This window comes from Pezoporus wallicus, unplaced genomic scaffold (genome assembly GCF_028554395.1).
Source record: "Pezoporus wallicus isolate ANWC-B61680 ecotype Strahan unplaced genomic scaffold, APGP_CSIRO_Pwel_v1 contig_8517, whole genome shotgun sequence".
Classification (NCBI taxonomy): domain Eukaryota; kingdom Metazoa; phylum Chordata; class Aves; order Psittaciformes; family Psittacidae; genus Pezoporus; species Pezoporus wallicus.
The window spans coordinates 355,047-471,875 of NW_026635263.1; the positions used below are offsets into that span (position 1 = coordinate 355,047).

The window sequence follows — 116,829 nt, forward strand, 5'->3', positions numbered from 1 at the left end:
TCAAATCTGGCAAAACATAGTCCATCTGTAAGATTTACCTATTTAAATACTTAACCCATTTAGGAGAAAACTCACTTATCAGTAGCTCACCACCAGTCTGAAGAGTGAAGGAGCTGGGTAGGGTTTTCTCCTTTACTTCCCACACTTAGATGGTGGATACATACCTCAGCATGTACCTCAGCAATCTTACATCTGTTACGGTTTGTTATTTTTTTTTATTATAATAGAAATATAATAAATAATAGAAATTTCTATTATAACAAAAAAAAATTATAAGAGTAATTTTCCTGATTGGTAACTTAATAATTAAATGGCATTCTAATATTAAAATGATTCCCAAACTGTTCCTGTTGTCCTTAAAATGGAGTCAGATTTGGAAACGGCTTTCCGATATACTTGAGGGATAAGCTACAAAAGTATCCTGTAACTGTACAGTAAGACACATCTGTTGTTTTCCTGTTGGCAGTGAAAGAACATGCTCCCTTCTTAAAAATAGTTCAGGTGCATTTTGTTTTTAGCTCCAAAAGAACAATCCTTGTCCCTTGAAGTTATTTATTCCCTCATTGGAGGTTGGGCTCCAGACCTAAAGTTAACTGAACTCAAGTCAGCAACTGAAGTGTAAGAGCTTCCTCCAGGAGGTGTCTGCACACCTGAGGAGACAAACCTTGGTGGAAGCAATGAAAATGTTTCAGAAGACAAAGACTCCATCACTGCTTTCTTCTGACGTGGCGAGTACTTTGTACTGATGTAACTCTTCAACAAGTCTCTTAATACCTGTGGCTATGAATGTATATATAACCTTAGTTCTTACCTAAGTAGGCCACGAGGTACAAAAGAGACTTTTATCCTCTATTTTATTTTACTTGTTATATCTCAATGGTAGAGTGAAAATAGAATGCAGGTTTTTAGATAAATGATGCTTACTTGGGTTTATCCAAACTCTCATGTACCTGCAGCAGAAGTGCTGTCCTCCAGCTGACTTGGCAGTTGCAGTCAGCCTGAAGGACAGTTACATCTGGAGTGCGTGCATCTGATATAGAGAGGTTTGTATGTGCCTGAAAGTTAATTCGTGTATTACTGCCTCAAAATGTAATAGAAATAGTTCTGATGAGAATCAGTCCCGCTGAACTCTACCCAGCTTCTTGTTAAAACAAAATTCACCTCCTTTTCTTCTTGAGGATGAAACCCAAATGTGATCACATTAGAATATGAGCTAATAAATCTTCAAAGTAGGTTTGTGTAGCTTGTTAAATGTACTATAGTCAGCTAGCCAACAGGAGTATTCTAAACTTCAGTTCTGTATGAGGAAGGAGTAGAAAGAGCCACAGGCTCCAGCAAATTGTAGGTGTGAAATAAATTAAAAACAAACTAAAAATGCAGAACAAAACAAAACTAAGCAAAGCAGGGAGGCAGATCTTTAAGATTACACTTTTTGGCATCGGAACTCAAAAATGCTCACTCTTGGCCTGTAGTTTCTTTGGGTGTGTTGGGTGAAGTAACCCGTGGTGAGTTTTTGTGGCTTGATTGGGTCTAAAGGAAAGTGAAGCCTACCACATTACAAAGAATGCTTTTGTAGTGCTTACTACATAAGGAAGAACAGACACTGGTAATGAAAAGGAGGATAATGCCACCAACCGTGTGTGCTGATGTACGCAGAGCTGCATATGGTGCTGCTCAGAATCCTCAGTTTCCTCTTCCTCTCTACTTCACTACAAACCTATGGGTATGCTACTTTTTTTGGCTAGTTTATAAAACCCTGTGTTACTTGAGTCATACATTTATGGCTATCAGAAATATCTTTGTATTTTTCAATGTAGTTTAAGCAATTAGAACCTTAAAAGCGAATACGACATTGCCCAGTACAAACGATCACATTGAGAAAGATACAGGAGCACTGCCACAGACTTGGGATTCTACACCTAATCCTACCCGCTGATACTTGTCCTTTAGTGGCTTACTCAGCCATGCACACTTTCTGACAGCCCCAGAGCATGGAGTAGTGGTATTCTCATGCACACAGACAGCCGTGTGTTCCCAGTATGCGTTGGCTCTCTGTCAATTCAGGCTGGTTAGAAGTGCACTGGAGATTTCATTGAATTGCTTGGATATATGTGCTGGAGGCACTGTGTTTCCAGATGCTTGTTGTCAGTGATGCCATCTCCGTGGAAAACTCCTCCATTTCTTGTCTTATCTGGAAACTGAATTCTTTGGGGGGGTGGGGGAGAGGATGAGGAAAGTCACATTTTGTGCTCCCCCCAGGTTAGCTTATACTGCATTCATGCGGATGTCTCCAAAAGGAATTTCTGTAGCTGTTTCTGGAGTAATGCTTTTCAGAATACGCTGTTGGAGAGAAATCAGTATTAGAAATCAATTGATTTTAGAGGTAATACATAATGTGACAGCCATTTGGAAAGAGATTTATAATAAGATATGAATTTAGTTTGAGTTACACCTCATGAACTACAACGCAAGGATGTTTCAGGCTTCTTTCATCTCAGCACTATGAAGATACAAGGTGCTACAGAAGTACACAGTATTGTTTTTGTTTGCAACATATAATTTGAACCAGTGTGACGGAAGTATTAATGCTTTAGGACTTTGCAGTTCACTTGGATACCCTGAGCCAACTGAACATACTACTTCTGATCTGGTAATTACATAAATGTAAATCCCAAAAATGCTGTCACAGACTTGTGACAGAGCATCATCGTTACCTCCTTAAATGTTCCTGGTGTGATGACCAACCGATAGACCATGTAGATTGGAATGAAGATGACAGAAGAGGTTCCTATGCAATAACCCACTACTGTGGTCCAGTAGGGATAGTTATAATCAAAAAGCCGTAGCTCAGGAGGGTTGGACAGGAAGCTGCAAGTGACAAACTGGGAAAGGAAAAAGGGGAAAGTGTGATCGTTCCATCTGGTATTTTAATGGCAGACACTTACTTTAGCAATTCCAGATCCCAGCATAGCATTGAACTAAAAATCACGAGTAGGATTAAAAGGTTGTCAGTGAAAAAAATCCTAAATGACATTAGTATGGAATTTAAAAAAAACAATCAACCAACCAGAAACCCAAAACTAAAGAACCCCCCAAACCACTTCTGGATATCCAGACTTTCCTTCAGGACGTTTAAAGGAGCTCGAGTGCTTCAGGGTTATAGCCCAGCCAGGCGCTGAAAGAGCCAGGTAAAAAGACTCCCATGAGTTACTTATTCCGTAAATACACACGGATGTGTCTGTTGCCTGAGAAGCATTAGAGACACAATTCAGGACCACACTTGTACATTTAAAGGAAAAAAAAAAGATGTTAGATGGACAGAATCGGATTGATTGATACCAGTGCACAGAATTTCATCCAGTTGCCCTTCTATCAAGCTCTATAACTTGATTCCAGCAAAGGATGCCTTCCAGAAAGGTCTCATCTTAATTTTAAGCCACCAGAAATGGGACGTGTAGAGTTTCCCATTGCCACTTGTCCTACATTTAATTATGATCAGTGTCAATTCTGTTTAGTCTGAATTTAACTCACAGCCCCTGTAGTGGTGCTTTATGCTGTTCTTTATTGGGTTGTAGCCCCTTTGAATACTCTTTCAAACACTGTTAAGAGTACTTACCTGTGGTAATCACATTGGCTGTCAGTTTTCTCTGTGATAAGCTATACAGATTCTATTTTTTTTCCACTGTTACTTATTTCTACACAGTTTAGCTTTTCTGTGATATTTTTCCAGAGCATTTCAGTTCTTCAGTAGCTTTTACAACTGTTAATACTAGTTTGGATACAGCATTCTGGCATCAGCTCGACTGATGCTGTTAGATCGCTTTCCAGTGCATAGCCTTCATGAATGAAAACTGTCTAGTGAAACAACAAATACTTTTAGTTGAATATCACACGAATAATATTTGTGACTAGCATTGGAAGGACATCTGATTCTATCATCAGAGTATCAGGATTAACAGCAAAATTTCCATACAGAAATAATGTGCTGCCTTCTGGGCTTCCTTTAGTTTAGTTTAGTTTCCGCGGAGAATCCAAATGGCTCTGCCTGCTAACCCCATCACCAGAGCCATGTTCCTCCCTGTTTGTTTTACTGCCTTAGGATCACAAAGAGGACAGGAGTATAAAAATTCTTTGTGGTGTCACCCCAATTTATAGCCTTTTCTTCCCTTCTTTTTCTAGGGGTAATAAAATGGTAATCTGTTAATGATGCATTGATCATTACAAGTGTTTGGAGTTCACTCTGTAGGTCTTACACCTACATTCTGTGCTTTATAACCTCCAATTTGACCTGCTCTGCTCCTGCTACGGCTAGTGGCAATAAAAGAGAGCGTGAACTAATTTTGGATCAGGAAATGAACACTTTATGTTAAAATGTTATCGATAATCCTGCCAAGTCAAACACTGGGACAGTGCTTCCAACTCAGAATTACAGATCTATAAAGGTTGTAATTAACTGCTGTAAATTCTAAGTGGAATATTCCAGTGTTGTCAGTCAGCGGGTGCTGAGGCAGTATATTTACTTATCTTGGCTTTCCTCCCCAGGCAGTATATTTTATCATCATCTCTTATTGCCTCATTTTGCTGAGGTAAACATAAAGCAACAAACCAGAGTAACTTTGTTCAGCAGAGGGGTGGAGAACCCAGTCTTACTAACAAAAATCCTTAAAACAGTGATTTAGTAACAAGACCTTGCATTGGATTTTTCACTCTTTGAGCCTTTTTGATTTAACAAAAAATGCTACTGAAGACCTTCACCAGAAGATTCTGTAATTAAGCTTTTAGAAGTCAAAGGAGCAGCATTGCTCAGTGGTCATTTTCTGGTGCTGGAAAGAAAAAGCTATAAAGAAAACTCACCAAAAGGAAGATGGGACTAATTGCTACCCAGCAAACTCGCCAGTACCAGCCTGGGGCAGAGCCTAGCATTTCTTTCACGTCATTGCAAAACTGGGTGATGCCTGTGGAGACAAGTGGGAGGAGAGTGGTAACAACAGATGTAAGTCTTGGGCAAGTAGATGCACAGCATTTTGTATACACAAGTAAATCTAGACTCCATCATGGAAGACTGTTTTGTTTCTGTAAGTCTTAATTATATTAAATCCTTAATTCTGCATTACCGCTCTTGTTGCTTTTAGATGTCTGTGTACTCACGTCAGAGAACAGTTAATTCTCATGGATTTAGTAATCAGTGAGTTTGTAAACTTTTTCTGGAGACACCGGTGATCTTGTCTGCTGAACAGAGGAAATAGCAGGCTGCAGCAGCTCAGCCGGCTGGGTTAGCACTGCAAATGGGTCAGCATGGCAATAGGCGTACCATAGAACCAGGACACAGCGACCGCTTCCAGAAACACGACGGTTAGGACAGCCGGCCCCGTGGCGTATTCCTCAAACAGCTTTACCACGTATGCACCTCCCTGGAAAGGAGACCACATCATCAGGGAACCGAAGATCCAGTGACGGGAATCTGCTCATACTGCTCTTCATTATTGCTTCCACCTGAAGCAGAGCATTCCCAGATGGGTCACTGAGTTCTGTCACTGCATGGCTGGTCCTGGCAGTGAACTCCCTGAGCGTGCTGCTGGTCTGCTCCCTCCCTATGAACCAGTGGGGCTGCCACGCAGACGAGTTAAAGCTGAACCCACTGGCAGTTCTAGCTGGATTTTAAGGAGCAATTGGGATTTGATGGGGGTTGATGGGATGGCTTTTTGCGTGCCTTCTCTGATGGCATCTTCTTTCACCAATATGAGTCACAGTTACCAAACACCAAATAACTATGGTGTTACTTTGCTTTCTTTGGGATCTAGAATCATGAAAGAGAAGAGCATTGTGTCTTGGAGAGGAGCTAAGTCTATTTGCAGCAAATGCCTTAAATGAGAAGGAAGTTGCACATAAAAGAGCAAGTGGAGTGAAATGTGACACAAAAGCCAAGTATTTTTACTTCTTCCATATGATCATTGAACTCATTACTCAGAATTGTGCTTCTTGTGAAAATAGCTCCACAGGGACTATTTGGTGTGACTGATCCTGATTTCTGGCCTGATTTTATGAGGAAGATGCAGGAAATCCGTTGCTAGAAATTTTTTGGAGAACAGCAGCAGGCAATCACAGCATTTTCTAGCAGATGTATGTTCAATTAAAAAAAAATATTTTAAACATTGCAAAAATTAGAATAACAATATCATTTTTAAACATGGGGCTTTGGAGAACAAGAAGTAAGCCACATAGAGAATGTGGAAGGTTGCCTGTTCCTGGAGCAGCTGGAAGAGCAGCTGCATCAGTTCTGATGTGGAGCACATCAGAGTTGTGCTGAATTGCAAAAGGATCACTTTGCAGCACATTTCCTAGTGAGATTTACTGTTCACATTTCACTCCACAAACACATTTCTAACGCATAAAGAAAACAGGCTGGAGATTTAATCTGATTCCTTGAAACTCTCTTCAAAGATGTCATTAGCAGGAACCTGCCAGTGAGGAAAACTGAGGAGTGGGTGAAATACTTACAAATGTCAGGGTTGCTAATGACCCCAGGAAGCAAATGATGATCAGACCAAGGACAAACAGTTCCCTGCGCTTGCTCCAGACATGCGGGAATTCATCCAGGACTCCAGTAATCACTCCCTCTAGTCCTGCAAACTGAAAAGCATGGAAAAGTCACTGGAAAATAGAGGGCAGTGTTACCTGCCTTGAAGTATGTTTCAACGCTTAAAGGAGCTTTAAAGCATTGGAACAGTGGTGCTTTATTCTGCCTGTGGAGTTGTGTAACTGCTGTTTAGACAGGCTTCAGAACTTTTAAACTCTTCAAGGTGGGGATTTAGTCTTCATGGATCTGTAGGACATGCCTACCATCCAGAGGAAGCGCTGTATTACAAGGAATAGGGTGCCAGTAAGTTGTAGGTGGCTCAGGAGAATCAAGATTGCGAAATCGCCTGAGTTCAGCCTTGCTGGAAGGAGTTACTAATTTCCACAGTATGACACTGACAAGTTGTTTAATTTTATTTAAGCCTATTTAGGTAATGCCTGCTGTCTTACAGAAGACACATGGAGATGCCAATCCTGCTTTAAACCCTTTAGTGGCGGTGCAGTATTTGTAATTCTGTTTCCTCTGATGCTGGCAAGAGTGATGCTATACACCAGGTACCCAAGAGGTTCACTGCCTTGCACTGCTGTGTACTCACCGTGCTGTCTAATCCCAGCGTGAGCAACATCAGGAAGAAGATGATGGCAAAGAAGGTGGAAGCAGGCATATTTGCAATGGCCTCAGCGTACGTGATGAAGAGGAGGCTGGGTCCTGATATTAGAACAGGATAACTGTTAGCACGCTACTGCTGTGAGGAGGCTATTCTCAACCTAGAAGATTATATTCTATCTTAGAAGCACTTTGAGAGATGTGCATATAAACGTAACCTACCAGTATCTTTGGCAACCTCTGATACATCTTCATTCCTCATCTCGGCCATGTATCCCAGCACGGTGAAAATGACAAATCCAGACACAAAACTAGTCACACAGTTCACGGTGCTGGTAACCAGAGCATCTCTGCAACAGAAGACCTAACTCGTGTCAGGGAATCGGCATCTGCTAGAAAGAGGGGTTTACTACAGATGGGGTGAGTTAGTGTTCTGGATGGAGTCCTAGGAAAACTAGGGGAATACAGGGGAAAAATCAAGCAGTAGATTTGAAAGAAAGAAACATAACCCCCAACCCCAAACTCTAAACGGTTGCTGTAACATCAGTCTGACACTGGGTTGAATGCTGGATGTATGCTGGTGTTTTAGAAAAATAGGATTTACTGTAAGAATATTAAAGAATTGAAAATTTTATTTTATACAAGTTATCCAATTTTATTCTGTCCAAGTTATAAATAGTGCCTTTCACCAGCACTGGGTTTCTTTTCCTTAAATAGCCACAGTTACATTTTTAAATTCAATTTGACTTATAGAATCAGGTAGAACTCACTGGTAGCAGTTGTTATGGAACTTGTTGTAGCTGGCGTAAGCCAATAGGACCCCAAAACCTGGACCAAGGGAGAAAAAAATCTGAGCTGCTGCATCCACCCAAACCTGAAAAATAGTGAAGATCAAGGGAAAAAATGACACAAACCAGAGTGAATGAGTTTGGCATATTCAGAATATCCCTTAGCCCTACAAAACTCCGTCTCACTAGTCTGCCTGTATTCCTACTCCTGATGTAACACACATTTTGTTAAGAAAGCATGTTGGAATGCAAATATTTGTCATAGATCTGTGAGAGTTGTAAATATCCACTGTCATTTTAGTGCTTATTCAGTGCTTATTGTGTCTCTACACTGTCTCGAGTGCTCACTGGTAGTTTCACTCCTGACAGCATCTGAGATGAGTTCACAGTGATTTGCCTGCAACCAGTTTAACATGAGAACTTCCTATCCATGATTTTGCAGTAGGCTTGGCCCATCTTCCTCCAAACTCTGTGTGTCCTCCAGGCTGCCTAGTAGATCATCACTGCCCAGACTTTTCCTAGATATATGGAAATGCATTTGACAGTGTGGGAGCAGTTCTAGTCCTCGGGACTCAGATACAAGTGTGATGATCTCATTATGAAATGCCTGTTGTACTTGAAAAGTGGCCACAGCCTTAATGAGTAGTGTTCCTAAAGTACAGTATCAGGCCTGTTTCCAAAGGTGAAAGTCCTCATTCATTTATCCTCTTTTGACTGAACCATGGAGTTCATTACATCTCATTTCTAATATTCTCTTCCATCGTATGAGGCCATCCCGTATCACCCACAGACAGAGCTCTGTCACCGTCCAGCACACAGATTGTGATCTGCTGTCCTCACTTCAGATACAGCCAATACAATATCAATGCCCTTTATTGCTTTTTCTGAAGATGTGGTCCCTTATTGGAGATGCTGCTTTATCAGAGACTGGTGTCTTTTCATTTCCTTTTCATTCACAACTCTCCCTATCAGGTGGGCAGCAGCAGACTTGCAAACATTAGAATTTGTAATCTTTATATTTGTAGTATTTATTGCTTTGGGCTTTTTCCATCACCCTCCTCACTAGACACTTTCATAGGCAGTGAAGTAAGTGTAGCCTAGAGCCTGATGGACCACTTGTCATCCACAGAGTTCAAAGCTGAATCAGATATTGGAATGCCTGGGGTTTGTTGGTTGCCACAGTCTTGTCCTCATTCCTTTCTTTTTGAATCTTGGTGGTCTATGCAGGCCTAACTGATTTATTCCTCCTCTACAGGCACTTAAATGCATTATGGTCATATTTTAGTTGGTGGCTACAGAGTTTCCTTGGGCTTATCTGCCAGATCTTGTCTTGGAGGTTGGAAGTTACCACTCTGGTAACCAGCACTATTTACTGTATAAATACAGGCAACTGTGGACACTTGGGCTGCGGAAAAGCCTGCCCAACTGTGTAATGATCCCATTGCAGCCAAAAATCCTGCAGCTAGAGTTGTTGTTAGGGCTTAGGAAACTCACTTTGCTCAGTGTGGCTGTCAAAGATCAAGGGATTTATTGCAGTGTAGCAGCAATCACAGCTTCTTGCTCAGTGTCACCATTTTCCTGGTGAGAAATTGTTCAGTGGCTTGTTTTCCATCTAATCACATCACTAACTGTGTTCAGCCCCTGTCTGGGAGCTCTGCTCTTAGTTCAAGCTGAGTTGATGGTGGATACTAATCTTTAAAACATCTTTATAATTATAGAAAGAATAGCGTGACTTTAAACAAGAGCATGAAGCCGGGCTTGTAAGCCCACACCAAGACATATGTTTACTCACGCTCTGAGCTGAAAAGAGACATTGAAGTGTATACATGCTGATGGCAAACAGCAAATCTCTACCCTTTTGTAATGGTTTTTTACCTCAGTGGCCAGGAGTTTCTGCCAGTCAGGTTTCAAGTAGTAGAGGACTCCTCTCCAAGCCCCGGGCAATGTTGCACCTCTCACAAGCAGGATAAAGAGTATGATGTAAGGGAATGTGGCAGTTACCCACACCACCTGTGAGAGGAAACAGGAACACAGTGTTTGCCAGGAGTAGAAAGTTAACAGTGATAATGAGTTATTATAGCTCTTAGCATTTGTAACATCCTCATGTGAGCTTCTTCAGAGGATCTGTGAACAGGCAGCTTGCACATCTATACCCATGCTTTCCCTCAGCAGAGTTGTTCTGGTCCAGAGAACAGTGGTGTGATTTACTGTTGTTACATATTACTTGAGTAACAGTAGCAGTCACTCCACACCAAGTGCTTTCCAAATCCATAAGCCTCTAATCCCTGTCATGAAGACAATCTCAGATCATTCTGTCAAGTTACTTGGCTCATTTAGAACTGCTGCTAGACTATACTGTACCATGTTGATTCATCTTGCTTTCGCATTCACCTTGCCAGATGTTTTGACCCCTTTCCAGATGCTGAAGTATACAATGGTGAAGATTAGCAATAAACAGAGGCTCAATTGCCAGCTAATGCCTCCCAGGTCGTCCAGCCCATCAGACCTGTGCACCTGTAGAACTTGGCGTCTGAAAGAGGAAAGAAAAACACAAGTATAGATATTTTTTAACAGAAGCTGATGTTAAGTCCTGTACTGTCATCTGAGCATTGCAGGTAGTCGTAGGGCCTTGAAAAGTAGCCTTCAGTCATGTCTTTTTATCTTTTAACTAGTTAATGGTGCAACAGTGATGATAAATGATAAGTGATGACAGTGGTTTGGACCCCTTTATCTAGAATACAGAGTACCCTCCCATACACCCTAAGCTTACACACACCTACAAGTAAGTATTCAGTGATCTGAATACTTCAGAAGAGGGTCCCATTAATAAGGAGCCCTCCTCCCCCTCCAAACTACATATTCCACCAGTCTGCCTGATATCACCATCCTCACTTACATGCACTTACGTATAAAATTCTTCTGCAGGAGAGATGGAGTGTGGGGACCAGCTGACATTATCCTTGCTGAAGTAGTTTGTGCAGTTGCCTGTGTTCCAGGCATTTGTGCAGCTAGTCCATGGCAGCTCCGTCGTGAAGGAGGAGATGAGGTAGTAAAAGGCCCAAGCCATAATGGTGTTGTAATAGGAGGCTACGTAAAGGTCTATTATACAGATGGCAAAGCCAATTCCTAGTAAGGCAGGAAATAATTACATGAAGTAAGTGTAAGTTTTAGGCCAAAAACAAAGGGAAGGAATTTGTTACCATATCAACTACAATTAGTAACTGTCTAAGGCAGCTCTCAGGAGGTATACTACCCTCTCAAGTATTTACAACAGTGGAATTTCTTGTGGCTTCAGAAACATTCAGGCTCTGATTCCAAAAAAGCATCCTTAAGCAAGACAGGACACGCTTATATAGGGTTTTCTTCCATCTGTTCCCAAATTCCTGGAATTTAGAAATAGGCGTCTTGCACTCTCAGTAAATAAGAGACAGGACCAGAGCTTCAAGCCTGGGAGCAAGAGTAAATGAGCATATGGGACAGGCCCATTTACTCAAAGAGACTCTATGGTAGGACAGCAATTGACAGACCAGGCTGAAGATAGGGAATCATTTATTTGTAACAGAAATAGTAGATCTGTATGCTTTCCTGGTTTGAACTTCCCCTTGGATTCAGGAATGTTGCACTCTATGAATTACATTTTCTGTTTATTATTGAGTATTTCCAGGCTTGGGTTAGAGAACGTGGACCCAGTGGTTATCTAATCAGTTAGACAGTTGCATGTCATACATACATATGAGAGCACACACGTCTGCAAGTGGACATAAAGCTTTATGAAAGCTTTCTTTGTAAAGCCAAATTCTTGTGTAGAACAAGCCTTACTTTGCTTTAGAAGATCTTAATATTTATTTAAGAAATTGCACCTTTATAGGAAACTCTTCCAGTTACTCTGGAAGTCCCCAGTATTTTCCCATTCCCCTTCTTTACCTTTGAATATAGGACATATTTTTCTCCAAATTGAAATACACCCATTCCTGTGGTACTGTCCTAGTGCTAGTTCCATATAGAAGAGAGGAATCCCTCCAAAGATGGCCATAATTGTGTAAGGAATGAGGAATGCCCCTGCAAGAAAGAAAGCAGGTTATTGTAACTCTACATAGGGCTTCTCTTCCAACAGTACCAGCACTCCATACACAAGAATTCCTTTTATCCCACAGGCAAAATGCATACCCCCTTCCTAGCCACTGTGCCACACTGAATTACCATGGGATTTCTCATAAGAGTAACTACTTAGTAAAGTGAGTAACAAGCAACATTCAGGCCAAATGTCTCGCATTTCTATAGCAAGTATACATAGGATTCACCAAAACTGCACTGGCTACAATGAATTACAACTGTGAGAGAGGTGGGCTACAGGTGAAATAATTTCTTCAGTAAAATGCCTTTGTTACATCATGGAGACAAAAGTCCCTTGCAAGATCTCCTTGATTAGATTTATGATTTGGCTGATACATCAGTGAGTTGAAGGCTTTGCATTCCTCATGAGCTGGTTTTGACATGTTGGTTTATCTGATTCTAAAATACTCCCTGGGACAGGGGTTGAGTCTGTTCTCTTGGAACATGGTTCTGTACCCAACTGGCTCTTGGCTTCTGTTTGTACTGACATTTTAGATCTTGCTTACTAGTTTTCTTCCATGTTAATATCTAGCTCTTCTATTCCAGTATTTAGGTTTTCCAATATGCTTGCAAAGTAATTTTCCCTTTGCTGTTTGTTATGTACGATACTAAAATAAGCCACTAACCCATCCATTTACAAGCAGGAAGTTCAGCATTAAGGAACAGCACACAGAACTAGTCACTGACCTCCTCCGTTCTGATAGCATATATACGGAAATCTCCACACATTCCCCAGATCCACTGCATAGCCAATGACAGAGAGCAGAAAGTCAATTTTTTTACTCCAGGTCTCTCTGTCTTCCAGCTCCATCAGCTGCTGCTGGCCTTCTGCTCCGCAGGTGGTGGAAGTGGTGGTTGTAGTGGTGGTGGTGGCTGCTGGGGCAGTGCACTGGGCATCCTCTGCCTCTCCCATGCTGTTGCAGGGAGCAGAGCTCTGCCCCCCTGAATAACCATTTGAGATCGGAGCTGCCTGCCCTTTATCACCCTGGCTGGGATGGACTTTGTTGCCATCCTCCACCAGCCGCAGGGCAGATTTAGGGTTCCTGACCAGAAGTCCATTCTCTTTACAGTCTTCTCCTTTGTTACAGTCTGAGGCATCTTTCTTGCAAGTCAGTGGTTCAGTCTCTTTCCCCGTTGCCTTTTTTTCCATTTTCACCAGGATTTGTTCCAATCACTTGCACACAGACAGCAGCAGAGTCCCCTTGTGGCTTGTCTTCCCACACTTTTATTCCCAGCCTATTCCCAGCACTTTTAGAACTCCTCTTCCATATTTAAATCCATCACATTGAAGGCACAAACACCATCTAAGAAATGAAAATAGTTAAAAATCCATTACAGGGCTTATTGATGCTGTAACTTTTAAGTTACAACTGAGAGATTCTGTAATTAAAATACTTTTGGAAGTAATGAACCATCACAGCATGCAGTGTGAATCATTTAGCAGATAATCCAGGATATTCAGTACAGAGAAAGGAAGGAAGCAGTGATCCTCTCCTGCAGCAGAAGCTGCTGTACCTGGTTTATAACCTCTCGGGCAGGTTTGCTGGACTTTGTGCATCGTTGGCAGGCACAGTCCCACTGTCTTCTGGTACCACGTTCCCCTCTGAACCCTGCTTTCACGCCCAGGGAGGCTGTGGGACTCCCAGGTTGCAATACTGAGGGCAGAGTTTAGTGTGGCTTGTGTTTTCAGTTTCATAAGTTCATCCTGTGTCTTACCCACTCATCCTGTGGCAATTTCTAGGTTCACCCAGTATGAAGGGAAAAGAATTAGTGAAACAAATTTGACGTAACAGTGGATATACAAATTACATTTCAGGATCACCTCTCTTCAGAAATTCCACAGGTTCTGCTCTGTTTAGCAGCACACCTAGAAGGTTTAAATGGAAGTTGAAGTAAGTATTTAAATCTCAGTTGTTTTGCATCAAACTGACTTTTGAGGCTGTCAGCACTAATAATAGCAAGGAAAAAAGATCAGAAAACTTCAATTTGATTGTTTTGAGTAAGAGCTGATGTGTGGGTTTAAAGGACAAGAATTGTCCCCAGTTTTATTTAAATCCTTGGGGAAATAAAGGCAGCTTTCCATTTGGATCTGCTAACACTGTGGTTCCAGCCCCGGGAAGGGCAGTGGGTACAACTGCAAAGAGCAGACTCTGGGAGAACCCCTGGCTATCCCAGCCCTCTTCATGTGGGCTGGGAGCCTAACACAAGCAAAACGAACCATCCCCAAATAAAGAAAGTGCACAGCACAGATTTTCCTTTAGAACAGAAAAAGAACTGTGGGCCAGTGGGTCAGGTTTTGTTCTCTGGTCGTTTGTTAGGGAAGTCAAATGCCCTTAAAAAAAGCATTAAAAGCTGCCTTTACTCTTGAAATGGGAGCTGATTCTCTGTGCTGCAAATTCCCTGGGGCAGTAACCTTGCTTTATAGCGAGCAAAGCCTTACACAAGCTACACAGATTATTATAATTACATCTAATTTTTCCTTTCAAATCCTTTTACCACCGTGAACAGCATTGTCACGTGCTAGCAGAAGAATAAGCATTACTTTATTTCACTTACAACCATTCGGAAAGAATTTGCTCATTGCTTTCATCCTTGCGCAAAGACAGTTTGTTAAACCTCTTCCTAAATACTTATCAGAGCGAGCAGAAAGAGAAGGAAAGCTATCGAGCTGCAGAGTAAACAGGAGGATGGTCCTGAGGTGAAAGTCACTTGAAGGTGTTTATGACGTTCAGAAATACCTAGTTCTTCAGTTCTTCTTTTCATCATATAGCAAGCAGTGCATCATTAATGCTGACTTCTTAGAGCAGTACTTTGCTACCATTAGTTAATCATCCACAAAGACTGAAACATCTTCAGAGTTCCAGAGAAAAATACTACTGAGAAGAACAGGAGTTTCTGTTTTACCTGTGAGGCTATAAAATCTGAATGGCTTTGGAGTCTGAAACCATCCCAGAAAAGCCTATGTAGATGAGAACAGTCCTACCACCACTGGAGGTAACATAAGAATCCTAGGAAAGGTCACAGCCAATCCTGCTCTCCTATAGAGCATGTTAAATAAGGTAGGAACATGGAAAAGTAACCTGAGCCCTTATGGACTTTACACCTCTTACTCATAAATGGGAAAGTAGTAAAGGATGTTGATTTAGCTGCATTATCTCATGAGGCTGAGTTTTCCATACCTGAGACTTAAACCCTTACTGTATTTGTGAAACACTTCATTTCTGCACATAAATACTTCTTGGTGCTTCCTTTACAGAGGAGAGGTCATGGAATGTATTGTTGATTTGCTGGATCTGTGACAATCAAGACCGTTGTCTTATCCAGCTCTAAGCTCCTTCTGGTCTTCTGCAGACCACAGGGAAGAAATATCACATTATTTGAAATATTGATGTAGAATTTTCAGTAGTTCAGCCTAAAATATGCAAAATTATGTGGGAACTTTTGGGGGCTTCAGCTGGAATTTGAACTATTCCCTGGGAAATCTCTGGAGTGACAGACTCAACAGCAGTGTTCACAGGGGTATAGTTGGCACATGAAAACACAGCATTTAGAGAGTCAGATCTCATTACAGCGTAAGAACTGTGGGAGAATGGACTTTTTCTCCCTCTTGTTACAACTCAAACAAAAAAATATCTGTAACTGCTACAAACAGCACAAACAGCTGCAGAATTGAAGCTCTTGGGGCTGAGAAGTGTGTTAGGATCACTAGGGAACATACCCAGGGGAAAATTACACCAATAGCGAAGGATTTTGCCCTCCATTTCATCTCCATGCACCGATCCTTCAGTAGTTACAGGTGCTAGAATGATGATAGTGACTGATGTAAGAAAGGGCAGTTTGTTACTTATTTTCCATCTGAGCTGTTGCAAAGGTTGCTCTTATATAAATTCACATTGGCTTCTTATCGCCAGCATAATCTGCTACAGAAGAAGAAAAAGCAAGCTCGCTGTGTCTTCATTTGGTTGTGATGTGATGTGTCTTTGCTCCTCTGAGCAGTCCTAAGTGTGTGCACCTTCTGTCCCTCCAGTAGCTCTGAACAGAGACTCTGGAGTGAGCTTAGAGGAGCTCATGGAGATGCTGCAAGAGAAGGCTCCTGAAGGGGAGACCTTAGAGCAGCTCCAGTGCCTAAAGGGGCTGCAGGAAACCTGAAGAGTGGCTTTGGACAAGGGCCTGCAGGGACAGGCCAAGGGGAATGGCTTGAACCTGCCCAAGGGGAGACTGAGATGAGCTCTTAGGCAGAAGCTCTTCCCTGTGAGGGTGCTGAGGCGCTGGCACAGGTGCCCAGAGAAGCTGTGGCTGCCCCATCCCTGGCAGTGTTCAAGGCCAGGTTGGACACAGGGGCTTGGAGCAAGCTGCTCTAGTGGAAGGTGTCCCTGCCCGTGGCAGGGGTTGGAGCTGGATGAGCTTTAAGGTCCCTTCCGACACAAACCAGTCTGGGATTCTATGATTATTCTAAAGGCCAGTTTTCTTTTCCTAATGCTGTGCTGTCCAGGAGCACAGGAGAGGTGCCAGCCCTGTGAACTGCATTCCTCCCTAGTCAAAGAGTGACAGAAGAAGAGCAACCCTCAGCCCTGCTCCAGGGAAGCATCCTCTAACACACAGCACATCCTCCACAGCTATTCCCTGCTTTGCTTGCTTGCTGAAAACACTAGGCTGGCTAATTGAAGCCATATGTTCCTACGAGCTTGGCTGGAGCCACCAACGCAGTTCACATCAGCCAAATATTAATTAAATTATCATTTTTGGTTACTCCCACTCGAGCTAAACTCGAACCAGCACTATGGATGTCAAAGCCCTCTATGCCCCTTGGTGCACAAACCCAACTCCTTTGCCTCTATCAAAGCAATCCTCAAGGAACATCCATCCCTGTCCTGGGGCCCGGCTCCTCCCTGAGCTGCACAACCGAAGGAGCATCGCTTTGTTTAGTTCTTGAGGCACGCAGTGACCTCTCGTGGCAGTGTGGGAATCCCTCTCTTTTAATGTCCTGCCATGCAGTAAACCAAAATCCTTCTAGCGCTTCAAGGCAAAACGGTTTTCCTGTTCTCTGTGTTTTTTAAAGGAGCAGATTGATGTGTCCAGGAGATTAAGGCAATTACATTGAGGTACAGCAAATACCAGATGCTTCAAGGAAAGCAAATCTCAATGCCTTGAGTCACCTGGAGGATACTTTATTTGAGGTGGGGCAGCACTGACTTCCTGAATTCCTCAGCACAAGGGTTTGTTCAGCCTCACTCTGCGTGACTGCAGATTCATTGCTTGTCTCCAAACCATCCAATACATTCTAACTTGCAACATGTGGATATTTGCATGCATTTTGCATCATACAAATTACATTCTGTTTTCATGTGCTACTTTTATGAGCCAATGCTTGCTAGAGTGCCAGCTACTCACTGGATTACAGCAGTTCCTGCAGCAAAACCCATGTCTATCCCTCGCGCAGCTCCTCCATCTGCCCCACTTCTGCCCGTTCACATGCTAGCACTTGCAAAGAATTCAAGTGCTTTGAACTCTGAGACAAAAAGTTAACTCACCCTGCTGGCAAACAGAACCAAACATTATAACACATACCTGTTACCTTGACCTAAATCTTGGTTTTATCACAAAGTATTTAAGATGGTTAAAATTATGTAGCTGCTTGACTGCAGATTACACGTTGGAATAAAGGTGCTGTTCACACAGGCAGCTCTGTCTTTGCACAGGAGGGAGGTGACCTGGGTGACAGTGAGAACCTTGTAAAGATTGGTCCTTTTAACAGGCTTTTGTGGGCTGGTGCATCCCTGGTTTACTGCAAGTGTGGTGTGAAGGAGGTTTTGAAGGCCAGGACTAACCCTTTAATCAAAGTTATTCTGGGATAGCTCTGATGTGCCCATGCTGTGAGGAGTTGTTGGAAAATAAGTTTCAGCCAATTAAATCTTGAAACTAGATTAGGATTCATTTTACCTGCTGTGTATCATACACAAGCCATGCTTAGGGTTCATAATGCAAAAAAAATAAATGCCCTTTGCTTTTTGGCTGTGTTTGTATATACTGATGTCACTAAAAAATGAGCACCTAGGATATCCTTTTCTATCAGTTTGTTTCCTTTGTGAGCCAATAGCAAGTGTGACAGATTCCATTTCAGGTTTCAAAGCCTGATATTCATAAATACACAGTAGAAGATACAGACTCCCAGCTTTGGGAGGGCTGCCTGTAACCAGCAGTATTTGGTGCAAAGCAGGTGCAAGCTGATGTCTAAACTACCCTCAACAACAGAAAAATCATTTCTTCAGGGTTTTGGGTTTTAGCTATGCTTCTGCAGTCTAGTTGGATACAATCAAAACTGACTTTTGATACAGAGTGATCAAAACCCACTGAAATTAATGGCTCTAGTGAGCAGGTCTGATCCTGGTGCCAGTCATTTTAAGTGTAACTGGATTGGGTACTTCTGCACACCACTAATGGGTATTTTATAAGACACCTGCAACTTGTAGACGACAACTTAGATCCTATATCTGAGTATTTGCAGTTCTCCAAGGGCTTGCTTCTTACTAAAACAGAATAGAACTGTACTCAACAAGTAGTCCCACTGAGATAGTGGGAGAGTAAAAGGCTCTTACCAAGGTAAGAATGGCATAAGTAACAAACTGTCTCCAGTTAACTTGTGTATTCCCAGATAAGGCTAAATACAAGTAAGATGTGAAAATAATGCCTCTGAAAGGAATAGTATTGGGGGAATATAAACCTGTGCTGTGAGTTTTTATGTCCCCATCTTGTCCATCTTTCAGTCTGAAATTAAGAAGTCGGCAAGAAAGAGAATTTACCTTTAAAAATGTGTTGAGAAGACAGATGCTGTGTTGTAGTGGGAATGCTGCCAGATGGATGACATTTAAAAAACAGGGAGGAGGGGGAGAAAATGCATTTTGTGGCTCAAGTGGCTACATGTAGTGCAAGGAAACAGATAAGCACAGAGGGAATGCTATTCCCTTTGTATTCTTCCTCAAATTATTTATATAAACTTGAAGGAAAAGTCATAACAGAGCAAATATCACCAAATAGAGCAGAGCTCCTTAATGGAACTCTGCACAGGCAAATTAACAGGCATGGTGTTTGAAGTGAGAGACCTGTTTGCAGATGCAAGTCAAAGCCTGGCTGCATGCATGTACTTGTTTGTAATGTTTTGACCTAAAGGAGGTAAAGAAACAGTCACCATTGTTTCCAGATGATGTTTCTTTGAAGGAGATTTGTTAACAGCTATCTCTAAATTACAGCCCCTTTATACAGGCTCCAAGTTCTTTATGAAACACTTGTGCCACAGACAGGCTTCGTTATGTTGTGTAAAATCTATGATACAGATTGCCAGATCAACAGAGCTGCAGATACACAGTTTTGGAACAGAGTTAAAACACCAGCATCACAAAGGACAACAGGATACAGACTTAACATTTCTTTAGGCTCTTAATTCCTAATGAAAACTGGCTGGGTTTTATTTCCATGGGGGAAAGCAGGAAAGAGCTTAAATACACACCGTGCATTTCCTTGTGTGGGAATAATTTAGGGGGGTTATTAAATTCCAGTTTTAGGGCAGTTTTTCTTGATTTATATAACCATTTGCGATTCAGCACACCCTGTCCAATTAGAAAATGGACCACAACAGACACTTGCTTTATGACAAGTTTACAAAGTGCTCTCTGAGAAAACTACCATCAATTCAGTCATCGATAGCACCAGAAGATGAGGTCCAAGTGCCTGGACCTTCCCTGGTGAATGCCTGGCAGCTAAAAACCCACGTGAAAAAAAATCCCACAAGGCTTCCAAGAATCCAGATCCAGTAAATGCACGATCCTTTCCCCCCAGACTTTCTTACCACACCAAAACATGTTTTCCATGACTATTTATATATCCAGTTACATGGCATTCCTCACTTAAACTTCCATATTACTTGGCAAGCTAACCAGCAAGCAAGTTGTTTCAGCACTAAACATGATTGACTATAAATCTATATATGACATACTCTTCAGATTTATTACTGATAATAAATCTGTCCCATTGAGTTAGATAATTTACTGTGCTGGAACAGTTTACCTTTTAAAATAGAACTTTATATGGTTATTAAAACTTACTTTGTATAAAATAAACAATAGTTTGCATTGATTTCTTCCCTTCAGATTCTGCTTATTTTTCCTTATAGTTTAATGCCTTTCTGTAAACTTTAAATAAACTTCATGCTCATAATGCAGTTATGGGGACTGTGAAAACTGTAATTTCAGATTGTCATAACATGTTCTGCTGCAGGCATTTGACTCCCAACATTCATAACTGCTGGACAAGTGCCTGAGCAAGAGGGAGTAGGGCATCAGAGCAGCAGAAAAGCAAGAAAAAGCATTAAAGTTTTAAGACAAAATCAAAACAAACTTTCACCAAAACCCTTTGTTAGATGTACATTTCCCCAAAGCTACAGAAATACTCTAAGACCTTAAAAGCTGATTTAAAAAGAAGCAAAACGTAGCGTGCGCATTCTAGACTGTTATTAGTAGTTCAGACTTCATAACTAGAGCTGAAAGAGGCAATAAGGAGTGGAAGTTAATGAAGCTCTGCTATCTGCTTGCTTCAGAAGGTAAGCTCTGAAGACAGCGTCTCAAAGTCTGTCTAAATTCATAAAGTCCTCAGAAATCAGTGATAAAAACAACATCATAAAGTACCTGTCGTTTGGGTCGGCTTGAAGCACTTTCCTTGGAGTTATCCAAGCTCGAGTAACCTTCACCCACATTTACTTCGGTCTCGGGAGCTCAGCCTGTGGGCAACTCAGCATCTTGGGGAGGTTTTTGTACACCAGTCCCCCTCACATGGTCTGATTTCCAGATAATCTGCTGCCAAAGAGCTCTTGGAGAATTTTTGCGTCACTTTAGTCAAATAAACTTTATGTTTCACCAGGGCTGCAGCTCAGTTTTCCTCCTAGAGGTGGGTGGCTACATTTGCCTGCTCCGATCAGTTCAAAAGAGCAGGATCCAATGAAGGCAGAGGGAGAAGGAGGGAAGCTTTCCTGGTAAGGGACAGGTTTGCTGGCTCTTATTCCAGCTATAAATAACAGGATGGGGATGATGATGATGATGGAGACAGCAAACAGGGTGGAAGTTCTGAGGAAATCAGTAAATGACGAGTTTGCAGGTGGGTCTGGGAATTGAGGTAGGAAAAAAACTGGGATCTGATGACAATAAAATGGCTTGGAAAGAATAACTTCTATTGCTGAATATTTACATTATTTTAACAAAGAAATAAGGTTTAGTTGTGGTTTAAAGCATTCTTTACACTGATTCTTAGAAGCGCTTTGCTGCCTCGGTAAGCTCAACAAGTGATTTCCTTTCTTCCTGCTGCTCCTCAAAATCTCTCACTCAGCCTCTGACACATGCCGGGTCTCCAGCTTTTTCATCCAGGATTTCTTCATTCCTAGACTTTACCATGTGTTTATAAAGAGTCATAACCCACAAGTCAGTGAAATAGTGCCATGGGTTAGGCGACAGATTTGGGAGAAAACAAGTGGAAAAGCAGAATGGGGACAACTAAGAATAGCGGATGGTTGGAGCAGCAGCGGTTTTGCTGGAAGTTGTTGCCAGTTTTCAGAGCCTTGCTCCAGACAATTGAAAAGAAAACAAAGTCTGAGCACTGGAAAGCACTGGGATATAATTAGCACTTTCCTTTTTCTGTCTCCTGGTCCCTTAATGACAGCAGCAGGCAGGCAGCAGCGTGGCACTTGCACCATCTCAAGGATAGCTCAGGTATTGCAATCGTAGACACCAGCCACACATGGCTTAGAAGTTTTGGCTTTCCCGTTAATTCTTGTTGGCAAGGTATTAAAACCACTGTGTCAAATTAAGTTTGTGGCCTTCAGTTGTATCAGACATCCATTGATCTTTAAGTGGAAATAGCACTAAATCATCCGCTCTCTGCTGTGCTGAACTTCCCTTCTTTCCAAAATAAGCAGCTGTGGTGGTGTTAATCTCTGTTTAGCTGCCCCAAAGTCAGCGTCCTTGCAGCCTGTAATCAGTCACAGTGTCCCCCTGGTTGTCCTGTTCTGAAGGGTTTGCAAGGACAAAGGCTTGGTGCCTCACTCAGCCTTTATGAATGCTGAAGTACAGCCTCTGAATGCACCAGTTCCCATCTGTGGGTTAGCCCCTGTGCTTTGCATAGCAGGTTTTTTGCTTTCTTGGGATATGGGAGGAATCTGTGCCTTGCTTTCATGCAGATTGCCAGCTCACTACTGCTGGGAGATGGGAATGGATTTCCCAAACTCACTTTTTCTACTCTTTTACAAGAAAAATTCTCTTTACTTTGGCCCCTTCTTTACATGATTATGTGGGGGGTTTAAAAGTTTTACGGCATCATGACCTTTGAGGCTTTTTCTCTGTCTTGGTCTCTGCTTAGAGTAGGCTCTTTTAGCAAGACCTCAAACACTGCTGCACACCATTCGCCTTGGCCAACACTTGCAGTTAAATTGCTTTCATATGTTCACATCAGTGGCACCCAGCATCACCATCTGGTTATTTCTGTAGGGCACACAAAGCTGTAACATGACAAGAGGCACATTGAGAACACAAAACCACCTTTCATGACTTATCCTGGACTGCTTGGTCAGTTGAGGAGTTTTTTCTCATTAATGGCTTTTGCAGCAGCATGGGGGTTTGTTTGCAGTTTCTTACCCGTCTGGAGCCTTTGGAGCATAATATAAATGACAGACTTGGGATTTCAGGCAGAGCCCTTCACTTTATCTTGCATGTGAAAGACTTCCAAGTGCTGTACCGAGTCAGTTCCAGAATTCCATGAAGTATCCTGTGCATTGGTGGGTAAAACACTAATGATTTCTGGAAAGTATGAAAAAAGAGGAAGAAAACTGACTTTACACAAGATGTAGCCTCAAACACTTCTGCAGTTCTCTACTGTAGATCCAGTTCCCAATGCCAGTACAAGGATGGGAAGCATCAAATTCCCTAATAACAGCAGTACCAGCTGTACTAAGAAGAGCTTAGTAGTAATTCTGCAAGTGTGTCTGATTCACTGCCAGTAAGAGGATAGGAACAATCTTCCAAATAACACAAAACAAATCCTGAAGTATTTATTTGTTCCCAGTTTTTTGCTTAGTTAGGAATCAGACTGTGTTTAGAAGCTATTAGGATTGGCTTTGGGTTAAAAGAAATTCTGATTGTCCTGCCCTGTTATTTTCTAAGCTGACTGAGCTGGGAAATACATCTGGGCATTAGATGGGGTTTGGAGAGGTTTTGTGATTTCAGCTGTTTTGAGAGAGCATTTGGGTGGAGAAATCCGATTCCGAGAACCTACAAACTGCTACTACACGTAAGCTCCCCTGCCTCTTCCTTTTCTTAGGAGGAATTACTATTCTGACTTTTGATGGAATCCGAGCTATCTGACTTTTACAACGTCATCCGTCAATATTTGCCACCTGTCAGAGGAACTCCTTGAATTACCACGAGAACTACACCACTGACAAACAGGAAAAGGAAACTGTCGGTTGGTTCCTCAGCAATCCAAAGGTCTTTATATGGATTTGCAAAAGATATAAACTAAAGAAAGCAGCAGCACTGAAACACAGTGGGCAGGAACTGGTTTTGGTTTTTCAGTCTAACCTAGGCATTTTTTTATCAGTTGGATGTTGGTTTTGCTGTGATCTTAGTTTACAGTTGATAAGGCACAGAGCTTCCTTTGCTGGACTGTAGCAAGTCAGGAGTGTTCCCGCATTATTTCCACTCCATCAGGTGGAAAGAGTTTAGGTTTTGATCCTCTTTGAACGACTTCCTACAAACTGACAGGAGTTAAGCGGTCTGTTCCTCAACCACATGCTGCTGTACTACACTGCTGGAGTGGTGCTGGGCCACTTCATTCCATCACCTCTGTGGTGTCCTCTTACTTCCATGCACCTGAGAAGAGCCTGAGGTTCTTCTGGATCCAGCCATCCCTTGTGCTACACAGGACAAACTTCCTCAGCCTCTGTATGGAGCATGTGGCTTCTCAATCATCTGCTCAACTCTCTCAGTTCTTACTCCCCAGTTGAGGGCTGCTGGTCACATTAGTGATATTTCCTTTAGGACACAAGAGCAGAGTGACCCAGTTAACATAGCCACAGGAGCTGTTAGTGGGAAATCACATACTGATTGGATTCACATTTTAAACTGCTGCTTAAAAACAAGCCCACTGCCTGTGAGATACAACTGGTGGATAACAAAGCCACTTAGCAAGGGCACACAGCTATTGATTCTTACCAAGGTACAGGTTTTCATGGGCTGTTAACCACTGAGAAAAAGTTTGTTCAACTGCCTTTAGAGTCCTCAAAGTGGAAGAAATAGAGCTATTTCCCTTCCTCTTCCCTACTCCTTCTTACAAAGAACTTAGAAAGATGCTGAGCATGAAGGCAAAACTCTTTCTGCCAGATTAGCTTCATTTCCTGTAATGTGTCTCAGCCATGTGGGTTTTCTGTGCTTATTTGAAGGAAAGGAAAACCAAGCCATACTATTGTATAAGCTGTACAGGGAAATAGCTGGGAGATAAGCACATGCTGGACAATACTTTAAATACTTAACAAAAACTGGCTTGGAAACTCTTTTAGTTTGTCAAACTCAATCCTCACCACTGCTGCCATGGGCAACACAAATGATAAACTCCAGAGAAAAAGTGACTCTCTTTGGCTGCTCTGCCCCTCTCAGAGATAGCATAAAGGAAAGAGTTGGTGTAATGCCCTAAGCAAAAAGGTTTTAAAAGACTAAAATACTGACCTTTTGGAAGGGAAAAGCACCCCCAGAACAACACATGCATTACTCACAATGAAAATATTGTGCATAATAGTGCTTCCCAAGGGACCTGGCTTTGCTTCAGAGCCACCAGGGTTCAGCATCAAGTACAAGGCTGTTTACTTGCCTTGATTCAAGTAACAGCATGAAGTAGAGGTTCTGTATCACAGACACATGAAGCCAGAAGGGACCTCAGGAGCTGAGGTCCACCCCTCTGCCAAAAGAGGGATCAACTCTGCCAGTTCTGACACATTCTTCCATAACCTGTCCTTAAGGAGCTCAAACAAGGGAGGCATCACACACCCTCAGGCAATCTATTCCAGCTCTTCACTATTTGCATCACCAGAAAGCTTTTCCCAATCTCACCAAGTTTTGCTGCAGTTAAAGCCCACAACTTTTTGATCAATTTATCACAAGCAGTTGAATCAAAATTCCCTTTTTTAAAGCATCTATTATCACTTAAAAGATTATGACATCTCCCCTTTTCTCTAAACACCATCTTTTCAGCTTTTTACTAGGCAGTTTCCAGTCCCTGATCATTCTTACCACTCTTCTTTACGTTCATTTTTGATCTGCACCTTCTCTGAGGTGCAGTATCCTAAAGTACATCACTCCGGCTCACTCCCCAGCAACCTTAGGCAGAGCTGGGTAACTTTACATACCTTGCAGCTATTTCTGTTTATGCACCCCAGTATTACTTTATTCCATAGGAATATGCAGTCAACCATGATGCTTTTACATTTCTTTCCGCACCAAACCCAGTCCACACTTGCTCTGCATCCTCTGGGTACCCAGTTACCCCTGGCTGGGCACCATTTCCCACATAATGCACATTTGCATAGTTCAACAGATCACATTGACAAGCATTTATCGGAAAGCAGCAAAATATTTTGACAATAACCTGATAATTAAACACATTGTACAGATCAGCTATTCAACAGTAGCCAGGTAACTGAAAGGTATGCACAGACTTGCACTGATAACTGCATGTGATGCATGCTCCTGCCAGTCAGCACTGCAGGTGACAGAAAACCTTGACCTAAGTCCAGGATAACGTGAGCTGAACTTTGCTAGAGAGGAATCGAATTACAGGATCTCTGTCCTGCCAAGACACATTCAGGTACATTCTGTACATTCAATGTACACCAACCAGAACACCTCTGCAGAAAATACTGCGAAGGGCACAGTCTTTTACATTGTTCCAGGACAGCAACATCCTCCTAAAGCTGTTCCACACCAAACTGCCTTACCCTAACCAGCACTCCTGCCCACTTGAGGAAATGTTAATCACAGCAGGTTGAATCATCTTGGATGGCTCTCCTAGACAAACCCGAATCTGGATTTAGTTCAGCAAGCAACACAATGATTCAGCTTGGCATTTTTAGTGCATGCACACATATTTGTGTAACTACCATAGGATACACTTCCATAATCATTTAGGAGCTTTAACCTCTGCTGTGCAGATGGAACAAAAGTCAAACCAAACTGTGGAATACCACAGCAATAAACATCCTTTTTTTGCCTGCACTGAAGCACTACCTATCTGCTACCCACAGTAGCTGGCACTTGTGTTGCAGTGTGGTTCTTTATCCTTACTTACCCTCTTACTTGCCTGTGACTAAACCTAGTACAGAACAGGAAAACTGTCAGGGTGGACACAAAACCAGCCCACCATTCTGGCACTGTTTAAATCTACGGATTAGTTCTGTGCTCAAGCTACTTGAGTGCCTGTAGCACAGGAGATACTATATTTGTCTTATCTTTGTTCAGTGAAAGAAGCATCTTTAACTACAGAGAACAAGCAGCATGCTCTCCTCATACATTCACATCTGCCTCACTTAGATTTGTTTGTAACCCACTAACATCTTTCCATTGCACTAGTCCCATGAAGCTCATTTGAAGAAACAAGAAAACAGAACTGGAGCAGTCACTTTAGAAAGTGTTTATTCAAAAGCTTCATAGCACCATCTTGGTTTTTAAAACATCCAAATAAAATGCAGCAATTAAAACATTGGGTTTTTTCTGTTGAGCATGACACTAACTCCACCTGGGAACATACTTATGGTTGTTCTTGCTAATGTAACTGGAAAATAGCGCTCCTGTGCACACAGACATGGCATTGGGCCTTGACATGGGTTATCCAGTCCTAACTCAATAATGGAAGAATGAAAACAAGTGAAACGGGAAACCCCAAGGAAACTGATTCCACACACACCTGATTTCTGCTGGAAAATAGTATTTTCCAAAAGGTAATTTTAGCCATTTCAATTCTTTTGTCCTCTTTGAAACTTCAGCAAATGCAGAAGTGTAAATATATAAAATCCTTTGGGCATTCTTTTACGGTACCAGTCAAACCGTGGATGGTTGATTCATAAGGATCTCAATGTCTTTGTTCTAACAATCAGCTGGTCATTCTAAAGGGCCTTTTATGGCCATCTTTTCTAGGGAAAACACTGGTCAATGTAATTCTACTAAGTTACTATGGTGACTTTTACTCAAAATTCCAGGTGAAATCGAAGTGCCATTGACAGCACTTGTAATACTTTTCCATGATGAGGTTTTGCCTTTCCCCTTTTAGCTTTTGGAGGAGCCTGTCTGAGAGCTTCATTCAGGCGAGTCAGTAAAGCGCTATTTCCCAATGATCCTTAACTTACATTTCAAGAGTATGGACCATGCTGAGGGCTTGGTCACATTATCATTTGGCTATGGCTTCCAACCACTGGAATTCTCTATTGCATCTAATTCTGGTTGACCATTAAGAGGCAAATATTCACTTGGCTAAAGCCCCCATAGGGTCCCACGCTGGCAAAACAATTGGTTCCTGCTCCATCACTGCCAGGATGTCTTCTGGTACATGCTTCTTGTCCACCACCACTTCATACACGTACTCAGAAAACCAGTCATCGGTCATGATCAGGTAACCTGGAGATGAAAACAGCTCATTACAAGAGAACCACCACCACTACAGTGAAGCAGATAAAGTTTCACTTGTGTATGATGTGTTAAACAGGGCTAGTCAGATATGGTATATCTCAAGACAAAGAAATTAACCTTCGGGCTGACCAGATGTACTTCATGGGCACTGAAAGACCAGGCAAGAAGCCCGCTAGGAAAAAGAAGACCCAGAATATTCATTATTTAAGCTCCCTCTGTTAAAACAGGCACTGAGAATATTCAAGTGAATTACAATGCCTTAAAAAAGGCATTTAAGGCAGTTAAGTCCCTGGCTTTAGATGTTTTTAGGGTTTGGTTAAGAAAAGGGAAATTTTCTGGGTGAATATCCAACCATCTGTGGCTTAAGGAAACTTTGCTGGTTTAGTTCTTGCAGTGAGAGGAGGCCATCTGCTCTCCTCAAACATAAACCATCTAAATCACACTTTAGCTGAACTAAATCTTCATTTTTCCTCCTTAATATAGTTCTTACAGAGAATTTCAGTGAACAGCCTTTGAACTGGGGGGGAAAACAGTCACTTTGAGAGTTATCAGAGGCTTTAACAGAAAGCTGCCATTGGAAAGAAACTGTTCAAGGTGAACTGAAAATAAAGAGAGGCTGGGAGAAAGCAAGCATTTAGAAGACAGATGAGCAGGCTTTATGTAATAAAGATCCTCATGTCCTTATACAGTATCATCCCACAATCAAATGAAACAAGAAAATGTCTAAAGAATACGGACAATAAGTGCATCTATCTACAGCATCTTGTTTCTAAAGCAAGAGATCAGATAATTCCCATAAATTAAAAACCCTATCAATTGTAATCCGAGCTAGAAGCCATTTTGGAAACACTGCCAAAGGGAGCTGCCCTGATTATTCTCTCTTCAGGATATGAGTTCTTGGGACACACAAAAACCTCTCACTCCCAAGAGCCAACAAGTAATTGCACCCTGAGAGGATAATGAACTCTGCTGCTGACATCCTGTATCTCAGAGCTTGACAGGGCCGATTAGGATCGCAGTGTCTGAACAAGGAGGAAGCGTCAAGCAGAACTTCAGAACATGCAAATAAGCAAGGACACTGTTTGAGAAGGCCTGTGCCAGTGGCACAATGAAAGCCATTATCAATTTCTTCATTAAAAGCAGATACATACTTTGCACGCAGCAGTATATATACACCTAAGATCCTACCTAAGGCAACCCTGAGCCCTGCACTGCAGCCAGGTGATGGGCAAAAGTGAAAAAGAAGCAGGAAAGTTTCCTGCACTTCTAGGCAGGGCACACAATGGAGTTTCACCTCAGGAAGCTGATCTATTGCTTCTGCTCAAACCAGTTCTATGTTAAGGCCAGAATACGGAAAGAACTTGGAACAACATCCCCTTGTAACACAACACAGCACCTGACCACAAAGAGTACTCCTCTGTGTACCAGCCTGGTCCACACTTCTCTAACTTAGAAGGGGAAAAGCATTTTACACTGCCCAGCTGCTGGCCAGGGAGAGGTCAGTTGAGGATCAATGGCCTGCAAATTATTCCATAACCTAGGATGTGGGCACCTGAAAATAAAGCCCTGGAAAATTCCCAAAGGACTACTACAAGCCACTTGGTGCTTGTGCTGCGATTCCTCTGTTGGAGGAGAAACTAAGTGTCCTTCTGTCATAGCGTACTTATGGGATGATATACACACACATACACAAATACAGACGTTAAATGTCTCCAGTAAATCTGTTGGGTATGTATGCAGCAGCCAGTACAAGAGATCAGAAAAGGCAAAAGGGAGCTGACTTCTAGCTGGAGTTGTATCACAAGAAGGTCTTTTTCATGCCAAAACAAGCAGATGGACCCCTATCAGCTGGATGTGATAAGGTGACTTAGGCTTCCTCTTGTGCTTGGTTTCAAAAAGAGATACCCGATGGGATAAGCCGGGTTCAAACCTAGGTAATAATGTCCTGTGTCAGGACAAAAGAGCACACAGGATAATTGCATGGCTGACAGAGTGCCAGTGAAACACAGAAAGGAAACGTTTGACTGGGAAGAGACTTTTTTACCTCAAAAAACAAGCAGTGTTTGTCAGCAGCTGTGCTCGTTCCTTGAGGAAAACCAGACAGGATTCCAAGAAACACTTTTTCAACAGATCAGAGTGTAGTTACTAGCTATTTATGAAAGGCAACCAATGCTTGCCTATCCCCAGGGCTTCCCTGTCTCCAGGACAAGCACTACCACAAGAACCCAGTTCTGTGCACTCAGTGCAGTGTGAGCGTGTAACCAACTTCATCCCACAATACCCAAATCAGGAATCACAGGCTTTCCAGTCCTGCACCATGCAAGTCTGGGGAAGCTGGTGGTATCTGGCACCTTGGGCTGTACTGGGAGCAAAGCAACAGGAACCCCATGTGAAAACACAGGTCCATTTCCTACCAGCACCAAGTCATTTGTTTGCTTGGTTTTTAATGACTCAAAGCCTGGTCTCTGGTGGTTTGTTGTGGGCTTTGCCCTTTGTCATCCTGTCCAAGAAATAATGGAGTTGGGGCTTACTCGTATCCCCCACACCCAACTGGGCCTCAGCTGGGATGTGCCAAGTTCAACATCATTCTTGGCCCCTTTACTGATGTGAATTCTGGTTCTCTGCACTGGACTTGCCCAAACACAGCTGCCCAATTCCTTAACAAGGCAGATAAGATTAAAAAACCACTGCTAGAGAGATTCCATGGCATAGGAAGAGAGCTAGGACAGACCACAAATCCTCACCCTCCTACACCAGCTAGTGCTAGACACTGAAGAGACAAAAAGCAACAGAAAGGGGAGGAAATTCTGCCAAGTTACCTCTGCTAACATCCAAATATGAGCTCTGAAGGACAGTGCAACTGCCTTTAGCTCAATAGGGGTTTGCTTGGTCATGCCCAAGCAAGTTACTCAGGGAATCACCTCCCAGACAAAAATAACTCTGAAATAGAGTCCAGCTTCCTAATTCTGATGGGATTTTCTCTCAAGGCACTTTTCCAGGCAACTCCCTAACCAAAGCAAAACATACACAGTGAGCAAGACTTCCCAGGGACCACAGTCTCTACCAGCGCAGAACAGACAAGTGACAGTGACTACCCAGAGTGCACACAGATGCCATGCACATAAGATGTGCATACAAGGTCCTATTAGATCTCAAAGGAACCACCAGCTCCTCTTAAGAATGACTTCTTTTAGAGCCATTTAAAAAGTGAACCTGTGTTTGGAAAAGAGAATGTCTAAGGAGGATAAACTGTTAATGCAAACCCAGCAGCAAGCTGAGCTTACAAAGCTGGCAGACAAGTTCAAAGTGATCTTCAAGACAACTAGGAAACTGGGTTAGCTTAGTGTTATTTCTAACTTGAAGCCTGAAGCACTGCACTAGTCATTCCCTGTTGCTGTAGCTTTTCTTTTTTGCTTTTGGATTGTATGTTTGAAGTGAAGAAAGCCAAAAATCACAAACATGGCTCTCCACATAGTCACAGCCTCTGCAGCTCCATCACAGCATTCCCTGGTGCTCCAGTCCAGTAACACCAGCACAAAACTGCTGCTGTTCAGTCACAGCTCCACAGGTACAACTCCTGCAAGCAGTGCCACGCTTCAGTCCACTGCACTGCTTGGGAATATTAGCCAGTATCCCAAAATTGAGCCAATTTTTCTCCAGGTCTAGTAAAGAACAACTCAACCTTGGCCAAGGAGCATGTATTGCCAGCACAGCCAAAGCTCTGACATGCACCTGTGAACTCCAGAACATTTGGAGTACAAGCTTAGGTCCACAGAGTGGTTGTAAAGCAAGCTGAGTAAGACACTTCCTTCCTGGAAGCATTCCACTAACACTAACATCAAGCATCACAAACTGATTATCTGGAGTGTCTCAAAACAAAGTGTTTGATAATAAGAGCACAACTAACCAGCCATTTTTATGTTTTATAGTCTCTATTATACATAAAGGTCCTTAATTAGCTTTGGAGACATGAAAAGTTTTGATGTGACTTCTTACTGTTTGGCTCCTTTACTTAATCCACCATTCCAAAGTACTGCATTTTACTACTGTCACACTGATGAGCCTTGAAGGCTGAACATCAACACCGCTTCGTTGTTTGCTCAAGACTGAAGACTGTTATTGGAATACTTTGCTGTGAACGTACACAGCTAACTCAGAACAGACACTACTGCAGCACCAAGGGACCAGAACATCAATTAAGACACTGTTAGAAGAATACCCTACACTGCAGCTAGCTGTTTGTAAGATACCAAAAGCTTATGAGCAAGACCACATCCTAAACCAGATGTTTCCTAAAATAGCCTATTCCCAGAAGAAAACCCAGACATCCTGAGAAATTTCACCCATACCAAATCTTGTGAGCACAACATTTGGGATTAATGTGCAGCAGAAAAATGTGGTCAGCAATGACTGTTGTGGACACACGCTGGAGTCTGTCACAGCATGCTCATCAGTGAGCCTGTGCCAGGCCTGACTCCACATCCGGCCTGCCTCACATAGGGGATGACTAAAATCATGGAGTTTCCCTCCACTCCACTTTACCAAATGCTCTGCCAAGGCCTGACCACACTTATAATGAAGTATTTAAACTCTGATACGAACTTTAAGGTCTACCTGTATCTTCCCATACATGAAAAGTCTGGTTACTTTGGTTACATTGTCAAACACTGTAAAGATAACACATACCCTATATCATTAAACTACCTACACTCAGAGTTCCAGTTCTAGCCCCCAGCACAGGAGCCTCTGTTAACTGCATCCTCTTGCCTTTGGGACCAAATGCTCTACCTGTCAAGAAGTGTCAGGATCGATCACTTATGGCCACCTCCCACAGCCACAATCACCTCTACAGCTGAGCTTGCAGCCACAGTGTCAGCTTTATCCAGTGACCCTTCCTGCTTCTCCAATGTTTACATTCAATTTACTTAGCTGTAAATCACATCTAAGTGAGGAATGTTTGTCTTCCAGGAATACAGTGCCATAACTCAGTGATCTGCATGCATGTGCAGGCTTGTTTCATGCATGTCCTGGTGAAGGGCACACAGCACATCCTCTTCCCCCTCCCACCTCCCTATTTCCAAACACTAAGCTCAGCTCTCCTTTCCCATCACTGTAGATTACCTTTATTACCACGGTCTTCACCCCAGGAGTTTTCCACTCTCCATTTTTCAAATGCATCTTCTTGCCCATCCTGTGACAAAACAAGGTGATGGCTATTCAGTAGTGAAGGACCACACGAGTTTGTAGCAGCCAGGCCTTCCTAGTCTAAATCCAGCACCAGCAATCCAGAGAGTTCTACTCCTAAAAGGCATCAGCAGCTTTCAAACAACGGTCAGAACAGTTGGAGAAATGTAATCTCCTAAAATACTTGTCTACCTGCTTACAAGAGAAAGTGTGGTTGAGAAGAGACCCTGCAAGAAGTATTTATTTTCACCAGATGATTTAAATTTAACCATATTTGAGCTTGGACTTAACTGACAGAATTTAAGCAGCCTTCCCTAGGACCTGTCATGGGGTCTTCTGAAACACAGAACACAACTTGCTTGAAGTAGGAATCAGAGGAAAGGAGCAAGGACAATGAAGCAACTCTATGAATTTATAGCAGTAAGAGCAAATACAAATACTTCAGGATCTGGCTGAAGGACACCGCTCCAAGTCTGCTGCTCTGAAAGAAAAGATGAGGCTTCTAATGAGCATGGAGTGCATGAGTTCATGTTCAGGAGTGTGCAGTATTCCAGCCTGCATTAGGTACACTCATTTGCTCCTAAAGTAGTTTTCTAATACAAAAAATTAACCTGCAAAGCACCCCATAAAACCTATAGGGATGCTGGGGAGGGACTCTTCATTAGGGACTGTAGTGACAGGACAAGGGGTAACGGGTTCAAACTGAAACAGGGGAAGTTTAGATTGGATATAAGGAGGAAATTCTTTCCTGTTAGGGTGGTGAGGCACTGGAATGGGTTGCCCAGGGAGGCTGTGAATGCTCCATCCCTGGCAGTGTTCAAGGCCAGGTTGGACGAAGCCTTGAGTGAGGTGGTTTAGTGTGAGATGTCCCTGCCCATGGCAGGGGGTTGGAACTGGATGATCTTAAGGTCCTTTCCAACCCTCACTATTCTATGATTTTTATTACTCAGTGGAATATTGCTGTATTGCTTCTATCCTCACTTTAAAAAACAGAGGACACTCGAGAGTTACCAGACTAGGGATAAGTCAGCTCTTGCTGCCATCAGATACACTGGGATAAGCACGTTTATGTACATTAAGTTGAACCAAAAGGTGCATTTAATCCACCTCAATTTTATGTTGTAAAATTGTAATAGGATTTTTTAAATCCTCAAGGCTTTTTTATAAAGTAGGTAAACCCAAGGTATTACATTTTATAACTCAGTTTATCAAAGTTCCTTTAGATTAAGTTAAGGTTTAATGTAAGACAACATGCTCAAATAAAAAGTAGAAACAACTTAGCCCATTTTGAAGGTGGAAAAGCCTCTAAATGCCAAGCTTGTTTTAGGATTATTTCTTTTAAACTATCTTTGGGTTTAGAGCTACCATCCTTACTGATCTTATACACATCCTTGTCTTGAAGATCAGAGATCAGGTCACATTTTAGGCAATGATACATTTAGGCATGTAAAAGAATGAATTTAAAAACACAGACCATAGACTATAGCTGCAATGAAATGCAGCCACAAACCGGCTACAATAAGTACAAACAGACAGGCTTCAGTCACAAGCAGGTAGTAGGTATTAAATACTAGAAAAGTAAATGTCTAGCTGAAAAACAGTGGCTTTAAAGATGTGTTCATGCAACACATTTCTGCAAGGACTGGAAGTGTTAAGAGCTCAGAATGCAGAACAGGAGAAATAATACACCAAGTGGTAAAAAGTAACTCAAAAGTTCTGACTCAGCATTCCCATCTCGAGTCCTCCAACTCCAGAGCTCAAACTAACTTTCAGTTCTGTGCAAGCTGCTGTTTCTCAAGCCAAGGTCACGCTGAACAGGAAGAGATCACTTCAAAGAAACTTTAATAATGACAGCTTCTGGAAATACATGGAAAACAACACTGCAGATAACCCCAAGTGGTAAGCTTTCACATGGTTCTTTTTACTCCACATGTGCTTTGTTATACTGCCAGGAGCTGATTTAGTTGTGGATTCATCTCAGCCTACTGTCTTGCCACAGAGCTATTTTGGACACCATCTTCCTTCCCTAATTACAAGTAGGTCAGGGAGGTCACATGCCAGAGCTGCAGGAGGTTTAGACCATTGCAAAGTGCCTCCTACTGGCATTTTAGCAGTAAGAGCTTCACGCTGTAAAACGACTAACCCATGCAGTGGGACATGGCAGGAAACATTGGATGTGATACCTGATTGCTTGCTCAGCAAGATACATCAGGAATCTGTATTTAAAAATCAGTTAACATAGGTTTTCTGTTCTGTTAAAAATAGCAGCTTACTTCCTTTCCCCTTTCTTCAGTAAAGGTTTGTGGGCAGAAGGAAAGAAATCCTGGACTTGTCACAAATTTTCCCCTCCTTGTTAAATATTTATAGCTCTGAACACTCAAACATCACAGGGAGAACAGACAACCCAGGGTGCTGTGGCACACCTGAACACTGTGAATGAGCCCAGAACACAAGCAAGCTGCCAGAACAGGCAGATACATCCATGCAAGCATCAGAACTTGAGGAGGAATACTCACCTTCTCAGTGACAGCTGTCAGCACCATGGCATGGGTCATCATGGATTCTCCAAAGATTAACCGTTCTGCTTTGTTCAAGTTCTTGACAGAGACACCAAACACCAGCTCATGATTGTATCTGTTGGGAAGGCACATAAGCAATATCGAAAGGGATGCAGGGAGAAATTTTCACTAGGAGTAAACCAGGGAAGCAGTAAACTAAATCAGGAGCCAGTGCACAGGCATAAAAGTTCAACTCTTTTTAGTATCGGAATAAATGTAAAAGCTGATCTCTTGAGGAGTTTCTCTCACCAAGTACTAAACAATTCAAATGAGTAAGCATGTTTAACAACCACTTGTGCATCTTTAAAGGACTCAGAGTTTAGCTAACAAGTGAAAAAACATTATGTTGCTGCTGAATTACTTAAATATACTCTTGGGGGGTTATATAATCCAAAGTATGTACAAATTAAGTTTCTGAAGCAGCTTAAAGACTGTTTATGTCCTAGCCAAGTATCCCAAATGCTACCCCGTTTCAATTGTCTACTTACATATTCAAGTCATTGATTCCCAGCTTGCTATAGAAGTGCTTTGCAACATCACAGCCAAACCACACAGCCTACAAATAGAAAGCAGAGTCACATCTGGGCCATATCCCAGCCAGTTTTACATTACAAGGGCTGCCCTGTGCCATCCACAAAGAGAAACCAAACCAACCTCGCCATCCTTAATGGATGCTGCAGCTAGTTTTTTCAGGACATCCACAGGCTGGTTGTTGTAGAGTGTTTTCCTCCCTCCTGCCATGTTGCCCAGGTACTCCACTGTGTACAGCCTGTTGTATGGATTCTGCGGCCGAGGATCATTCACTAGACAAATCTGCCAAAACCCAAGATGTCACAAATCAGGGTGCAACTGAACTGAAACCTTTGAGGAGTGAATCCAGGTGGATTTGAGAGGATTACTTTGGTCCCAGCTGCCTGTCCCATCAGCAAACAAACCACTTGGCTGAAATACCAGAGTTTTTAAGGTTTTGTTTGCTTTTGTTTTATTAGTTCACCTCCTAACTGGCATAGCAGCTTTGCATGTTATTCCTGCTCTCTAATAGCTGTCTCGTGGCAGTTTATGACTGATTAGATCATTACATATCTCATCATTACAAAATCAGGATGGAAGTGCAATATGGGATCACAGCTAATTGTAGGGTAGAGCACAAACAGGAGAATGGGAAGAATAAACATCTTTGACTTGTGGGTGTAATACCTATAACATATGGGTTACAGGGTGGACAGGCCACTTGCAACAGTGGAAATAAGTGGCTTGGCAGCAAAGAAAGGTCTTGGGAAGCTTGGAAAACCTTTTAGCATCCCCACCTTGTCCTCCATGTTGAAGTAAGGCTTCACATGCTCATTGTAGAACTGCACCGGTGTCATGGGGCCATATTTGTGGTAGTTCTTCTCCTTATCCCGGAACTCCCAGCAGAAAGTCTCCGGAGGGTTGCCCAGGCAAGTGCTCACTATTCTGAATACCTGCCCAGAGAAGCAAACAGCTGTGAACCTGCTGGACCATGCAGCAGTGCCTCTCCTACCACAGCAATGCGACTGAGGAGTGGATTTCTCCATGTGAAAACCAACTGGAGAAATGGGATCTTAACACCCCCTCTGAAGATGAGTAAACACACACACATGAATTACTTGCATTCAGCTCTGGAATTCTACGTGTTTCAATAGTCCAAAAGGAAAACTGAAAGGCCACAGGAAAAATGCAGAATCTCTCTCCATTTTCACACTCCATGTTATCATCAGGCAAAACAGAAGCCCAAGGTTGAACACAAATTCCAGGTTTCCTAGGAATGCAGTGGCCGGAGCAAAGGCCAGTACACTGCCCAGGCTCATGTCAATGTTTCATAAGTAATTCTGAAGCTCCTCCAACAAGATGATTTCCCAGTGCAAGAGAAACTTCATCAAACTGATTGTAGAAAGGCTGAAGCATTCAGCATCATATACTCTACCGGGTGTTCTGCCCCATGCAAACGCAAAGACAAACCAATCTTTCTGCCATGCGTCCAACAAAGCATTCTATGCCAGTGTTTCCCCTGTATTAATCTCTCTTTTTCATGTAATGTTCATTTAGATTTCAAACATGGACTTTTGCTTCTTTTCAACAGTAATCTTCCCATCCCTTTTAATATGTTTGTCAATGTCTGTTTAGGGTTGAGCTGGCAGGCTATTTAATTTCACCCAAGATCCCTGCCTGCTGACTGTGACATCCCTCACAGATGGCAGCTTTCTGTTGCTTCTTAGCACAAAAAGTTGACCAGATTTCAAGTCATCAGCATCCCTATAAATCAGAACATGAAGCTGCACTTAACCACTACTGTACTTCTTCACAGGGCTTATCACAAAATGTGCTAACTTGTAGGCAGGGTAACCAGATGACTGTCTCTAAGGATATTTAGCAGGACCCGCCACAGGTACCCTGGGGACAAAACAATTCAATCATATTAAAACAGGTTTGAATCTGTTTTACTTCAGCTGACACTGGTCTGCTTCAGCGCTGTCCATGTCCCGAGTCCTCTCCTTGCAAGAAACCAACAGGTTATTTAAAACAAGAGAAAGGGGGAGTCAAATCCCAGCTGCACCTTCTGCACTAGGATCCAGTCACTGCTTTGTGGCAGCTTTCTGAGGCTGTCAGTCTTCACACCTTCCTCTCACTGACTTTTCACAGGGGAGGAGACAGAATACCTTTCCCAGAGCTGACATTCCCTTTCTGGAGCTAGTTGAGCTGTTTTATAGGGATCCTCAGGCTCCCTAAGAACTAGCTTTGTGCTGATGGCAAAAGGAGCACAGTTCTCATGCTAAATAACACCATTCGGCTGTGCACAAAATATAAGTAAAGGTGTTCTTGCTCCAAGCAGTTTAAGAAAACAAGCCAAAAGATTAATTACGGGTTGAATCAAGGGTGTGGGCTTCGTGTTTTCACTGGAGGAACTCGCACATCTATCTCTCAATAAATATGTTAAAGAGCAAATGTAAATCCCTAAACTACTATAAATATTTAACTTTGCACAGACTGCACAAAAAGTAGCATTTGCTGTGGATACACCCACATTACCTCAAATAACCACAAGTGGTTAGGGACGAGGTTATGAAAACAAAATAAGCAAGAAAAAATATGCCTGAAAGGAGAGCAACACACAAGCAGGCTCCAGCCAGAGGAAGGGAAGTGATGGAGACAGAAGTCTCAGGGGCAGTGGAGCCTGGGAATGGCCTCCCTCAGTCTTTTTGCCACCACACCCAGCACAGCCCATCTCAGGATCTCACAAGCTTCCTCTATCAATCAATAAATAAGCAGACATTTAAACTAAAAGGTGACTTATATCACTCCAGTGACAAGTAGAGCCAAGATGAGGCAAAGCTACAGTGGCTTGTGCTAAAATCCCAAATGAACGGGGAGGGGAAAAGGAGGGTACTCGTGATAAGGAAGAGTCTACAAAGGAAAACAGCGAAGGAAGAAAAAGTCAATCACATGCAGTGTACTGATTTCAGCTTCTGACCTGCTGTGCACTGGCTTGATAAGAAGAATGTTTATATAGTTCTGGAGTGAATATTTAATCTTGTGTGCCAATGACTGCCCCATTTTAGCCAGAGCACTGCCTCCCTGCAGGAGCAAGCCAAGATTTGCTATGCAAATAAAACTGCACAGAACAAACCCAAGCTCTGTTTTGCCACATACAAAAATAGATGCAATACCACCTGTATACATATAAACACATGAAACAAGAGTGATCACAAGCCTCTCAAACTAAGTGTTTTTAAAGTATACAAGAGAGGTGCGACTGCATATTTCAACTACAAAGTGGATTTACTTTCAGTCAACAAAAGTTGCAACCCACTTGCAGGAGAAAACACTGTGTTAACATCAGCAAACTAAACACAGCCTTTCTACAGAACAAACTGCAATCACTTAATAAGCCTTTAACACCAGGTCCAGGATCCCTCATTGGAGGGCAAGATGCTCTAAATAAGTGAAGAGCCATTGTGCAGTGAACTGCCTGTCACTGCCCTGAAAATTAACATCTCTAGGAAGCTTTTGATGTCTGCTGTAAAATCCTCCAAGGGCTTCTGGACACACATTGGATGTAAATCATGTTAATTCACTTGTGAACTAAGTACTGGTTGGCAACAGACTCGGGTAGGCTCAAACCACTGAGTTCATCTGAAGTCACATCATAAAAGTTTTTGTTGCAATAATATAACCCTGCCTAACACTGATGTTTACTGGGGTGCAGAAAACCTAACATACATAACCAAACCATTTGATTTCTTGAGCCCTCTAATGACAGATGTTAAAACCACTTTGCACTGAACAAGTGAAATAGATCCTTCCTTTTAAAACGCACATGGTCAACCTAAAACAGTCTGAGCTTTTAACATTACTTTTGGCTATTTAAGAATCAAGTATGAGGACTGATGCGTGTCACTCATTCAGTGTGACCAGATGGAGGGCAGCCATTACCCATACTGTGTACTACAGACTTGCCAATTGAGTTGATTTTGAGTTAACTCACAGAGCCAAGAACAGATGCTGCAATTCCTTCCTTTGCTGCCCTTCAGTATCAGGCCACAGCTGGATTTCAGCCTTGCGTTCAGCTCAGAGAAAACTCCCTTTTGTTGTTCTCTTCTGCTCTCTTGTGGGGGATTTATGCAACAACACTTGTGCAGTAAGATTCTACATTCAAAGCCAGCAGAAAGCTATTTTCAACCTCTTTCCTACTACTTATAAAAGCTTGATAGCCCACTATTTTGCTCTCTAAAGATAAAAATAATGCTCTCCCACAAGAAAGAGCAGATGTGTCTAAAATGTCATAGTTTGGGGTTCTACAAATTCAAGGTGTTTGTTTGAAAGTATTAGAAAAACTCAGAACGAGATACACAAGCCCCTGCAAAAACCCACAATGAATACCTCCAAGCACTCTGCCATACAAAACACTGCTACTTAGGTGAACAAAAGGCAACTGGTTTGGACGAGCCATCAGCTGTAGAACAAGAGTAAGAAATCTCATCCATCCTAGCCTTGCTTTCAACAAGATTCATGTCATACACGTGTATTTACCTCTTCTATCATCGTGTCCATCGCAGCACAAAGCTCTCCTCTCATTGTTCCACTTTCCACCATATTTCTTAGCCGCAAACAATACTCTCTCATCTGTTTAAAGAGAGTCATTTTATTAAAAGGATACGAAAGGGTCACCTATTATGGTTTTGGGACTTGCTATCTGGTTGTTTCAAGCACTGTTTTACTCTCCATGTTTTCAAAACCAAAAGAAAAACCCTTGCAGAAGCTTTGTTAGATACTGATTCTTTTCAAAAGATATCTGAACGATTTAGAAGTAAGATATCACAAAAAAATAACCTGAAATGAACAAATAGTTGCAACTCAATTACTATTTTCCAACCACTAATTTGAAGCTTGCAGCCATTAGCTCTTCTTAAGGCTGGATTTCTCAGCTCCATAACTGATGCTGCAACATCCACTCAGATCACCTCTAACTCAGAACAGACTGTCTTTATACTGTAAAATTTATGTTGCAATTCTAATGCATAATTGATCTCTTGGTTGATAAAAGGAGTGGAGCATTTCCCCACTGCCTGCAGGACTGCAGCAAGAGCAGCACACACTTCCCATTACTGTCACAATCCATAAAGCCAGGAACAGTGAGCAGGGCTCCCTAAAGACCAGCTGGCTTGCCATGTTCAAGACTAGAATAACATTAACACCATTCATTATGTGTCAGCTTTTCAGCACATATTTTACTTTTTTTATGTGGATTTCTGCAGGCACTTTTCCCTGAGCATGTAGCAAATGAACTGCAGAAAAATTAACCACAGCTCACTGGAAAAAAAGCTTTAATTGCCTTTTTAGCTAGGTACCTACTCTAGCATCTTCCCAGATTGATTGAATCTGCAGTTCAAGGAGTGAGCTCATATCTTCCTTCAGACAAAGCTGCTCTTTCTGTACTGAATGCTGATGTTTAAGATTCAGTGTTTTGAAAATACTTTTAATTTTTTCCATCAAGTTTGTCAGTAAAAAAGTCAGATGCCAAGTGCTAGTTTTGCATTAACAGACTTAATCAGCCACACAGCAGGAATTAACTTCTTAGAAATTCAAGGATTAGGAACAATTGCTACTAAACCCATGCAAGGTACTTTCACATTACTGAAGCCCCGCAGTGGACATCTTCCACAAACACTTTCCTGCTCCATGCTCCAAGATTAACAAATTGCTGAGATTTTAGACTGGTTTTTTGAATAAAAGCAAGTGAAATTGTTGACATGCACTTAATACAATAAAGAGAAATGAAGGTGGCTAGAACACCTGAAACAGGCTCAACCTTAATTACATCAGTTTTACCTTATGATTCAAGATCTCATTCATCCTTCTAGTAGCCTCTGTAGTATGAGACTCCGGGAAGTTTTTCTTGGGGACAACACCATACTTTTCTAAAGGAAAGTAATAATACTACAGATTAACCATCATCTAATTCCTATCTACATAATATTATAATATTATCTTCTAATAATTATCTACACAGTAGATGTTAATGCTTCTACCTATACCCATGTAAAAGCTACATATACTTGGGTTTTGTGCAGAGATTACAAGGGAAAGTCTCTTATTTAAAGGTTATGAGTATTCAAAGTTTACACCTTAATTTGTGACTGAATGTTGACCTCTGGTCTGTATTCCACAGGGTCCCCAGAAGTGGAATCCCTGAACTGTTCAGTATCATGTAATTTATAACTTTTAGGTGTTGAATTAAGTTGTGCTCTTTAAGAAGCTCTTCTCACCAGAAAAAGAAATTAATTGGAAATTAAGCCCCTGAATTACCTTTGAGAATTGGGTCTCTTACGAATTATTCCGTGTATTTTATTTAAGGTTAAGTGACTGACTTCCCAGACTCTTTTCTTCCTCAACATTTATAAGACACCAGCAGCAGCTCAACTCCTTCCCATACTATGGCACCAGTCAAATACTGCACTGGCTAATAAGGCTCTGGGTGTAACAGCAGCATCCAAAACCTCCTCTGCCCTGATTAAATATTTGTAACAACTGGATGGGGAAAAAAAGTAACCTCCAGGCTTCAAAGAAACAAATTCCTTTTGTGATTCTAAACTTACATTATTGGCTTGTTGATTTACAGAGTGTCACATTGTTTCATAATACAAAAGCAAACCCTAGTGTAATTTAGACACAGAGAAGTATCTCCTTAATCTGTGTATGAAAGATCTCACTTCAGCTGGATCTTTGTAAGACCAGCACTGCCACATTCCACATCATTTCCCTCACTGATCTTTACACCACCTATCTTCAGACTTCAGCCCTAAGTAGTTTTGCTTCTGCCTTGTAGACACACCCTAGTCTAGCAATGGGTTTTTTCCTTACCATATGCCCTAAGAATTGAATACATGGGTATAAATAACCAATGTTGAGTTGATGACTGAAGTAAAGGGGATTGAACCTTTTTACTGAACACAAAGTCCAGGATATCTCATTACTTCTGTTGATCTTCTGAGCTTCTGTTGTCTACAGCAATATGCAAGAGTTAAGACCCCACACAAGGGATTAAAAAAGGTAGTGGTTACGGCATCACGCTCCTCAGCAAACCCCCAAGTCTCAAACTGAATTATTTCTTCTCTTTCACTCTCACTTCTCAAACCAGCCTGCCATTTCAAGAAGGGACCAATGCTCTTACCAATAATATTAACCAACATATCCCACTGTCCACCATCATTCGTGGGATTGGTGAGCAGGAACTGCACCAGTCTGCCTCCCACAGGCTCATTCTGCTGAGCTGTTTCCACAAAGGCATTCAAAAAGTAGTAACAACGTTCAACCTGAAATGGATGGGGAAAAATACTTTTAAGTCTGGCACATTATGCATTCATTCCTGAGTATTCAGTTCTTCAGAAGTCCTACCTAGATCATCCACCTTATTTTCCATCTAACATTTCAGGGCTTATAGTATAAACTTCTTTCTGTTAAGGAGTTAGCACAGAACTTGAGCGTAGGGAAATAGAAAATGCAAAACATCGGGTTTTCTGTGAAGCATGGCCCAAACTAGTCCTAGAATTTCTCTAGTTCCTTTAGGGGAAACAAGCAGACACAGCTCAGAGCAGGGCACAGGTGCCCAGGGAAGCTGTGGCTGCCCCATCCCTGGCAGTGTTCAAGGCCAAGTTGGACACAGGGGCTTGGAGCAAGCTGCTTTAGTGGAAGGTGTCCCTGCCCACAGCAGGGGTTGGAAAAGGGTGAGCTTTAAGGTTCTTTCCAATCCAAACCATTCTAGGATTCTATGATTAACATCTGGATAGCTTTCTTCTCAGGCTGGAAATCCCACTTTGCTTGACTACTGCTTAAAATACTGATTTAAGTAACTTTTGACGGTTCTTCTCATGATTTCCACCTGTAATGTTAAAATAGTCCAGCCTAAAAGAAATCCTGTCCCAGTACCCACACCCAAACACACAAGCTGTCCTAGCATAACCTGCAGCCTGTGCTACCATACCTTATCCCAGAAAAAGAGATAGGATTGGCTGAACTCAAACTCTTCAATGTTGTATTTCTTCATGAAAGGAAGGCGCATTGCATTGAGACACGAGAAAATCCAACATCTCCCTGAGAGATCAAAGGAACAAGGATTAAACTGGAATGTCTGCACTCCAGAGCTCTGTAACGTTCTTGCTTTAAACACAAGATTCATGACACAGTTTTGCCGCAAGGCTTTGGCCAGGATGACAAAATACCAAACAGCTTGTAAGAAGTTCAGAGCCCTTTTACTGCAAACGCAGTAAAAATCAACTGATTTTATCCTGCACTATGCAGAAGGGAACAGAGGCAAGCACTGAGTCTGGAGACTGTTACTAACCCAAGAGGATGCTGCAGGGATACAGCTTTGCCTCAGAGCCAATGAAGTGATGTCAGAGGAAGCCACCACTCATCCCCCGACCACCACAGCCGCTAAGAGAGAGCACCCCGCTCCCCGAGGACAACAAACCTCGTCCCGGAGCCCCTTACCGGAGTTCTTCTGGTTGGTGACGGGCTTGCCCTCGGCGGGCACGGCGTGCTGGAAGACCTGCACCGTGTCCTGCACCACCTGCCGCTGCAGGCACACCTCCAGCGGGTCGCTGCAGGTCGCCACGTTCTGGGCCAGCAGGAACTGCGGCTCGGCCCGCAGCCGCCGGGTGAAGGCGGCGGCCTTCTCCGTGCTGAGCCCTGCGGGACGAGGAGGAACAACCGTCACCACCGGTAACACACCCCCCAACCCCCCCAAGCCACCCCATCGCTCAGGTAACGGGGTACACCCCCCCCGCTGCCATGGCAACAGGACCCCCTCACGGGTAGCACCCCCCGCCCGTTGCCACGGTAACGGGCCCCCCGCCCTCACCGCGAGCGTTCATGGCACAGGCGGCGCGAGCTCCCGCACGCAAACGGCCGCTCCCCGTCCGGGCCCACCGCCGGTGGCGCGCGCCGAGGCGGAAGCGGTTCTTATAGCGCCTCGGCGCTAGAACCTTCCTGAGGCGGCGGGGGGTGAGGTGGTCCTGCGGCTCCACAGGGACCTCGGTGTGGGAGGCTCACCCAGCCCGCTGCCCCCCCCCCCTCCCCCCGGTCTCAGCCCCTGATGTGGACTGAACGCTGCCGGCCGAGGGGAGGCCCGGCGCATGGAGCGCTGGTGTTGCACGGTGCTTGTGAACGTTAGGCAAGGACGCGCGCCAGGTCACGCTTCCTGTTGAGTAACAGCCCTGCTCCTCCGAGGAGAGCGTCTGCACATCGCAGGCTGGGGTTCATTTACAGCACACGGAGTTTATTTACAGTAAGGCACCATTCCGACATGCGGTGAGGCCTGGAAAGCTTGCCAGGACCTTGAGGAACGCGCTGGAGTGGCGTTACCGCAGAGCAGAGGGATGGAGAGCATTCACACTGGAATTCCCACTGTGTTCCTGAGTGCCCAGCCCCTGAGCTCCACGCAGCACCCAGGGAGACACAAGGTGTGACAGTACCAGGCGGCTTTCCCCTTGGCCAGAAGGAGCTGAGATGCCCACGGGATTCCCAGGAAGGGGCAGCAAGCTGGGTGGCTGCCACCTCTAACACATTATGGTGCTGTAGGACAGGGACAAGAAAGCAGCTGCCAGGTCAACACCTCGCTTTATCTGTGTGCCATCAGCAGCATTGTCCGTGGCAGCGCACTGTGGATTCCTCAGTAGACCGATGCACAACCCGCATGCTTGACTGCGCGTGTGTACTTTGTAGGAGTAAGTGTGGAAGGCAGGACCTGGCAGCAGCTCCAGCATTGCAGCCCCCATGGCACTGCTCTAAGCAGTAGGTTAGACTGAACAGATGCAAAGAACCAGTTACATTTTGAAAAGATCATATAAACTTGACCCCAAAAAGCTTGTTTCAGTGCTTTATCTCAACATCTCGCTCAAGGGCTTAATTCCAGCAGTAAAAATTACGATTTCTGGGTGTGCACAGGATCCCTGTGGTCTTCACCTGCAGCAAAACGGAAAGAACAAAGGAAAAATCACCTACAGGGGAAAAAAACCCACTTGAGTTGTATTTACCTGGGCTGCGTTCAGCTCCAGGAAGCACACTGAGTGCTCTTCTGGTTTAAGCCTTAAGACAAGGCTTAAAGAAGAGGGTTCATTTGGAAGCTGCGTGAATAAGCAAATACTTACAGAGCTGTTTCACTTGATGTCTTGAAGCACTGGAAATAAAGGAGCAGACTCATTATCTTTTGTGTTTCCTGACCATAGGGATATTTAGATTAATGTATTACGAGTGCATAATGCCCTCCACCTCAAAATATCTACTATCTGATTACCTACTGCTAATTCTAAAGCAGGAGGTTGTATGTAGAGTTCTTTAACCGTGGAAAGCAGCACAACAAAGTAGAATGGAAAAGGCAGAAGAAGACAGGGCATTGCCACAAAACAATACTGTTTTTTTTCCTAATAAATTAGGGCTTTCCATACCTTACAAATTTTATCTTTTTGAGCCACAATTCCAAAAAGTATCGTGAGTGAAACCACCACAGCAGCAGCAATAACGGCCTCCATGGGGAAAACGGGCTGTTTGTCTGTCAGGAGAGAGGAGGTTGAATATGTGATCGATCGGTACAGTCACATAAAGCAGGACATTCCACAGAACTGCAGGCAGACTTATTTCTCCTCCTGTGGCGGTCACTGCTGATTTGAAGTGTTGCTCTGTGCTGTCTGCAGTCTGAATGTGTGCATTAATCCTCTGGAAAGAAGGGAGCCAAGTCTGGTTTAGGAACTGAAGGAAGAATGGAAATGTTGGTCCCTGAAGAAGAAGGAGGTCCCCAGAGTGCTCTTACACATGTAATAAGGCTGCCTAGAAGTGTCCCTGACACAACTGGCGTTGCTTTCCTCCCTGATCTGAGAGTGCAGAAGTGAGGGGGGCCTGGACAGCTGGTGGACAATGGATGCCTGAGACCGGAGCATCCAGCCCCAGCAAGGCTTCCACCACCCAGTTGTTCACAGAGCTACAGTCGCTTATGGAGGACAGCTTTTCTCACCTTAAGCAACTCTTTTGGCATGACAGAACACGATGGTCAGGGTAAGATTTCAAGCCCAGGTTGGACGAGGCCTTGGGTGATATGTCTTAGTGTGAGGTGACCCTGCCCATGGCAGGGGGGTTTGAACTTGATGATCCTAAGGTCCTTTCCAACCCTAACTATTCTATGACTCTACGAAGATGCTTCAAGTAAGACCTAAGGTGCTTTAAGCCACAGTTGAATGTACCCTGTCAGTGTGGGAAGTGAGAGTGGGATGACTCTGCCTCAGGTCACACTTGCCACACGCCTTGGAATAACAGGTAGGGCAGGAAAGGCCCTTCCTGGTGCTGTAGTCTCAGGTGCAGGTGCAAGGAGAGCTCCTTGCTGTTGCTGTGCCCTCAGAAGCCTACTGCTTACTCCATTTCACTTACATTTCCTAATATAAATGTATTGCTATCATTGTAAAATAGAATGGAGAGTTACTTGTAAAGCTAATTGTTTGGCGGCAGCCGTGTTACCTTCAACTATGAGGTGGAAATCCTTTCTCCACTCGCTGAAAGGATAGCTCATCACACAGGTGTAGGTCCCGTTGTCAGACATCTGCACTTGTTTGATGGAGAGCTGAAAGACCTCACTGGTCTGGTGGATCTGGTAACGGTCCTTCTGCAGGGTCAGGGTGGTGGTGTTCTTGTACCAAGCTGCATGGGCCTGAGGGTTGGATTTGGAGTTGCAGGACAGAGTAACATCTTTGTCTTCTTCAGTGTGGACGGACTCTTCTCCAGACAGGTGGGGAGGAACTGCTCAGAGTAATGCAGTACAACAGGTCATTAATAAAGCTGCTCATCATGGAACACAACAGAAGTGCCTTTACACATCCTGTGTACACCTTGCTCAGTGGTAGAACACAGCACAGTTGAGCAGCTTTTCCTGATTCCCGGCAATCAGCAGGTCACTCCCATAACTCCTCTGCCCTGACTTGTATCCTTGGGAAATAATCTAGGTGGAGGCAGGGACATATCCAGGACATCTTCTTACTTAAGGGCCCACCCACTCCCTATAAAAGAGGCATTAGATCAGGTCATGAACACCAAGGTGGAAAGGGAGTGTCTTATCACATGAGCTATCTCCTCCTAGATGCATTTTTTCTTGGTGAAGACAGCATACAAGGGTGCAAAATACCCACCTTCACCTAGTGCCCAGACACCGAGGTGCTTGGACCTTGATTTCATCCCACCCCTGCCATTCTGCACACATATCCACTGCTACGACTCACACTGGACATCCAGGATCACAGACACCTGCACAGACGTGTCCCGTGCCAGCTTGCACGTGAAGGTGACTCCGTTGTCGGACTCAGTGACTGGGGATATGCAGATGTTACTGATGTTCACTTTATTCCCATCTTTCAGATCCACTTGCCCATCTCCTCGGTACCAGAGCAGCTCCTCAGCCTCGCTGCTGTTCTGCACCAGGCAGGAGAGGGAGACGGCAGGGCCGGGTGATGTAAGCAGGGAGAAGTCAGCATTGTGGTTATTTACTGACAGCTCCAGACCTGCAAAAGAAGGAGAATGTGGGCACTGGGTATCCTGAGCTGTTCCCTTCCCACAGAAGCTGCCCTGCTGCCTTCTTCAGGCCTTGATCTTGCGGAGGGACTGAGAGTTTCAGCCTCAACCTAACAGCTCTTTTCAGGTGGGACTTCAGTTTTGGAGACAAGTCCCATCTCAAAGCCCCCTTCGCACTCGAAGTCAGGCTTTTGCAACTGGCTGTGAGAACACCAAAGCCTGACCTGTAGTAACAAAACATCTCAAACCCATCAGTGACCGTGTAACACACAGCAAGAGATCGTTCCACCAGTCGTGCTCACCCTCTTGCTGCCGATCACCATCAAGGCATACCTGTGTCCTCAGGTTTTGTGCTCATGGTTTGAGAAAAGTGCTGGTTTTTGGTTGGAGCTGAATGGGCTTGAGAGTATAAATGAGTTAATCAGCCCCTTGGCCATATCCTGGCCAGTCTGAGTCTGGAAATTGAAGCGTTGCAGTTTGTCTAAAGGACAAACCTCAGGACATGCTAAATAAAGAACCAATATGGGGAAGAAATGTTTCTAATGGCCTGAATCTTGCTACTGTAGCCTGGGTCATAGATGAAGGAACTAAAAATACAGCTCAGAATATGAAGGCACCATAGTCTTGTGAATGTAAAACAGTCTGGAGCTCCCTGTCCCTTCCCTGATGTTGCCAGCTGGCCAGAGCTACCACACTTCTCCCTGCTTAGAGCAGGTTTGGGAACGGTGTCCTCCTCATCCCTGTGCAGCTGCTGCAATGGGAAACGCTGAAGCTTCCCCATTCCCTTCTCTGCTACTCTCAAAATCAGGGACCAGTTTCCAGGCAGTCCTCTGGGGATGACCTCCAGAACATCTGCTTTCTGGGCTGCTGGTGTGGCCCACCACCCTGGGCACTGCCCAGCCCAGGAGGGATTTTTTCCATTGCTTACCTGTGGCTACACACACCAAAAGGCAAACAGCAAGGAGAGGAACCTCATAGGGGACTGCGAGGCTGCTCCTCTGCACCATCTTGGAGGGGTGTCTGTGGAGAGAGGTTAGTTCCTTGCTGCCATCGGCCACCCTGGGGAGAGCCCTCCCAGATGGGTACAGGATCACAAGGGAACAAACTAAGTTGGTTTATTGCAGGGATTTCTCCAGCTCAGAGCAGAATCAAGGGGGTTTTCCATCTCTAATCTCTATTGTGTGAGTTCATTGCCTCCAATCACCTGTCTACCAAGAGGAACCCATCTTCAGTCGTGCAGCACTGGACTTACCTAGGGAAGAGTCTCTGGAGAAGCTGCTTCTGCCAAGAAATGCAAAGCTCCTTTCCCTCCTTATTTATAAGGTTTCAATTTTAGTATTTTATGGTAGCTTAGTAAGAAGTGAGTCCATAAAATGGGTTCAAGGCCTCGTTCAGTCCGTGGGTTTCTGAGCTCTCAGAACAATGAAGAAAAGTATTTGCTGGGCTCTGCTGGGTGTTTTATGAGACTTGCCAAGGCAATGAGTAACTAATGAGAGTTTCTGAATTGGCTGTAAAGACCTTCAGCCAAAAAGAATACCTTTTCCCTCTCAGCTTTCTGGGCTTTCATGACATGTTTCAAGACATAGGAAGTTTATCCTGGATTCCCCTAGAGCAGGAGCAGACTCTGATTTGCTCCTCTCTGATTTGCCCTGAAGCTTTGTTGCCATGTCCTGCTTTCCCTGAAAATGAGAAAATGCACTGATTCAGACTTTGAACTGAAGCTACTGCCTTGTAGCATGCTGGCAGAGGAGAGAGCAGAGCCACTGTCCTGCTCACTGATGTGTGCCTGCTCGCATCAGTGCCTTCAGCAGGATGACAGTGATGCGGTTGCAAAGGATGGGGTTCTTGCAGCCTCCAGAACATGTTCTCACCGTTGGCAGTGTCCCCACAGGCGCAGGGCATGTCACTCCTCAGGAGCTGGCTCAGCAGAGCCATGAAGAGCATTTCACAAGCAGCAGGAGCCTGGAACACGTCCTCAGCATTTTCTCTGCATGCAGACTAAGTGGCCCCGTTCCTTGGCTATTGTATGCAGAGCATAGGAGCACACACCACTGTTTAGCTGTGGGGCTGTTGCAAATGTAGGGCACCTTTGAGTGTTTCTTAATACAACTTTTTTTCTGTGTTCATTGGTTTCTTTAAAAGGGAATCATTTTCAGGTTAAAAATATATGTGTCCAAAAGTCCCTTAAAGAGACAGTGTTCAGGCTGAAAACTGCTGTTTCAGAGCTCAGTGTCCAGCCTTTAACTTGCTCTTTATCTTCAAACTCAAATTAAGACACTTTTAGCTTAATTCATCACTTTTTGGAAGTTGTATGTCCTCTCATAGCATTGGATTGAGTGTTGGCTTATGGTTCAGTATGAACTTCAATCAAAGTGCTCTTCCGAGGAGTAAAGTGACATTTGTGGTTTGGTATTAAGCTGAGTTGAAATAGAGAGGGATGCCAAAGTGGTCATGGCGGGACCAGGAGAAGAAGGAGGTGTTTAAAGTGAGAATGTAAAGGAAGAAAGAATGGAGTTTTGGGGTATTTTTTTGGTCTAGAAATGAGGGTGAAAGAAAAGGTTGTTGGGCAAGAGCTGTTCTGTGGTGGGTTTGTCATGATGGATGGCACAGCAACAAGTGGGATCTGGGGAAAGCTCTGTGCCAGGTTTGCAGCAGGTCTGTGGTGGGTGAGCTCAGGTTTATGTTCCCTAAATGAAGGCATTGCAGTGTTCTGTTTTGCAGTGGGCTCTGAGACATGCTGAAGGAAGAGGGACTAGAACAGCAACGTGTTACTTGGCCAGAGGCACTCAAAGGCAGCATTTTTAACAGGTAACAATTGCTTTCGCAATGACTTTTTACACTTCTCTTTTTATACGGGGTGTAATTACCTTGTGGGTGTTAATTACTGAGGTCTGAGTTCTGTGGGGTGCATTCTCCACCTTTCCATTACGTTTAGGAGGGATGTAAACCTCATGCTCCAGAATGTGAAGCAGCCGTTAGTGACTCAGAGTGGGAGGAACCTCTTCAGTGAGGCACATCCTCCATAACTCTCCATGCAAAGGATCCAGCCTTCTCATTTGAGGTATTTGGATCAGGCACTGTCAAGGCAGGATTAGACAGACTAGAGCCAGAGTAATCCACTGCTCATCATCCTTATGGCAACACCAGCCCAACAAACCCAAAGGGAATTAATTAATAAACACCAGTCTATTCCTGGGTGTAATCCAAGCCTTGGAAACCTGAGAAGAGAAGATTTAGAACATGATAGAGATTGGGCAGAAGTTTTTTTTCCACTGGGTGTCTTATCCTCCAGCTCCAGACTTCACAGTGCTTTGGGTTCCACTTGGTTGTCCTGAGTGCCTGCAGAACGGGGCTAACAACTCATAATCCTCTGCATTTCCACTGGCAGATGAGCACTCGATTTATACCCAGCAGCGTTGTGAGGGCTGAAGGTTGCTCCTGGAGCTGGGAGCATAGCAGGATCTGTGCAGGATGTGTGCAGATGTGTGGTAAATCTGTCAAGCAGACAATGCCTGTACCATGGCTGTAACTCCACTCCAGAAACACTGTTCCGTCAACAGTGCCTGAAGCTCTGCTCAAAGACTGCTCCTATCTTCCTACTCAGTGCGGTTCCGTGCTCCTAATCCCTTTTTAATATGCGGTGCTACATATTTTGCAACACTTCCATTGTTGGAGAATGACTGTAATACCCAAACCTACTGCCTCTGCTTGCCAGGCTATCAGGGGATGCTCCTGCATCTTACTCAGCACTCCTGTTCCCTCCCATGAAACCCATTTTTCCCAAGTGTCAGGATGATGGAGATGTGATGTGTCCTCATTTCTCTGATTCCCAGCCTATACCTCACATGTTTTCCACTGTTGAGGTGGACACATTTTGTTAATAATTCTACTTTCTGATTGTCCTTATGTAAAAGGTCCCACTCTCCATCACTGAATGCGCAGGAATGATACGTGATCTTTAGTCTGTTTATTATGTGTAAGATTAGCAAAAGCAGCACCAGAGCAGTGAATGTTTTGAAATTATTTCGAGGGCGTTAAAGATTCAAATGAAAAGTGGGCATTGATGAAGAAACGGCTCCCGAGATCAATCAAGACGAAGAGAAGCCTTCGGGAAGGTGAAGCGCTGGGCACTATTGCCATCTACTGGAGAGACACCCACAAGAGCTGGCACCCAGAGATCAGTGTCTGGGAGGGAGGAAAATCACCTCCTGGGTGAGATCCCTCTGACCACCACGGCGGAAGCTCAGAGGCAGCAAACCCTGCAGAAGCCCCTAAAGCAGTGTCACACTCACGGACAGCTTTGCCCAGACCTGTGTGTTCAGGGGAGGATGTTTCTGAGGTGGGAATTCCCTTTGTGTGAGTGCTGTGAGACGTCCCATGCAGAGTCCATGCTCCTGGTGATGCAAGAAGAAACCCTGTCCTGGGCTTTTACTGCTACTGCTCTGCTCATATGTCTTTTCCAGAAGTGTGATTGGGTTTAGAGAACCTCAGTCATCACTTTCAACAATTGCTCCTGAATCTTTTAAACCCCTCTTTTGGAAGTGAGTGCAAGAAATGGAACCGTGTCCCAGGAGGTCAAGTCTAACCTTTAATGAGAGCATTGAGGCACTTGCCAGTGTTCCCTGTGCTGTGAAGAAAGCAGCCAAGGGTCTGTAGCAGGGCTCAGGGCAGTGAATGAAAGCCCCAGCAAACTGCTGCAGAGCAGAAGGTGCAGCTGCCTGGTGCCAGCAGTCAGCGCTGATCCCCCTCTTCCCTGGCTGCTCTGGGTTACCTCCAGCACTGCAATCACCAATCTTGACTTAGAAGACTGAAGGTAATACCCTAATGTGGCTGTTGCTGTCCTACTCTGAGAAATAATGGTGCCAAATAAAGGAAATGTGAAAGGAACCTGTCATTAAATTAGCAAGAGCGGTCTCCTGCAGGAGATAAAAGTGACTCATCTGTATTAAACTCCACTTAAATGTTGGCACTTGTAGTTTCCCATCTCAGAAGGCCTGGTTAGTGGCTTCCAGCTTTCACACCTAGCAGTGCTCAGGGAAATGAATACCATCAGTCTTTGCACCATCCACTGCTGAAACTCCATTTTCTACCTGATGGAACCAACTTGTGTCCTGCCTGAGCTGTGGGGTTAAACTGCATCATAGCAGTGATAATGTGTCAGGTTCCCATGACTTGGTTCTTTTCCTGGACAGAAAACGTGTCTCTACTGCTGATGGGTTGGATTTCAAGGGGGTTTTGTTTCCTCTGGGAAACAAAGATGGGTGAGGATGATGCTAAACTGGGTGCCTGTTTCTTGCCCAGTTTAGGTGCTCTCTGATGGCCAGCACAGGACATTCCCTAGCAGCATTCCAAGATGTGCTACTTTTTCAAGTCTCTGTTCTGCTGCGGCCTGGACCTCAGATATTTTTGTCTACCTAGGAACTTTCATCACCAGTGGGATTTCTTGGAAATGCTCTGCTGGAAAACCAAGTGCTGATTTGATCTTGTGAAGTGCTGCCAAACAATATTAGCAGCTTTAACCTCCCTGCTGTGGCGTCATCCGTCATTCCCTCTGCAAGGAATCTGCGGAGACAGAGCTGCTCCATCTTTCCAGTTCGTGGGGAACCATTTGCTGCCAGTCTTTAGGAGGAAACCACACTCTTCCTCCATGGCTGGAACAACTTCAGAGTGTCTTAAGGCAAAAGCCGCAGCCCCTGGATAACCACCTTCTCGGGTGCCAGGGTTGCAGATCTTGGCAAGCACGAGCACAGCATTGACCTGAGGAAGAGAAGGAGGAGAAGGAGAAAAAAGGAGGAGGAGAAAAAGAAGAAGGAGGAGGCAGTTTCTTGCAGGTGGGTCCCTATGCTGCAGAGCTGCTCACCCAGGGACCTGGAAGGCAGAGCTGTCTTAGGTTGGCCCAAGGAAATGGGAAGGTTTTCTTGTTACTGGCTGCTGAGAAAATGAGTGGGTGACTCACCAGCCTTCAGCCCCATGCTGCTTTTACAATTGGTTTGTTGAATTTCCAGACAATTGGGCTTTTATCAGCTAAAAAGGAAAATAAGCTCAGTTACTCTCTGTAAATCCAGAGCAATTTATTTGTAGACTGGGGACTTAAAGCTATGTAACGGTGATCACTTTTGCGACAGCCAAATTCCCTCTTGTCATTTCTTCTTCCCTTTTGGATTAAGAACATCCTGATGGCTGAGGTCTTTTGGCTTTTCCGGTTTAATTAAATGGATAATCCCTGTTCCTTGCTTCTCCCTCCCTTAATGACTCTGCAGCACAGATGAGCCCGAAGAAAGAGAAGCCAATTTACTCTCCTTTTCTTCAGCTCCCTTTTGAGCTGTACCACGCTTGGCTTACACTGGGGTTTGCATCATCTGATGTCTCACGCAAAGGATTCTGGAATGCAAAGAGGTGAAAGGCTCATACCACCGAGGGTTGCCCTCAAAATCAGTTTTATGTGTTAGACCTTGTGTCTCCACAGGAAATGCCGGAGCTGGGAAGCAGATGTGAGCATGAGACACCACTGAGAAGTTAAACAGGAGTCGATGGGAATTTGCTCTTGGAGATGGACACTTTGACATTTTATGGACTGCAACACGGTTTTTGCAGAGTAAGCTGTTCTGCTTGTTATTCCTTATCATCCCGCCTGCCCCAAAAAGGAACTGGCAAAGATCTGAATGGAGGAAACCCCAAGTACTATTTCCACATCTCCTCAGGCGCACAGTCCTGCAGTAGCTTGCAGTACAGCAACGTGCAGCACAGACATCAAATGGTGTGACAAAGTTTCTACTCCCCTGGAGGTCCCGCCTGAGCTGGTGGCAGAGGGCAGACACCAGGAGTGCTGGAACTTGTTCCACTGTACGCAGTTACTTGGTCTTGGGTTATTATTGGTATCTGCTGCACCAGTGCACAGGCTCCGTGGGCCCCGGCCCTGGGCGGCTTTCGGAAGGGGAAATGCTGAGCTCTTTTCCGGGGAGAGGAGGGGGGAACATGCACGGGGACGAGCCGCTGGCGCGGCCGCTGCTGCTGCGCCTGGCCCAGGAGCTGGTGCGGGGCTGGGCCGGCGGCGACGCGCGCATCGGCCGCCTGCTCAACAGCACCGACCTGTACCTGCTGCCCAGCCTCAACCCCGACGGCTTCGAGCGCGCCCGGGAGGGCGACTGCCGCGGCGGCGGCGCGGAGAGCGGCCGGGAGAACAGCCGCGGCCGCGACCTCAACCGCAGCTTCCCCGACCAGTTCGGGGCGGCCAAGCCCGACCTGGAGCCCGTGCCCGAGGTGCGAGCCCTCATCAACTGGATGAGCCGTAACAAGTGAGTGTGACCCGGCCCGGCCGGGGCTCCCCGCCCGGTTCCTCTCTTCCCCTCCGAGGGAGAGCCTTGGCTCCGTTCCCCGGGGGCTCCGGGCTGCGTTCAGCCTTTTCCTGTGCTGTGGAATTTCTCCCCAGTGTTCATCGCAGCCCGGGTCAGCTCTGCACTCAGTGCCCGGGCTGACGCTCCTGTGTCAGCCTGTACAGGGCTGGGGTTTGCTGTGCACCTGCAAGGAGCTATAGTAGCCCCGCTGGGCACAGGCATTCCCGGCCTCTGTGGCCAGCTGTGTGTCCCCCTTTTCCAAGAGCCCACAGCTGGAAAATTCTCCTTACCCGCTTCATCATCAGGTTGTGTGTGTGTGTGTGTGTTGCTCTTGGAGTTAGCAGTGTTTTCACCATGAGCTGTAGGATGCTTAAAGCATTGGGAGGTTAAGTATGCAGCTGGTCTGTGTACAAGCATGTTGAGAGAGCTGTGCTGAACAGGGCTTTCCCCCATCCCTGTGCTTCATGGAAAATTCCCTGGATTTAGCAATAACACTGTGCAGCAGCCTTTCCTCATCCAGGTGCTACTCCTGCAGCTCTCTTTGCCATCTCTTTTCCTGGGGATGCAGGACTGAGCCTTGAGCCCTGTGCTCACCCTCAGGCTCTCGCCCTCCAAGGAGGTGAATGGAGGGAAGCTGCCGTGCCCAGAGCACGGCAGGAGAGATGGTGCCTTTGAAGCCCAGCACCCTGCTCTAGTGGAAGGTGTCCCTGCGCGTGGCAGGGGACTGGAAGTGGATGAGCTTTAAGGTCCCTTCCAACACAAACCATTCAAGGATTCTTTAGAGAGCTATGGAAGGTCCAAACCACTGAGGTCAGTGTGACCAAGTGTGTGGAGGAAACCAGAATGCAGTACACTGAAACAAACTGTGGCTCTCTTCCTAAAGCTGAGATAGAGGGAGAAGTGGGGAGGGGGTGCCTGCCACCTCTGATCTGCCTTGTTGGTAAGATCAAACCAAAGCACATGACATTTGGTGTTCAATAGTGTTGGCTCAGTTTTAGGGATGAAATGTGCTTGGCCAGACTATTAAAGCTTGGTGGATGCAGTGCCCGTGGGGGTTATTGCTCTGGAGGGATTTCATGTGCTGCGTCAGTAATGGCTTGTCCCAGGGATCCTTTAGGACAGCTCAGATGCAGCAGTTTGCACCGAAATCCCTCTAGACTTGGTTCAACTCGGAATTAGTTACTAGGGAAACATGCATGTTCTTAACAGCAGTTTGAAAATACCTCAGGTGCTGGGGGTGGGATTGGCCTCCAAGCCAGGGTGAAGCAGGAAGAACATGGGGCTTTGTGTTTGCCTCTACCTGGCAGCACCAGTTAATGCCGGTATGATTGTATCAGGCTAACACAACCAGCGTTAGAAAAATGAGTGGGTAAACACAAGTGTTTGATTAAAAAAGAGATTGTGGGTGTACTGCAATTCGTGTGAGCTATTTTAAGCAAGTAAAGGTATTGGTCACGTTACCTCTGCTCAACAAACTAAATCCCATTTGACCAGATGAAAAGGAGGACTCTTTTCCTTCAGTGCTCTGTGTGGTGGAAAGATGAAGAGCGTGTGTGTATCTGTTAACATGACCTTGGTGTAGCTGCAGCCCTGTGGGTGTTCTCCTTGCTCAGGGCTGATGGAGAAGGGTCTGATCTCTTCCAAAGTGTCACTGCCACTCGGGCAGCTCATCCAGTGGGCACGTTCTGCCTCATTGATCCCAAATAGAGTTTGGAGGCTCCCAAGAGCGTGGTTTGGGTGGGAAGGCAGCAGAATAACTGGTTGGGCAGCTGTAGCCAAGCATCCTGTTGAAGTTGTTCCAATATGACTCTCTTTTTCCTTTTATCCTCCCCAACCCCAGGTTTCTGCTCTCTGGCAATCTGCATGGTGGCTCAGTGGTCGCAAGCTACCCCTATGATGACTCTCCCACACACAAGCCCACAGGAGTCTACAGTAAATCAGCCGATGATGAGGTCTTCAGATACTTGGCAAAAGCTTATGCGTCGCATCACCCCATAATGAGAACTGGCAGACCCAATTGTCCTGGCGAGGAGAGAGAGACCTTCCAAGATGGTATCACAAATGGTGCTCAGTGGTATGATGTAGAAGGTAAGATGTGCTGACAAGTCACTCGGGCTCTAAGTCGCCTACCACTCTCATAGAAATAGCTCCTTGCTCCCGCTGGGATCTGCAATCCAAACCAGTGGTGATGATCACAGAGGAAAGGATGGTGGGGGAAGTGATATTTTTAGCTTTGAATGCGTTCTAGCAGCTCGAAATGAAGGGAGGTAGCATCACAGGCACACCAGTAAGGGCTTGATGAATCACAGCTTGGGAGATGTTCGTAGGGAAGAGATCACAGCAAACTGGAGGATTCTTCCTGACCTTATTGGATGCTGGAGAGGCATCCTGCATGCAAGAGGCTTCGTTTGCCAAGTGAACTGTCAATAGCTCTCTAGATGGTTACTGAATTTTGATACAGGAAAGAAGAAACTGTTGTTAAAGGCATTAAACCAATGCCAGTATTCCTTGAGGGGTTTTTTTTTTAGCCTTCAAACTTGTAATTTTGTAAATTATTATAGAGTAGCCTGCTGTAAAGCTATATAAAATGTAAATGTGTAGTCTGAGCTCACCTTGCTGCTCTGAAAGTGGGGAGGACAGCTTTCCTATGGACTGCTCTGCTCTTAGACCTGTGTTAGAGGAGAGATGGGATCTAGAAGGGATCTGCAGTTCAGTCTCTGGGGCTTCTAGGAGAGCTCTTGATATCAGCAAGTTTACCCCCAGGTGCCACCACCCTGTACGTGTGGAGGTGACTGGCCTGGCTTAGCCATGCAGCGGCTGCTCTGTGTGTGCTGGTTTTGCTGGAAATGGGATTTAAATGATAATACATGTGATGAGAGGCTCTGGTGGAAATGTATCTGTGGGCTGGTGGGGAGAGAAATCTTGGCTGTGTCTTTAGAAGTGACACCATTGCCGGGCTCCTCAGCGGATATTGTACAACCACGGCCTCTCCAGACACTGCAGGAACTCCTGTGGTGAGGCCACCACAGAAACCTTGCAGAAATGATGTGAGGAAGCTGTGTTGCTTTGCTGTGCCCAATCTGCTTTGCTTTCCCTCCTGCTCGGGCTGAGGGGTGATGGCAGCAGCACTGAGGAAGCAGTGACATGGGATTTTGTTTGTCCTTCAGAGCTTACAGCTTAACAAACTAGTAAAACGGTGCCTGCCCAAAACAAGGCTCCAGAGCTGAGTCCTGTGCTAACCCTGCATCCACCTTGCTTGGGAAGGAGGGAGAGGGATCTGTTACTTGGCCTGAACACATCACCTCCGTGCTGGAAGAGGAAGTCTTGATTTCAGTGGTGGCTGAATCATTCCCCAGGATTTCAGCGGTCAAATAAGATGTAGTTTTATCTCTTTCTTTAGCAGCTGTCTCCTTCCTTCCACCCTCTCGAGTACGCTGGCCATGGTGTTTGCTGGCTCAAGGCTCACTCTGCTGCTGTGAAAAGTCCAGCAGGAGGAAGGTTTGTGTAATCTGGTGAATTTGTTTATGAAGGAACAGGATATCCTGGATGATCTGTGCTGCCTTGTTCTGGTGGCGGTTGTTACCAGCCAACACCTGAGTCAGGAGGTTTGTTAGCTGCAGCTCTACGGTTTTCTGCCCTTGGAGTGAAGTGGGGTGAGTGGTTCCACAGCTTTGGGCCAGTGTTTCCGGGCCCCTCGTGAGCAGCACTTTTTGCTGCAGGGTTAACTCCTTCATCGTCCTGCTAGGGTGTGAGGTGCCTGGCTGATGGCTGTGGCACTGATGTGTGAGCCTTTCAGGAGGTTTCACCTACTTTCCTTTCACGGGAAGTGGCAAAGTGTGACCTGAAAACCAGTTTGCTCTGTGCTGCCATCGCTGTGGTTTCTGTTCTGTCCAAAAGCCTCCAGCATCCAGCCTCTGCAGAAATAAACCCTTTTGCTGTGACAAGCCATGGTCTTGGGCTCAGCGCTGATGACTGCAGGTGGTTCACGGGCAGAGATTATAGGAGGTGCAATGACACCAACTCTCAGAATGGAGCATTGCTGAAGTGGCAGAGAGGAGCCTGTGTGGGCTCTTCCTGAAGCAGTAAGGCTGGACTTGCTGAGCTTAAATGTCTTTTCCAACCTAGTTGATTCTATGGTTCTAATTAACCTCTTACTGCTGTTGCAAATGCAGCTGTGGAGGATGGTGGCAGCCCTTGGATCACCTTCCAGGCTGAGGGGTTAACCCACAGCTGACCCACCCAATACCAGAGGCTGGTACATGTGTGATTTGATGTTGTATGAGTTTATTGTGTCCCTTTGGGGTTTAACATTTATTTCCAGTCGTGGATGAAGAGCAGGTGAAGGGGGGTCAGGTGTATGCAGTGTGACAGAAGCAGCAGAACCACCACGGTGGCTGCACCGAGTCATCTGACTCGCTCAGCTCTGTGCTAAACCTGCTGAGGCTCACACAGGGACCAGGAGGCTTTTCCCAGCGATTGCAGAGTTTAAATGTGTGATGGAATGAGGCTGGGGAAATCCCAGTATCCTGCAGGAGATAACCGGAGCGCGTGGTTGTGTGAGCAGCGCAGGGCACTCACTTGTGGCCTCTAGATCAGGTTGTGCCAGGAGAGAATGCAGGCTCCAAGTGAAGCCAGGAAAAACAAAGAAATGGGAACATAATGTTTCCACAGGTGGAAATTTTCCTGCCACGTTTTCTCATGTGGAATCAAACAAGCTGGAAAGCAAACTGCCACGGGATTCATTGTGCTGGAGTTAACTGGTGCAGGTTTAGGCTGGTGCCAGACCCCATTAACTTTCATTTGAGCTTGCAAACAGCCTCTTGTGTGTGTCAAGCCGAGGTGGCAAGTACAAACCATAGGAGTAATTGGTAAGGTCAAGTGTGCACAGAAAAGGTGGCTCTTTGCCAGACAGCTGAATTTGCCTTCTGCATTCCAGCTGCTGTAGATAAGCACGTCTGCCACCGAGATAGTTTTAGAGGCTATCTCTGCTATACATGTTCTTACTCTCCCTTCCTTTTCAACCTCTGCGGGTTTTAATTACTAAATGCCTGGTTTGAATCAAGAAAACGCATGCAAGTGTTGGTCCAGATGATGCTTGGAAAGCTGTTAAGAAACTGCTCAAGTCTTACCGTGGAAGGATGTGCCTGCCTTTACTTTGTAAAGAGCCCAGTTCCGCAACTGAATTCAGCTTAACGTTCAATAGGCTGTTTTGTGGGCAGCCTTGGAAGGGGTTGGTGTTGTTTGCAGTCCCTTCCTAAAAGCTCTTTTCCTTGCTAGTTTGACTCTGATGGCCGAGTTCTGGTCTGTACCGGAAGGTGCTTCTGAAGTTCAAAGTGGATTTAGGTTTCGTGTGTGCTTAGCGGTAGCTTCAGCTGTGGTAACAAGCCCCACTGAGCTTCCACGCAGCTTTTAGTGGCATCAGAGTAATTAAAATGGGTGCTGAGAGCAGTGGGTGCTCGTGGTACCGCTGTGGTGGCTGTTTCCTGAGCATGGCAGAAGGCAGTTGCACAGTGTGAGCTCTGGTAGAAGTTTTCAGCCGTGTCTGTCTGGAATGTGCACAGTTGGCTGCCCTTATGTGTTTGTAAGTGTTTCCATAAAATCCTTACTGCAGCTTTTTCTTTATTCTTGAGGGGAGTATTGGCTTGATGGTTTGAAGGTCTCTTTTCACATCTAACATGAACTGCAGCTCTTGGGAAGACTCTGCCCTCCCCTTGGAGAGCCCCAGGAAGGCTGCAGGGCAGTGCTGCTCGGGGCTGTGTGATGCAGCTGCTGGAGCTGGAGGCTCATCCTCACCCACCTCTTTAATGGTTGCAGACTAATGGACCAGCACATTCCTCTGCTTGTGTGGTGCTGCCACTGCTGCCCCCCTGGTCTCATGCTGTGAGACAATCACTTCTGTCCACAGACTAAGCGACTTGTGCCATATATTTAATCACATCTCTGGTTTCCTTTGTGCCATCTGCTCTCTCTGCAGAGCAGACAGGACAATTTCTCTGCTTTAACTTAGCTGCAGGTCTCTTATCTCCTAATGTCTGCTCCAGCAGAGCTGGAATTGGAGAGGTTTCTGCAAAGTGCAGTTTGAAAATAGAGCCCTTCCTGGCTGCCCTGGAAGGCTTCTCCTGGCATGTGGTGTATTTATGGTATCTGGCTCCCCAGGCTTGACTCTCGAGAGCTGCATTCTCCTGCTCCTCTGCCTGCTCGAGCTTGGCAGGGAGCAGAGGCATGCCTGTCAGTGTGAGCTCTGCAGCACTTGTGCTGCAGGAGGTCTGGGATCCTTGCCCAAAGTGCAGTCCTGACGCTCAAGGAGCGGATCAGAGCAGGAGAGAGGTCTGTTCTGAGCGTTCTGTGATCTCCTGCCAGCCAGGACCGACTTGCTGTGACTGGAAGCTGCTCACTTCTGCTTTGCTTTGCTTTCCTTTCCTTGCAGAATAGGTATGATGCTTCAATGGGAGGCTAAAGCTTTAGGCAGTGTGGGGTAAAGACACTCTGGGATTACCCCAGCTATTACCCAAGCAGGTAGGTAAAGTAGAAGCACTGTTGTCTGACACCCCTGCCTTGGGTGTACTTTTTCTGTGCTGCCTCTTGAATGCAGTGCTCTGCTAGTGGTAGGCTGTGTACAGATCTCTTCACACCTCCACATCTTCTATATATCCAGGACAGATGGTATATGGAAAACCACGTCATTCCATATGCTGTAAAAATAACTGTCCTGCTCTGCAACGGGGCCGTTTGAAGGCCAAATATGTGCAGTGGATACAATCCAAAGTTTCAAGCATGCAATGGACTACTTTTGAGCAAGATTGATGGAGCAAGCTCTAATTCAGTCCGTTGCTGCTCTATTATGGGTGAGCATCTGTCCTAAATTTGCTTGAATGGCAGATGAAGCCCTAAATACGCTTCATAATGGCTCTGGTTCACGTATGGATGTTTTCAAATTCATTAGCATCCTGCTAGGAGCAGATGGTTATGGGTTGGCAAATTGTTTCGCTCTGCATGGTGTTCACTGGTGAGGGCAGCCCACACTGGGTTACTTCCCTGAACCTGGTAACAGGAGCTGAACCAAGCATCAGATTTGCAGGTCTTGTTCCTCTAAGCCCTTGAACTGAGTCTGAGAGTTTTGAAGTCCTCAGATACTTTTGGGCCCCTCGTGCTGGACAGAAAAGTCTCTCTCCTGGTTTGCTCTTGGCCTGTACAATGCTCTCTTGGCCGCACGTGGCGATGGATTTGTTACAATAAAAGCTTCCTGTTCAACTTACTAGCAGGCTCCCAGAAGAACTGAGAGGAGCTGGGACATCCTTGTTGTGGCACCATCCCACACGTCTTCCAGGGGTCTGTTCTAAATCCTTGCTCATGCTGTCAGTCCACCTCTGCTTCAACCAAGTGCAGTGGGGCTATTGAACCCGGAACAGTGGTCCCTGACCTTTTGGGAGAGTGAGTGCCCACAGCCACCACATTTATTAAAAGCCTCCTCTTCCTGGTAAGGTGCTGCTGATGGCTTTTCCTGGCCGTGCATTAACACAGGCTCTGCAGATGCCAGGTAGTGCATTTGCATCCTGGTATTGATCCGTTCTGGCCACTTAATTGGCCACACCACTGAGGGTCCCTCACTTGTGAATGGTGAGGAAACTGCTCAGACAAAGGGAGTGAGGTTTGTTACCATAGCACTAATGTAGCTCTTTGAGCATAGCAAAGGAGGAGAGCACAAAGTACTCATTTATCACTTGCCTGCTGGGGTCTTGCAGCCTGGTGCCATGACACGAGCTGCAGTCTGGCTGCTGCTTTCTGTCCTCCTAAAGTCTGCATTGCCTCCTGTAGAGCAAATGTATAGCTATTGTATGAGAGATGGGCTTCTGAGAGCCAGTTTGACATCCTCAGCTCATGCAGAAGGGATCCATTGCCTGGGTCCCTGCGTCCATCTGACAGTGGTGGGAGTTGTTCACTTGGTTCATGGAGGTCTCTGGGCTGAGCAGTTGCAGGCCCTGCTGTGCAGGTTGGGATGGAGCCATGCAGGAGGTGGTGGCCAAGGCCATGGCGCGCCAGTCTGCCTGGACTGTAACTGAACAAGGTGGTGTAACCCAGAAGAGAGCATCAGCATGGGTAAAACTTCGTGTGGTGTGTTTTCCATGCTGGCACAACTGCTTGATGTGGTGGTGGGAACGATCTTCTCATGTGGCCATGACATCTGGCTACAGTCATGTGGTGGGATTCGTCAGGGTGCCTCTAAAACCGGTTTCACAGACTTGTGGTGGGTTTGGAACGTGCCTTTCACTGTTGGAAGCTCCCATGAATGTTCAGAGGGCTGAACATCAGCAGTCTGCAGCAGCACGCACTGAAGTCTGAGCTCCAGATGATGAGCGGTGATACCTGCGGCCCTCGTGTCCTGCTGGCGCATGATTCACCCTTGCTTGAGGAACAGGTTTGCTTGCTGAGGGCTGAATGCAAACTTCAAGTAGGGTCAGGACACTCCTGGAACAAGGTGACCTTTTTGATTCATAGCAGTGCCTGTGGTTTCTCTGAAGGGCAAGAATACCAAGATGAGCTTAGTACTGGGGAAGCAGCTCTGTGCACTCTTGGTTTCTGGTGCTTATGGAGGTTTGGCTGGTGTAATACTGAGTTAGCAAACTGTCCCCTGGCGCTGCAACATCCTTAAACTGATTGAGACTGCTGCCTTAGAGAGGGAATGTGGAAGAAGGCTGGTCACTTGGCTGAGGGTCTCAGGGAAAAGAGCACGTTTCCCACTTGGAGTTTCTCAGGAGGACAAGTCTGGGTCCTGTTCTGGTGCTGGGGTGTTGCCGGAGTCCTCAGGAGTGAGGGGTCATTGCTGCCCTCTGAAATCAAGAGGCGAGGTTCCCGAGGGTGACTTGCTGCAGTTCAGTCCACACTGACACCATATCAGAGCTTGTCAGGCTTTCTGCTAGAGCTGCTCTAAATACCAAGTAGATGGAGAGCCTTTACTTGGAGGAAGAGAGCAGCTGACAAAGTACAGAAGGGAAGGCGTTGCTTCCTCTTGTCTAGAGTTTTGCTAAGAGGTTTCTTGGGAGAACAGCTGTATGGTCCTTGAAGCTGAGTTTGGCCTGCAGATTGGAGCTGCCACCTCCCAGGTTGATAGCCTGGTGGATTCTTTTGTATCAGAGGCCTGAAGCGCATTTAGGGTGGAGTAACTTCTCTTGCAGGAAGACCCCATACGTCTAAAGGTGGCTTGGAATGCATAGGGAAGGACTCAGTGGCAGTCGTGTTCAAACTCTGGTGTGCCTGACCTGGCACCCTGGATTGGTAGTGTCTGGAAGATGTCTTCACAGTAACATGAACCTGTATGAATCCCTGAGTGCTGTGCTGCTGCTTTCAGCTGACAGAGCAGTGAGACTAAAGGGACTGTCATCTTTGAGCTGTCTGTGCCTGACTGACCCAGCGTGCCAGTTACCGAGTGAAACTGAGCTCAATCTTCCCTAGCACAGGCTGTCATGGTGATCTGATCGGGGTTGTTCGCTCTGAAGCGAGGCTAGCATCATGGTGAGATGCTGTGGGGGGCTGAAGGACAAGGAAGAGCGTGCCTCCCGTGCTGGGATGTCTGTGCGTTGCTTTTGGGACATCTCTTCCTCGTTTTCTCAGGTGGGATGCAGGATTACAACTACGTGTGGGCCAACTGCTTTGAGATCACGTTGGAGCTGTCCTGCTGCAAATATCCTCCGACCTCTGAGCTCCAGCAGGAGTGGGAGAACAACCGGGACTCTCTCCTTGCCTTCATTGAGCAGGTAGTGTTGGCAGCATGGGAAACCCGGGTGTCCACGGTGGGCTGAGAGCACCGTGTTCGCTTGTGGCTTGGTTTGCTGTGTGTGGTAACACAACTGCAGGTGCTGTGCCGAGGTTGGTGGCTAGAAAGCTGCTGTGTGCCTCTGTGGTTCTGCCACAGTTCCCACATCCTCCAAGACAGCAGAGCTCCCCTGAGAGCGGCCTCGTGGGGTGCAGTGTTAAGTCAGTGCAGTTATTGCTGAGTAATGTGCTCACTGAGTACCTGTATGGCCTCATTGCCGTGAATCTCCAGTGATGTTCAAAAGCACCAACGCCGCTGAAACCTTGGCTTGCATCTGTCTCCAGATGCCCATGGATGAGTTGCGTAGGTGACATTTAGGCTGGGAAAGGAGCTGCATTTTGTCCCTTGATACAGCATGCAGCCCTGCTATGTTCACGTTGCTGTGTTGATGAATTAAGAGGATTTGTTAGGGAGGATCAGTTCGGAGATCTTGCTGCCTTCCCTTTGGTGTCCTCTGCTGTGCTTGGGGAAGGGCAGGGGGATTGCTGGCTGGGGATGTGGTTCCCCTGTTGTTGCCTGTCTTCAGCCAGGCTCTTGCATTGTTTTCCTCAGGTCCACATTGGTGTGAAAGGCTTTGTCAGGGATGCTGTCAGTGGAGCTGGCCTGGAGAACGCGACCATCGTTGTTGCTGGTATCGCTCACAACATCACTGCAGGCAGATTTGGTGATTATCATCGACTGCTTGTGCCTGGGACCTACAACGTGACTGCAGTTGTAATGGGGTAATGTCTCTGTGGCAGCCTGCAAGCCACACTGCCAGCTACTTGTGTTCCTTCATGTACTTCTTGTCCCAAAGCATCTTGTGTATTTAATGGGCTTGGCTGGAAGGACCAGTGAACGCCTCCAGCTTAGAGCTGCAGCTGTATTTGTTCACCCCACGCCCCGCTGCAGCAGAGTGCTGTTGGATGCCCAGTATTTGTCACCTTCATTTCATTGCTTGTATTGATCTGCATCTAAATTCTTGGGCAAAAGGAGAAAGTGGAGTAGGGTCACCCCAGTAAGAGTTGTGTTGTCCCAAGTCTGGGTGTGAAGGTGTAGCTTGTCCCTAGGCTACCTGTGAGAGCCTGTGGCTTCTTTCCTGGTGAGTCCGTGAACAGGAACTTCTGCCTCTGTGACACAGCAAGGACAGCAGCGTGGCTGGCTCTGGTAGCAGTGGGATGTGTCCTGAAGGCTTGTTCTCTGGTGAATCTCTTGCGTAGCCCATCCCAGTGGGTTCAGGTGGGAAGAGTAAACTGGAATGGTGGAGAGGCTGCAGGAGGCTTTGGCTTTGAGGAAGGAGGTTCTGAAGAGCCTCCTTGCTGAAGCCAAATGTCTATTTCACAGCTACACACCAGTGACCAGAGAGAACATCGAGGTGAAGGAGGGAGCAGCAACAGAAGTGGATTTCTCCTTGCAGCCAACTGTAATAGTGGCATCATTTAACGTCACGCAGCTCACAGCAACGTCTGCTCCTGCCTCTACCATCACCCCCACCCCTGCGCAGGCAGAGGTCCCGAGCACAACCTCTCTCCATCAACCCATCCAACCCATGGACTTCCGCCACCACCACTTCTCAGACATGGAGATCTTCCTGCGGCGCTACGCCAACGAGTACCCCAAAATAACCCACCTCTACTCCGTGGGCAAGTCGGTGGAGCTGCGGGAGCTCTACGTAATGGAGATCTCTGACAATCCTGGTGTCCACGAAGCAGGTAAAACATGGGAAATCCTTTTTACTGAGGCACAAATGCAGGTGACAAACCCTTTTGGTGTTGGGGGAGCAGAACGGTAAATAGGTAAATGACCTGCAGAAAGGGTGGTGAGAGGTCTCCAAGCTTTAATGAAGTGGTTATAATTGTCTCTTTGGTGTGGCCCTGTGTCTGCAGGTGAACCAGAGTTCAAGTACATTGGGAACATGCATGGGAACGAAGTTGTGGGGCGAGAGCTTCTCCTAAACCTCATCGAGTACCTCTGCAAGAACTTTGGCACAGATCCTGAAGTGACAGATTTGGTCCAGAACACACGGATCCACATCATGCCGTCTATGAACCCTGACGGCTATGAGAAGTCCCAGGAAGGTATTGCTGCCTGTGCTGAAACATCTGGGGGGTTTCTAACTCTGAAAACAAGCTTTTGGGCTCTTGTTACCTCTGAGAAACCTGGAAGTCTTGTTGGAGGAGGAGTGGTCTCTGCACAGGGAGGCTGGGAAGGGTCATGGTGCGTGTGTGGGATGAGTGGGTGAACCCACATTGCAGGATATGGGCAGTCGACTCATGCTTGAGGTTGTTGGAGAGAGCTCTTATGCTTCAGCACTGCTATATGCTGCCCCTCTTCAGGTCCCCTTATGGTTTGTGGCTATCCCAAGCCTCATTGAATATAAAAAGACATTCCTTTGACACGGCTCTTGCTTGCTGTGTTTTGGTCCATGCTCTTAGTAACATGTGATGTGGGAGCCAGGCTGTCTGCAGAGCACTCGTCCAAGGATAATATAGACTTCTATCGTGATGTTGAAATTGGCAAAAACAGCCCGCAGGGAAGTCCTTAAAACTTCGTGGCTCTTGCAGATTGGCAGAACAAAGCCTGTGTGTCCAGAGTGATTCCTCTGGAAGCAGAGGTCTGCTTGGGTTTAGCAAAGAACTTGTCCAGCTGGTTTGAGGAGGTGAGCTCTGAGGTTGCTGTGGTCACGACATCCGGCTCTGGCATTGTTCATGGTACACTGAGTGGCACTGAGAGCCTGTGCAAGCACCCACAGAGAGGACCCCAGACACCTCTGTGTGCAGAGCAGGCCTCTTGCTGGAGGAGAAGATGGGTGTCCCCTCAGTCTGGGGTGCAAGAAGCCAGCACTGTTGTGTTCGCTGCTGTCATCCATTCATTGACTGTTGTAAGCTCTGTAGTAAGGGGATGAAGCCTCTGCACTGAAGTGAGAACTCGCACAGGGCACAAGCTTGAACTTGGGTTTCGTTTGCAGGAGACAGAGGAGGCACCGTTGGCAGGAACAACAGCAACAACTACGACCTGAACCGGAACTTCCCAGATCAGTTTGTCCATGTGACAGACCCTCTGCAGCCAGAAACTCTCGCTGTCATGACCTGGTTAAAGACTCACCCATTTGTGCTCTCAGCAAACCTGCACGGAGGTAACGGCAGCCAGACCCAGCTCCTTCCTCTGCTGAGGTGCACGGGATGGGAGTTTGCAGGGATAACTCCACAGTGTTCTAGTGAAGGCAATCAGGTTCCTGCAACAGGAGTAAGGCCATTTGCAAAGGGCTTACACAAAGAGTAAATGAGGGTGAAACCCATGTTTCCCAGCACATTTGTAGGGAGTTGGAGATGCTGCTGGGAGGATTCCAGCCACTTCTCTGGAGGCAGCGCATGCTCTGGGGAGTAGCAAGCACGCTGCCCACTGGGAGATGGGGATGGGCGCTCTCCTCAGCGGTTGCTCAGCAGCTGGATCTGGGAATGTGATACAGTGCTGCAGCTGTTAAAGGCTTCATAACAATTATAGAGTGAAGAGAACAAGATGTAATCCTGAGGGTTCCCTGCCTTGAGTCGCAGGGCAGAGCTATGACATTTGCTGTAATTTAATTATCTTTTTGGAGTGATGTGAATTAAATCTCTGTATTGCAGCTTATTCCCCCGACAGTTTGTCTGCTGGCTTGTAGGTGTGGTAACGTGCAGGTGGCTGCTTCGTGCTAGTGTGTTGAATTCTGTAGTGCAGCGGTACCATGTGTGGGTACGAGAGCTGGCAGTTCTCCAGCAGTGGTGGTGGCTGGGCTTCCACAGTGCTGTTAGTGCAACTTGCTTGGGGAAAGCTTCAGAAAGCCAAAGGGATTATAATCTGTCAGTGCTTGCAATTAGCTCCAAAAGGCTGAAAAACTACAGCAGCTGGGCCAGGAGCATGGTGCATGCTCTAGGAAATCCCTCCCCTTGCTTTCCCTCCTCTGAAAGTGATTATTCTAAGGTTATGCTCATCACTCCTGTATGTAAGAGCCAAACCTTTGATGTGTTGTGGTGCGGCTTCACCTTCCCACCTGGGTGTGATCTTCTCTCTTCCGGTGCTTTTGTTATCTCTTCTACCCTCTGGGCTTAATGCTTTGTTTAATGCCAAGTCTTGAGAAGCAGAACACTGGTACTGGTTGGAGGAAAGGAAACATTTCTGCTATTAGGCTGAGGGATCACTTGGAAAGTGTGCAAGTGTGAGTCAAAGCTTGTTTCCCTTGCAGGTTCTCTGGTGGTTAATTACCCCTTTGATGATGATGAGCAAGGAGTAGCCATATACAGTAAATCCCCAGATGATGCTGTGTTTCAGCAGTTGGCACTTTCCTATTCTAAGGTAAAGCTCTAACGGGAAGACAGGCACATCCTGCTGGGATGACTCCTGGAGCGCAGGAGCTGATGCACTGAAGAGTGGTAGAAAATGCTCTGAATGGGCTGGGAGGAGAGCAAGGAGGGGTTGGGGTTGGGTGTGGGTGCAGTCTATTTGTGCTGCAGCCATACAAACACACATCTACAGGGACCTCTGTGCTTGATAACCCTGAGTGTGTGACTCATGTTAGGACAAAAGTGCCAGTGCCTATGGAGTGCAGACTTAGCTTCACATGTTGTATCTTGTTTTGTAGGAAAATACAAAGATGTACCAGGGAAGCCCTTGTAAGGATATGTACCCCACTGAGTACTTCCCACACGGCATCACTAATGGGGCTCAATGGTACAACGTTCCAGGTAAAGTAGACCTTAAATCTCTTGCACTGTTTGTCCCCCAGGTTAATGCATGTACAACTTAAAGAATTTAGTCTGCTCAGTCACAAACTCTGCATTGGTCAGCCCAGATTACTTGGACTCGGGTTTCTTTTATAACCTCTTAAATAATGTACTCAGATAAAGTTATTCCTGGGGGAAGGAATTTATAGGGTAGTTTTTCTGGTTATTAGCAAAATGGTTTCATAAAATTTTACAGCCCTGTATTAGCATGAAAGGTATTTACAAGGCGGATGGTTATTTGCCTGCTAGTCTGGCTTCCCTTTGAAGCTTAAATCTTACCCTGTGTAAAAGCCTTCTCTCTTCAACTGTAAAATGTGTGCTGTAGTTTGTATGTCACCTTTCTCTACTATCCGATACACCTTTTTTCTAGAGCTGTGGTACAGTTGCCTTCAGAAGACCTTGTCCAAACTTTATTCACATTCCTGTTGTAGGTGGGATGCAGGACTGGAATTACTTGCATACAAACTGCTTTGAAGTGACCATTGAATTGGGCTGTGTGAAATACCCCAAAGCCGAGGAGCTGCCCAGGTACTGGGAGCAGAACCGCCGATCCCTCCTCCAGTTCATGAAGCAGGTGAGACACGCTTTGACCTCAAGCACTTGTAGGAGCTGCCTCTGGGCTTTGTATTAGACGTGCCAGGATGAATGCACTGCTCTGTGGGCTGAAGTGAGTGCTGCTTCCTGGCCACACTGGGTACCTGCTGCACAGAAATCATCCCCATCAGACATGTCTCAACTCCTCCTTTTCCCTTTTCTCAACATGCAAAAAATCTGTATGGAAATAGCAACCAGGTGATGCCAGTGTGGGCTTTTTATTTAGCACTGCCTTGGTTTTTTCCCTAGGCTGGAGTAGCCCTTACATGCTGTTCCCATCTGAGCTGGGGCTGGTGGTAGTGCTGCACACCCAGGGTATGCAAACAGAGGTGTGGAGCAGAGAGTGCTCTGGTGGCACCCTGAGCCAAACAGTTGCTCACTGTGCTCATCAGGTGATAGTTGTCCATGCCAGCTGCTGGCGAGTTGAACCTGAGCCCTATCGGAATGTGTCTCTGGGAATGCTGAACCTCCTGGCCTGGGAGGTGGTGGGATCTGGGTGTCAGTGCTCTCACAGGGATGTGTGGAGTGGGAGCCAGAGGAGGAGCTGGCACTCAGCAGGGGTGTGGGTCTGTGTGCAGGTTCACCGCGGCGTCTGGGGGTTTGTGCTGGATGCTATGGATGGAAGGGGCATCCTGAATGCCACCATCAGCGTTGCTGACATCAACCACCCGGTGACCACCTACAAGGATGGAGACTACTGGCGCCTCTTGGTCCAGGGGATGTACAAAATCACAGCATCTGCCCGAGGGTGAGCAAACAGCAGCACAACCGACTTCCCAGTCAGTAGTTCCATCACCTCTGCCCTACAGCAGATGTAGACATGGGTGTTTTTCCTGCCCTCTGCCCTATGCAGACTTACCAATGTAATGCTACCCTGGTGTCAAAGAGTGCTCACCTGGCATCGGTGTGCAGTCCAAACCCTCCCTTGTTAGGAGGTGATGTGGGGAAGGAGCTGATAATGTCTTTAGGGGAAATTCTCTTGCTGGCAGCTGCCCACAGAAATGACTTCATCACTTCAACTGCTGCCAAAACGTCTGTTTTGAAGCAGCCTGACTTCTTGTGCGGCCAGTCTGCCACGTAACCCTGCAACACCTGAGCCAAAAGCAGCCCAGCACCGTGTTGAGCCCTGAGCTGCTGCTTCTCCTCCTGCCATTCCCATGTCCTTCGGAACTGTTCTTGCTCTTCATTCTTACAGCTCCCTTGTGGCTGGGAGCAGTAGCAGTCTCATGTGAGTGTCTAGTCAGGAAGCGGGATGGTTTGTTGTGCGAGGTCTCTAATGCTTGATGCTTCCTTGTGCCTTCTCTTCCCTGGGCAGGTACGATCCAGTCACTAAGACGGTGGAAGTCAGCAGCAGAGGTGGGGTGCAGGTCAACTTCACCCTTTCACGGACAGACATCAAAGTGGAAGAGGGGAAGGTGCCAGTCTTGAACACCCCGGACACCAGTGACCCCAACGAGAAGGAGTTTGAGACCCTGATCAAAGACCTCTCTGCTGAGAATGGCCTGGAGCACCTCCTGCTCACCTCCTCCGGGAATGTCGCTCCCTACCGATACCGCTTTTACAAGGACCTCTCCGAGTTCCTCCGAGGCCTCTATCTGAACTACCCCCACATTACTAATCTCACCAGGTGAAAACTCACAGCAGCACCGCTCAGCTCCTCCCTGAGCAGCAGCCTGGCGTAGGGAGGTAGTGAAATGACGAGCCATGAGCACAGTGCAGAGATGGGGAGCTCCTCCCTCCCTTTCCCTGTGGTCCCTGAGTTTGAGGGAGCCCTGCATGCAAGGACTTGGTTGTGGAGCACTGGCCTTACAGATGCATCTGTGTGCTTTTTCCAGAGATGTATTTTGCTGATTTAAACGTGGGGTGCTGTCAGTTCCTCAGGGGTGCCTGGGACTGGTGATATTCCAGCACTGATATCCCCAGTGTCTGCAAAATATCTCTGTTCCATGCTCATTATTTCCTCTGTTTTCCAGATCCCTTCTAACATCCACCCTGCTAGAGTCCCCAGATCAGTTTGGCTTACAAATCTCAGATGGCTTTTTCATTGTCTGCCTTCAGTTTTTGATTCAGCAGTGTGAGATGTGTTTGGGTTAGCTTGCCCTGAGCCAAGGCCTCTGCCCTCCTGCAGAAGACCAGCTGCTGCAGTCCTCTGCTATTCTTTGTGACCTGTAGCGCTTGCCCTCTCTCAGCTTTACAAAGCACAAATCTCTTTGTCCCAGGACCTCATTTGCTTGTTGTTACCAGGCACAGTGTGCTCATGTGCTGTCCCAGCTGATGCCAAAGCTGCTTGTCTCATCTGTAGCCTCTATTGTCCTTCCAGTTGCATCAGCCCCGATTGCGTTCCCTGCTTTGCTTGCATTCCGTTTGCTAACTTAATGGCATGACTATGGCAACAAGTTCTGCATTACTGGAAGTAGGGCTGCTTTTGTCCTCTGCTGCATAAATTAGTTTGATGTCCAGATGTATCTTGCTTTGAAGGAAGAAGAAAGCCACAAACAAAGCCAACAATGGAAGCCCAGAGGCATTTAGCAGTTCCACATTTAGCATCATAACCTATATAGAGATACACAGAGCATTGGGTGTCTTGTACATCTGGACCTGGACATATTTCCACAGATGCTTGTTTTCAAACTGTGTTCCTAGTGAATTCTGTTCAGTGCTGCTGCAGATCTGCTCTTGGGATGTGGTTGTGTTTTGTCTGCCTTTGCAGCCTCTCGGAGGTTGGCAGCAGTTCCCTCCTGTACCAGGGGTGCAGCTCTGTTCCTGAGCTCACGCTCTGCTTTTCATCTCTTGGCAGTTTGGGTCAGAGCATTGAGTTCCGTCAGATCTGGTCCCTTGAAATCTCCAACAAGCCCAACCAGTCTGAGCCTGAGGAGCCGAAGATCCGCTTTGTTGCTGGTATTCATGGAAACGCTCCTGTTGGTACCGAACTGCTCCTGTCACTGGCAGAATTCCTTTGCATGAATTACAAGAAGAACGCTGCTGTTACGAAGGTGAGGAGCCAATGCAAGGGATCATCTTGGAGTCTTCCAGCTATATCCTAAGAAAACAGTGCTCACTGGGAGAGACTTGCCTTGTTAACGCTGACCTGCAGTGATCCTATGTGTAGTGGGGGAGGTGTTGTGAGATCCTCAGGGCAAGTGGGAACCTCTAACTGCAATTCCTAGGATGAGATCCAGGCAAATGAACCCTTCTGATTGCACTTCATGTACTGTTTCTCCTTTTTGTGCAGCTGATTGATCGAACACGGATTGTGATTGTGCCTTCCCTGAATCCAGACGGACATGAGATAGCCCAGGAGAGAGGCTGCACATCGAAGATAGGCCAGACTAATGCTCGTGGCAAAGATCTGGACACAGACTTCACAAGTAAAGCAAACTGAAGCACAGTGATGTGTAGGGTCCCTCTAAGAGTGAAGGCTCCTTCTGGCTGCTCTAGGTTTGGGTATAGTGATTCGGTTACAGAATCTGTCTGTACAGAGAGCAGCACTCCTGCCCTGGAGCCCAGGGAGCAGAGCTGCTGGGAAGCTTCCAGTGCTTGGATCTGCCTTACAGATGGTAATTTGCAGCTTCCTATTTGCAAGCAAAAGGCAGAGCTGAGCTCTTGAGGAATGGTCCAGAGGTTGGACAACACATAATATATTTTTTCCTGTTAACTTATTTCTTTCAGCCCCTGATTTCTGAAAAATGCCTTCTGTTCATGCTCCCCAGAAAGTCTCCTTTTATTTTCCATGCTTTTCTGGTTTCAGTAACTGCCCTTCATTGGCACGTCATTGGTGATACTGAAAGCAAACACATATGAAATAGTCATGTGTCACACCTGTTTAGCTTTGCAGGTGAATTCCCCCCGTGGGTAGAGTGGTCTAGATGCTTTACTTGCATCTGCTGCGTAATACATTCAACAGACTTAATTTCAGGCATAGACCAAGAATGTACTTCTGGCCTCTCAAACAGCAGAGGAAACGGATGTCAATTCCCTTTTGTATTTGTTGTTCTGGTTTATAGGCAATTATTCCCGGTACTTGGACACACTGGAGCCTGAGACCAAAGCCATCATGGAGAACTTGATATTGAAGCAGGATTTCAGCCTCTCTGTTGCACTAGATGGAGGATCTCTGCTTGTCACATACCCATATGATAACCCATCACAGACAGGTATGATGAACATCTCCAGGGCCTTGCATGCAGTTACCCTTGAGCTCTCTCTCATCTTGGACTTCTCTCTTGGGCAGAAGTCCACATGACTGCATGGTTTAGGAGTTTTTTTGTGCTGATGGTGTTCTGTAGCCTCCTTCTGTGTCCAGCCCCTTGTATGTGGGGTTGACAGTCTGTTAAGTAAAGCTATAAAACCTCACAGGGTTCAGCAGGGGGGCAGAACACTTACTATTTCTGTTGTAGTTCAACCTTTCTTCTGCTAAAGCCACTATGAAGTCTGCTTTTGATACCACCTTCAGTGTTAGGGAAAATCTGGAATGGCCTTGAAACAACATGTCTCTAATACAGGGTCTTGAGGTTAGAATGGGAATCTGCCCCTCCAGGGAGCAGGAGCTGCACTCTCAAGGTCTGATTTTTCTCTTTGTAGTGGAGAACAAAGAAACACTGAAGCATTTGGCATCTGTGTATGCAAACAACCATCCGCTGATGCATTTGGGCCAGCCAGGCTGTCCCAATAAGTCAGGTATGTTTGGCTGAGTCCTTTACCCCCTCCTCAGCATGTGCTAGACTCTATCTGATACCTGTGTTGTTGCTCTCACAGATGAGAACATCCCCGGCGGTGTGATCCGTGGCTCTGAGTGGCACAGTCATGTGGGGAGTATGAAGGTACTTCATCACAGCACAAGGCTTCCTATCTCTGTTAAACAAGCATTGTTAAACAAGCATTGAACATGATGTCTGAGCAACACCCCCTCCTCTGCAAAGCTTTTTGAATACCTCCTCTTGTAACTGTGGTTTTGGCCTTTGCAGGATTTCAGCGTCACGTTTGGTCACTGTCCCGAGATCACTGTTTATACCAGCTGCTGTTACTTCCCGAGTGCAGGGCAGCTTCCTGGCCTGTGGGCAGAGCACAGGAAATCTCTCCTTAGCATGCTGGTGGAGGTGAGCCACAGCTGGGGAGCAAATTCGGGCAAGGAGGGAAGGTAGTGGGATGGATGGGAAGGGGGAAGAGGAAGAGAACAGTATGGAGGGTCCTTGCGGCTTTGTTGGTGCTGTGTAATTACAGACAGTCATAACTTAGACTGTATGAGGAATGAATTGAACACAGGCAGCAAGTGACCGCAGTATGTGTTGACCTGAGAGTTAATGGTCTGTGCTGTGTTGCCTCACAGTGGGCTGAGTAGTCCTTGCAGTGCCGTGCACTTTTATTTGTTCTGGGGGTCAGAGATGGAGAATGGGCTGTGTTTTGAGGGGAAGATTAGTTATATCTTTTAGTTACAAATGTGCCACACATGTGGATCTGAATGTGACGTGTTTGAAATGCTTTCTTCCAGGTCCAAAAGGGAGTCCATGGCTTTGTCCAAGACAAGAGTGGCAAGGCAATTTCTAAAGCTATCATTGTTCTTAATGAAGGTTTGAGGGTCTTTACTAAAGAAGGTGGCTATTTCCATGTGCTGTTGGCTCCAGGTTTACACACCATCAGTGCAGTAGCTGAAGGGTACCAGCAGAAACATGTCAAGGTAGGTGAATGTCTGTATTGGAGATTTTCCCTCTGCTCCTTGTCATATGAAGGCATCCCTGTCTGGTCTCTGCCTGGGCTGTGCTTAGCTGTTGGTTATCTGCCTGGTTTTCTGCCTTGATACAGTGAATGGAGAAGAATTTCCTAGCGTAGCAGGGTTGTTTCAGGCAGTGGCTTTTCTTTCCATTGCACTCATCTTTGCTGACCAGGGCAGGACTGGGTGGATGCCAAGTATCTCTTTCATCTTGACACCTGAGAGAGGTGAAAGCTTAGAGACACTCTGAGCTCTTGTATCTTTCTGCAGGTCTTTGTCCGTCACGATGCACCCAGCTCCGTGTTCATTGTATTTGACACAGAGAACAGGATATTTGGCCTGCCAAGGGAGCTGGTTGTGACTGTTGCAGGTAAAGTGACACAACTGATCAAAGCTTTGAGCTTTGCTTTCTGCACTGGTTCTTGCTGGCAATGACCCTTCACTGAACTGGAAAAGTAGCCTGAAGACATAAGCCATCTCCTGCTTTCCCTTCTGAACATGTGCTTGTCTTTGCAAACTGGTCCAACAACCTTTGGATCTGGTGATGCTGGACTAGCAGAGGGGAGGGAAGTAGAGGATGTTTCCAGGGGTCTGAAGGTTTTAGAATGAACTTTGACATGCCTGGAATGGGGTAAGCCTGGTTGTGTGTGGAGCTGGAAGCTAGATCTTGCTGCTTCTTCAGGGTGCTGTGGCACCAAGTAAGCATTAGTACTTACTTATTTTGTCAAAGTGGCAACTGCTGGAAGGCAAGAGTTTGTACCCAGTCTGCAGAGGAGCTCGGTGGTGCTGCTCCAGATTGTGAGCACAGAAAATAAAGCTAGTGCAGTCCTGCTCTGGAAGCAGCTGTCATGCGTGGCATGTCTGCCCTGGCCTAGGAGGAAGCAGCAGGGTCACAGTGAAGCGAGGAAATGGTTGTGATTGAGGAAGGGAAGAGAGATGGTGGCAAGCTCAGGAGCCTCCCATAAACTTTGATGTCTTGTCTCTGGCAGGTGCAAGTATGTCTGCTCTGCTCCTCACTGCCTGTATCATCTGGTGTGTCTGCTCCATCAAGTCCAACAGACACAAGGATGGCTTCCACCGCCTCCGGCAGCACCACGACGACTACGAGGATGAAATCCGCATGATGTCCACAGGCTCCAAGAAATCACTCCTGAGCCATGAATTCCAGGATGAAACAGACACTGAAGAAGAAACACTGTACTCCAGCAAACACTGACACTCCTCGGGCAGGAAGGGAGGTTCCCATGGACCAGACCCAGTGGTGGGGGCCAGTCCCTGTGGTTCAATTTTGAAACATTAGCTTGCAGGATGTGTCCTCCAGAGGTGCGGGTGGCTGCTCCCAGCTCCCCTCTATTTGCTCTGTTCCTGTGTACATGCAGATTAGTTGGTGTTGGGGGCTGGTTTCAGGCTAAGAACGGACACTGGTTGTTATGGTTTTGGATCAAGACCTGGAGGTTCACATGAGGTTGTTTGAAAGGCAACTTAACAGGGTGGCCAGCAGAGTTCCTAGCACTTCCCCAGCACCTCAGTACAGCAAGCAGATGGTGGGGAAGTGCCCCAAGACCTGCAGGGAGTCATAGTTCCAACACTCCAGAGCAGTTTCTCTTCCTGTTTTGATTTCATGTTTTCCACTCTGTACTTGGGGGGAAGCCACATCCTTCACTTGACTCCATGTTCTGCAGTGCAGCCCTTGGAAAAAGACCCACCCCCCAGAAAAAAAAGCATCCCTTGGTTCTCAGCTGCTTCCTTGGAGCTTCTTCCCACCAGGAGGTGCTGTGGCCTGCTATGATCAGCAGTGAGAGCTAGGGGAGATGACATCCACTCTTGATGTGAGCTGGAGGAAGGAGCAGATGTCAGAGCTTCAGTGGACCCTGATGAAGTTCGGTTGCTTGCCAGCTCTGTGGTACTGCTGTGCCTGACTTCTGGGGAAGGAAGAAGCTTTATACCCATCACCCCTGGTTGCTTTTCATTTGTGTAGTAGGCTTGGCCTTTGGGGTTTCACGTTAGCATTGCAATGGCACAGTGTCTGAAAGAGCAACTGGAGGTTGTTCTAAGCAAATGGATAAACTGGTGGGGTTGGATACTGTTAGAAAAGCAATCAGTTACTGACTCCACCTGATCAGTCTTGCTCAAGTGTGCCACTGTTCCGGAGGAAAGAGTGAAGTGTGACCACTGCTTTGTATTGCACTCCTATTGGAGCAGCAGGGAGAGGTCATGGGAGTATCCATGGCCCAACTTCGGTCTTAAATTTTGAAGCAAAGCTGTACCTAATACCATTTACTGGTCAGAGCACTTTGGAAACATCCTCATCAAGCTCTGGTGATGGTGGGCATCAGCTTAGCTGCTGGCTTGGCTCTGTTCTGCCCTGAAGTATGTAGCAAGAGCTCCACCTGCTTGTATGTCGGCTGCTGCGGGGCCTGAGTGCAAGGTGTGAGGAAGGACTGAATGGCTGTGCTGAAGGAGAAGGAAAAAGCAGCCACATCCTGTTTTGTAGCACTTGGCAGGAAAGGGGAGCTGCAGTGTGCATCCCCCAGGCAGGTAGGATTTGGGGGGAATAGAAGTGATGGCCAGAAGGGAAGAATGGCTGAAATGGTTGATTTCCAGAGCCTTGATGCATCTCTGATGTTCCTGTGCTTTCTGGGCAGAAGCTTGGGCTTAGAATAGGCACTTATTTTCTTGCTGCTCATGTTCTTTTTTTTTAATCCTTGCCCTACTGACTTGAACTCCAGGGTGCAGGAGCCTGGCACAGCAATGTCTTGGGCATCCACTTTGCCCTGAGCTGATCTGTTCTCCAGCAACCTGGGGAGGTTCACTGGCGAATCCTACACATGGTGTCTCTTGGGGGGTGTTTGCACCCAAATGCATGATGAGGTCTGTTCTGCAGGGTTCTTACTTGGTCCTCTCTGGGAAAACAGTGCAGTGGGTTCCCTATTGAAGGCTGCTGGGCCCCTGTCACCTGGGGAAGGAGCAGTTCCTCACCCCAGCATGTGGTAAGTGCCCATCCAGAACCACATGCCCATGCTGCCGTGCTCATAGTCCCAGCTGATAATGTGCAGCCAGCTGGAGGGACAGAGAGAACCCTTACCCACCAATGCACCTTCCCTGTTCCACAGGGAATTCTATTGCAAGAAATGTGTGTTAAGACCAGGCTTGGGTGCAGGGAGATGAGGCTGAGCAGTGCTTCTGCTCCTGTCCTGCACTGCTGTGGTATGAAAGCTGCTCTTGAGCCGTGAGCATCCCTGTGCCTGCTCCCAGCTCATCATGCTGAGCAGGACTGTGATTTGGGCCATGACCCTTTCCCATGCGTGATGAGCTGCAGCGCACCAGCACTCAATAGTGCTAACTCTGCCTAACCTCTGAACCTCCCCTGCTTCTGAGGGCTTTAATGAGAGACACAGCTGGGGTTTGTGTTAAGTTTGCAAATGGTCCTTAGGGCTCTGTTTGGGTTTCAGTTGCTCTGGCAGCAGGTGCTGGGGGCTGAGCTGGCCTTGCTTTGTCCCACTAGCAATAACCCTCCTTAGAGCTGGCCCTTTCCCTCCCAGGGTGGTGTTTGGCAGCAGCTTGCAGTAGGTGTGTGGGTTTGAGACGTTTTGCCAACCCGTGAGGCTTTTCTATACAGCAGGACCGGGGGGGTTCTGCCTCTTGCTCTGTGCTTGGGGCTGCAGCAGGAATCCCTGGGGGTGTTTGTCACCGGTTGGGGAAGGCAGGAGCAGCCTCCCCTCGCTGTCCACCCATCCATCCATCCACCCATCCATCTGCCCAAGCTGGTCCCCCGCGGGTGCTTGTCCCTGCAGCGTGTCCATGCACTGTGCCTTCAAATGTCCGTTTTCTAAGGGACTTGAATCGCCTTTTCCTGGCGGCGGGAGCGAGGCCTGGCTCTGCCCTCAGCCTCTGTTTTTTACCTGTATACCGAGATCCAATAATCCGTATAAAACTATTTTGATGTCCACTTGGCTCGTCTCCTTCTTCCTCCAGCGTGGGCTTGGGGCTGCAGGGGGGATGCTGCGGCCAGGCCGGTGCGGTTGTACCTCAGCTCCTCTTTGAGGAGTTCGGTTCTGTGCCCCTTGCTAAAAGATATTGAAGTGGTGGGTAATGGGGCTGGGGCACAGGAGTGATGGGGGACAGCAGAGGGGAGGGTTGAGTGTGGAGAAGGGGAGGCTGATGGGGTGAGGTGTGCAGGGTGCCTGGCGGCTTCCCCAAGGACGAGAGGAAAGGGCCGCAAGCTGCGCCAGGGCAGGTTTAGATGGAGCTGAGGTGCTCAGGCAGTGCTGGGGTCCCCGTCCCCGCAGGTGTTCACCCTCGGGGTGAGCGCTGGCGTCGGCAGGAAAGACTGGACCGGATCTTGAAGCCCTTCTCCACCCTGCTTTACCCTATGGAGCGGCCTCCCCGCCGCTTGGTGGCGCTGCAGCGGGCGGGCCGCCCATCCCTCCGCGGGCTTCTCCTCCAGGACGCCGCTCTAGCTCGCCCTTCTCCCTGGCGCGGTGTCGCCGGGCCGCGGCTGACGTTGGACAACAAAGATGGCGGCGGCGAGCAGCAACTACTGGGAAGGCGAGTGGGGCCTGGGCGCGGCGGGGACGGGGCAGCGGGGGCCCGCGGGGGCCCGCCAGGGCAGGCCGGAACCGCCGACGGCTCCGCGCTGCGGGCTTGGCGCGGCCGGAGGCAGGGGTGGCCCCGTCGGCCCCTCAGCCATGAGGCGGCTGTGCCGGGCTGAGGGCCCGTGGAGAGGGGGGGACGCCCTGAGCGCGACCCTCGCGGCCGTGTGGGGCAGGGCCCGGGAGTGCTCAGCCGTGCCCCAACCGGCGAGGGTCCCCCTTTCTCCGGGGGGTTTCCCCTTTCTCCATGGGGTTTCCCCTCCCTCCGCCAGCTCCGCCTCGTCCCCCTGAACGCGTGCGGTCCCCGGGCGCGTTTGTGACTGGTCCCCGCTCTCGGCCGCCCTGTGCAGATCTCCGGAAGCAGGCGAGGCAGCTGGAGAACGAGCTGGACCTGAAGCTGGTCTCCTTCAGCAAGCTCTGCACCAGCTACAGCAGCTCCCGAGACGGAAGGCGCGACAGGTATAGGTACTAGCCCGTTTCTTTATGTTTTAAACGCTGCCTGTGGTACTTGCTTCGGTTTTGTACTCTGCTTCATGCTAGTTCCACCTGTGGCTGTTGTGCTCTGCTTCTTAAGCAGCTCGTTTCGGCACTTCTCATTGCTGGTGTTGGGCTTGATGCAATATTGAGGGATATTGGGGGGTGAGTCAGAAAGGCGTGTGGGCTGCAGAGGTGCCTTGTGAGAGTGTAAATATCGCTGAGGAGACTGCACTGTAACGGTGGGGTTTGCATGTTGAACTGGTGACAGGGCTTTTTAATGCTTACATTGGCGTATTCTCCAGTTTTTCTTGTATTAAAGTAGCAGGAGGGCTTCAGAGAAGTGAGTACGAGGGGAATTCCTACTTCCCAGGTGGGCTGGGGTGGTACTTGTAATCTCTGCTTTAACGGTAAGGGAATGGGAGCACTGAGCAGCTGTGGCTAGTCCAGGGTTGCTCAGGGGACTAGTCTTCCCTTTAGGAAGAGTAGCTGCTTTCTGGCTTTCTTTTAAGGCAATAGTAATAATGAGACCTATATATTTGCTTCTTTATACATATAGTGTATATGGTTCATGTATATATGAACCACATAAATAGGCGTGGGTGTATGTATATGAGTACTTTCTGTTTGCTTTAGTCAGATTTATGTTTGACTGAAGAATTACTTTGATTAAACTTTTCAGGTCTTTCTTGCTTATGGGCCAGACTTGAGGTCTTGTACAACGTTAACCGTCAACTTCTATGTCCCTGTGTGCAGCCTTAAAAACTGCCATTGCTTCCTTATTAACTTTGGGTCCTGACTGTGTATCAGTGTTGTGACGGCTCTGGGGATGTACATTGATGGTTTTGTTTATTTAAGTTGATAATTGAATCCATTTTCAACCTTTCCATGAACTTCTGGTTCTGGAAACCTGAGAGATCCTCAGCAATGATCATGTTACGCTTGAATCCGAGTCTTGGTCTCTCTTGTTTCTGGCTCTGTTACTTGCTGTGTAATCTGATTGTTTTAGTTATTTTTGCTGTACTTGCTTCTCTTACAGTAGTTATGGTGGATTACCAAAGCAATGAGTAGTCTTTGAAAGGTATTAGTTGTCATATTTACACATTAGCATACCCTGTGTTGTGCTTCGGTTCTGTTGCTTAGATGTGGCTTTAATTTATCTTAGAAAGCTTCTAGGGAAGGTGTGAAACTGTAACTGTGATAAATTGTGTGGCTTGTGTTGCTCTGTAGAGCACTGATTGCTTAATAGGTTAGTGGGTTGTCCTTACACTGTATTTAATTAAGGTGCCTTGCACTTGGCCTTGTTGAACTTCATGAAAAGATTCCTGAAAAGATCATGTCCTTTGCAGTAACTGCTCCTCTTTTCCCTTAGCTCTGACACAACTCCCCTCTTAAATGGATCCAGCCAGGACAGAATGTTTGAGACCATGGCTGTGGAGATTGAGCAACTTCTGGGAAAGGTAACTGTGGATTTACTTCAGCTTCTAGGAAACATTGCAGTGCAGGTTCCCGTGATGCATGTTGGGAGATACTAATGTGGGTGTTAGACAAGTGTTTCTGGAGGTACACGTCTGTTGTTAGAGCTGGCTCCTTCAACATATGCACTGTAAGTTTCTTCCAGGAACAAGCCATTTCATGGTTTGGTTTTGTTTTCCTTCTCCAGCTTACTGGAATAAATGACAAAATGGCAGAATACACAAATAGTGCAGGAGTCCCCTCCCTGAACGCTGCCCTCATGCACACGTTACAGCGTCACAGAGACATACTGCAGGTAACAGACCCGTGTCCTTCTTGCTTGTGTTTTATTTCTTTGTTTGGAATCATAGTTAACAGTGCTGGTATTGCAGCATGCTTCAGAGTCTGATCAGAAGATTTGAATGGCAGCAGTCTCAGCTCACTGTTCTCTCCAGACACCCCAATCAATGAACTTGAGTTGAAAATTGCATTTTTTTATGTCATATTGGTGATACCTAAGAACTGTAGAACATGCCATCTTGCATAGGTGTCTTTTATATAGCAAAAGGGGAAAGGTGATGGATTGTCTTGTGTGTGTGGCCTGTCACACAGCAGTGTGTGAACCTCACACTTAAAGTATGATGGTAAAGCCATCTAAACTGCTAAAAAAGTTTGAAGGAAATGTGATGGCTAAAGCTACTAATTCATGTTAGAAATCAGCCATGTTTCAAACTGGTGGTGTTTTCATGGCATGGTAGTGTTAATAAGGCATGTTTTATTTGGCTGGTCACGTACAGTTTGGTTTCTGTTTCGTATCTGCAATACACAATGTAAAAAGCATTTTATTAGTAAAAACCATGACATTTATATGGAAAGCAGTGCTGAATACTTAACAGTGGCTTTGGAGGATGCCAGTTGCCAATTAAATTGTTTTTCCAGCAGCAGTAGCTGCCTCAAGTGTTTTCAAATGTTGAATTGCAACTTGAACATTAAAAAAGAGTTGCCTTCACTGTTCAGAAAAGGCTTTTTTCATCTGATGTAACTTAACAAAATTAACCCAGGAGCACCTTCACCACACCATTCAACCAGTAATGGGGGATTCTAACACAAAATGGTAATTCATCAGAAAGGTGAAGTGCAATGAAACTGGGAGAAGGAATGACCACGGATTTCCCTCTATGGCCTCAAAAGTTAACAACTGCAGTCAGAGCAGTGAGTTTCAAAGACACCAGGCGTTTTTGATGCTCATTTCAGAAGCTGGTCGTGCACAGTTCACATTTTGAAGGATGGTTGGATCCTGATTGAGTGTATTGTGTTGTTAAACTGGGCTCAGGTTCCTCATTTTGTTTTATTACAGGATTATACACACGAATTCCACAAAACCAAAGCAAACTTCTTGGCAATACGAGAAAGGGAGAATCTGTTGGGATCAGTAAGGAAAGATATCGAGTAAGTTGTTTGCTATAGCAATGGTATGGGACTGTTCTTGGCAGGGGGAAGCTGGAAACTCTCCTGTAGGAGAATCTTTGGCATAGTTTATTCCTCTCTACTCTGAATATAGCAAAAATAGTTACTTGAGTTCACAACTCTTATTAAGGTCGTGTTAAGATTCTGTTTTGTTTTGTTGTTGGATTTTAGATCATATAAAAGTGGGTCTGGCGTGAATAACAGAAGAACAGAACTATTCCTTAAGGAACACGAGCACCTTCGAAAGTAGGTGAAATTTGTGATTTACTCTTTTGGGGGATGAAACGTTCTTACTTCCAAGCATCTGTGAAAGCTTTGTCCATTTGTTAATACGTATGTCCACAGTGAAAACCTTGCACTTGGAATTGTGTGACAGTGCTGCTGCTTGTGTAGCTGGATAAACTTTTATTGCTTGTGCTGACTGAAATGTGTATAGTAGGTAGTGGTTCATGCCTGTTTCCAGTGATTTCTGACTTTCAGGATCTTGTCAGCACTAAGTGATACCATGTTGTCTTCGGCAGGCTTTTAAAAATCACTTCTGAGTCAGACCTTGCCCTTGGCCTTTGCCTTCATGGCATGATCACTGGGATAAAGGTTAAAAAACTAAACCAAAGTCCCAATGATTTAGCTGGTTTTCCCTTTCTTCTTCATTTGTCAGTCAGACAAAGAACCTTTTTCCTTTTGTCTCTACTGAGTGTGTACAAATGGTGGTGGAAGAGACTAATTCCAGTGTTACCCATGCACTTAAATACTTGCAAATTGACTCTAGTTTATTGGCCAAGATAACAAGCGAAACAGGACTTTCTTTTCATTCTCGTTGCAGAGAGGGCATTAGATTATGAGTAGCTGCTTTGTATCATGCTCATTCAGCAAAAACAGCATGTTTTGACAACAGCACTGGGTGGTTCATGTTTTCTAGGTAGTCAAGAAACAGCAGTGATCTTCATGCCTCTGTTCTTGACTGTCCTTACACTAAACCTCAGGCTTGCTCAAGGGGGCAGCCTTTCACTTGAAATAACTAACTATGAAGTGACCTGTGGCTTTCTGCAATGTGCCTTCATAAAGAGAGCTCCAACCTCCAGCCAGAACTGCACAAAAAGCTTTTACAGGAGATTAAACCCCAAATCTGTGATTGTGGCTTAGCACCATTTCATCCTCAAGTTTCTTTAGTATCTTTAAAACTCAGAAGTTAATTAAATTATGACTTTTGTTAGGTTGTATTTGTTGTTAAAGATACATCATGAGGAAACGTAAAGTTGCCAGGAAAAAAAAACCACACTCTTAATATTTTGGAGGTGAGTGTTACCTGAGATGTTGTACTTTGAAGAATTAATGCCAGTTAACCTGAGTAAACCTGATTCTTTCTAGATGTTGTGGTTTGGTTTTCCCTGGTTTTGGAGGGGTGATAAATGCATTCGTACATTTGGCATTTTGTTAAAGAAGGCTACAAATAAGGGACTCTTGGAGTCATAAAATGCACTTCTAAGAAAGTGACATTTCCCTGAAGGCACTGTTTTGAAAAGGTTGAAACAATGGAGAGGAGAAGTTCATTTTGTAAATGTTATCTGCAGATGTCGTCAGATCTGGAGCCCAGCATTTACTGAGCATCGATTGCTTTGATCTCTTTAAACATGCTGAACTCTCCACTATGATTTTAGGGTAAAAATGCCTGAAAAATAGAATGAAATAAGGCAGTTTTGGAACAGTTCAACCATCTTCTAAGTGATAACTTGCAAATGTCAAGACTTTTGAAACCTGTGAAAAGAGTTTGAAGAATGGGGATGGGAACTTTGCAAGTGTATTATTATATGCTGCAAAGGAATGAAATAACACCACAGGAATGATGCATTTGTATCAGACATTGGAGCATTCACTTGGTCTTGGCCCTGCTTAATTTATTATATGAAGTACTTTATTACATACTTTTCCATGATCTGATAATGGAGGATGTATGGGCTATTACCCACTGCAGAGAACCAGCCTCATCCATCAGCCTTGTTCTTTATGCACTACCATGTGAGACAGGGTAATCAGAAACTTGACTTTACTCTTGGCAGCTTTTCCATGACTGCTCTCTAAAAAGCCTGCTGGCAGCCCAGAGGGGTGTTGTTTGTGATGGTATCTCACTTGGGAATAGGATGAGAAGATCCATAAAGCTCTTCTCCAGAAGGGACTTAGGGCATAATCATGGAATAGTTTGGGTTGGAAGGGACCTTAAAGCTCATCCAGTCCCAACCCCTGCCATGGGCAGGGACACATTCCACTAGAGCAGCTTGCTCCAAGCCCCATCCAGCCTGGCCTGAACCTCTGCTTTTTGCCTAAATCCACCTCCTTGTTTTTCTGTTCCATTCTGAATGTTATCTCTTCTGGAAGAAGAATGAAGGAGAATCTGTCGGTTTTAATTTTCCATATGTAGGTAATAGTGAAAAAGGAGGAGAAATAAATCTGAGAGTACAAAATCTTTATGAATAAAAGGATCCAGCATATATTAAGCACCAATAGAATGATAGCTGTGGAAGCACTTCACAAACCCTTGCTACACCTGTAATACATGAACCTGCTCTCTGTTAAGCTGTGAGGATGGTGCATCCATTTGGATGCACTCTCCTGTGTGGGGCTGGCTGCTGTGTCAGTGCTGCTGGCACAAGTCTGGTGTGCACTTTCAGGTTAGGATCATGGTGCTGCTGGGATAGCCCTTGGGCTGGAGGCATGCAGGGCTCCCAGTTCTGGAAGTGCTAGGGAAAACATGGTGTGGTGTTCTCTCTTCAGTGGAGAGCTTTGCTGATGCCTCAATTCATTCTGTAAGTCAGCTGAGTCTGAGTTTTATTGGAAAAGGAGATTTATCTAGAAATGTAGTTGGCTGTGGATGAGTAAAGTTTCTAAGTTGCTCAGTTTCCCACTTCCATACAGATAGCTCAAGAATGGTTTTAGCTGTCTCTGGAGATAAAACCAGTAATGCTTACATTTTGTAATAAACTAAATTGAAATGAGGCTGGAATACAGATTTCATCAAATATTGATGCCCTGATAATATTTTTACCTGATACCTCCTACCTTTTGTTGTGTCAGGTACTAAATACCAAGTCTAGCGTGGTCATGTTTGCAGTTGCTGTTTGGATGCTTGTTTTCTTGGGTCTGTGCCATTCAGTGAAGGTGTTTGTCTCGTCTTCTCTGTATGCTTTTGGCCAGGGAGATAAACAAGTCATCCATTTTCTTGTAATACTGTTTTCTACCTAAAGCAAACAATTTTGATGAAGAGATCTAGCTTAGTGCTTGAAAAACTGCCCTGAAAAGTGCTGCCTCAGAGGAAAGAGTCAGCTTAGTGTTTGCCCTGAGAAAGTCTGCTGTTGTTGATGAGTGACAGTAGAAAAAGGACTGATGTGTTTGATTGAATTAGCAGTATTGTGTGGATGCAATTGAAAATTGCCCTTGTGTTGGTGCTTTTATTGGAGGTGAATGATACCCTATGAGGTGATAGTGATGAATTTGTGTAAAAATTGATGAGGGCTTCTAAGGTTTGGATAGGAATTACAGATTTTATTCCCTATGATGAATTCATTGCAAAACTAGCTGAAAATGAGACCACTTCAGTGGTCAGCAGCATTTGCTGGAGTACGTTTGTTCTGCCATTGTAGGGCCACTGTACAACTATTACTTTGTTACTCAGGTCCATGCTCAAAAACTAGACATCTGTCCTCCTCCAAAAGAAGAGGCTGGTGGTAAAGAGGTGCCCGGATCATGAGCTGTGGTTCTAATTGCTGACAGATGACTACGTGTTTCTGGTGGGTGTCCCTGTGCAGGCTATCAGTCTGTCTGGTAAAAAAGATTTCAGCTCAGAATTATGAGGTGTGATGCAGGTAGATGAGATGAACCTGCTCAAGTGTTCCTTAGCTAAGGACATAAACCACTCCTATGTGGCTTAAAATATAGCACTGGATCAGAGGGTAGGGGGACCAGAAGAGATGGGTGAGAAATGTTGAAGGAGAAAAGGAGGAGAGCAAACAGAGGGATGTGTTCTGTATGGGAAAGAGGAAAAAGAGAAGTGAGCAAAAGAAATAACGGGAATCTGCAGCACTTGTGTAATGGTGCTATTAATAATACATACCTGATTCATGATTAGGATAAACTAATGTTTGTGCAGTACTTCATATATGTGAAGTGCTCTGGAGTGCTAAATATTATCATTACTATTATTGCATTTCATGTGTCAGCAGAACTGTTTCAGGTTTCCTGTTGTTGTTTGGGCAGAAACTGCCACCATCAGTAGAGAATAATGACCAGGAAACTGCTTTCCAACTTCGTAATGCAGTCCGGATCTTAATAGAGGGAGTGACTTGTTGACCGTTTTTCCTCTAAATACTGATGTTGCTTACAGATCCTCACTTCAGTACTGCTTTGCACAGAGAAGTCAGCTTAATGAGATATGGAGACACTTCACAGGGGTTTTGATTAGAGGTGTGTTGATGTTCTGGGGAAAAGCAACTAGTTTTCTACCTTAATTTCCTTTTGTTATTCCTGCTCTTCACACTCTGATTTCCATTCACCATGCTGTTGCTGCTTAGGTTCCTGTGGATTTCGGTGGACTTTCAGTGTTGAATTAGAGCCAGAGTATTGCTGTTGCCTCCCCTTCCATCCCCATCTTCACTTCCAATTGCAGGGGGAGTATCACATGAAAGGGGCGCAGACTTTCTTGACCCTTCATGTTTAATCTGTCTCTCAGCACCCCAGGAAAGCCAGGACTGTTATCTCTATCCATAACATGGGCTTTTTAGGCAGGGCTGTACGCTCTGTCTGACAGCAGCACAAATAAAGTGGTTTTCAAGGAAGGGATTTGAACAAGGAGGATTTTTGGTATTGGAAAAGCTGACTTAAGATGCACAACTTGTCCTGTAATCCTGTTTGGAAATACAATTCTGTTTTCTCATTCTGCTCTGTCTCCTATTGCTGAACAGTTCTCTGAATTGCAGTTGTGCACCAGTGATTCCTTGCTTTTGCCTTATCTCTGAAAGGGATTGAATGGGTTTTATCTCCAGACATGCTGGCAGAACCTTTGTCTCTTGAAGATTCATGGCAGAATGACACAAAGCCACTTCCTAAATAGCAGGATTGGCTTCCCTGTTACAATCCCATGCTGAATACAAGATTTGGGCATATCATATACTTAACCACAACACCAGACTGAGAACACCTTGTCTATTTTCTTATTCTAATAGTAGATAATGTTCAATGAGGGGGACAGTTCCCAACTTCTGGAAGAAAAACCCAGGAACTTCACTGCTTGTTATGTGGCTGTAATTAGAAAACTCTGTGAGGAAGTTATTGAAGTAGTTTAATGAGAATTTGAGGAGGTTCAAAGCCTGAAGGCAGTGAAGGAAGATGCTCTCCTGGGTGTTGTTATTATTTATAAATAACTTAATATAAGAACGTGAAAATCAGCCAAGCACTTCATAACTTTCTAAAAATAGGTGAAGCTTCATTAGGGTAAAATCAAGTAGTGCTTTTCATCTTCCTGTGCTGTGTTTAGGGCTTTAAGAAACAAACCTACCCCAAAACCCTAGACCAGAGGGTAAATCCATCTCACAAGGTTTATTTGCATGCTTTCCTTTAGAGTTGGATTGCTTTAAAAAATGCTGCAATCAACGATTTCCCTGCCGTTGATGACTGTTGTGATATGTTTTATACCTCAGTATGTCTAACTGTACCCCTAGGAAACTCTGCCTGATCTCTACAGGAACTACAGAACAAACCCTCACACCACAGCGTGAAAGGATTACCTGAATATACCATGGAAAGAAGGGTGGTTGGGACTAAAACTTGGCTCTGGTTCTCAGTTCTGGGCTTTGCCTTAGAAACCACACTATGCCCTTGATGTGGGGAGAGGGAGAGATACAAAACCACGCTTCAAACTTCAGAGCTCTGTGTCTGCTTCTGAAGTTTCTTGCTGGTTTCAGAAATAAACAGATCTGTGATGCATGTTTTATTTGTTTTTTAGCTTTCCTTTCAACACTGTTTCTTAACTAGGACAGCTTCCCCCTCCCAAGGTCTGTATTGAAATTAGGACTTTGACAAGAACTGAAGCCCTTCTTACATGGGTTGTTCTGAAAAGTAGGTGTATCTTTTGAACAGAATCAATGACTGTGGAGTTTTACAGAACCTCTTTGGTGGAATCTGAGAATCACTTGTGATTCCAATGCAGCATGTCATTTTTTTGCCAGTGTGGCTGTGTACTTCTTTATTCTTTCAGGCCTGAAGTGCTTGCTTATTATTTGCTATTGGAACGCCAGTGAAAACAAGCTGTTGACTTTTGTTTGATGTGTATGGGTATGTTAAGTAGTGATTATTTCCATTTTTCTCAAATACAGAGTGTACAGCTGGAAAGTTAGCACATTGCTGTATAAATGTCATGCTTGAGTCTGTTTATTTTGCGTGTCTGTGCTAATGCATCAGGCTGAGGTCCTCATCATCCTTGGCTGCTGAATGGTAGGCTCTGCAGATATCTTAGTGTGTTGCTTTACCGGTGGTTTGATAGAAAACGTTGACTCCCATCTGCTGAGGGTACATAATCCATGGTGGTAAGCAGGAGTAGGGCCAAATTCCCACTAAAGCACGCCTGGTTTAGCCTGGTAATGAAATTTTGCTTAAAACCTTTCAAGGACCTTAGTTTTGTTGTCAAGTGAAAGATGCAGAGTGCTTTCATCTCACTTGAGAGACTTGTTTGTATTGCATAGAGTCACACTTCTGGAAGAATGCATCTTAGCATCAGACTTAGGTAAGAAGGCAAGCCTCGAAACACAATTGGGTCAGAAGAAGAATGTGGAGATCTTTACCTGTCAATGAATTGCATCCTTAATTTGGATTGAGGATGGTTTAAAAGTAGTTTGCACTTCAAATTCTGAACCACTGGTGTTTGTTATGTTGTACAGTTAAATTTGCAGTTTGAAGCATCAGTTTCTGAGACTCAGTAAATGGGCAGGTAGATAGTTGTAACATGAGATACTTCAGCCAAGTCCTGGATGAAAGCCATATAGCTTCCTACATGTACCAAAGAAACCCTCAAAACCACAGCAGGTGAAGACGCAGTCAGGAAGTGGAATAAATATCTATCAGTGGGTATTTCAGGGTTGTCATCCTAGGGATAACTCATTTCTGTGTTAGCTTCACTGGAAATTAAGATGAGATTCATTACAAAGCTGTTTATATGATGGGGCTCTTCTAGAAGACCTTCTCCCCTCGTGTTCTCGTTTCTTGGTTACTTGGTGCGTGAGGAGTAGGACAGGGTTTTTAGCTTTGTCTAGCTTTAATCAAAAAGCAGAAACTGAAAAAGCAACACAACCTTTTTGTTACCGTGCAGATGACAGACAGCTTGTGTTCCTTGCAAGTTGTGCATCTGACTCGTCTGTGTGTGCTCAACAAATGAGTAACGGCTCATTGTCTTGGTAAAGCTCATTTTCCAACGGATCGGTGTTGGGTGTTGAATGCTGTGCTGCTGTGTGTTGAGGGGTTTTCCTTTTAGTTAAAGGTATAGTCTAAATTCTGTGTTTTAAACTGGAGGGAATGATGAAAACAGCACTCCCCCTGAAGGCTGGTTCTTCATGCAGCATGTAAAGTTTGAGGAAATGCCGATATAGTCCATTAGTAAGTTACTGGAATTATTCTGACAGTTGTGGTTACTGATAATGACTTACAGTAAGGCCTGCCCTTCTCAGTTCATTTAACTTTGTTCCTATGGGTAATATGGAGCAATTATATGGGAGGGTCAATCTATCCAGGAACTTTCACAACCATGAATAGAGAGCCTCTAGAAACCTCATGATGTGGCAGTTGGTGCCATCCTGGCCTTGGTCGTGTGCTTACTAATAGGCAACCAGCTCCTGCACTTCATTTAGATGATAGGAACTGTTTTCATTTTAAGTTCTTAACTGCATTCTTTGGGTAAACTGTATGCTGCAGATTATGGAGAAGGCTCTTATTTCCGTATAGATTTGCTTGAAAGGAAGAAGTATTGCTGCTGCTCACCCTCTTGGGACTCTCAGGCATCAGGCTCTCTCCCCAGTAGTCTTTAAATGTGCCAAAGAGCTTTCTTGGCTACCTCCTGTTTTTACAGAAACATTTCTTTCACTCTTGTTAATAATTCCCAGACAAGTCAATGGGGTTTAGTGGAGGTGCAGAATGTACCCTTTGGAAATCCAGGAGGAACAACATGTTGGTGTTCCTGGAGCTGTGAGGGTGGATCGCTGTGTTTAGGGATCCCCCTGCAAAGGGAGAGCATCGCTTGGTATTTGCTGGCATCCATGAAGTTGGTCTTTAAACTGAGTTAGAACAACTCATCTTTTCAGTGGTTATGGTGCATCTGTAGACATGTTTACAGAGGTTAGGCAGCTGTAAAGAAAGTACTTATGTTAGTTTATCTTAAACCCAGATTGTTGGAATTGAGAAGCTGTCAAGGCATTTACTTAGTGCTGGAGCTAAGAGTCCAATTCTTAGTGAATTTTGTGTCATAGGATTGTAGGTTGGAAGGAGTAGGTTTCACCAGGTCATTTTCCTGGAAATCTTTTGGCAGATTCTTCCCTACAGTGAAAAGCATGTCTCTTGGATGTGTTCTTTCCTCATATACAAGGTACACATGAACCATCTGGAAAGAAATTCAACACCAAATAATGTTAGTTAACTCCTGCCTGGAGCAGTGGGTTGTGTTCCAGTGCCTTTCACTCTAGATGTAACAAATTACTTGCATTGATTAAAAGCCATGGGATGTTGTGCCATTGTGCTTTTTTGTTGTGTTTCCAATTTTGCAGCTATTCCTCATTCTTATTAAAAGTGATTCCTGAGAGTCAGACTCCCCAGCACAGTGATGTGCAGAAATAAGTTTATTTATGTGTTGAGAGTTTGTAGGTGTGATGTTGTTAATAATGTATTGTTCCTTTGGAGCAAATCTATACATTGACTTAAGGTTTATGTTTGTATGGTATGTTTGGTTTGTTGTAGGTTTGGTATGTTTGATTCTTGTAGGCTCTTATTTCACCTTACCTACTGCCACCAACATTACACCTCCTTAGCATTTAGGTTTATGCTTTGATTTACGTACAAAGGGAACCCGCAAAAGACATCAGTTTTTGTCAGGATTTGAACCTTTCTCTGCTTTCAGAATGATTTCTGTAGGCAAACTGTTCATCCCTGAAAATACCCATCTTGCCTCATGTCTTTGGTTTTGAGTGCTGTAGTCCCATGGCATGTTTGGCTCACCACGCTCTTGTGCTGGTTCCCAGTCAGTAATAGGCTTCTATACCAATTCTTGTCCTCATTAGCAGCTGTAGAAGACTCTTCAGAGTAGCTAAGCAGCTCCAGTGGAATTCACTCTTCAACACTAAATTGAATCGAGCTAAGACAAGTCTTACAAAATCTGGAGTGTCTTGTTTGTTACCACAGAATGCTTTACATTCTCCTGCTTCAGTTTTTAAATCTTCAGATTTTTTAGATGATGAGATATATTAATGGCAAGCGGAAAAAAAATGAGTTGGTGTGTGGGTTTTTGGTGTGTCTGCACAGTGTTTCTTTCCCTTGTGGGTTAGGAATTACTACTATGGTGGAAATAACTGACTGTAGAAGTCTGATTTGCTTCATCATAATCTCTTTATTTGCATTAGAGTATCAAGTATGTTTTGCAATATTTGCGCTGCTGGAAGCTCCGTGTTCCCTGGTGCTAGTGATTGATTTTGCAGTTAGAACAATGTAAAATTATGATTTCTGTAATTATTCCTAATGAAAGTAAGAGAAGAGTTATCGAGTGCTAAGATGAGTTTATTCTACAGGGGTTTTCCCATATCCTTTAAAATTATTCTTTACGATAATGTTGCCCCTAATTTCATCTGAAGGGTTTAAAGTGCATTGAGAAATGAGTTGTGTGCAGATGAGTGTTACTGCTCTACTTTATTTCTCTGACAGGTGCTTGTACTGGGTATCTAACCAGTTAAGTCAGCAGCAAAATCTATGGATTTGGGAGAAGCACAGTCCTTACCTGAGTAATCATATGTATGACTGAATTCTAATTACTAGCATAGAAAATTGCTTAAGAAAAACAGATCAGAAAATGCCTCCTTTAGTTGTAAAAGCTTGATGTGAGGGACAGGCTCATTTTCTATCCTAGAGGCCTATTTCACTGCATTTCTCCTTTGGATTAATTAACCTGTCTCATATTTCAATGACAAACTACACAATCTTCTGAAAAGAGCAGTTGCACAGAGGCCTGATGACAACACGCATGACTGCGACTGTGGACTTGTGTCATTTATTACAGGAGGTGATTGCCTCAGCATCCTTCAGCATTCTTTTCAGATAGTATTTTGCAATGGCTTTGTCAAAGTGCCATCTGTCTCGACAGGTGAAAGTGCATAACGTATCGGAACAGATGGCAGATCAGATTAATACTGCCCAGAACCATCGCTTGCTTACTTGGATGTGCATAAGGTGATGTCCACTGGATTGGTTGTCTTTGCTTGGAAAGCAGAACAACAAAGTCAAGAGATTTTATTTGTTTTTAAAGAGCCTCTTTTTGTAGTGTTTTGAATGTGAGTTAAGCAAAATTACCTCTTTCAGTGATATTTTTTATTCTGTCAAACAGTTTGAAATGTTCATTATTCATAGCTGTGAGAGCATCTTCTATTTGTGTAAAACAGGTTATTATTAGTCAGCGATCTGCGATCTTCCCTTGGCTCTCTGTTGTACTTTGTGTTCCTCATCTCCCTTCAATCTGACTGTTAATTTCTATGGTTATGAAATACACAATGATGAAACAAACTGCTTCTGTCTGGGTGTTGCTCTAAGTGAAAGCTACAGTCTGTATTTGCCAAGAAGTTGGAAGGACTTTGAGATTCTGCGTGAGTGCCTTTAGAAAAGCCTCAAGCATCTGCTTAAACTGAACTTGGACAGGAAGTATTCAACTTCAGAACTTAGTTCAGTCTGCCCTTACTGCACATCAGTCATTCTGAAGAGAATTCATATGCATCTCATCCTTTGAAACAGTTGGCGTGACCGCCACGTCACTGGGGAAGCATTGATCTTGTGACTTCAGGTTCCCGTTCAATGCCTTGTGTTGGCATTTGCATCTGTCTGCTTTTGTTGCTATTGAGAACTGTTTATTACTGCATTTGTACATTTTTATTCTACCTGTCATCATTTTAAAGGTAGCCACGTTTCCACGGTTTATTTTTATATATGTGCATCCATACATGCCTATATAAAAAATAATGTGGTATAATACAGTTGAATCTGAAGCTTTTAACTACTTTTTGTGGTTATGGCTCTAATAAAACTGCCTAACTACAGCTTTTGCTAACATAAAAAGCAGTGAATGTCTGCTGCAAACTGGTAAGCCTAATTTTTTGTGCCCTGAAAACGTTGGAGAACATCCTAGTTCACTTGAGGTCTCCGAATGTGTTCAACATCCCTGTCATCTTCAGCTCATCAACATGAACGTACTATGATTTCATCAGTTAAATGGACAAGGAGCTGGTGATGCTGGTGATGGCAGGTTGTTTTTTCATAGCACTGTTCTAGCAATGTTCTGTTCCACAGAATTTTAGTAACTCATTTCCAGCAAGGCTCTTGATACCTTTTTGTTTTTCATTTTAAAAAGGGTGCCTTCTTGTGCACTGTTCTTGCTTTTCAGGCTGTTTTCTGATGCTTTTGCAGTTTATTTTTATGCACTTCCCACATAATACACTTGTCTGTTAGAGGCTGCCTATGTTTGAAAGGCAAATGCTCAGTTGAATTTTGTATCTTTGAGAATCAGCGATTACGGAAATTTTAATGCATCGCTTTGCTGCTGCCTTGGGACATCATCGGATGCTGTGAGACTTGAATCTCCTTCTACTATTTTGTGTACAGAACCATGGTGTTTTACTTCTCTCTGCCAGTGGTAAATACCACACCGTGAATGCAAATGCTTTTATTTGATTCAACTGATGTACTTGCGACTGATGTGAATCTTTGGAGCGTGGCTTTGTTTGGGGAGCCCAGAGTGTTCCAGTTCCAGTGTGTTCAGCATTTGCTGCCCCAGTTGAGTTCCTCTCAACTTAAAATCAGGCAAAATATTTTTAGTGCTCTGTATGCTGTCTCCATATTTCAAGCCCTGGACTAGACTGAAATAGCAACTTTTGTTTTCACTGCTTTTCACAGACAAATAAGGACATGCTGTTAGCATCTCCCCCCCCCCATACAGCTTACACACTCATGCACGCACAGCACAACGTGCTCCTTCACTGTGCCTCCAGCTGGAGGTGTGGAGGGATCTCCAGAATTTCTGTGGGTAGAAGAAAAGTTCCAAATCGGGCAGCTCCAGCTGAGTCAGAGGCTGTTGGTACCTTCCCTTTCCTTCCCTTCCTGAGGTGGCAGAACACTTGGAACAGGGAGGATGGACGATGCAGACTGTCATACTCTTTCAGTGTCTTTTAATCCTTTTAGTTTGGCAGCAGTAAATTCTGCTTTCATACTGGAAGCAATATGCAGTGCAACATAGAACTCCTTTTTGTCAAATTGATTTCCTTCTTAAACTGCAAACTCTTTTTTTTTTTTTTATTCAGTTATTCTACACAGGTTTGCCTAAGTCTGTGGTAAACTGAGCAATTGTAGGGATGTATCGTTGTTTCCACAGTATGGGAAGCAGGGATGCACTCAACCTATTCTGTGTCAGTGTTACATTTGCGATACTGATTGCTGTAACAAGATATATTTTAAACTGTGATTAAAAACCTGTCTATAAGAACTTGAGTAGAGAAAAAGAGGAATTGCTCCAGTCTTCTGAGGATCTTGTTTGCCATTCTGATCTCACACATCCGTGTTTAAGTGACATGTTCTCTCTGGTGCTGTATTTTAGGCTGTCCTTTTCCCAGCAATGCTCATAGAACTCAATTGATGTGAGGCAGTGAGAGGGAAGGGGGATGCGTGTTATCAGGGTCTTTTTCTTACAGATGGTGTGTATTCTGTTTCCCATAAGCTTCACTTTCTTCTCATCCAACTGCTATTACTATAGAAAGAACTTGCCTCTAACCACCATAAACCAGTGTTTGGTAAACCAGTTCTGCAGCAGTGTTCTGAGATGCTATTACTTGGAACCAAGTCTCAGCTTCTGTTGGTAATTAGGGTTTTTGAAGGGGTAAGCAGGAATGGCCAGGATTAAAAAGCAATAAAATTAGATTCTTTCTTCCCCAGTACTCATTTCCAAACTCTCCTGGGCATCTGGTGCACATCAGGTTAAGTTAACGTTCATTAGCCATGAATCATGGAGCATCTGCTCTTGCGTACAGGTAGGAATGCTGCTCCTGAGGAACACTGCCTGTCTTCCCCAAAGGCTCCTATTAGCTATACCAAATCTGTGTAGTAGCAAACAGTGAAATAAGCCATTGTAAGGGTGAATCTGTTAAGGTTTGTGTTATGGTGACCCTTGATTTAATAATCTACAATAATACTTAATGTTTGTTCCTTTTTTTAACCTTCTTTTTTCCTTTGGCTTTCAGCTCAGATCGACTGATAGAAGAAACAATAAGGTAGGAGTGAACGTAGTAATTTTCATTATTTTATGCACAGTTGGCATTTGCACTGAATTGTGTCTAAAGCTATCAGTCATTTCATTTGTACAATACCTGTATTGTTCGCAGCTCCTGGGTAATAGTACAGTGACGTGGTGAGATTATTTTTGTTTGGGGGTTTTATTATTGTTCAATTTTGAAATAATTATGTTGCTCAAATATTCTATTTATCTTAGTTTAGAAAATCTACATTTCTATTCAAGGGTGAATAGCCCCTACAAAAACACAGAGACTGACTGAGCAGAATGAATGTCAGGTTGAGCTGTTCAGGGCTATTCCTGTAGTCAAGATGTTTCTTCTCATAGACACTCTTCAACAATGGGATTTTCTGTAATCCATCAATGTATTCAGCATGCTGCTGTGCAGCTGATACAGATAAGGGCTCTTACCACAAGGGCTTAAGAGGTTTTTTCTGTTGTATAGTTAGTTATCTTTGGTGGTTTGAATACTTAAGTGATACCTTCTCTAACTGATCTAGGAATTTTAGACCACAGTATCACAAATGAGTTGTCTCATCTGTGCCCTTCCCAAGCTTCCGCTGAACTCTGGGATTTTGCAGACCAGTATTTCAGAGTGCCCAAGTTAAGGAGTCTAAATTTTAGATTATTGCTTTTCAAAAAAAAAAGGAAGAAAGAAAACAAGAGAAGCTTTCAGATAATGCATGTACTGGCATAAGTGATCAAGGAGAGTAATTAGAAGTGCAGCGAGGCTCTGTGTCCATTAAGGGCTGGCTAGCTTAAGTACACACAGTAGGCTCAGTCTAATTAGCATGGTGGAAGAATGTGTTAAGCTACATTAATGTGCTGTGATGAACCAGAAATGGTGAGAACGATGTGGGTGTAATCTCACCTCAGCCTCATAAAGGTATTTGCCAAATTTAGCACAGTTGTTGTCACTATTTGTTTTACTTCGGGTTCTAGGCTTTTCCTCATCAAAATTCCTCTTCCTTTTTGCCGTACTTGTAGCCCTACATCTCCTTCTTGTAAAAATGCTCAGCATTTGTTGAATCTCTTACGTGCTACCACTCTACTAAGTAGAGCATTAAACAGCATATGGTGATTTATTAAGCTTAATATCCTGCAAAATTACTTGCATTTTCTAATTTGAGCACTTAGCTTGTTGATTAAATGTCATCAGAGAAGCTGAGACTGTGTGTGATGAGGGAACCTCTGTGTTGATTTACCTGTGCAAGGGAATGTAGCTGTGGCAGACTGGAGCGCGAAGCAGGGCACTTGCCTGAATGCTTACCTTGGTTCTTCCATCAGTTTCGAGTCTACTCAGAAGCTCTGTGGTGACATCAGGTATCCAGGCTGGTTTCAAACTGCTTTGAGTTTCATTTGTATGAGCTGCAGTCCTGTGGTTGACTTCAAGTGGCTGCTTCTCAAGTAGTAATAATCCCAACTCGCATCGCTTGGGTTAGAGCTCCTTGGTGCTGTTTACTGAAAGCATTCCTTCTGTTAATAAAGGAACCCTAATGTTTAAGAGGCTGGATTTCAGCCCCCCTTGTTGCAGTATTTATTATCTAAAGTAAATTAAATTCTTGTTGTAGTTGCCAAAAATTCTACATATCTTTTTGTAGGCAAAGATGTCATTTAGTGACTCCATTGAGCAGGAGAAGTAATTTCATTTATAACGTCTTAATTCAATTCCACTATTGAAACCAGGTGAATTCTTTTGTTTTACTCTTTTTCTTGTCATCCCCAATGATTGCAAGTATTCAGGTATGATATTAACTGATGGTAAACCCTGCTGCATTTGAAGTGAATTTGCAGATAGAAATTTACCCAACTTGGGACCATCAATTGCTTTATCTATTGTAAACCAAATAAAAGAGGGAACTGTGCGGGGGAAGCTGTTTGAATGCAGATTCCTTGGGTGAAGTGAGATGTAATTAGCTTGTTCTGGCTACTAATACTGCTCTGTCTTCAAGGCTTACATCTGCTTCATTACTCATTATTTGGGTGCAATTCAGGAAGTCAAGAAATCATTTTGTATTTTTTTAGGGGTTGTTATTAAGCAGCGATCCCAAAGCCTGGAAAGCATTTTCCTGTAGCCAGAGGCTTCTTTTGCCAAGCTGCATACCAGTGACCCCACTGCCAGCCACTGCAGTTAGCACTGATGGTGAAACCCTTCCTCTAACTCTCTGTAGAGGACTGAAGAGATGCCAAAATTGACTCTTCCTCTGTGTGGTTCCACCACGGGAGCAAGCATACGTGCAAGATAATATACGGGCACCTAAGCTGAGATGATTCAGTAACTCCAGTGATGAGTTGGGCTGTCCTTCCAGATGTTTTGATAGTGCTGAACTGTTAATCCATTTTTAAATGGATTATGTGATTTGGGTTCTTACTGCAGCAGATTTCTTTCCAGAAACGAGTGGGATGTGATACTTTGTACTGCAGTTCTTCTGGAACAGTGCTCGCTTCTCTTGGCCAGATATAGATAGAAGCATAGATTTTGTTTAATATGCTTTGTGTTTTGGGGGTTTCATTTTCAAACATTATCACTTTTCCAAAATAGCAAACAATTTATTTCTTTTTTTCCAACAATTTACATTTTTAGGCTGGCCCAGTTTGAGGTTTTTGTATCGTTTTGCATGCACCCTGTGACAAGTTCTGAAGGTTTTATTGTAATACTGTTTCTGAGGCCTAATTCAGGCTGATGTGTCAGTGTTTGGATATTACAGATTGCACGGCTCCCAGACTAATCCCATAGACTTAATTAAAAAACCTTATTTGTTTGGGGTATTTCTTTAGGTTACAACTAGGATTTAATAAAAGGAGAAAAATCACTTGCACTGATCCTTGACTTTACGGAATGGAAAGGCAAGAGTTAGGTTTTCAGAAGAGCCTTGCCACAGTGTCTGAGGAAATATTCCCTTTGTTTTCATCTTGAGCTTCATCAAAAGACACAACAGTCTTTAAAGTAATTTGAAAGATTGTGTGGTTATATACGCCTGTATACACTGGTATTTATAGATACAAGTATGTATACACAAAGAAGTGATATAATCAGAATCTGTAGCAATTTAAAACCAGAGCTTCCATTTCTATGCAGAGTCACAGAGTCCATTCCCTTAATCATAAATGTTGTCATGAATTTAAATGAGCAAGTATGATTCATGGAGTACAAAATGAAGCCCAAGTTCCAGTAAGACATAAATTATTTGATTTTAAAAAACAGGCCTTGTTCCTTTAGAGCTTTGTTCTAGTTCCTCATCAGTGTGGATTTGGCTGAGCTGACTCAATGAATGCAGCAAAGAACTGACTTCTGGGTACGTTTCAGTTGGTGTAATGTCCTGTATGCGTGTGGCTGCTACATGGGGTGTAAATCATAGCATCATAGAATAGTTAAGGTTGGAAAGGACATTAAGACCATAAAGTTCCAACCCCCCTGCCGTGGGCAGGGACACCTCACACTAAACCATGGCACCCAAGGCTTCGTCCAGCCTGGTCTTGAACACTGCCAAGGATGGAGCATTCACAGCCTCCCTGGGCAACCCATTCCAGTGCCTCACCACCCTCACAGGAAAGAATTTCCTCCTTATATCCAACCTAAACTTCCCCTGTTTCAGTTTGAACCCGTTACCCCTTGTCCTATCACTGCAGTCCCTAATGAAGAGTCCCTCCCCAGCATCCCTATAGGCCCCCTTCAGATACTGGAAGGCTGCTATGAGGTCTCCATGCAGCCTTCTCTTCTCCAGGCTGAGCAGCCCCAGCTTCCTCAGCCTAACAGCTCGGACATTTGTCTAGGTAAAAACACTTTGCTTCCAAGTCAAGGAGCATTAAAGGTGTATATCTGCACGTTAGACTGGTTTGACTGTGGTAATGGCTGGAAGCATTTAGCACTCTGTACTTTTCCATGCCAGCCAAAACTGCAAACTAAACACAAATAGCAGTTGTTTTACTTTTGAAGTTGCTCACATACCCCCAGCACTACTGACCATTCCAAGATAAACTTGAAATATAAGTGGAATTCTGAGGAAATCTAGCTGCAAGCACAGGAGTTTGAGATGCTCCCGCTGATGTGCGGTGGAGATGAGTGGGCTCTTTGTGGCTGTGACCTGGGGCTTACCTAGAAGAGATCTCTCCGATAATGCAGCAGTCTTTAATATTGTACTTCAGCCGTGGTTGAGTGTTAAATATAGAGAGCAGGATGCCATCTGGTTTTAGAAACTTGGTTTGCACCCAACTCTAGTAGTTGAGGCCAGTGCAGCACTGAGAACAGTTCCTGCTGGCTTCCAACTGAAACGTTAAATCGGGGTCATCTTGATTCCAGTAAAAATCATTTAATCTTTTATCCTTAGCACTGTGTAGAAGTTTCCTAGAGTGAGAAAAACATATTAATGTGGGGAGATCATGGTGCTGAGTAAGTAAACGGGGCCAATGTTGTGAATGGGAAGAATATGATTAATTTTCTTTAAATTGCATTTGTCAGTGAACAAATGGCAACAGTAAGTCAATGAGCATATGTTAGGGATGGGAATGAACCCAAAACTGGCTAATGAAGGATATGAGGAAGCTGCAGTACTTAAGGCTGTACAAGACCAGTCGGAGGACTACTCCCCAGAAGCTGGGTGTTTTCTGATAGCTGTTGAGCTTAATAGTTTCATTTACAGATATAAAGGCTTAGGCAAACCAGCTCATATTTTACATAATCTAATTATACATGAAGAACAGTGCTTTTTGCTTCAATTTTGACTTGTTCGTGGTAGCTAGAATCCAGTTAAGCTCTTGTTCATGGAGATCACAATTACATTTCATTACTAGACCGTATCATACTAAAAATTATAATCACTGCAGGCTTTTATCCTCTGAGCCCTTCAGTAAAACTTAGCCCTTTTTTCTAAGTGATGGATAAAAGAAGTGAAGAGGGTTCCAATCCTGTAATATGTAAACTTAAACAGTTACTGCCTCTTTATATGAAGTAGGCAGCCTCACTTCTCCGATGTTAAAGCAGGAACCTTGTGTTCTGTGATAATCTGTAATAACAACTTCTAAAGGCATTTTGGAGGTGTCTCAGGAACACTTTATATCCTGGCACTCATCCTGTATTTTCACTTCTGTAAATTAATGGATACCTTAATGAGTCATTGGATGCATCTTCAAAAACCATGTGGCTTAATTCAGGAGTGCTTTGGGCAATGCTGTATTAAAACTTCATCTGGACAAGTATCAAGTCAGTGTGGTGGTATAAGGTAAGCTCTGGGTTACTGAGCGAGCTTTCCTGTGTGCAGCTAGGAAAGTGTTTTGTTTTCCAGCTTGGTTCCTAGTGAAGTATCCCAAGTGCTCAGTAGCAAATGTAATGGGTTTGTGAGTTTGGTGCTTTTTAGAGGACTAAAATAGCTGTATGCTGAGTTGTAAATGTATATAATCTGTTAAATGCTGTATCTTCTCACAGGTGATATGATCTGATGTACTTGCTATTCTAATCTTGTAGCCTTTTTCAGCCTTTGATGGTAACTGCTTTTTCTATGCTGATATACAGCTGTTTATTCTCTGTTCATGATATCTGTTAGCCCCTTCTCTTAGCTGCTTTTCTTTGTATACTCATAGGTAGGCAATGGTTTGATCCTTCTTTTCTCCTCTAATCTAATTTTCACTTTCATTTCTACTAATTTTAGTCCTGAAAAGGCTGTCCCATGTAGTGAAAATCAGCTACAGTAGATGAGTTATTGTATCCACAGGAACAAGCACACACAGTCTAAGAGAAGCAGCTTTATAGACTTTCTTCTGTTGTTTTTGCACATGCTGGCAACCCCTTTATAAACATCAAGGAGGTGACTGCAAGTCCTGTCACTTCCAGTTAACCATCAGTTTCATTTTCCTTTTGTGCTTATGTGGCACTTCAAAAACATACAAGAAAAAAGTACTAAGTAGCCAGCTGTAAATAAAAAAAGCTTGAAGGTTTTTCCTACTTCTGCCCTAAAACTTCCCTTTTTATGTTTATTTTTTTAAAGCTAATACATCAAAATTGTATTAAAATGTTAAATCTTATAGAAAATGCCAGGGCTTTGCCTACATGTGATCAAACTGTTCGTAGTCTCTTTATGACTGATGAATCTTCAATTTCCTAAATGCATGTCCAAATTTACCAGAATGCTAAAATAAGCTTAAAATAATATATTGATCTGCCCTGTCAATGCATGTTGTTCTATTTAAAAGAATTCTCTATATAGAGCTCTTGGAAGAGTATTTTCTGTGACCTGAAAGCTACCAGAGACATCAGCTGGCCCTGCTGGCCCCTCTCTCTCGCATAGGTTTATGTGATGAGCTTGTCTTGCTTGCCAAGGTATTCTTCTACTGCTGAAACCAAAATCATACCTATTATAACACTTAGTCTTTGGCTTGGTGAGCCCTTAGTTTTTATGGACAAAGCTGGTTGGAAAGGGCAGCTTCCACCTGAAGAGGTGGTGGTCCTTTTCCTCGTCTTTCTTTTTTTTCCCCCTGAAAGTTTGCCTGGCACATTATGGGAAGGCTAAAGATCCTCTATCGAGGGCTACTTGAGATGGAGTAGCAGATATAATGGAAGAGAGCCCAAAGGAGCTCATTGCTCCAGAAACACTTTAGGGATCATTGATCCAGGCTGTTTTCTTGGTGAAGATGTTTGTGAACTGTGATCATGACCTTTTGCTGTAAGACTTGAAGGGCAGTTGTTAGGCTTGGCTCTGCTGGATTTGGCCTGCTGTTCCCGTGAAACTGGCTGCAGTGTCCTAGCAGAGAAGGCACTGGAACACCAGATCCAGAGCTGCTCATTGCAAGTGTTGTGCTCCCAGAGAAACTTGAAGTAAGTTTTAGCGACCAGTCTTTGCTATAAAAGCATTGGGAACACCCGTTCTGTGCCTGGTGAGTGAACAAGTACAATTTGTCTGTGTGGCTTTTCCTGCCAGTACATGCAGCTAGACCATGTATTAGTAAAGAAATGGAGTATAAAACTTACATATGCATGGATAATAGTCTTAATTAGGACCAGAAATTTCTCTCATCTGTGCTTTGCTGGAAGCAGCGTTTGATATGATTTCATTATACACCAGCTCCCTCAGCTCCAGCTTATGGAAAACAGGTTGGGCTTTCTGTGAAGAGTATCCAACCTTCACCACTTCCCTGCAGTCAGGGGGCAGTATTACTCTGGAGTCAAAGCAAGTAGATCCCAACATTCTGTTTGCTTAAATGTCTCCAAAGACCTGGTGACTGTATGGCCCAGCTTGGTTGTCCAGAAACCTTCTGTGTGAAGCTATATGAGCTGTGTCAGGTCTCAAACTGCACTTAATATCTCCTCTCAACCAGCACGTTCACTTTGCAAATTGATTTGTAACTGTGAGTCAGCTTTTATTTGCTTAATACTTCTGTAGCCATCATCCCCTGATGGCAGACAAGAACTTTCATATGACAGAGTAAGTATGGGGCTTCTGTGATTAAACAAACTTCTGAATGTAAAGCTTATGCCAGAAGAGTACTTTTAGGTTTGGTTGTAATGTAGTGCTGTTTTTTGAGCTGGCAGAGATATGTCAAACCCCAGCCTGTTTCAAGAAATGTCAGTGTTTGCAGTTGTTAATAGGTTATCTAAAAAGAGAAATTGTAGTGTAAAAGGTAGAGATTAATGGGGAAAATGTGTTTTCATTCATATGGCTTCACCTCATTCATTGTTCTCTAAAGAAGCGTTGCCTTCTTGCTTTCTTCTTGTTTTAGCTCTAGATTATTCTTAGCACCAACAACTTGATCCACTCTTCTTCTTTCTCCAGCATTGCCATGGCAACTAAAGAAAATATGACTTCGCAGAGAGGGATGTTGAAGTCAATACAAAGCAAGATGAATACCTTGGCTAGTATCCTTCCCTAAAATACTGTGCTGCCAGTGCAGAAGAAGAGGTATAGTACAATTTTTCACTCTTGTCATTTGGGAATCAAAATGCTTTGCGATGTCAGTGGCTGGATGATGACTGAAGCGTCTTAAAGAGGGATGTGGTGAGTAAGTTGGTTTTACTCAAATTTGAATACTGCATATAAATCAGTGTAGCTTGATTTTCAGGTGGAGATTTGCAGCAGCATTTTATGGCCTTCCCTGCTGTGTGGTTTTGTAAAAGTGATTTCACTTCTTGCTTTTTGCTTTTAAGACTGTCCAGAGCTGAAGCTTGGCATACATTGCTTCTTGTTATGGTTTACAGCTGAGTATTCATGACCTCTTGCCTTGTCACAGTCTTGGAGATGTTAAGATTTTGGCTCCTTGGTTTCTCTTCATATTCTGTGCTCATGGCTAAAGAATGTGCCAGATTGTCAAGTCATAAATGTTTGTCCTTTTCCCACTTGTTCTTTGGGCCCTTATGACAAGAAGGAATAACATTAACATCATTTGATTAGACAGATTACATCCTGAAGAGATGGATCTTGGTAACCCATAAGTTTCATTACAGTTCTTAGCAACTGGCAAGAACAAAAAAGATTCAATAATCTTTGGCCTTAAAGATTCTTGGTTCCAAAGACATGAAGCTCTGAAATTTATTATCTTGTTGGCAGTTTTATTTTGTACATTAAAAGACAGTTTTACATCTTTATGATTTTACAGTAGGAGTTCATCCTTATGTGCTATCCTTGAGCAGTGCATAGTCACGCAATGTGCATGATTTTCTCAGTCAAATGCCTTTGGTTGTTCCCTTCGCCAGTAGCAGAATTCCATTAAATACATTCCACAGATGTTTTATGTAACTGCCCCATATTTTTTTTCATACTTATTTAAACACAGTTATTGAAAGTAACTAAGCCTCACCTACTGGAGATTAAATTACATCAAGTGCTGGTAATTTAGGTGATGAATTCTGTGTTCATGTGAGCTCTAAGCTGTTCTGTTCGCCCATTTGTTTGATTATTAGTGGAGATTTATTACTGTGTCTGCCTTTTTCAGCTCTGGAGTAGTTCTGCATTTCTGTGTACTGTAGTGTTGGGGTTTCTACATACAGACTTTGGGGCTTGTTAGTTAAGAAGTCAAGTGTTTTCTGATATGCCCTTGACTCAGACTCCTTAAAGATCGGTTTCCAGCAGTGAACAGCCTGATTCAAAGGATCAACCTTCGGAAACGACGGGATTCCCTCATCTTGGGTGGCATTATTGGCATCTGTACCATCCTACTGCTGCTGTATGCTTTCCATTGATGGATGTTCCTCGATGGACTTTGCTAAACTCATCACCACCAACCCTTTCCCCCCTCAGTCAATGAAAAGTGAGTGGGGGAAGCGACAGACTTCCAACAGCCTGCTCATCACGGCTGGGAGCATCAGCATGATGTCTAGAGCTTATGATGGTGGACTGTGACACTGGGTTTGGGTTGAAGCTGCGGTGTTCCTCCTTCCCTGCCATACATCTTCCTTTGGTTTAAATTTGGTGGGCTTTGTTTGTCTTTCATTCCCCTTTTCACTGCAAGGTAAGTAAATATGGGATGCTTACCAGAACAGGTGGAAAAACTTCTGTGCTCAGCAGTGCTGGGGAGGTCTGTTGTTGGCTTGTAAGTAGAAGATCATCATTATGCTTGCCTCGGGTGGAAACTCAGCAGGAAACCTGTTTTCCCCCATAGGCCAAGCACAATACTGAACACTTTTGCCCTGTGAGAAGAATATTGCAGCTTTAAGCCATCAGGTTGCTTTACTACTAAATACATGTTCTGTAATCCTTTTTTTAACTCATGGTTGAGATAGTTATGTCTGCATCATTTGTGCTGTGAAAACTGTGCTTCACACAAATTCCTCAAAGTAAAGAAACAAACAGAAAGGGTTCTTTAGTTCACTTTTTGCACAGGATATGAATAAATTACCCTCTGAGGAAGAGTTGTAAGGTTTCTTGTGGCTTTAAAGGGACTAACGAGTCCCCCTTTGTAAAAAGGGAGCACAGTGTCCTAGCAGCTGTTTACTGTAGTGTTCAGTCATCTAAGAAGTGACCAAACATGAATTCCACCTAAAAATAGTCTTTTGGGTGTAAATACTTTGATTTTGGCTGGCATCATAAAGGTCTTTATAAAGGCACAATAAGCAGTTTGAAAAGTCTATATTGTAATTTAGATAAAGTTATTCTAATAGCATTATTATTTTTACACTGTAAGTAGGATATAACCTAAATGCCAATTGGAAATGAGAATTATGATGGTTCTACCTGAGGCAGATGGGTCTGCGTGTGAAACTTAGGGACATAACACCTCATAGTAAAAATCTGAATGTATGAACAGTAAAACAAGTATTATTTACCAGTATCTGGGGAGAGAAAAAGCCTTTTTCCATCCAGACATGCACCATGAATCCTGTTGTGTTGCCATCCCTGAACAGAGCTGACGTCAGGAATGGCTTTGATATTGCACATTCACGAATTACAGATTTTCCTGTTCTTTCAACAGCTCTTTTCCATCTGTCATATCATAACTCAAGAAATTCAAAGCGAGGCACTGAAATAGCTTTCCAAGAACTTTTAACTCTTTTCACAATCAATTTACAGTGCTCCTAACAGATTTCATGTATATCATTACCCACAAATGTCAAATAGTCTCCGAGTTCTCTTCTGGAACAGAGTCTGGTGGGACAGACACAATTTTCTACTGCTTTTTATAGTGTCTGTGCAGTTTCTTTTGGAGGGAGTAAAGGCTCCTGCCTATGTAGTGTGAAAAACCCACACTGTTGCACCTAAACTGTTTATGTGCATTGGAAGGTTTATTTGCAGACTAATACTTTGTGCTAAAAAGTCCACAAAGGCTTTCTAATCGGTCCTCGTTGGGGTTGGAAAGCATTTGGACTGCTACATGTAAACCTGTGGGGCTGTATTTTACATAAAGGGTGATGATCCGGTTGATTTGGGAATGCTCCTGGTTTGAAGTGTTCATGAAAGGGCTTTATGAAAAACCTGCATGGATAAAGGAGGTTTATTAATGAATCTCTGCACTGGGAGATCAAACCTCTTCTCCCAGTGCTTTCTCTTTGATTCCTTCACCATCCTGAGGGACCCTGATCAGCAGTCGTGCTTCTGTTTAGGATTTGTGGGATGTGGTTGCTCTATAGTTGGCAATATAAGATCTGCAGTACCGTAAAGAAATTCATTTATTTACTCTGATAACAGCCTTTTTGCTGGACTTCATTGATGATTTGGTGCATATATTTAATCTTACTGTGTGAAAAAGCTGCTATGGAGAAAATGTAGATTATAAGAAATATGTAAACAACTGATTTTTCATGTTATGAAAATGTAATGGAGGAACTGATATATTTTAGTATAAAATAACCAAAATATACTGAATTCTCTCTGATAAAGCTTTACTGGAAATGGTTTCGGTGTTGGCAGCCCCTCCATGGTTATTATTTGTGTTGAATAATACATTTAATTAACCTTGTAGTTCCCCCTTTATCATCTCCTGGTAGTGCCCTAGCAATGTGAGCAGGCAGGTTTGCTCTCTGCTGTGCTCACATAGAGCAGAGGGGAGAGACTCACTAATTCTCCTGGACATCTCTAATACATGAAGCTGTAAGCTGGAGCAATGGGCTGTAAAATGAAAACAGTGGATTGTAGTTTTTCATCTCAAATCTCAAAATACAGGCTCGTACGTCTCCTGTTGCTAACTATGTTCTCTGAGCTTTTCCTTCTGTGTGGTTCCTCTTGCTGTAAGGGGAAAAAACGTGGTTCAAGTCTCATTTCTGCAATTCCTGGCAAAGCTGCAGTTCTGTAACTCAACCAAACAGAATTGTGCTAAGAAAATTACTGCTAAGGCATTGGAATGAAGTGAGGAAATCCAGAGTATTTCTACAGGGCACGTTTCCCACACGCACTCTAAATCTCAGCCATAACTTACCCCCCAGCCCTGCGTGGGAGCAAGCCTGAGCAAAGGGGGAGGCTTTGGGACCAAGGAGTGGGGGCTTCTGGTAATACAGGAGCATGTCCTTCCTGGGAAGGCATGATAGTGATTCCAGGAGCTTTTGCATATAGAGGTGTGGTATAAATTCCTGCTGGATTCGTTACATGGAATAATCAACTCGCATTTCTCATTTGTAGTTTTAGAAGTCCTTCCTTTCAGCGCTCTTAAGGTTGTTGTGAGAAGAAAGAGTCAGTTCCTCCCTGGATGTTGCAAGCAAAAGAGCAGCACTAGAGTTCTGGGTGATGTGAATGCTTCGGATAGCTTGTCAAGAGCTTGTCCCCTGCGGAGCTGCATTCCTGAAGCTCCCCCCAAAGCTGCTGCACAGGGACTGGAGCCTGGTCCACCACCTCTGATTGTGCAGTGTGTGTAGTCACAGCTCTTTTAGCCGCCTGACCACAGCAGCTTGTGTCCCAAGATCACTTAATGCAGAGCCTTTTCCTACTTTTACATTTTTTTTCTCCCCCCAAGCTTTCATTTGACACAGGAGGAGAGGTAAAAGCTGTATTGCTCTGAAGAAGGAAGTAATTCCAGACCCCCTTAGAGCAGTGCCAGATTGTGAAATCCTTCAGAGCAGTGGGCCTGTGGAGCGCCGTGCAGCACAGGAGGCTCCAGTGAAAGACATTCCGAGCCAAAACTGAGCCATATCCTAGGTGACAAGTCCTCTTGGTGCCCTGTGTCTCTTCTGTTGGCTGGGTATGTGAAACCAGTGGTGATGCTCTCAGTTGGGAATACCCAAGTGGCTGTTGGTCTGTCTCCTACTGAGTGAAGGCAGCAGTTTGAGTCAACACCCAAGACAGAAACCAAACCCCTTTCTCACAAAGTATCCCAGTCCAGACCCCTGTAACTGATTGCACTTTCTGATATTTTGCTTTCCATACAGCTTCTTGAAACTTATTTTATTGTAACTGTAATTATTTTTGTTCTCACCTATTGTGCATTCTCTGTATGTATTAAAAAAAAGCTTTGATATGTAATTTAATAATAAATTAGAATTCTAAGCAAGGTGTTTGGTTCTTTCCCCCTGACAATCTTTGCTTACCTAAACCTCAGGGAAGATGCAGACAATATTCATCTCTCCAGCTTAGGGTTGACACTGGACAAAAGGAATAGTGTGTTTCTCTGTTTGGGTACCAAATATCAGATGTGATGGAGCGTTTCCTGGCCCCAAATCTCTTGGTGTGATGGGATGTGTTTCCTCCTGCCTGTATGTGCAGACCTGGACTCCTCTGCTTCCATTTCAAGCATCTGCATTGGAAAGGCCTGAATGCAGTCAAGACTTTCAGATGGAACAAGGATGGTGCTCTGTAGAGGTAAGCTTTACCAAATTTTCTATGTATCCTTAGCAGAAAACATTCAATTCCCAACTGCACCCCAAAACTGCTGCGTTGACTGATGTCGATTTGAAGAGATTTGGTAGTTTAATAGCTTCTTTTTCCCCTGCTGCTCCAATCACAACACAAACACCAAAAGAAAGTAGGTACTTGGAGCATGGTACGAGCAGTTGTAAAAGCTCTCTGTTCTGTTGTGTCCTGTAGTTTTGTAGCACCTCTGCAGCCTGAACCCCCTCCATCCCTGGGTGTTCAGACGAGGCAGCAGCATGCCTGAAGGACCCGTCTGTATCTGGTGGGGTTGCTGTTGGTGCTCACTCTTATTTACTTCCTATGGAGCCAGGCTGAGAGAGCTGGGCTCGTTCAGCCTGGGGAAGAGAATGCTCCAGGGAAACCTTAGGGCAGCTCCCAGTGGCTAAAAGGAAGGAAGATGGAGAGGGGCTTTGGACAAGGGATGTAGGGACAGGCCAAGGGGAATGGCTTTAACCTGCCTGAGGGGAGACTGAGATGAGCTCTTAGGCAGAAGCTCTTCCCTGTGAGGGTGCTGAGGCGCTGGCACAGGGTGCCCAGAGAAGCTGTGGCTGCCCCATCCCTGGCAGTGTTCAAGGCCAGGTTGGACACAGGGGCTTGGAGCAAGCTGCTCTGGTGGAAGGGGTCCCTGCCCGTGGCAGGGGTTGGAGCTGGAGGAGCTGTAAGGTCCTTTCCAACCCAAACCAGGCTGGGATTCTCAACAAAATCTGCCTGGCAGCATCATTCCTGTCCACCTGCATGAGGCTGGGATGGAGGGAGGTAGCTCTCGGCTGTTGTGCCATGCCTGCAGTGCTGCTTTAAAGCAGAGGTAGTTTTCCATATCCTTAATGTGCCTACTAAATATTCAGGAATGACCATGTGCTTTCTCAAGGGAAAGCTTTGAATGCTTCAAGCTAGAGAGAGAAACTCCAAAAACTTGTGGAAATGGTAAGGCCGTGCTGGGAAGTGCAGTTGGTCTCTCCAGTTGCAGCGCTGGCAATAAGTGGTGCATAAAATTCCATCTTCGTTTGGATTAGAAATTACATTGTTAATGGAGCTGCATCCCTTTTTCCAGCTCCCTGTGCAGTCAATAATTTATAGTGGCACAGGCGTAAGAGACATATTTTTAACCATCCGCCTCCCAGAATACTGTTGTTCATACTGAAACCCGCTGCCCTTCCTGCCAAGCTCGGGCGCAGTGGGTGTTCCTGCATTATGGATGAGCCACGCTCTGCTCCTTTCGTTCTGGTGCAATTCCATGAGCAGATTTCCTGCTGAAAGGGAGCCGAGCGCTCCATTAGGAATTCATAGGCAGAGACAGGAGTGCCTTTGTTTTCCCCTTGCCTGAACGTGGGAGATGCGCTGCTGCGTGGACTTGGTTCCTGACTGGTTGAAGAGAAGCCCCGGTGTTTCCAGGAGGTGTTTACATCTGCTGCGTGCCAGAACCGGGGTCTGCAGGTACCAGAGTGCTGCCAGCACTTGGGCTTCAGCATCTCATTAAACACTCAGAGCCTCCTCCTGCCTTCATGTTCCTCTGCAAGCCGGCTCAGCCCGTCACAACCGTGTGTGCTGCTGCTCATCCCTCGTTTCATCTCCGTGCCGTGGCAGCCCTCCTTTGCTCTCTGTGCTGATGGGACCCTGAGGCTTTGCTAACCCAGTTTTGAGAGCGCTGCGGGTAAAGCAGAAGTCTGGCCACAATTAAAGTGCCTCTTTAAAGCCTTTGAAGCAGCATTTGCAGTTCTCATTGTGGGTTATTTGCTCGTCGTCTTCGCTTTGCGCCCTGTGAATGAGTTAGTGTCTGGCCAGCAGATAACGGGGTCAGCCTGTGCTGTGATTCTGAGAGGTCTTCTGCAGTCGTGCCCATTTCGGCCTTGCATCCTGTGCTGCTTTACCTTCGTCTCCCCATCAGAATCTCTTCTCTTGCTTCATCCGTGTTTGGCTCCAGGTGGACTTTTCAAACACAGGAATGCAGTTTTGGTCTCATTTTGATCTCTTTAACAGAAAACGCCTCTCCTGGCTTTGAAGTCCACGAAGGGGGTCCCAGGGTGGCTTGAAGCTCATCAACCAAAGCTACACGGAGAGCTGGAAACCCGCTGCTAGCCGCTTTGGTGTGGGAGCACAGTGTGCTTCTCCCCGAGCGCTGGGAGCAGGAAGGCTTTCACCCATCCCGATGTCGGTTTGGGTCTTACCTTCCTTACCCATCCCCATCTGCCTGATGCAAGGTTCTTGGAAGTGAGGCCAATCGTCCTCACCTTTCATTTGGGACCAAAGATGTTTGGGTGCCTGTGTCCGGGTGGGAACACCCCCGTGTGCTCCCCCACCTTCCAGCATAGGGGAATTGAGGCACCCAAGTAGCAAGGCCGAGTGCCGAAGGGGGTAGATGTGGATATTTCCCTGCTGTGCTATAAATGGAGTTCCCTCTGGGTCAGGCGTGTATCACCAGTGCTAAATTTACTCTAAAATATTACTGAGGTGGGGAGGTTTGTGAGTCAGGTCTATAAAAGCCTGCGCTGCTTATGTAAAGGAATAGAGCTTGGGAAGAGGCAGCGGGCGGGAGGGCTCAGCCTGCAGCAGAGACCATTCCTGGCATGGTTCTGCCCTCTCCACAGAAATAGGTCCTTGTGCTCAGGTAGCAACTGTGCCTTCAGGGCTCTGCTGGCCAGCTCTTCCTGTGCTTCCATATGCTTCAGGAAATGTAAATGGTCCCTGTGTAAATAAGCTTGTGAATGAAAAAGAACCCGAAACATTTGGGGATGATCAATTCTGGTCATGCCTCAGGGACAGTTCAGCTCCAGCTGGGCCATGGTGCCTCTGGGAGGGATGCGAGGGGTGCTGCCATGGGGATTTCAGTGTCCAGATCTCTTCCATTCAGTCCGGCCCAGGTGTTTGGCCTTTGAAAAGCTCCTGGAGGCAGCTGTGTCTCTGCTACCAGAGCATCCCTGTGTGTTTCACTGTCGGGTGGACACACGTTGGCCATCCTGCACCACCACCAACCTCCTCAGGTGTAAGCACAGACATATCCATGGGCAGTGAACCTCTGCTTCCTCGGGAAAAGCTGTTCCTTAACTCAACAGCCCAGTCCCTTCTGCAAGCGTGGCACCACTGATGCCCTTCAGAGGTGGGTGCTGTTGACCCGGTTTTGGGGACACTTCAGCTTATCCCCACTGTGTGTTTTGCAGTCAAAAATCAAGGTAGCAATAGAGCATCGCTTCAGAGCTTTAGGTCTTATCACCATTCCTTTAATTGTATTACATTTTGCTGTGTACCTGGGCCATCTGTTTCGGAGCAGTAATGAATTACAGTGCACTGGGTGATGTGCTGGTTTGTTGTCCTGCCCAACTGGAGTTGGAGAAGCGATCTGTTTGCATCGAGGAGTATAAAACAGGTTTTATTCAACTGGACCCGAGACCAAGTAACTGCTTTAGAACCTGCAGCTGATAACGAAACGTTTCCAAGAGGCAGCGAGCTCAGCAGAAGGAGCATTTCACCAGGAAAACTTCCAGCTTTGCTTTGTTCCATGCTGTGTGCTATTAAAGCAAACAACTCCACAAGCCTCAGAAGCGTTCAGCAGCTCCTGACCGAGAATAGCATCTGACATTACAGCTAAGCTGGAAACAATGGGGGCCATCAGTTGTCTTTTTCCTTAGCACATAAAGCGGTAGCTTAGCTCATGGAGAAACCCCCATTGCTCTGTTGGAGGTATTGGATGGGAGTTTCCATCTTCTGAAGGATGCAGCAGTAACCACCATGAAGGAAAGATCCTCATTTAGAGCAGTGCCCTGATCCGCTGGTGCAATTCCCACTTATCCGGGTGAGCCGCGCTCTCCTCCTGTCCCCTTGTGCAGTCCTAACCACTGGTCCTACAGAGTACCAGTCTGACACCAACCCCGGTTTGAGATGTGATGGAAACATCTGCCTTGTGCCACGCGGGATCAGCTGAGTCCTGATGAAACGCTAGGTAGATGTGGGAGCTGTGGCTCTGGGTGGGCAGGGGAGTGGTGACAGCTTTGCACTGGAGGCAGCAGAGTCATGCCACGAGGAAGTCTCGATCCCTAAAGGGGAAGGCTGGTTCTGGGTAGGGAAATGGGAAGATGGAGACACCTTTTTGGTGCCCTTACAAAGCCAAGCTCAGCTTTTCTCCGCCGTGGAGCCCACCAGGAGTGTGTGTCATTGAACTGCAAACCTTGAAGCTGTCCCCCGCACACCTTGATGTCATCTGGAACCTCCACAGTCACAGAAACCAGTTGAGGAGCTGGGGACCAACTTTTTGTCCTTTGCTTGAACCCCAAAGCTCATGCAAATTCATTAGCAAAGGCGAATAGGAGGTGAACGGGGAGCCTATGGTGTTTAGCAGGAAACACGCAACGTGGAAATTGGCTGTAAACCTCTTGCTGTTCCTTTGCCAATCTATTATACATAAGCCCATCAGAGCAGGGTATTAATAAAACAGGAGGCTAAAGCGCTCGGCACTCCCCCCTCCTCGGTGAGACATCAGAGGCGAGGCTGTCAGCTTCCTGCTTTGAGGTCTGGAGCCTGCATCTGCCCGGCTGCTTCGGGGACATGGTCAGGATGCTCCGAGGGGAATCTCGCCACCGAAGGGGAATGTCCGTAGAGCTGGGGTTTGATGCGAGTGAAATCCAGGACACTGCCATTGTTCTTTCCTCTCGGCCTTCTCGCCGGCTGAATTCTTTAAGCAATGCACGCAAAAGGCCAAAGATGGCTTAAAGCGGCCTCCGGCATCGTGTGCTGAGGTGCCAATTGCAGCTGCTCCTCGAAAGCTCTCCCCACCGCCCGTGTTTTGTTATGCACAGGTACCACCAACCACAGCCACAAGTCCCTTTGCTTTGCTGCGTACTGCGGTGGGAGTCACACTGAATTTCTTCACTCCCTCTGGCTCGTTTCTCCCTCAGGACAGATAAAGGGGCTCTTTGGACCTCCCCTGTGCCCACACTCATTGCCCAGAGCCTTTGTGCCTCCTGCACTTCCAGGTGAGCAGAGGGAGCAAGGGGATGCTGCGGAGTAACACAGGGAAAGTCCAGGAGTAGCTGTAGCGTGGTGTAAGCTTGGACCTGTGTGGCTGTGAGCATTTGTGGCTGGTGGCTCTTAAAGGTCTGAGCAGCTGATATGTGAGCTCTGGTATGTGAAACTGCGCATCAAGAGCACTGATTTAGGTAGCATTACTGAGGAGGGGGTGTTTAGGAGTGAGAACCAGCAGCTCCACTCCGACCTGCAGTTTTTAAAGCGGTGGGGAATGGATGG

At 45.1% G+C, this 116,829-nt stretch overlaps 5 protein-coding genes across 9 annotated transcripts; 2 read left to right on the plus strand and 3 right to left on the minus strand.

Moving 5' to 3' along the window:
• Nucleotides 1-280: 280 nt before the first annotated feature.
• SLC6A4 (solute carrier family 6 member 4) lies at nt 281-21,253 on the minus strand. 2 transcript variants are annotated; one of them, XM_057415100.1, is made up of 14 exons: nt 20,763-21,253; nt 12,772-13,388; nt 11,896-12,030; nt 10,878-11,097; nt 10,363-10,501; nt 9,847-9,981; nt 7,954-8,057; nt 7,406-7,533; nt 7,173-7,285; nt 6,499-6,630; nt 5,312-5,411; nt 4,855-4,955; nt 2,715-2,882; nt 281-2,340 (listed from the first exon to the last, which is right to left on the minus strand). In XM_057415100.1, the coding sequence occupies exons 2-14, from the start codon at nt 13,232-13,234 to the stop codon at nt 2,266-2,268; spliced, it is 2,013 nt and encodes a 670-aa protein (XP_057271083.1). In that variant the 5' UTR covers nt 13,235-13,388; nt 20,763-21,253; the 3' UTR covers nt 281-2,265. The 2 variants fall into 2 exon arrangements, with proteins under 2 accessions (XP_057271083.1, XP_057271094.1); XM_057415111.1 differs by lacking the exon at nt 20,763-21,253 and adding an exon at nt 18,885-19,842.
• Nucleotides 21,254-26,784: 5,531 nt separating this feature from the next.
• On the minus strand, nt 26,785-45,010 carry BLMH (bleomycin hydrolase). The gene is made up of 12 exons (XM_057415122.1): nt 44,913-45,010; nt 44,543-44,740; nt 44,034-44,143; nt 43,224-43,365; nt 41,882-41,970; nt 40,583-40,675; nt 36,841-36,996; nt 36,188-36,346; nt 36,022-36,089; nt 35,492-35,609; nt 32,913-32,982; nt 26,785-27,779 (listed from the first exon to the last, which is right to left on the minus strand). The coding sequence occupies exons 1-12, from the start codon at nt 44,923-44,925 to the stop codon at nt 27,628-27,630; spliced, it is 1,368 nt and encodes a 455-aa protein (XP_057271105.1). The 5' UTR covers nt 44,926-45,010; the 3' UTR covers nt 26,785-27,627.
• An 840-nt stretch (nt 45,011-45,850) lies between these two features.
• Nucleotides 45,851-50,365, minus strand: TMIGD1 (transmembrane and immunoglobulin domain containing 1). Of its 2 annotated transcripts, XM_057415141.1 has the most exons (7): nt 49,854-50,364; nt 49,530-49,621; nt 48,313-48,591; nt 47,558-47,836; nt 46,498-46,601; nt 46,201-46,229; nt 45,851-46,015 (listed from the first exon to the last, which is right to left on the minus strand). In XM_057415141.1, the coding sequence occupies exons 2-7, from the start codon at nt 49,606-49,608 to the stop codon at nt 46,012-46,014; spliced, it is 774 nt and encodes a 257-aa protein (XP_057271124.1). In that variant the 5' UTR covers nt 49,609-49,621; nt 49,854-50,364; the 3' UTR covers nt 45,851-46,011. The 2 variants fall into 2 exon arrangements, with proteins under 2 accessions (XP_057271124.1, XP_057271131.1); XM_057415148.1 differs by lacking the exon at nt 45,851-46,015 and having other exon boundaries at nt 46,197-46,229; nt 49,854-50,365.
• Nucleotides 50,366-55,575: 5,210 nt separating this feature from the next.
• CPD (carboxypeptidase D) lies at nt 55,576-78,494 on the plus strand. The gene is made up of 21 exons (XM_057415133.1): nt 55,576-55,896; nt 57,776-58,023; nt 65,545-65,687; nt 66,299-66,468; nt 67,070-67,437; nt 67,612-67,803; nt 68,694-68,861; nt 69,948-70,057; nt 70,344-70,446; nt 70,917-71,059; nt 71,658-71,827; nt 72,395-72,706; nt 73,877-74,072; nt 74,312-74,447; nt 75,084-75,233; nt 75,661-75,756; nt 75,835-75,899; nt 76,044-76,175; nt 76,568-76,753; nt 77,057-77,156; nt 77,776-78,494. The coding sequence occupies exons 1-21, from the start codon at nt 55,577-55,579 to the stop codon at nt 78,000-78,002; spliced, it is 3,735 nt and encodes a 1,244-aa protein (XP_057271116.1). The 5' UTR covers nt 55,576; the 3' UTR covers nt 78,003-78,494.
• A 2,738-nt stretch (nt 78,495-81,232) lies between these two features.
• GOSR1 (golgi SNAP receptor complex member 1) lies at nt 81,233-109,650 on the plus strand. 3 transcript variants are annotated; one of them, XM_057415159.1, is made up of 9 exons: nt 81,233-81,334; nt 81,729-81,843; nt 83,225-83,312; nt 83,516-83,623; nt 84,665-84,756; nt 84,946-85,020; nt 98,286-98,315; nt 106,099-106,181; nt 107,377-109,650. In XM_057415159.1, exons 1-9 carry the CDS (start codon nt 81,304-81,306, stop codon nt 107,499-107,501), a joined length of 747 nt encoding a protein of 248 aa, XP_057271142.1. In that variant the 5' UTR covers nt 81,233-81,303; the 3' UTR covers nt 107,502-109,650. The 3 variants fall into 3 exon arrangements, with proteins under 3 accessions (XP_057271142.1, XP_057271148.1, XP_057271158.1); XM_057415165.1 differs by having other exon boundaries at nt 81,729-81,837; XM_057415175.1 differs by lacking the exon at nt 107,377-109,650 and having other exon boundaries at nt 106,099-106,662.
• The last annotated feature ends 7,179 nt before the right edge of the window (nt 109,651-116,829 follow it).

What these genes read in the sequence shown, in the direction of transcription:
- SLC6A4 (XM_057415100.1), bottom strand. Translation starts at nt 13,234, where the DNA reads ATGGAAAAAAAGGCAACGGGGAAAGAGACTGAACCACTGACTTGCAAG. An exon ending in AATATGTCCTATATTCAAAG is followed by an intron (nt 11,098 to 11,895) that starts GTAAAGAAGGGG and finishes CTGCCTTACTAG; the next exon opens with GAATTGGCTTTGCCATCTGT. An exon ending in CACCAGGAACATTTAAGGAG is followed by an intron (nt 2,341 to 2,714) that starts GTAACGATGATG and finishes TCTCTCCAACAG; the next exon opens with CGTATTCTGAAAAGCATTAC.
- TMIGD1 (XM_057415141.1), bottom strand. Translation starts at nt 49,608, where the DNA reads ATGGTGCAGAGGAGCAGCCTCGCAGTCCCCTATGAGGTTCCTCTCCTT. An exon ending in TTTCCACCTCATAGTTGAAG is followed by an intron (nt 46,602 to 47,557) that starts GTAACACGGCTG and finishes CTCTCCTGACAG; the next exon opens with ACAAACAGCCCGTTTTCCCC. An exon ending in AAAAAGATAAAATTTGTAAG is followed by an intron (nt 46,230 to 46,497) that starts GTATGGAAAGCC and finishes CTTTATTTCCAG; the next exon opens with TGCTTCAAGACATCAAGTGA.
- CPD (XM_057415133.1), top strand. Translation starts at nt 55,577, where the DNA reads ATGCACGGGGACGAGCCGCTGGCGCGGCCGCTGCTGCTGCGCCTGGCC. An exon ending in TGGCACTTTCCTATTCTAAG is followed by an intron (nt 70,058 to 70,343) that starts GTAAAGCTCTAA and finishes CTTGTTTTGTAG; the next exon opens with GAAAATACAAAGATGTACCA. An exon ending in ATCACAGCATCTGCCCGAGG is followed by an intron (nt 71,828 to 72,394) that starts GTGAGCAAACAG and finishes TTCCCTGGGCAG; the next exon opens with GTACGATCCAGTCACTAAGA.
- GOSR1 (XM_057415159.1), top strand. Translation starts at nt 81,304, where the DNA reads ATGGCGGCGGCGAGCAGCAACTACTGGGAAG. An exon ending in GAGCAGCAACTACTGGGAAG is followed by an intron (nt 81,335 to 81,728) that starts GCGAGTGGGGCC and finishes CGCCCTGTGCAG; the next exon opens with ATCTCCGGAAGCAGGCGAGG. An exon ending in TTGAGCAACTTCTGGGAAAG is followed by an intron (nt 83,313 to 83,515) that starts GTAACTGTGGAT and finishes TTCCTTCTCCAG; the next exon opens with CTTACTGGAATAAATGACAA.
- BLMH (XM_057415122.1), bottom strand. An exon ending in ATCTCTTTTTCTGGGATAAG is followed by an intron (nt 43,366 to 44,033) that starts GTATGGTAGCAC and finishes CATCCATTTCAG; the next exon opens with GTTGAACGTTGTTACTACTT. An exon ending in TGACAGCTGTCACTGAGAAG is followed by an intron (nt 32,983 to 35,491) that starts GTGAGTATTCCT and finishes GTTTTGTCACAG; the next exon opens with GATGGGCAAGAAGATGCATT.